Consider the following 121,896-nt stretch of genomic DNA (forward strand, 5'->3'; position numbering starts at 1 on the left):
CTCACGCGGAGAACGCGAGGCAAAATCCTTGACTACTTCATCCAATGATTAGTTTTGGCTGATGTTAACGTTAATTGAACTAAAAACATAGAGGTGCAGCGAGTGCCGTAACCTTCTCATTTCTCTGTGACGGTCGTGATTGGTTCGGCTCGGCCTTAGCCGCCAATCAACAACTTGTCTACCGTGCGTGGCCAGACCCACCTTCTTTCGTGCAGAAAGAAGGTGGGTGTGGTTTATCAGGCTAAAGCTCGTGCATGACGGCACTTCAGACCCGAATGAACCACTTTTTAACAAAAAAATGAACCACTCAGTACGGTCCCTTTAATTCTTTTTCAACAACAATGTTTGAGGAAAGGACTATGTTTTACATTAGATTTAAAGGGACTATACAGAGTTTAACGTCCTAGTGTGTAGAATGAGCCCAGACCTGTTCACCACAACTGCCTCTAAAATCCTGCACTGTCACTCAAAAAGGTGTTAATTCGGGTCAGAAGTGCCGTCATGCTCGAGCTTAATATAGAGACTGCAGTTATACGTAAGACCTGAGGTGGCAGCAGTGAGTATAAAAATGACCAACTTGTATCTAGTCCCTTTAACAAGTCTAAGTTGTATTTGGGTCACGGCTTGTCATCCCAGGGTTTTCGTGGATCCCAACGACGCACCAGTTGAGAACCACTGCCATAGAGTTACACAGCTTTGTCAAAACAAAAAACAAAAAAAACAACTGTCACCACTTATAAAACAAAACGTGACACGTTTTAATTGTATAAGCTCCTTGTTTCTGCATGATATCTGCTGTTGTTGTTTTTTGCTTTGTTTTACCATCTGCTGAATATTCTGAAACTCAGCTGCTCAAATATCAAGATCCAGTGTTGCTTTCATTATACACCATGATTTTGTATTGATAAAAGGAGAGCGTGACCACCATGCAAAGCCTTCTCCAGCACATCCCAAAAACCCTCAGTGGGGTTAAGATCTGGACTCTGTGGCCAGTCCATGTATGAAAATAATGCCTCATGCTAAACCACTCTTTCACAATGTAACCCAGAGGAATCCTGGCATTGTCATCTAGGAATACGTCCGTGCCATCAGGGAAGAAGAAAACTATTCAGGTTGATCTCATTCTTTGGGCACATAGTGTTGCTGAACCTAGACCTGACCAACAGCAGTAACCCCAGATGAGTTAAGTCCAGGCGGTGACTTTTTTGTGCGTCAGGCCCCTCCCCTCCATCTAATATCATGACATCATCAAACTCTGAAACAAGAACACAATCTGAAAAACTTTCAGGTTGTGTTCAATGAAAAAAACTTTCTGTCCTGTCAAAACCTCCCAGAAAATTGGCCAAATCTTTTCGAAAATGCGTCCAGCTTGTACTCTGAAATTGGATAGTGTTCCGGTATTCCCCTCTGAAGCAGACAGGCTAATGCTGTAATGCTTTTTTGGCTTCAGAAAAACACCAGTACAGCCATCCAAGTCTTTTAACATTGCATTTGTTTTGATTCGCTCTTGTTACAGCCAAACCCGAATGTCAGATGAAAAGCCCAAACAACAAATTAAATTACAGCCTTTCGACGTTAAACTTGATATATTATGGGAACCATTTTTATCACATCATATGGCTAGAGCGTTGGGGGAAAAACGTCTTATTATGTCATCTCAATATCCGGGTGAAAAATGGGTTTTGTCTCGCACTGATTTGCATAATGCATAATCGCTTGGTCTTTATCATACGTCTCAAGAGTATTTCCGATTATGTTACATGCATTTTAATTGCACTGGTTGCATAATGAGGCTAAAAAAAAAAGGTGTGCACTACAGTGGTTTCTTTGTGTCCGTTGAGAAAACAGCCCTAACGAAAAGATAATGAAGACGTGGAGGTTTTAATTAAAGGTTATGTCGGGAGACCGGGGCATTTGCATTTTCTTTATAAAAACATGAGAGTCCAATATAGATGTGTTACTCTGTCATTTCGAAAAGGTTGTTGTGGTTCATTAGTTGTGTGTACAGGGAGCAAACTTCTTATTGAGTTCAACTTTTAAGTAAACCAAGGACTAGCCATTGGGACTAGAAGCTCACAGTACAAAAAGGGGGTCAAGGTCTTCATGCCACGACCTAAGACACAGCAGCAACAAGAGGGAGGGAGGGAGGGCTCTTTTAGATCATGGCTCCACTCTTGCTGACTGATTTTATTTATTTGTATGTGTTAGGCCTATTCTTCTTCTATGCACTGTATTTATAAGATGGACGAATGTTTGACTGGGAAGCTGCAAATGAAATGCCCCTCGGGAGAAATAAAGGCTTCTGAATCTGAATCTGAAATGCTTGATCGGAAGTTACTCTTAGCTCCCTAAAAATAGTGACGTTGAAGTTTTCAAGCTGTGAGGGGTGATGAATATTTTTGAATAGGTTTATGAAGTTGTTCAAAAAAGAAGAACCAGTGAAGGTGCAGTGAAATCTGAAATGAGATAAGCCATACTTGTGTCGGAGAGCGGTCTTGTCAATCCTCTGGCAACTAAGACGGAACCTGTGCTTGCACCAAGTCGAAATGCTCTAAAGCAGGGGTGCCCAAAGTGGGGCCCGCAGGCTAGATCTGGCCCGCCGGAAGAATTATGTTGACCGGCCAGAGAGTGACCTACTTTTGAGTCGCTTATGGTTAATACTAACTCTCTCCCGTTCATTCCCAATGGTAAATATGGATGCAGTACACTTTTTGGCCACCAGCGTCAAATTGGGGGCGCTGTTTCACTCCTTTCGCAAAGTTAAGGAAACAGTGTTGTGGTGTCTTGGTATTTATCAATCACAGAGCGTTGTAGCATCAACTTTCCCATTTTTCAACTTTTATTGCAAAGGTTGTTGACACCACCAAAGGTACATGTTAAAAATTGACTTATAAAAGGAATTTTTGCTGAACTGACACTTTTAAAATAATCTAATGTGGCATTTTCTTTGAATTAACAAATGAATGAGGTAAAGTCACTGTATGTACTGTAGCTACAGGTAGTGTTGTTTACATTTTTGCACTATATGGCTACAATAGTTGATTTTGTTCTACTAAAACTAGGCTTTTGCCATAGTTAACATTTGCTTTGTTGTAGCATGATATTTGCATAGACAGAATCAAATGCTAATGTATAGGCTACCGAAAAATAACATAAAGTAACTATTAGGCTATTATTTGCAGTTATATGTGTTTCACGCTTGACATCGACGTGTTTGGCCTGCGACCCACAGGCCCTGTTTCATTTTGGCCCTCGGAGACAGAACGTTTGGGCACCTCTGCTCTAAAGCCAGACAGATGTGCGGCGAGTAGAACCAAGCCATGTAGCTTAGAGACTGTGGAAAAGAGCTTTAATTGCATCAATAGGCGCATTTCTACTGAAACGCGAGGGTGACCACTTCCTGTTCAAATGTTTTCCTATGGAGGTGATCGCAAATGTATCAATATTTTAAAAGTTTGTGGTGGAGAACGTGTTATTGATGGATAATCCCCAGAGGTGGGTAGAGTTGCCAAAATATCTATTCAACTAAGAGTAGCTTTACTTTGAAATGAGTTCGTTCAAGTACAAGTAAAAAGTAGTGATCCAAGTACTCAAGTAAAAGTTAAATAGTTATTAGTCACCAAGTCTATTATTTGAACTCAGCATCTGTTTGAGTGTAAAAGGCAGATTTATGTTTCAGTTGTGACATAAATTATGAGAAACAAAACCTGTAATGTGAAAATCCTACTACTATATTTCCAAAGAAAATACGGTAACCAAAATCACACATAATGCGAAATTAGAGTGTCTATTTTCGCAATTTAAAAAAGAATGCAAAAAGGAATTTTTCTGTTTTTGGCACTCAATGTGTTAGCATTTTGCCTCTCCTCTCCTCTATGGGGCTACACGGGGGTTAAATTAGAAGTGACCAGGCTCTTCCACATTTTCCTATTTAAATACAGTTACGTGAAAAGATACACAATCCAAGTCTAGCAACACAAAATTAAACATGTTGATTTTTTAAGCGGATTGAAAGAGGTACTATATTGTAAGGCGTAATAACACCTTAGAAGCACTTCGACTTGACAGCGCGGACATCAAAGCTTCTGTAACTTTAGAATGTATTCACAGTGGCACAAGTAAGAATTTTTTTAATCAAGTGAGAGTAAAGATACTTCAATACAATATTAATTGTAAGTAAAAAAGTAAAAAGTACTATATAACTACTTTGATAAGTTGAATGAAGGTTCTGGAGTCATCTTGTGTACTCGTTTCGCCTCTCATCCAAAAGGCTTTGTCACTTTTGACGAAGAACATTCATTGAAGATGGACAACTCCAAGAGGACGACCCGCCTCTAATAGTCCCTGACAATTTACTAAAACCTATGGCAAACAGCTGATGCTAAACTTGATGCACAAAAAAAGTTGCACGAACAAATCTGCATAGAAACATAATCAACCTGACTTCAATTCAACTTGTATTTTGAGATTAATTCTTGATCCAGAGGAATAAAATGGCCCATCAGTATTCAGCCATCGGGTCAACATATTTTCCAATTGTCGTATTGATCGAGCATACGAGCAGACATGCATGGCAGTCAAAGCGGCGATTACAGAAAGTACTGCACTGTCATTTACTGGCCGATTGTGTCTGGCCACGGTCCAGGTTTTCCTCAGGCATAAAAATGATCTGGCACCGTCTCCATCCCAGGGCCACTCGATACAGCGACATTTGACAGTAAATGAATGGACTGGAGTTGTGTAATAGTACAGTGAGTAACATCTACAGAGAAAGTTCTTGATGAATATAGATGGACGCTTCCATGAATGAGACCAGTGTGTCGCTCGCATTCAAAGCTAACGGCGGTAAGTGGGCGGATTTGCTTAAGGCCTTGACATTATCCAGATAGAGATAAATCTAAAGCCAGAGGAAAGAAACAGATTACAACAATTGAGTTTCATAAGGGGCTTAAACCGTAGGATCCTTTGAAGCCAGTTCAAGTTTTCAGAAGAAAATCCCTCTGTTAAAACTGGCAATTGCAGAATAAATACTAGTGTAAAAATGCCTCTAAAAGTATCTTTATTTAACCTTAACCGAGCACATTTTCTCCAGTTCAGTTTTACCCAAATCTAAAAGATTCTCCACTGGAGGATAGCCAGTGTAGCGCCTCATTTGAAAGCATTTGGCATGATTTGTTGCTTTTTTATTGAATTTTCGTCACGTTTCTTTGCCGTTCTTCTGTGGCATTGTTGTTGCTTTTTTGTTCAGTTTTTGTCATTTTTTCATCACATTTTTGTCACTCTTTTGTGGCTTTTTTGTTGCTTTTTTGTTGAGTTTTCATCACTTTTTCATCGCGTTTTTGTAGTGTTTTCGTCACGTTTTATTTACATTTTTTGTCACTTGTTGCTTTTTTGTAGGGTTTTCATCATATTTTTGTCACTTTTTTGTTGTGGTTTTGGCTGTTTTTTGTTGCTTTCTTGTCACTTTTTTGTCATTCTTTTGTGGCATATTTGTTGCTCTTTAGTCATATGTTTGTCACTTTTCCATTGTGTTATTGTTGCTTTTCTGACTATCTTTTGTCGCTTTTGCTGTCACTATTTCGTTGTGGTTTTGGCATGATTTTGTTGCTTTTTTATTGAATTTTCGGAACGTTTCTTCTCACTTTTTTGCCGTTCTTCTGTGACGTTGTTGTTTTCGTCACTTTTTCATAGCATTTTTATCACCTTTTTGATGCATTTTGGCATGTTTTTGTTGCTTTTTCATCACTCTTTAGTCATATTCTTTGTCACTTTTAAATTGTGTTATTGTTGCTTTTCCGGCCCATCTTTCTTGATCTTTTGCCGCTTTTTCAGTCACTTTTTTGTTACTACTTTTGACTCTTTCTTCAAGGGGCTTTTAGATTTGGGTAAGGAGTAAACGTGCCTGGTTCAGGTGGTGGTTAAGAGACTAAAAAGTATCACAGACTTTCCTATACAGTCATGGACGAAAGTGTTGGCTCCCCAGAAATGAACAGATTTATACCAAAACAAGTGTAATTGCATTCTGGGAGAAATACTTCATTTAATGGAAAAATTTCGCAGGTGCCAACACTTTCTTCCATGACTGTGTATAAAATCAGTCGGCTGATTTTATGTTTATTTGCCCTTGACTCTCTTTATCACTTCACACAGCTTAAACTTATAAATAATAAAACTAACTGTATATTATATTGTATAGGCTCCACAGCCACCTTTGTACATTTCCTTATAGTTCTGTTGTGAAATAAATGCAGTTATGTCATAAAAAAAAACAGCACATTTTCTAAAACCATTACACTATATTTTCTGCCCCTAATGGATCTGTACAGGAGCTTAAATTGTATTCCGGCTCTTAGTAAAGGCAGCTCTTTCGCTCTCACACTGGTTTGATTGTTGAAAAAAGCGGCTTATGAAACAATTCCTATTCTTGGTGGAGGAAACGGGCTTACGTCACGCCCAGCCACACCATTGTGTCAGCGGGATTACGACTTCAGCTCTAAGACTTTATGGACAGGTTTTCAAGCGATTCAATATAATCTTCTGTAATTAGCGAGTTCTTATCCACTTATCTCACTGGGCATTTTGCGTATGAGGAAACTTAGCAACCACCTGCTAGCTCACTGAGAAAGACAATCTGTGAAAATAAGATGTTATGTTGTCATTCACAATTTCAACAGAGAATGTTCAGCCTGAAAAAAAGAGAAATGGGAAATAAGTTCAACGCTCCATTTAGTTTGTCTTTGCAAACCGATCCAACTATTATTTGGCTGATTTTTTTCATCCACTTCCTTTCTTTGTATTACTGTGACTCAGCGCAAGTTTTTTAACCTCTTAACCCCCGAATACACAATAAAGTTTTCTCCAGGTATTATCCAAGTATTCAGGCATTACCCAAATCTAAAAGCGAAAACAAGACATAAATTAGGATGAAAAAGCAACAAAAATGTGACGACAAAGTTACAAAAACGTGACAACAACACGGCAACAATTTGTAGGTCTTAGCTTTCAAATGAGACGTTGCACTGGCCTGTAGGCTGTGAGAAGTTTTTAGATTCGGGCAAAGCTATAGTGACACATGACACGTTAACTCACTTATATTTATGTTTTTGGGATGTTTAAAGTTTCACACTAACACGAAGTGACATAAATAGAGGCAAAACATTTCTAACTGTTGCCGTGACGACCATGTTATGTCAATGGGAAATGAGGCAAACCACTATGAAACGTTGCCTCTATCTATGTCACTTCAGTCAGTCGCTTAAAAATGTAATAAAAATAGCTTTTCTGCCCAACATTTCTTCATTAAAGTGATAGTCTGTAAGTTTAAATGTTCTACAAATGTAATAGATTGTGTCTACTTGACTGCCTGGGTCTGAAATTTGAGGAAGCATAAGTAAAATGAGATGATATTTCTTTCTTAAGTCCCTCACTGCACGGATTTCAGCAACAAATCACAATCCCCGGGATCCCACTTTGACCAATGAGACGAGCTTTTCCTGTGAACCGGCCAATCAGGAGGGAGGGGGAGGAGCTTGATCGTTTACTTTTGAAAATTCTGTTCCTGGCCCTCTGGTTAAAGTGGGGAGGAATTTGATTGTTTACTTTCAGATTTCACCTTATCTCTCCTCACTTTGCAAACTTACAGACTATCACTTTAATCTCTTACCTTAATTTGCATGTTCTCCAGTTCGGCTTTACTCAAATCTAAAAGCTTCTTGACTGGAGCTTACAGCCTATAGGCTAGTGTAACAACTCATTTGAAAGCTAAGACCTACAAAACTGATCTTAAAGGATCTTTTTCCTTGCATTGTTGTTGTCACTTTTTTGCTACACTTTCATTGCTTTTTGTCACTTTTTTTTTTATCAATTTTTTGTTCTGTTTTCATCCAAGTTTTCTCGTTTTGTCGCTATGTTGGCGCTTTTTCCAAGAAGCATTTAGATCTGGGTGAGAAAATGTGCTTGGTTCAGGTGGGAGTTAAGAGGTTACATTGACTCCACTGAAATGAAATGATAATTATTACTTACAAGTGTCATCTTTCTAAAAAAGTCATGTCGTTTTAGACCCTGGGACAACTTACAGACCAGGTACTCAAATTAAGGCGAGACACTGCAGGTGAATAGGGAAAAAATTTATATTTACAGATATCAATTTGAAACTTTTGCTGTAGATCACTGGCATAAATGTGAGAAAAAAATACATTGCAAGTTTTCTGTCATTTTATCTTTTCATATAAGAACAAGGTGTTTTATGCCTAAAAATGCCCCAAATTTCCCATCTTTTCGGCGACGAAATCTGAATAATGGATGGAGCTACATTCAAATTTATGGTTTCATTTTATTGATAAATGAGTTACCAAGACATTTTCAGAGGGGATTTTGGATTTCTTGTTTAGTTTTAAAATAATCTGTTTTATAGTGGAAAAATTTGTAAAAAATAAATTTTCGCCTTATTTTTTGACATTCAAAACTCAATAAATGGGGCTAGGGATTAAATAATAAAAAATCCCTTTGGAAAAATCTTCCAAATATTGTTCAGTCCAAAGCTGGGAAATTTGAAGTCTTTAGGTCCTACTGATGTGGACATAGTGTCGCCACAATGACAGAAAAATGTGTTATAAGAAAAAGGCCCTTGAAATTGCATTGTCCCATATAAGTCTATGGGGGAACATTGAATCAGCGCAATATTTAAACATGTTATTGTGAGGATTAGGCATATTTTTGGTTTCCGGGTGCCAATTTGGCCCAAAACCTGAAAATTTAAAAAATTTAGTTTTGCCTGTAGTGTCTCCCCTTAAGGTGAGAGTCAATTGAAGGGTAAATCATAACAACAATGAACATTACACTTCAAGTCCTTTCCTGAATCACATTATTACACAGCCAAATCTAGGAGGAGCCAAACACATCTCCAGTTTCCGCTGTTAATTTGTCATTTATGTGCTAAATTAAGGTCAGTACAGAGGTGTAAAAGTGGTGGGAGGTCCCGGTGACTAAAGAACTGAAGAAAGAGGCACTAATGGACTGAGTAATGATAGGTGGCAGAATGGAAAAGGCGGTTGCTATGGAGGACAGTGAGAAAACATCGGAGAAAAAAAAGACGATTCTTGTAGCCGTGATCCTGGTGTGAGATTGGACTTGGAACAGGGACAAGCACAGAGCGAGGCTGTTTACCTGCACTGCAGTCTGGATGTGCAAGAAGAAAGAGAGAGAAGAGCAGAGAGAGAGGAGAGTGCATCCTGTACATAATGATTTAATGCACTACGTTTCCCAAAAAAATAGGCCCAGTATTCAGTATTGTGTCAATAATTTCCCTATATCCTTTTTGTCATGTGGCCAGCCCTTTCCCAAACTTCCTGATCCCAAATAAAGTGTGTCTTTTCCAAATACGGCAATCACTTCTAGTTATCAAAGTGGTAGCACAGGTCCACATTTATATTCCAAGTGAATTTCATTACCTCTCACCAAGACATCAAAGTCCAGTCGGGGATCTAATGCAGAACTGACCCACACACTTTACGTCCTGTTAAAGCGGGAGTATTCTGCTTTTTTCAGGTATTTGGTGATGATAACAAACACATCTTGATCACTGTCTTTGGTGTCGCTTAGAAAATGCTACGTTGATCTACAATAGCTTATTGAAAGGAGCACTTGGCCTGGAAATCGCCTCTGTCCCTTTAAGACCCTTCTCTGTCAGAGCATCAGTGCTGGTATTAGAGCAGACGTGATGTTCTTCAGTAACAAAGCTCCCGTGGATGTCTTTGCTCCTGGAGCTGTGCGGAAAGTGAGTACATCCTGGTTATAGAGCCAAGATGCAGATGCAGGACAACTCATCACTGTTTTGATCAGGGAACAACATAAAAGGTCAATTTTGTTACATTTTAAAACAGCCATATTTTACCTATATTCTTACAGAAGACGTTCAATTTACTTTTCCACTACCTTTTTTGAAATATAAAGGATTTTTACTCTAGCTAAATCTTAATTGGACCTTTTGACACTGGCTTTCATCGAACACATCAAACACTGTATTGTAGGAAATCTCAATGCCAGAATCTCACATATCTTCTTACAATTTCTTCAATAACACGCTGTCATTTAGCAGAAGGACACAACCGCCACGTGAACTTCACGGCATTTGAAACGGCTGCTTGAAGAATCGATGAATGTTTGTATGTTTGGGACAAGCATAAGCAGAAACAATGGGGCGCTTTCACAAGCTGTACTAAGTAACTTGTTTATCTTAAAGGGACTATACAGTGTTTAAAAATGTTAAAATTATGTATTTTCCTCCCCCCTACATGTTCCTATGTTCTCCATGTCCTAATGTGTAGAATGAGCTCAGACCTGTTCACCATAACTGCCTCTAAAATCCTGCATTGTCACTCAAAAACGTATTACCTCGGGTCCGAATTGCTCTCATGCACAACCTTAATATAGAAGGTCCAGTTACACGTATGACCTGAGGTGGCAGTAGTGAGTATAAAATGGCTAACTTTAATAAATGGCCCCTTTAATAAATCCTTTTCGTAGTCCCTCTGGGGGTAATACAAGTGTTAATGGGGTGATTGGGGGGTCTTTCATCTCCCCCTGGTGTCTCTGGCGAGAAAACCACCCTTGCAGCTTTCCCTGCTCCGACCCAGAGGCACCAATACACATTAATAGAATCAAGAAGAAGAAGCTAACGGGCAAAGCTAGCTACAGGCTAGCGCCACTTAAACAGTATTTACAGCCAAGTTTGAGTGAAAAAAAATGTATCTCCATTGTGTAATTGGATGTACAATATCCCTCTCTCCCTTTGTCTTTTCTATCAGCGTAGTGTTTACTCTCAAGGACAATGAGAGAGTAAAAAAAAACGTAACATGCAATGACACCTGCAGTGGCGTGTATGGCCTCTAGGGGCAAGAGTTACTTAGTACTGCCTTAAGTTCACTCAAACTTTACGTTGCACACTTATGTCATTTTTTCATTTGATTATCTTCTGATTTAAGTTCTCAACAGACACATCAGTTTAGTATTGTCCCAGCGATGTGTCTTTAATTATTATTTTAGTATTTCATCAAAGTTGTTGAAGAACAACATGGCCCAAAGCATTAAAGCATTTTACTCTTAGCTTATTTTGGTTTAGGGCGATATTTGATAAATGTCATGACTTGAAAATGACCATAATGATGTTATTGTGATAATTTACAAAACCCTTTAAACAAAAATCATTAGCATTTTTTTCATTTTCACACATGGATTGGCCACTGCAGTCCAGATATTAACCCCATGTTTGGGATAAGCTGGAGACGGCTTTGCACGAACAATGCCACAGTGATTCAAATGTGGCCTTTTATTTGTGATGACTTTTTCCTTTTTTTTTATTTGGGGGGGGGTCTCATCAATACCAAGCCACTTACAATTGTTCTCTGTCCACTCACAAACAGCACATAAGTGAGCACCATATGTCCATATGATCAAACAACCGCAGCTCTGTCTCTGTCCTGGACAGTGGCATGCGAGGTCAGAGGTGAAAGGTCAGATGAGGTCAACAACACAACAGGCAACAGCTTTTACTTTTACTGCAGGCTTCCTTTAACATGACTTGCAAGAGCGTAAATAACGAAATATGCTCATTAGAAATCTTCAACAAAAGCCTTAGTGGCCTCTCGGCTTCATGTTAAATGTTTTTGCTGATAATTATTAAAGGCAACTGAATATAGTAAAAGTATTCTCTGAAAAGCGATGTGTTGGTTTTGGTTGGGAGTTTTTCTTTCTTTTAGTAGATGTTATCATTGTTCTCTGCGCCAAACTAGCTGAAATGTGGGTAATGTTTTTTTCTTTTGTCAGCGGTGTCAAACAGTAGAATTCGAAAAGCAGGATGTGGCCTTGTGCAGTTTTTGTGCAACAGGAAATTAAGGCCCGCGAGGTTTCCAGGTTAAATCTGTTCGGCTAAACAAACGGTTTGCAAATGATGGATTTATTGTGAGCCAATATTCACCAGAAATGAAATCTTAAGTTTAACAATAACCCACTTCACTGTGAAGGAGAAGCCTTTTGTCATTAGCTCTCGCACTAATTAAAAACTGCACCATTCATTGACTTGTTTTGCATTCAGTTGAGCTGGACATAAGATTCTTAAAGAAAAATGTACCGCTTTGAATATTACCACATCAAAGGAGCAAGAGGAAAGACTTTCTACTTTGCACATAATTTGTATTTATAAATATTATATTGTAGGCCAAAGGCTAGCTCTGAGAAAGTGCCCAGGAACTGACTTTCATTCCAGCAAAAGGGAAATACTTTTTATAATGATTTATATTGCGTAAAATGGTTAAACTTCTTCCATAAAAAGTTCCACAAGTGGCTCCCTGCTGTCAGTGAGCAATCATCTTCTTAAGTCGTGAAATTATGAAATATTTGAGCCTCTAATAGCACATGTGACTCCAATTATGTCAGAAAGTAATTAGGCCAGAGACTTGAAATTTCACACTAATACAGACAATACCAAATATATCCAATAAGTGGAACACGTAAGAGGATGGGAGAGCTAGTTGTGAAGAAATCGTATTTCATAAAAGGCATATTTTCATAAAGTGTCCTATTGAAACGTGAACACAAGAGGACCTAATAATTCCACATTAAACATTTTCAGATTTGATTTTATGAACATAAAGCTGCAGGATTCCTGCGTGTGGAAACTCAATGTTTGCAGAGTGGTTTTATGTAGTTACAGAATATGTTTGTTAATGGGGATAGATGCAAGTTAGTCATTTTATGTCATTTTATGCTCACTACTGCCACCTCAGGTCTTGTGCGTAACTGCAGCTTCTATATTAAGCTTCTGCATGACGGCACTTTGGACCTGAATTAACACCTTTTTGAGTGACAGTGCAGGATTTTAGAGGTAGTTGTGGTGAACAGGTCTGAGCTCATTCTATTAGGACATTGCTGGAACATGTAGGGGGATGAAAATACTTAGTTTTAACATTTATAAACTCCGTATAGTCCCTTTAAGTGATGATGTCATTGCTGAACTTCCAGGTCCAATAGAACTTTAGCCATATTCATTACAATGGGATTTTGCTGATTTTAACCTGCTGTTGAGCCGCCCACAAAACTCTTGGTAAACACCTAATCGCAAAGAAATATTGAATTCTTTAGTAATAGGTTAATTATCAAATTAACGCCAGACTTAGAGAGACTTATCCATGCATCTGTCTCGGTTAGACGACTGTAACGGCTGCTCACTGGCCTCTCTAAACGAGCAGTCCGAGCTGCAGAACATCCAGAACGCTGCTGCTCGAGTCCTGACAGGAACGAGGAAATACGACCATATTAGTCCAGTGCTCCGGTCTCTGCACTGGCTTCCTGTCACTCAGAGAATAGAATTTAAAACAGCTCTGCTTGTGTACAAGTCTTTTCATGGTTTAGCGCCGAAGTACATCTGACATGTTACAACCGTATGAACCATCTCGGGCCCTGAGAACCTCAGGGAGGGGTCTCCTGGTGGTTCCCAGAGTCAAGACTAAACATGGTGAGGCTGCGTTTCAGTTTCATGCAGCTAAAATCTGGAACAGTCTTCACGAGGATGTGAGACAGGCCTCAACTCTGACAATGTTCAAATCCAGGCTGAAAACAGTTCTTTTTACCTGTGCATATGACAACTCAAAGCATTTTATCTGCACTCTTGCCTTTTACTGCAATTGATCAATTTTATGTTGATGTTTTATTGATTTCATCTGCTTTCTTGTAATTTTATGCAACTGTGAAGGACTTTGAATTGCCTTGTGTATGAATTGTGCTCTACAAATAAACTTGCCTTGCGTATTTCTTTCCATACACAATGAAGGCTTACTTTAAAACTTCATTTTGCCTGGAGGGATGGTGAGCTACATTATTCTAATCCAGTGGAAAACTGTTTTTTTGTCATTTTATCTGTTATTTCAGCAGGAGATTCAGATGAAGTTGCGGGGGGGGGGGGGGGGGGGGGGTTTCTGTGTTTGTTGAACTCTCAACAGTTTGGACCCGTGTGTGTGATATATGTCCTATGGCCTATTGCACACGCATGTATTTCTTGGAACCAATCAATTTTAATTAGTCAGAAATCAGTGAGCTGCTAAATTGCTTGCTATACTGTAAACAGCATTATCTTCATCCTTGCACCTGTTGGCAGAAGGTTTAGTTTAGTCTAGTTTAGTGTTTAAGTGAGCTTTATCTAAAACTAGAGCTCTTGTGTCTTTCCCAATTTGCACTTATCAAAACTAGTATTCAAAGGAAGAGAATAATTGTGACTCACGTGGGAAGTGAAGGCTTATCTGAACCACTGCTGTATTTGACTGAAAATGTCAGAATCTTCAGTGATCAGTTTGTTGCATATAAATCAGGGTGTCTACTGCGCAATTTTTGGTTTTGCTGGAAGCCACCAGGAATGCAAAAATCCAAATTCTGGAGCTCATTCACACGACGTGACACTGGCTACAGCATAAATTAGACACAGCAACTTTCAAGCTCTCAGTGTGTTAACAGCCTACAGCTACACTCGCATTGTTGCCCCGTGAGTCGGAGAGTGGTGCTTCTTGCTGCGATGGCGTTGAGAAAAGAAACCAAAAAAACAAACCTGGTTAACGAGAGGAAAAAAGGAGAGTGTGACGTTTTGTGGCTGGGGGAAAAAATAGGACATGTTCTGACCTTAATTGTAAGTAAAGCAAAAGACAAATCCACTCAACAATCGGGATTACGGAACATCAGACACCGCTTGATGTCTGTGGCGAAATCTAGTTCTATTTTTACCTGCTGTGACCAACGCTTTTAAGTGACAACGCTGAGTTTTTCACACGGTGAGTTTGTCTCTTGTGGCAGACGACCAAAAGCAGGGAGCAGCGGGTCAGCCACATGCGTCATTAATATGCATAACTGTACTTGGACATTAGTCATACTTCCGAAAAATGAGAGACCAAATGAACCCTGTTGAAGTTATCGGTCATAGTTATGTAGCAGTTTTCTCCAAAGAGGGAAAGCTACAGAAGCACAGCCAAGTTTCTATATCCTGCATGCGTTTCAACAATATTCAGACAACCTCCTTTTTCTCACAACGCCAGCCCACACTCCGATGTACATAACAGGGGGTTTCAGAGCGGGACACGGGACCCTTTACCAACAAACAAAACATCCTTGACACCCGATCAATGGGACGCCAAGATTATTTAAATTCAACACGATGCAAGTTAGCCATTTTATGCTCACTACTGCCACCCCAGGTCATACGTGTACCTGCAACTTCTATATTAAGCTCGTGCATGACTGGAACGTGTATTGTAGGAGGAGGAAAATACATAATTTTAACATTTTTAAACTCCGTATAGTCCCTTTAAGTGAGGGTGGAATGGTTGTTTCCATCACTATTTATAAGCGTTTAAGAATACAAATCAGGGACCCCCAGCAGGCCCTCGATCCCATTTTGAGTACCGCTGTTTAACGATCGCATTCACCAAACTCCCTCTGATGCAAACTCTCTCTACTCCCTCTCATGCTTGCCAGTATCCTTTTTTGAAACCTTTATTTTCCACTGCTCCCCTAGCAACCAGAGCACAAAAGCAGGAAGTGTGCCAACTGTTAGTCTTTAGTATAACTGCATTCAATAATATCATTAAACATAAGCATGTTATCCCCAAAAAAAGTACATGAAAATAAAGTTGTAGTAAGAAAAAGTGAGAAAAAAAAGCCTGATGACCTTTAACCTCCTCTAGAAACACTGCTCCAATGGCCGCTGGTTGCTCTGCTTTGTGATAGTAGATACAGACGGCACCTCGTCATAGAAGGGGGCGTGGCTTCGCCGAGGGGGAAAATAGAATCTTTTGGGAAACACGATTTTTCACTCTTCTTAGCTGTTTTCTGGCGAAATATAAACTTATTTATCACATACAAATTAAGTCAACTCTAAATCAGGTCCACATGGATGTTTATTCATAGCAGGGGGGGCCTCCAAGTAAATTTCAGTGGGGGCCAAAATATACCAGGAGTGTATTGCCGGGGTCAATAAACAAACAGTTATTGAGGAAACTTTTTTCAATAAATGACTAATTATGAGCCTGACAGGACTGTGACCTCGGCTTACACTTGTATTGCACTTAACAAGCCTGTGTCATACGTCTCTGCTGCACTGTAGTCATTATTCACTCAAAGCACTTGGTGGTGGTAAGCTGCTATTGTAGCCACAGCCGCCCAGGGGCAGTCTGTCGATTTACCACGTGATTATAATGTGTTGTTTATATCCTGATGTGAGTGTCCTCTGCTGGACAAGTGTGGTATTCTTTCCTTTCTTTATTTAAGCAGCCCCCTAGTGGCTGGAGTGAGCATTCTGGTTATTTCTTTAAAACTTCACAACTCCGCACAGGGGCTAGAGACTTGCTTCCTTTTTTTGACATAGTCAGGAATTTGTGCTCGACAAGTCAGGGCAATCAAATCCGGCCCGCAGGCCGCCTGTTGGACACCCCTGTCTATGCACTGCTCCTGCTTTAAAATGACCGCTCTTGATTAATAAAAATAGTTTTCATTTTGTAAAGGTAATAAAAAAGTGTAGTTTTAGCCACAGAAAAAAGCAGCAGCACTCCAGGTGCTACTTTTAAAAATAGATCCACTTCAGCACAGGGAAAAAATGTCTCGATTCTTGCCTAATTTCTCAGATGAAAATAAATGTTCAAAGCAGCGTTAGGTGGGAATTAAAATACTCTCTGTGCCAAACATATTTCAACAACAACATGTATAAAAAAAAAACTAATTTGGCATTTATACCTGTTTGTCCAGAACCTTTTTACCATCAGAAAGACTCTCCTGCTGAATGAGGCGTATACTGATGGCCATACTGTCGTCACAAGGTATATGTTCCGTTAGCGGCCCATTGTTTCTTTATCCACTGCTTACAAAAACAGCGCATTGAATCATCCCATCTTGAGACCGCTGCAGCTCTAACTATTGTATAATGTCCTTCTACTTTCTGAAATCCGTGAGACAGAAATCGCTGTTTAAGTTCCCATCTTCTCCCAATGCCTCAAAAACACCAGCCCAGCTTCTTTGTAAAAGTTTCCTCCTCTGTACTCCGGGCTCTGTAGCATAATCTTGTGAAGTGTTGCAGCCTCATTTTTTTGGTTCCTAGTCTTATCTGAAACAAGCAGCGCAGTTTGGACGCCAGTAAAAGTTCAGTGCGACCTTGAACGTGGCAAGTCTACGTCCGCGCGACCTGTTTTATCGCAGATCAAATTGGACAACAAAAAAAAAAAAAGGGCGTTAAAAGGTTAGGCGCGGAAAAATAAATGTTTTTTTCCGCGCTGATTTATTGGGGAGCAAATTTAAAGAGGCACTGTGGAGTCTGAACACTGGAATAAATTGCCGTGTTGTTTACGATCTGCAAAAAAGATGAAAGGAAGCTAAAGCCTTTGCTGTTTTTGCAGTGTCTCCGATGCATATCATCTCATAAAGAATTTTAATTATATGCGTTTGGCGTTGTGTCCAATTCAGCTAACTTTCTCTGCACATAAGAAATAACACTTAGGAAAGCACAATGAAAGGACTGGCCAAATGTTGGAGAACGCATGGTTTCCAATAATAAATCCAATCCATGTTTAACCTCTTAACCCCCACATGAACCAAGCACATTTTCTCCAGTTCGGCTTTACCCAAATCTAAAAGCTTACAACCTATAGGCAAGGCAAGGCAAGGCAAGTTGATTTGTAGAGCACAATTCATACACAAGGCAATTCAAAGTGCTTCACAGTTGCATAAATACAAGAAAGCAAATAGAATCAATAAAAAACATCAACATAAAATTAATCAATTACAGTAAAAAGCAAGAGTGCAGATAAAATACTTTCAGTCATATGCATCGGTAAGAACTGTTTTCAGCCTGGATTTGAACATTGTCAGAGTTGAGGCCTGTCTCACATCCTCATGAAGACTGTTCCAGATTTTAGCTGCATGAAACTGAAACGCAGCCTCAGCGTGTTTATTATTGACTCTGGGAACCACCAGGAGGCCCCTCCCTCAAGTTCTCAGGGCCCGAGATGGTTCATACGGCTCTAACATGTCAGATGTACTTAGGCGCTAAACCATGAAAAGACTTGTAGACAAGCAGAGCTGTTTTAAATTCTATTCTCTGAGCGACAGGAAGCCAGTGCAGAGACCGGAGCACTGGACTAATATGGTCGTATTTCCTGGTTCTTGTCAGGACTCGAGGACTTGTATTGGGCCGTCAGTGACACGTAGATTTGAGTGTCATCTGCACAGTTGTGGTAATGGGTAGGACACATTGTTGCTGTTTATTAGCTGACCCAATGGAAGCATGTACAAGCATGTATAGGCCTCATTTGAAAGCTAAGAATATGGCTAAGACCTACAAAACTGATTTAAATGGATCTTTTTCCTCGCTTTGTTGCCGTGTTGTCGTCGTCACTTTTTTTTCTCCATCTCGTTTGTGCCACTTCTTTGTTGCACTTTCATGGCTTTTGTTGTCACTTTTTGTTACACTCTTGTCACATTTAGGCTGCTTTTTTGTGGTTTTTGGCACATTTTTGTCACTTTTTGTTGAGTTTTTGTCACTTTTAGTAGATTTTTTTGTCACTTTTTTAATAAAGTTTTTGTCACTTTTTGTTGAGTTTTTGTCACTTTTTTATTAAGTTTTGTCACCTTTTTGTTGCTCTTTTGTGGCGTTTTCATCACTTTTTTGACGCAATTTCATCGCTTAATTTTGCCACTTTTTAGAAGAAGAAGAAGAAGATCTTTATTTATATAGCGCCTTTCACAGACATATAGTCACAAAGCGCTTTACATGAGACAATTGTACATTCACTCCACACTCGGTGGTGGTAAACTACGTTTGTAGCTTCAGTTTCCCCTGGGGGAGACTGTCAGAGGCGCTTTCGCGACTACACACATCTGCGCCAACGGACCCTCTGACCACCACCATACATTCATTCACACACATCATTCATCCTGGCCTATTGTGCATGTTTTTAGCACAATAGGCCTCGTTTTCTTCTCGTTTTTGTCGCTACAGTATTTTGACTATTTTTTTTAAGAATCTTTTAGATTAGGGTTTGACCAAACTGGAGAGAATGTGCTCGGTTTAGTTGGGTTTAAGAGGTTAAGGTAAGACCAACATTATAGTAGCTACTGATGATGAGGGGAAAATGCAGTAAACAGCTTGACACAGCTTTTATATGGCCCTTGCTAACATTTTTAATTAAAAATACGGATCTGCTACAGAAATATTTTCAGTAAAAAACACTCATCAACCAGATTAATATTCCCCTAAAGGTAAATTGAAGCTGGTCAGTCACTTGGCAAACAGTGGCTCAACAAAAACAACATTTAGTATGAGCTCCCACGAAGCTAAAATATCCTGCTGTGTTTGGCGAGGTTCACATCCAGCATTTCAGTATCTGCCAGGTTCTGCTTTCTTAAGTGAGAGCTGCAACTAAAAGTCAATGAACACTGCAAGGTTATTGTGCTCGATGCCGATACCGACACTGTTTGTTCCCAGGTATAGATGTTACATTTTTGCTAAAAGGAAAGATTAACAGTGTCCAATCAAATGAAGTCTCAACCTGCCCAATGTTCCCTGTATTCTCCTCCATTAACAAGTTAAAAATCAAGCGTCTGATCCCGACCTTAGCCTTTGTTAGTCTGGCGTTTTAAGTAGCACTAGCCTAGCACCACTTAACTCTTCAAATATAAGAACTGCAGGAATTACACACAAAAAAATCTCCAGAAATCAGCAACACTTTAAAGTAATGGTGGAGAAATGAGAGAGTTTTATCCTTTGTTTTCCCTCTGGCTGCTTTGGACATGACCACATGCGATTCCAAAGATGCTGTATGATCTGTATCTCGTGTACCTTTGGCATGTGGAAGTGTATGTTCTCCACTGCTCCTCGGGGGGAACAAAGGCCCGGGGGAACATCGAGCTGACCTCTTTTACAAAGCAAAGACAAAATGACAGACACTGCATTGCTAAACACAGTATGAAATTCCTTGCAAACGTTCTCCACTCAATCACTGACAGCGCACAAGAAAATAATCAGCAATCTTCCCTTTAACACAACCATTTTGTTTATGCCGAATTTTCCATCTCAGGTCATGTTTTGGTTTTGCAATTAAAACCACACTGCAATCCACTTTAATTGCCAAAGTGCCAAGTCAGACTGCGCTGTTTACACACACTAACAGGCTGTGTATATCTCCCATAACAGGCTAAAACTTGCTGACAGGACACTCGCTCCTGGCCTCAGCTCAACACTTTCCTTATTTCACTAAGTGCCAGGATCTTATTTAGTGCCATTTTACTTAAGAGTGCCATTGTCTTTAAGCCAGCGTGTCCTCAGAATCACTCCTGCAGCTGCGGTGATAAACCGCGGTGTGGGTACAACTTAATTTCTTAAAGTCAAGGCAAATTAGGAGCTTAAATAAAGACTTGTTCAAAGCGCCCGTACAAGAAGGAGACACAGATGAGGCGGGTTTTGCCAAAAGTCTGTCATCCTGTGGCCATCTGCACGAGAGGAACAAACCGTGCTTAATGTCTGTCACTGTTGGTCATTTTGAAGCACAGATCTTTGGAAAACGATTCACAATATTTTACAAATTACAGTAAAAATGCTGTTGCAAAGTGAATGACTAAGATTCTAGTGTATAATAGGAGTTTCTTTTAGGGCAGTAAACTCACTCCAACATTTCTGCTCTCTTCAATTTCAAACGTTTCCAGTGTTTTGGGCAGCAGCGCCTATGTTAAATGTACTTTATAAATAAACCTTGACTTGGGCCAAAACACTGGGTACAATCTAATATAAACTGCGCTGGATCTACAGTTCTTTTAAGGTAAAACTACACCAAATGCTGAGCCCAAAGACATAAATGATCAATACAAACTCAATGGTCCAGCATAGACTTCCACTCATCTTTCAGATTCATTTTATAAAACAGACACAGCTCGTACTGAGCGGGGCTTTGGGGATATTGAATGATTTATACCTAATGAAATAAACATTGATGTTTTTTTGGCTTGCATTTATGATGAACAAAGTACAGTATAACGGGTAAGAAAAGAGTAAAAGTTGTACAGTCAGTGGTAAAGGTGTGAAATCTGGCAGGCATTATAATTCTAATGGAATGTCCATTTTCCAGTGGCGTCCTGGGGCCTCACTTTGGCAACAGTTGTGTGAAGTTGCAAGACTGGGCTCGACCAACATGAACCAAAGAGTGTTCAACATCTAGCTCCTTATAGCAAACGATGCAAAAGTTCTTTCTGATTTCCATCCTGAGTCAATATATTGACATGAAAAAAGTTTGTGCAACTTTAAATCACGCTCAGCTATAATAAACAGTCGCCCAGGTTCCTGCTGTGGCTCAGTTAAAGCCTACAAACCTTAACAGTGACCATTATTACTCAGATTTTTTTTTTTCTGGTGACCCAAAAGTGCAATGTGTCTGTGTAGGCTCTCAGTCGTACAGGTGTTGTCCATCTTCAATGAAGGTGCTTGAGTCATCTTCAATTACCGAGTACATATGACTCAAATGACTCAAGAACCTTCATTGAACAAGTGCAATGTCCCAACCTAAGGGGTTAAAGGTTAAAGCAGGGGGTCCCCAACATAGACTGTAAATATAATGGACGTCTTCTGCTCACTCCCCGTTTACCACATTGACTATGCTCGAGGGGGAAATCATGGCAGGTTTACAGACTCCCCCTGCCCAGCTCTGACGAGGCATGTTCCTAAAAAAGGCATAAGGGCGGGATCTTCACTGTAGACTCGGCCCTTGCCTGACATGTAGATCGCGCTGCTCCACTGCTAACAGTCCGACCCTCATTAGTACGAGATTTCAAATAAAATTCTTACGAAAACCAGCCTGGTCTCTTTAATTGTAACTAACGTTATCACAGGAGGAATATCTAGCTCTAGACAGGTAAAAAAAAAATGGGGACCAGGCTTTAAAGTTGTTTTTAAAGTGTCTAAAGTAAAAAGCAGAGCAGCCAGCGGCCACTGGTCCCCAACTGGCGGACCTTGGTTCAGATCCGGACCTCCAGAGGCTTTAGTCCGGACCCCAAAGCCTTTTCATCCTCTCAATATACTTAATTTCTATGGCTGAATTAAAAATTATCTAAACAGTTTGAATAACATTGAAATACAATGGCAAAAGTATTGATTCATTGATCAGTTCTATATAAATAGACAACCTGTGCTCATGTTTTAAAATTTTCAAGAGCAATGACTGCACATCTCACCCTAGTTACGAAAGAAAAGTTTGTGGACCTTGAGCTGATTTAGTTGAGGACCCCTATAGGTACGGGCAGCAAGTGTGTGTTGAAGCCTCTTCCACCGCACTGCAACGGGCCGAGAACGGGAGAGACAGTATCTGGAAGGACATCTCTGACTGTCCGGGAGAAGCAGAAAGTCCACTCTCACCAAAGCACAATCAAAGAATCAGGGAACACTCTGTCATTCACAAGTCTGAGCTCAGGAACAGCACGTGGGGAAAAACCCTGAGGTTTTCTCACAACCGCGCGGCAGCAGTAGCTCCTCCTCGAGCGAAGAGAAGCGACACGTGCGAGTGAAGTGACTCGAGCAAGTGACAGCAACGTGCCCAATTAGAAGTACACATCACAAGTTGAGGCTTTGGGCATTTACACACTTCTGCACCTACATGTTCCAGCCATGTCCTAATGTGTAGAATGAGCTCAGACCTGTTCACCACAACTGCCTCTAAAATCCTGCACTGTCACTCAAAAAGGTGTTAATTCGGGTCCGAAGTGCCGTCATGCATGAGCTTAATTTAGAACCTGCAGTTACACATAAGACCTGAGGTGGCAGTAGTGAGCATGAAATGACCAATTTACATCTAGGCTCTTTAAAGAGTCGATCTTAACCTTTACAACTTCATCATGTTTTACTACATCGGCCTCATTTGAACCCAATCAATTTGTGACAAGTTTGTGAAATTTGGTACAAAATATCGATGAAGGCAATAATTACAAAGTTCTGGCGTGGCCAAAAAATCACTCAACAAGGCACTATAATGAAATAGACTCTAGCTGTATTCATTTTCTATTTTTAACTACCTCATAGAGCCAATATATTAAATTATGCATTAATAAGGGAATAAAGTGTGAGCTCATCTATTGACTCTTAAGGAAAAGCTCAATTTTGCATAATTCTAAAGTCAGACAGAAAACAAGGCAAATGTAAGATCAGTCTGAGCTGCCACTATTCTAAAATTACAGCTCATTTTATTTTTAGAAGAGAAATACAACAACAAACAGTGGATAAAGTTTGGGAAAATATTCAATAAACTCCCCATTTATCGAAATTATTAGTGATGCAACACTTCAAATTATTTTCGAGGACATTTGGTTCAATCTGTTTTGGCAGATTACACTTTTACTGAAGCGCCTGACCTCTATTATCGAAAGGCATGGGTAACTCAAATATTTCCCCAATCCTTTTATAGTGGTACATCGTTCAACATTTCTCAGTATTACATTAAAACTCTTTGGACACACTGTTCCTCATGCATAATGTGTGTCTAGGTCTGACCCAGTTCTTTTCAGAGCGGCACAAAGACGCATGCTCGCGGCTAAATCCACTCACATTTAAAAAACTTCTGGATTGAACTTCCTGTCTGAACACAGCCGTGATCCGGTATCACATCGAACCTCCGTGGGGTCAAAGGTTAAGATGACACTACAGATTAATAATACTGAGGATTTGTAGGATTTGTAGTGTGCTGCCCCGCCAATTCAGCAACCAAATCAGTGGGACTCGTCGGCTGTTCTAACAAAGATGGCGGCTCAAGAGGTAATATTCGAACTTCTAAACCACAATAGTTCATAATATAGTTAAAATTATAATAGTTTCATATCAAGTGCATGTGCAGCAGTTTGGAAACGGCCTATGGTTATAAAATGTGTGGGTCTGGTTTGGATTTGGATGAGGTACAATAAACAATATAGGAGTCAAAGAAAGCAAGAAGGAAGGAAGGAAGGAAGGAAGGAAGGAAGGAAGGAAGGAAGGAAGGAAGGAAGGAAGGAAAAGAAAGAAAGAAAGAACAAAAGAAAGAAAGAAAGAAAGAAAGAAAGAAAGAAAGAAAGAAAGAAAGAAAGAAAGAAAGAAAGAAAGAAAGAAAGAAAGAAAAAGAAGCAAAGAAGCAAAGAAAGAGATAGGGAGGGAAAGAAAGAAAGAAAAAAGAAAGAAGAGAGAAAGAAAGAAAGAAATAAAGAAGGAAAAAAGAAAGAAATAAGGAAAGAAAGAGATAGGAGAGAAAGAAAGCGATAGGGACAGAAAAGGAAGTAAGAAAAAGAAAGAAAGAAAGAAAGAAAGAAAGAAAGAAAGAAAGAAAGAAAGAAAAAAGAAAAAAAAGGGAAGAAAGAAAGAATGAAAAAAGAAAGAAGTAAAGAAAGAAAGTAAGAAAAAAAAGGGAAGAAAGAAAGAAAGAACGAAAGAAAGAAAGAAAAAAAACAGAAAGAAAAAAGAAAGAAAGAAGTAAAGAAAGAAAGGGAAGAAAGAAAGAAAGAAAGAAAGAAAGAAAGAAAGAAAAAAAGAAGTAAAGAAAGAGGTAGGTAAAGAAAGAAAGTAAAAAAAGAAAGAAAGAAAGACAGAAAGAAAGAAAGAAAGAAAGAAAGAAAGAAAGAAAGAAAGAAAGAAAGAAAGAAAGAAAGAAAGAAAGAAAGAAAGAAAGAAAGAAAGAAAGAAAGAAAGAAAAAGAAAGGTAAATAGATGCAGTAGGTAAAGAAAGAAACACTGCCACAGAAATGTGCTGCTCCTCCTTTTGGCTCTTGCTGCTGTGACCAACAACTAAATCCAGTCTGAAACACGAAGGAATGTGTGAAAAATTTACACTAAACCCATGACAAAAAGGATACAAGACACACGGACAAACTGAGCTGATATAACTCAAGTTTGAGGGAAAATATATAGTTCGAAAGACACTTGGAGTCTACACTTGGTCTCAGTAACTGTAATAGTCGTTAAAGTAATAATACATTTAAAGTAACTGTGAGAAATTGTGGTATTGTGTTGCAACTTCTTTCTTTACATTTTACATATGAGGTGATAAAACACTAAACTGATGCGATTCATACTTTCTGCAGTAAAACACAAGCCGAGTATAAATCAGAGGCGAAACACAAAAGGAGGCGTTTCTTTTCTTCTTTTAGGTTCCCACAGGTTTCTTTAAATACTTTTCTTTTCCTCCATTTTCTCACCTAAATCTGTCTAAGTGCAGTGTTTCTGACAGTCCGACCGACCACATCTCACAAAGCCTTCTTATCACACGTGGGCAATGTGTGACTCCCAACTGGGTCACATTAAAGCTGAAGCCATGGAGCATCAATGCACAGAAAATGAAACTTTATAATAATTAAATAATAATTCAAAACATGTCACAGTACTTAAGGGGGATACATGCAGGGGCGTCGGACTGGGGGGGTAAAGGGTACTGAGTACCCAGGGCCCAGAGCAGGGTAGGGGCCCTCAAAAATGCTGCAGAAAGCGTTCTGTATTGTACTTTCTAAGTTTCCTCATAATTGATACTATAAGAACTGAACACAACCGGGCTAAAATTCAATGGTTGCTGCACAGAATTTTGCACAAACAATAATGATTGATAATATCTCAGGGCCCTGACACCCCTTTAAAAATGTGCCAAATGGTTCAGCCCACACACCGGTGTTCAGCACCGTGCGCTTCAGCTCAGCAGTGACTTTGATGAGGTGGACTCTGTAATGTAATGACACAGAGCTATGAGGAAAGACAGATATTAGTCTTACCTCGCTAATGTGCTTTTATTTAACACTAGCCTGTTCTAGCGGACCTAAGATGCAACTTTCTTGTCATAAATTACAGTTAAACATGAGGTGAGGCGAGTCCTGCCTCTGCCTGCGCTGAGAAGAGGATGGTGCAGAGTCAGAGACAGAGCTCCTTCTCTCCTCGTTTTAACCTCTAAAGTTTCTCTTTCCTCATATTTATTATAATTCAGCCATCAGGCCAATACAGTGACAAAAGCCACAGGTCGCGCACGCTATTGTCGCCGAATTAATGATGCTGCGCATTTGGATTCATGCATTATAAATGCGCAGCTTTGGAGACGAGTCAACCTGGTTCTAGTTAAAGGTGGAGCTCGTGCCATTTAGCCTATTCAAACGTAACTTTATACAACAACAATTTACTGACAATACTCTTAAAGGTATAGGCTTCAAATATGGTGAGACTAAATCTGACTGAAGCCCTTGAGTTTTTTGTTCAGGCCTGTGGGCCACAGAGACATCATAGTATCATCACTTTTTTGTAAAATAGCATTTTTATACCTATTTTAAAGTTTTCTCAGCAGAAAATATCCCATGTCCCTGGTGCAGCCCTCCTGTTTAATGTGATGCTAATAATCATTATGCTCTACCTCAGGGGTCACCAACGTGGTGCCCGCGGGCACCCAGGGGCCCTTTGGGGCATGTCCAGTAGCCCTTGGGACTTTTTCTAAAGTGTAAAACACTTCATTTTCTTGAATCAAATTCTTAAAATTACAGTTATTTTGGTTCTTGTGACTCAGTATGAATTTAAAATAAAGCTATTTTAATATAATGTGGGGTCAATATCCTATAAGTGAACAGTGTACGTTTAAGTCTTTAGGATTTGTTTTTAACTGGTAGCCCTCGAACAACTTAATGCTCTTAAAGTAGCCCTCAGCTGAAATAAGGTTGGTGACCCCTGCTCTACCTAAAACCAGCCATTTCAACTGGCCCAATGAAAGTAGAATATTCCACCCTAATCTAAATATCTATGTCACTACAGGACTAAAGGTTATTCAATTTCTGTAACTGAAGCCAAATCAGATGCAATTTCAAGTCAAACATTGACTTGAAGCAAACAAACAAACAATAAAACAAACAATAAAACAAACCATGACCTAAGTACCCATTGGATTGGATATGCGTTTGTATATGAAGCACTTTTTTGGCCAACCCATTTTTCCCTTAGTTAAGGTAGCCTATATATAATAAAGTTATAATAGAATATAAATGAACTGCACTGTCAAACCACTAAACCACTGTTATGTGGTCAAAGAACATAGAATATGAAATGTGAATTTTAAATGGGGTGGGGGGGTCCACCAAGATAGTTTGTACATGTACTACAAAAGTTAAACTAAATGCTTCTGACATTTATAAAGACGTTCAGATTGAAAAATGCATCAACACCATCAGGGTCGTCATCAGTACCTGACAGTGTTGCCTCGATGAGCTGCACAATGTCCTCATGTCCCCCCCTGGAAAAAAGTAAATGCACAGTCACACTCGAGGCTAAATGTTTCATGCGCAAACAAACTTAATCCTGTCGAATCCGCATTTAGCTTTTGTCGCTTTATTTGGCACCACGAAAATAACTACAAAGTCATCATCATCATCACACTTTGAAAATGACAAGCAAGTTTTAAAATCCATTTGCATTCATCTCCAGTCCAGAGGTTCAAGGGAATTCGGTTTGGTGAAACAAAGCTATTCATTTTATTATAATGAAATATGAATAAAAAAGGGGCAGCAGGAGAGATTAGCCTTGGGAGAGCTTTTTCTTCTTCTTCTCAATTCATTTTAAAAAACAATTAGGCACAGAAGGTTATCTGTGAAAACGATATTCACCCTTACGTGTTTACTTAATGCCTGAGTTATTATACTAGATAGACCATCCATAAAGGTAAGATTGAAAGCAAATAAAAAACATCAATATGAAAGACAGCGAGACGAGATCATTCTTGTGTATGGATTTGCTGCCGGCTAGTGGAGTCACAGGGTATCACTCTAGATGAAGCACAGTCGCATAAAGCCTTCCCTAAATTAATATCAGCAGACAAGAAAGCTTTCCATCAAACCACATAATCAATATTACTTTTGTCGTGTTTATCTGCCTTGGCAATAAACCTTTCAATTTCAGAACAGGGTGGAGATTATTCCAATAATCTGTAATCACAATGAACCCACATATCAGTGTCTCCAGATTTAATTAAACATGTCCGATCATTATTGCTCTGTTAAATATGTGTATCGGTAAGTCGGATATTTAAAGCTTCACTTTTTAAGTCCGTTCTTCCTTGTCCTACCAAACAGCTCTTGTTGATAATGGAGATGGTCACTCTTGTCCTTGGTCTCCATTTTGAATTCTGGGCTCAAGTTGGAGCATTTATCATAATCACCGCTACACTTTGATTATCTGAAAGAGAAACGCACCATCATTTGTCCACAAAGCTTTCTGCTCAGGACAGTTTAATTCATGGACATTTTGACATTGTGTTGTGTCACAGCGCTCTCTAGTGTCAATAATACAAAATACTTAATCAGTCTTCATGCAGTCCAATTGTTAATATTACTTGGTCTACAATCACCAACGAGTTCATCTACAACTTTTTTCAGTAACTAAGGAATACAACACATTACTTAATGCCACACCCAATAAATAACGTCTCCAGCTCGTCTCCATGGTGATGTGGACTAAAACCAGCACAATTTGAGATTTAAATAGTTTAGGTTCCCACACAAATGCATTTTTTGATCAACCACTGCAAAAATAGCATGATCTGTGTTGACCTGTTTTGTACTGAGGCAATAGTATAGTCCAAATTGTTACGCAGTGTGCCTTTAAACAAAATACGGGAATATATTAGTCATCACATTTAACTAAGCTGAGTAACTTAAGTACCTTGAGTTACAAGTGTATTTGAATGTATGAATGAAAAAATGCCAAACTCCCCCCCAAAAATATGCAGCATAACAAATCAAGCAACTGGTGTATAAGATCTGCAGTCTGTAGTTAATGTGGCAAGATGCAAGTGAGCCATTTTATACTCACTACTGCCACCTCAGGTCATACATGTAACTGCAGCTTCTATATTAAGCTCGTGCATGATGGCACTTCGGACCCGAATTAAAACCTTTTTGAGTGACAGCGCAGGGTTTTAGAGGCAGTTGTGGTGAACAGGTCTGAGTTCATTCTACACATTAGGACATGGCTGGAACATGTAGGGGGAGGAAAATAATTAAATTTGACATTTTTAAACTCCGTGGAGTCCCTTCAAACATGGGCAGATCCATGATTTTAATTATTACTTTTTAAAACGGTGTTAATTCATTGTCTCACAGCTCACGAGGACAAAATTAATCAAAGTATCAGTCTTACATAACACACACCAGTTTCTAAAAGTCAATTTACAGTTTTATGCCTTAGTAAATCACTCCACAGAGTACGGCGGTAAACTATCAATCACAGCTGCCCTGGGGGAACCACGGCTGCTAATCTCCTGCCGCCTCAAAATACTTACTCACATAAGCAAGGCAGACAAAGCGTCCCTATGGAGGTAAGTGTATGCACTGGTGCGAGGAATAGAAGTGCCAACCATTGAAAACATTGACAAACACCTTAACCACTGAGCTACCACATACACAACAAAAAAATGTTACTCCACTCACCAGAAGAGGGAGCTCAGTCATTTTCACATGTATGATGATAGAGCATATTATTATTATGACAAATAAATGACTAAAAGGTCTGATCAATGTTTTTACAGGCTCCACCAAAGCGCAGCATCAAAGACAGACACACAACTCTGTACTGTCTTCAGATAAAAAGCTGTTAATCCCGACCCCACGCGCGCAGCACAAAGCACAGTAGTTCCTATCCGAGCCAGAGGGACCATTTACCCCTGGACTAATGCCCCGACCTGCACCATCTCTGAACCAGATCGAGTTCCCTCCTCAGTGAAGGCAAGTCTCAATCCAAACAATAATCACAACAGAGGTGCAATTAAATGTAGCTCTTACCTAACACTATGTACTTAGGTAAGAGTAAAAACAAATATAAACAATATAATAGAGCAGTGTACAACTCAGCATAAAATAAATTTGATAAATAAGAAAAAAATGAGCTTAGATATGAAATTAAAGATCTAGTGGGCCACACAACTCATGCAGTGTTAAAAGCCAGAGAGTAAAATGGGTCTTAAAGGCCCAATACCCGATTTGTGAGAAAAAACACTATCCATTAATGACATAAAGCATTTAGTATCGATTTCATGAACTTGCAGGTTAGTATGTTAGCATTTCTGTGACAATGATCCTGAAACGTATCCGTACAATTTGTGAAATGTGCCTATAGAGTCATCCTTGTTAAAAATTTGATGATAGAAATGTGTGAGGAAAGTTAGAAATGAGTTTGGATCAAAACTAACGATCTAATTTACCCTTTTCATTCTTGCCAACAAACAAAAAATCAGGTTTAGTGCCTTTATGTGGGACAATGTGTCATTTTTCCCTCCTTGGATGAGTCGGTGAAGCGTTTTGAACATCGCCTCAGTTACAGAGCTCTATAGCTGTCCCGCACGTGTTGTCACCTTGTCCATCGTCGGACCCTCTTCTTCCGGGACGCTTGTTTTGATTGGGCCGCTGTAAACCGATCTTGCTCTTAGCACCGCTGCCTCTGCCCCCCGTCCCGCTCGGTGCATTAAGAGCCACACCAAACCCACTTGTTTTCCATCGCTCTGAGCGCCTTAATGCAGCCGCTCCACTCGGGACGAGGGCGAAAGCTGTGAAACCCAAGACCTCACACTCGGGCCAAAACAATTACAGCCTTGAACTGAGCCGAAATGACTCGACAAACTGAAGGAGAAGCGTTTCTGCGCATGTTTAGGCTTAGACAAAACACTCGAGCGCCACATCCGCTCTAATGACTTTGTATGAAATATTAAGGCTCCACCTGTTCTAACGTCGGCATCAGACACGAGCGGAAGTAAAATGGAGCGTGTGGATGGAAGCTCAAAGTCAAAGTTAGATTTAATGTCAGTTTTACCACTTATAGAGATAATACAGATAAATCAAATTGTTGCTCTCAAACCCTAAGTGCAAACAGTTTAGAGCAGTGGTTCTCAACTGGTGGCTCGGGACCCAAAAGGGGGTTGCGGAACCATTTTCAGTGGGTTGCGAGCCTTTTCCAGAGAACATTTCTTTTAATTTTAAATCCTCTATAAAAGAGCTGAATCTGTAAAAAAAAAAAAAATACTGTGTTTTTGTTTTGGCTTTCAGTTTATTTAAAGCAGTACTAAGTAACTCTTCCCCCTAGAGGCCATAAGCGCAACTGCAGGTGTAGTAGCAAGTTACGATTTTTTAATTTTTTAATTGTCTTGGAGAGTAAATACTACGCTGACAGGAAAGGCGAAGGGAGAGAGGGATACTGTGCATCCAATTATACAATGGAAATATTTTTTTTCACTCAAACTTGGCTGTAAATACTGTTTAAAGTGACGTTAGCCCGCAGTTAGCTTTGCCCGTTAGCATGTTAGCTTCTTCTTCGTGATTTCATTAGTGTGTATTGCTTTCTCCGGACCGGTGGCAGTCAAGTTGCAAACATGGTTTTCTGGCCAGAGGCATCCCATAAACACTTGTATTACCCCCACAGGGACTACGGAAAGGATTTATTAAGGTAAATAAGTTACTTAGTACTGCTTTAATGTTTATTCAACATTCATTTATAGTGAAGATATAGTATTTTATAGGGATGGGACAGAATATCGGATCAGATCGCAATACTTTTTTGCTGCACACCAAGTATCGATACTTTATATAGTAGTATACTTGTGTTTGGAGGGAGGGATATTGTACATCCAATTACACAATGGAGATCATTTTTTTCACAGTCGTCTCTAAGACGCTCCAGGGTCAATTGTTTAGAAGGTTTTCACTGCTGACTGACCCTCTCACTAGAAAACCAAAACAATTGATCCTGGAGCGTTGTAAAGACCACCGTGATGGAAAGTAAAGGCGCCATGCTGACCACTCATACAGCCACTGCGTCACTACAAGGTCATATATGTACAAACATCAACTTTTTTTTCCACATAAAAAGTTACATAAGGCACCTTTAAAAGAGATATTTCATTGATTTTTGACATAGGGCCTCATTTCCTAGATATCCAGAGTGTTGTTGATTTCTGGAGATATATATATTTTTAAATTCATGCAAGAGTTTAGTGGTGCTAGGCTAGTGCTAGGCTAGCGCATGTCTATGGTAACTAGTAGCCTGCATTAAAAACAGTCTGACCCAAGCACAGTGCACCTGAGGCAAATCACTTATAACATCAGACTACCAATATAAATGTCTGCATTGACTGAATATTTTTTTAAATAAAACCACTTTGCATTTAAGATAACTTATATTTGAGCAGCATCAGCTTCATGATTGTAGGCTACACAGCGGTGGAGTGATCTGCTAGGTTGCAGATCACTCTTTCTACAAATCAGATACGGCAACGTTTCAAGGACGACCCCATGATTTTAAAGAGGTTTTAAACGCAGGCTACTAGTTACCATAGACATGCGCTAGCCTAGCACTAGCCTAGCGCCACTAAACTCTTCAAATATAAGGACGGCATGAATAAAAAAAAAATATATAATAATCTCCAGAAATCAACAACACTCTGGATAACTAGGAAATGAGGCCCTATACAAGATAAACTGCCAGACATGAAATAAAAATAGCAGTTTGAAGCTGCAATTGTAGACAATAGTAATAATGCCAAATAGTGAACATATTTCAGTCTTCTGCTCCTTATGTGGTCTGAATCTTGATCTTAAAACATTAATTACAAAACAAATCTTCGGAGATCTGACGGATATTGAACTGGTGACTTCTGAGAATAAAGGGAGGAGAAATACAGGATGTTGATGCACTTTGTTTTCCAAATGATCAACGCTTTAGGAACGTTCCTGCTGCAACCCCAAAAGCATTGCACTCTCTCCAACACGAGATAAGGCTTCAGGGGCATTTGTGCGAAACGCTAAAACAGAGCCTGGAACTATAAATAGACGGAAAGTGGAGATAAAACCCAAAGCCAGTACATTTTAATGCGTAATAAATCACCTCCCACAGCCTCCTTCATTATACTTCATGTTTCTAAACCTGGGTGAGTCACTGGGGTAAATACGCCCACACCGTCCCATCGGGAGGGAGGACATTCCACACCTGTCCCACCAGTGTTCTCATTCTCTCCGCCATCTCTCCCTTTTCTCATTCTCTCTACCTCCCCCATTTTCTCTCTCTCTCCCCCTCCATCCTGGGACCGCCCCGCTCCTCCACACCTCCCTCTCGAGTCTGCTTCTCTCCATCTACACCTCGCACTCAGGGGACAACGGGACCAGCGCTCGAACAGTGAGTACAAGGACTAAATCCGGACATGGACTGATTTAGGCCGGGGGATAAGCCGGGGGAAACGGAATGAACTAGAATTTACAAGCCAGGGATAGATAAGACTAACCTAGACCATAGAATTTATCATGGAGGTGTGTGAAAAGCTTAAAGGCCCTTTATGTGATTTGTTTCTGGTAGTGGAATAACATGTTTTGTACTTCAGTATATTGTAAAAGCCAACATTTGTCATTACTGTATCGTACCGTGAGAGTTTTGCTTCCTGAAAGTTGTGAAATGTCGCTTTAAACTCATCCCTGTGAAGTACTGTTTCGACAAATGTGTTTGGAAAGACATGAGATTTGGATCACAGCTAACAATTTAACCTCTTACCTCCTGCTTTAACCAAGTGCATTTTCTCTGGTTCAGCTTAGCTCAAATCTAAAAGCTTCTCCATTGGAGCTTACAGATCAAAGGCCAGAGTAACACCTCATGTGAAAGACCTATGAAACTCATCAAAATTAATCCAAGCGTTGTCGTTTTTGACATTTTTTTTCATAGCTTTTTTCTCACGTTTGCGTTGCTCTTTTGTGGCTTTTTTGTGTGCTTTTTTATAAAAAAAATGTCATTTTTTCATCAGTAATTTCCTCAGGTTTTTGTCACTTTTGTTGCATTTTATCCTTGTTTTCATCTCATTTTTGTCCCTTCTCTGTTGCTTTTTTGTGGCTTTTTTGTCACTTTTCTATTCTGTTTTTGTCGCTGTTTTCGAGCATTTTCATCGTCGTTTTTGTCTAATTTTTTTTGCTACTTTGTCACTTTTTCAACTCCTTTTTTCTAATGTTTGTGTCGCTACTTTGTTGCGTTTTGTCCCTTCTCCGTTGCTCTTTTGTGGCTTTTTTGTTGCTTTTTCATAATTTTTTTGGGTCATCTTTTCCTCATGTTTTTGTCACTTCTTCATCAGTATTTTTCTCACGTTTTTGTCGCTTGTTTCTTGCATTTTCATCCTCATCTTCATCTAAATTTTTTACTACTTTGTCACTTTTTCAACTACTTCTTTCTCACGTTTGTGTTGCTATTTTGTTGCGTTTTTGTCCCTTTTCTGTTGCTCTTTTGTGGCTTTTTTGTCACTTTTTCATCAGCATTTTTCTCACATTTTTGTCGCTCTTTTCTTGCATTTCCATCCTTGTTTTCGTCTAAATTTTTTCACTATTTTGACTCTTTTTTTCCAAGATGCTTTTAGAATTGGTTAAAGCTGAACTGGAGAAAGTGCGCTCGGTTTAGGCGGAGGGTAAGAGGTTAACATCCCCTCTTCCTCTTTCACTGCTTGTAAACAGAAAACGATCAGATGTAGGGTCTAAATTATGATCATTTCTACGGGAATTTGCAACAGCGAGGGTCAATTCAGTCAAACATTCAGCTGCGGCGCATCGGGAAGAGGTTTAAAACGATCTGAATCTCAACTTCCCTTAAACATTATGTAACTTCACACCTTTTCTACAGGCATGAGTTTCTAAGCACAACTTTCACGGAGCAAATTACAAATGACTTGCTTTTTTACAATATACTGAGGACAAAACAGTTATCATTCAGTGGTAGATACAATAATCAGGTAAAAGGCTCTCCCCAAATGTCCTCAGAGTCACAGGTGTGAGTTTTGCACAGGCTTACCACGAGTTGTTGTTGTTGGAGAGCCTTGTAACTGGCTTGGCTGGCCCTCATCGCGCTCGGAGGACACGGGGAGATGCAGTCGGCGTGACAAAGGCTGCAGGTGGCTTTTTCTTCTTTAAACCAGGCTGAAAAATGACATAATGGCAACACAGATCAGGTAACGCTGGCAAGACACGGATACGCTTGAAGCCACTCCTGCTACGGGCTTGTTTTGAGATTTCAGAGACACGGCAAGAAAGATGGGTCGGGAGATAGCGATTTTTCATTTCATTTCTTTAACTATTAATGGCAAAGAAATAGAACAAAAAACAACAGCACAACTATGATCTTTTTTGCTTTGTATTTTCCTTTTTTTCTGTGCTATTGTAGAGTGTGTATAATTTCTGAACTTTCTGAAACCAGAGTAGGTCGTTTCATCATAGTATAACCTGTTCGTCAGTCGTGGGTCCAAAAAAGTTTGTTAATTTATTGAAATACAAAAGCAGATTTCACAATGGATGTGCCACAGTTCAGGCATGTAGTGAAATAAGCATCAAAATTCAAAGACAAGAAGCTAAACCAGGACTTCACACAGGACTATACCCAGACTAATATCTACATGTATATAGTAGGTGTGACCTCCCTTGTTTTACGCATATTTACTATATATTAGCGGGAATATTAGCTTGTTTTGGCGGCGCGGTGATGTCATGACTCCAAAAGCTGAGGCTGATCCATGTCCTGAGGCACAGAGAGAGTATCCATGAACAAAACCAAAGCCAGGACTTTACACAACAAGGAGAAACACTATCTCTAAAAGTTACTGTTGAGGATTTGCATGTGGGCCGCCCTAATGCAGACGGAGTAAGACTTTCAAAACGGCTTTATATAGACAATTTCAGTGTTTCATGCTTTAAAGTTACCCCTGTCCTGACTATTTATCAATTTGCAATCCAGCCCTATCCATGAGTGTCAGGTCGTTCGTCGCCAGGATCGTTCCCACAGCAATCAACAATCATTTTTTGGGTGAGTCATGTGACAAAAACACCACCAGCAGCCAAATTGCAAAGCTACTTCTCACTTTCTTCCTGTCACAGAGAGGCAACAGGGATTACTACAACCACGGGTAATACTGCAGAAAAGAATTCATATTAGGGATGTAACAATTCATCAATAATGTAAAATTTTAAATCGATTTAAACTGCTTAAAATGTGATGCGATGTAAAAGACAAAAGAATTGTTAGTCTTATGCAAGGACAAAAGTACAGATATTTAAAAAAAAGTGTAATGTAAAGTTCTCTTTGTTACAATGACAAAAATGCAGATGTTGATATAAAATAAACCTCTTTTGGTGTTTTATAACCAAAAGATGTTTATGTTTTTAATGATTCATTCATTGTGTGAGTAAAAAACAAAGGTTTAAAGAAATAATAATATGAAATTGGGAACTTAAAGCAGAACTTTATCTTATGATGTAAGATAAAGTAATTTGTGATTTAGATATTGTCTAACACTAGAGACAACTATAAACTGTATGCACATGTCAGTAGTTTTCATATCTGGCATAGAAATAGCTGAAAAGGACCACTTGTTTACCTTAATAAACCCTTTCCGTAGTCCCTCTGGGTGTAATACAAGTACTCATGGGATGATTGGAGGGTCTTTCATCTCCCCCTGGTGTCTCTGGCCAGAAAACCACAATTGCAACTTTCCTGTCTCCTGGTCGGAGGCCCCAATACACACTAATGGAATCACAAAGGAGAAGCTAACTGGCTAACAGGCAAAGCTAACTGCGGGCTAGCGCCACTTAAACAGTATTTACAGCCAAGTTTGAGTGAAAAAAAATATCTCAGCATTGTCTAATGGATGCACAATATCCCTCTCTCCCTTTGTCTTTTCTGTCAGTGTAGTATTTACTCTCACGGACACTTAATGAGTAAAAAAAAATCGAGAATCTAATTGAATCAGGGCTTGAGTGCATCGTTACATCCCTAATAGCTATATTACAAGTATTTTGCCTCAAATGCAAACGCATGACATGAACAGTGATTATCTTTCAGATCTAACATAATGCATTACAAAAAGTCTTCTGGAGAATGAAAGATGCAGAGTCAGTGTTTGAAACTTTCAGTGTGTGTGCAAGTGCTGCTGGTCCGAAAGATAATTAGTTGAAAATTATGTAATTTAAAACTTTTAGACATAGATATTGATCAGTTTCTGCCATGGAAAGCCGCCTGTTATCCCCCATTATGGCGCTGACTGTCCTGCGTTTCCATGGAGATCAGCTGTGATACATCGCCTTTAATAAACCAATTGTAGACCCAGTGTTGACCTGATTTGGTCTTTATCTCGGCCTGGTGGTAGGTGGAAGGTCAAATATTGTCTGAGGTGCTTAATAGTCATTGTGTAATTGCTCATAATGAAACATCTCTGTCAAAGTTGTTATGTTTTCCCTCACCGCAGCGTCGTCTGTCCGAGGCGGTCCATCCCAAACTGACTTTTCTGAAGATGCAGGACTTAGCTCATTGGTGAGCACTGCACACAGAGCTGTTCACAGTGGCTAAGTTCAGTGTCTGACAAGAAAAAATGACGCCCATGTATCGCATCTGTATGACATACCAGCGACCGAAGAGACCGAGGAGACGCCACGACTCAAGACATCTGTAAAACAAACAGGAATGTCGCTGTAAAAGCCAGTGCAAGTCCAGACGCCAAGGACATTAAGTACTCAAGTCAACATGAATTTCTTTAGCTGCAAAGAAGGGTGATGAAAGATAAAGTAATTTGTGATTTAGATATTGTCTAACACTAGAGGCAACTATAAACTGTATGCACATGTCAGTAGTTTTCATATCTGGCATAGAAATTGCTGAAAATCATCACTGTTATATAGTTCACTAAATTATCTTTCAATACTTTTTTCTTCAGGCAAACTTGTTGGTTAGGATGATGTGTGTGAAATAGTTCATGGGCTAAATTTCCTGGTTGTTCATTCCTGTGCCTACTGAACTGGATTCAGTGTGTAAAAAACAAAACTGGCTCAGTCCAGCAGGAACAAGGGTGACACCTACAGCTCGACTAACAAGCTCCTTCAGCAAGTTACTTCACCTCAGGACTGTTTGTCTCTTTGCAATACAGTATTTGAAGGCACATTTCTCTAATAATTGACAATAAACTTTTGAATGCCCTGTAGCTGGATATGTGTGGCTACTTTATTGAACTGTATTGCTATATGAGCCAAACATAGAAAGTTTCATCAGCCCATCTCAAGCTGGAATGTCTCGTGATTTTTTGCTGAGTAAAACTTTACACACGTTTCAATCCTTCACGCGGTAATAAGCTGTCATTGCATCAGCGGACTCTGCCAAATTGGGACACACTGTGGCACCTCAGCAGTTCCTATACACGACAGCAGAGAGGACCAGGGATGTATTGAGTGGATCATCACCCCATGTAAAGGATCTGGTAAGTGTGTTTGAGACAGAGATTTTCAAACATCGGCGACTGGATTGTGTTGAGTATTTTCATTCTTGTAGACAAAATGTAACATAAAATATATCTCGAGCTTGTGTGTTTTCCGGTCTTGGATTTGGACTATAAGAGCAAGAAGAGGCCTCTGAAGATAGAAACAAAATGTCCTACTAAGATGGATGGAAAGCTTACACAAACTTCCCCTTTACAATAATAAAAAGGAGATTCATACACAATTCTTTTTTCTCTACTCAAGGGGAATAACTTTTCATTATCTAAGAAATAAGTATGAATCAATCAAAAGTATTTGTCCTAAATCTACACCACAGTTTCCCTGGAATTTCTTTAACCTCTTAACCCCCAGCAGAACCAAGAGCATTCAGTTACTATATGGGTTTCCAGGAAGAGCTTCTTGAAAAAAAGAGCATCCAAAAAGAGCGACAAAAGTGAGACAAACAAAGTGAAAACAATTACAAAACAGACCACAAAAACATGACAAAAAAACAACATTAAAAACCCTGACAAAAATGACAAAAAGTGATGAAAAAGTAAAAAAAAAAGTAACCAAAACGTGACAAAAATGGGACGAAAAAGTGACAACAGTGGCATGGCGTTTTGTAGGTCTTAGCTTTCAGATTACTGTGGCCTGTCGGCTGTAAGAAGCTTTTAAATTTGGGTAAAGCTGAACTGGAGAAAGAGGGTTTAAGAGGTTCAATCTTTGTGTGTTGACTGGAGTTTCATTGTACAAGTAGTTTCCAGTCTTCAATTAATCCAACTCCTACACCTAATTTCAGGACACGCAACATTCCCCGGTAATAATCGTAATTTCATCCCCGAAATGTCTGCTTTCCGCTGCATATTTTCTAGTTTATTTTAAGCACCTTTTTTTTTACAACCAGATGTCCGCACAGTCAGAAGAAGAGGAATGACGACAGAAGGGCCAATTACAGACAAGAAACTGCACCATCATCAGATTATCATCCTCAGACTCAAGATTCATCTGTGAGACGTTTTAAAGCGGTGACACTTCAACTATTAGGCCTATCATTGTTATCATTCATTATTATTATTTGTGGTAAATGGTCTCAACTTATATAGTCCTTTTCCACCTTCATTAGACCCAAAGAAAGGAAGGAACCAGTCACCCATCCACACTCTCACTTACACGAGAGGTAGGTGAAGTGTGCACCTGTGGGAGCTAGGATTCGATCCCCCGATCTTCCGATCATCGACACCCCACTTTGTTTTTGCTCACTGAAACAGAAAAATCAATAAAAACTTAAATAACAAGCATTTCGAGTGGATGATAAAGATAAAAACTGAAATTTGATATTAAAATTGTGAATATGTGCATCACGCTAATGGTTTCAGCTCAGAACCTCAGGTATCCAAACAAAGGTCATACTGTTTTTTGCCATACAATCTGGCAACATATGATTGGGCCCCATACAGTTCCCAAATAAAAATGTAAACGTAAAAGCACTACTTCTACTACCTCTTAACCGAGCAAATTTTCTCCAGTTCGACTTGACCCAAATCTAAAAGCTTCTTAACCTGAGCGCTTACAGTCTATCGGTCAGTGTGAAGCCTCATTTGAAAGCTAAGACCTACAAAAGTGAGCTAAGCTTCTTCCCTCTTTTGGTGGTCAATTTCAAGTTGTTTTTGTCACATTTTTAGTCACGTTTTAGTTGTTTTGTTGCATTTTTGTCATGTTTTCTTTGCATGTTCGTAGCGTTTTGGCCGCATTTAATCTTTGAGTTTGATGTAACACGAACTGAACGAAAACGCAACAAAAATGACTATAACAAGGAAGAAGCTAGATGAGTTTAGGCACTACACTGGCTTATAGGCTATAAGCTCTCAGGACAAGAAGCTTTTAGATTTGGGTGAAATGGGGCGGCACGGTAGCACAGCGGTTAGCGCCTCTGCTTCAAAGCTAGAAGATCCCGGGTTCGATTCCCACCAGGACGGGGCCTCTCTGTGTGGAGTTTGCATGTTCTCCCCGTGTCTGCATAGGCTTCCTCTGGGTTCTCTGATTTCCCCTACCACTAAAAACATGGTGATCCTGGCCCCACATCATGGAGATTGGTCCCTGGGCGCGGCACTGCTGTCGACCACTGCTCCTTACGGGTCGTCCAGTGGTGTCGAAGGATGGATTAAATGCATGACAAATTTTCCTACTTGGACAAACTGGAGAAAATTTGATTGGTTAAAGATCTAAGGATGAGGTAAAAGAATACATAACACATTTTTTGTAATGGTTTATGAATAAACTGTTATCAGAAACATAAAAATATCTGACCTGAGGACGTTTACCTCAGATAGCCTCAGCGATAGGTCATGTTTATGATTTTTTATTTTATTTTTTTTAATCACTTTCAAAGCTCTCCACTGGCGTTTGTATGCTGCTTTGAATCAAACTACTTATCAATGGCTAAGTTGCTATTTCAACCACACTGTCAGCTTCTCTTTTACAATGTTCTTCTACATGTAATGCCGACAACTGCCACCAGAGGGAGTCCGAGTACCACTCCCTTTTATAAGCGTGGCATTCCCTTCGTATGTATGCAAGTATGGTAATTGCTTAAGTTATTATTTTTTCCAGTTTTCTACATTTGAAACTAATCGCAATTTTGCTTTACTCACAGCTGGAGCTCGTGGAGGTCAAACCTTCACTCAAAAGAGCAGAATTGCGCGTGTATCTTTACCTCTCCGCGTGTGGGAGGGTGTGGAGAAATCTAGGAAGTGCTGCACAACCTCTTTTTTTTTTTTTTTTTTTGGAGCTGGGCGGCGCGGGGGAGACGGTAATCCCACTTTCTCAGGTAAAAAACAGCGAATTAAGACTATAATCTCTGCAAAAATTACGCGGAAATACTTTGCCACGGAGAGGACAAGGATTGCAGTGTGACTCAAAAACAGTTTGGCACGCGCTTTTTCTCCCCCCAAAAAGTTGTGCAATCGGATCACACCGGAGTGGCAACTTCTGTGCGCTGTCATAAATGGCTTCTCTGCGCAAGATGGACTGACAAAGTGGTTTACGTGAAAGGTGAGCGTACCTGCAGATCGATTTTAAAGCGTCATTCACAAGATTTGCTATTTTTTAATCACGTGGGGTCAGCATTTTGAGTAAGTGTTGCAATGATTATATATGTTGCCAATTTGAGCCACTGGAATACGCAGCAAAGTATGTCAAATATGTGGGTTACCTGTGTGGTCAGGTGTAGCCTAGTCCTGCTTTACTCATTATGTGTTACATTGAGGCTCATCTAGACTTAGTTCAGTCCTTGTTTATTCTTTACTAGACCTGTTTAGGATTGTTTTGCTCTGATTGTTAGTATATGGTCCTTGTTTGACCTTGTTTAACACTGGGTTTAACTCTGATTTGTTGTTTATTCCTGGTAATGTACTCTTTAGACTTTAGCAATGAAACTATGTAGACCGTATACTTCAGGCTTAGATATGGTTTATTGTGATTGTTGTCCTGATATTCACGTTTTCTCATCTTATTAGTTTTAAACCTTTAGTAAAACTTAAGATTTCTACACAGTATAAGTTACAGAATAATTCAGTCATTTTAGCAAGAAGAAAAGTGTCATTATTGGATATGTATTGGATCGCCTGTTCTTAGTTATTATTGGAAAACACTGTGGCTCCACTGTGTTTATCTTTCTAATAATAACTCATTTGCTTTGAGGGTGTGAAGTAATAATGAGGTCGGCCGAAATGAATGTGTAAACCAAATCCTAATTTGACACCAGAATTTAACTATGAATGAACTATACAGGACGAAACAGGACTATTGAGTCATACATGAGACATTTGTTGACAGATAATAGTAAAGCAGAGGTACTGGAGGTCTAAACCAGGCCTCAGACTAGGGCTGAACGATTTTGATATATGCGATACGGCTGTGCAATATTGCGATAACAATATGATTGCGATATAACCATTTCAACATGATATGTTCCATTCTAATTAAAGCAGTACTAAGTAACTCTTGCCCTTAGAGGCTGTAAGCGCAACTGCAGGTGTCGTAGCAAGTTTTTTTTAACTTATTAATTGTCCGTGAGAGTAAATAATACGCTGACAGAAAAGGCAAAGGAAGAGAGGGATATTGTACATCCAATTATATAATGGGATTTTTCTTTTTCACTCAAACTTGGCTGTAAATACTGTTTTAAGTGGCGCTAGCCCGCAGTTAGCTTTACCCGTTAGCCTGTTAGTCTCTTCTTTGTGATTCCATCAGTGTGTATTGGTGGCTCCGACCCGTAGGCAGAGAAGTTGCAATTGTGGTTTTCTGGCCAGAGACACCAGGGGGAGATGAAAGACCCCCCAGTCATCCCATTAACATTTGTATTACCCTCAGAGGGACTACGAAAAGGGTTTATTAAGGTAAACAAGTTACTTAGTATTGCTTTAAACACAAATCGTAAGCAAATTTGTCGAAACAAGACTTCATAAACACTACATCAGGACCAAAACAAGGTTAAATTGAACTTAAAGGGACTATACGGAGTTTAAAAATGTTAAAATTATGTATTTTCCTCCCCCTACATGTTCCAGCCATGTCCTAATGTGTAGAATGAGCCCAGACCTGTTCACCACAACTGCCTCTAAAATCCTGCACTGTCACTCAAAAAGGTGTTAATTCGGGTCCGAAGTGCCGTCATGCACGAGCTTAATATAGAAGCTGCAGTTCCGCATAAGGCCTGAGATGGCAGTAGTGAGTATAAAATCACAAACTTGCGTCTAGCCCCTTTAAGACTGAACTTTTATACATTTATAAGTTTTTGTTTTTGGTGAAGTTTTCACAAATAATGTGTCTTTCTCAGTCATATGAAAGCTTTAGTGATGTTGCGATATGGATATTGCATCACCTAATATCACGATACAGTATTTTTTTGCGATATATTGTGCAGCCTAACCTCAGACTATTAAAACCTCTTACCTGAACCAAGCACCTGTTCGGCTTTACCCAAATCTAAAAGCTTCTCAACTGGAGAGCAGCAGTGTAATGCCTCATTTGAAAGCTAAGACCTACAAAAGTGATCAGAACTTTTTTGCCATGTTTTTGTCAGTTTTTGTTGCTTTTTCATTGCATTTTTTTGTTGTGTTTTCGTCACATTCTTGTTGCTTTTCCGGCACGTTTTTGTCGTGTTTATGTTTCATTTTTGTTGCAATTTTGATGCTTTTTCTTTTGGGGGTTAACAGAAAACTGACAGATTTTATTAGTCAAGTAAATTAACTCTGCTGTGATTTTCTTCTTCTTTGTTTGCCGTCTCTCCAGTGGGTGCTAAGTGATGCTGAGCTGGGCCTATGTGGTTCAGGATGAGCGCTCGGAACCGCTTGGACCATGGCCCCTCCAAATCCCGCGTGGTCCAAATCTACCCCCGTCCAGCCCTGGACCCCGCCGTCTACTGCCCCCTGCAGGTCACCGACGGCGACACGGCGCGAACCGTCATCAAAAGCGCCGTCCTCATGTTGGGTCTCGACTCTAACCAGACTTACAGACTCATAGAAGTGACGACAAGCGACAAAGAGGAGAATGAATTGGACTGGGATGATTTCCCGTTGGAGCTGGTGCTACTGTGGCCTCCGGAAACCCAAAAATGGCACCCCAAAACGGCCGGTTACTACTTTGTCATTCAGCAAGTCACCGACAACAAAAGCAGTAGCGAGGATTACGACGACCTGTGCAGCCTCACTGACGTCACCGAGGACAGTGTCACAGAGACTTTGCGTCAGCGCTTTTACAAATACAAAATCTACACGTACACGAGCAACATCCTCGTCGCAATCAACCCCAATAAGTTCCTGCCTGTTTATTACAACCCGAAATACGTCAAAATGTATGAAAATCAGCCGCTGGGTAAACTAAGCCCGCACATATTCGCCATCGCAGCTGCGGCCTTTAGGAACATGCTGAGCAGCCAAACCAACCAGTGCATCGTGATCTCTGGAGAAAGTGGATCGGGGAAGACGGAGAGCAGCAGTTTTCTGGTGCACTGCCTCACAGCGCTGAGCCAGCAGACGTACTCGAGCGGACTGGAGCGGACCATACTGGGAGCGGCGCCTGTCCTGGAGGTAAGTCACTGGGGGTCAGCACTTTTGGACTTGTGTCAATATGGAGGTGGTAGACTTCAAGTGCTGAAGACTATGATTAAGCTGATATCTGGTCTGGCTGATATCTGACTATAAAAAGTCACGACAAGAAAAGGCCCCATGCTCTAATATTTTGTTGAATCATCTTTAGCTTTGTTTCAATAAGCTTCAGCAATGTCAAAAGATCCAGTGTTGCATTAATTTGTGTATGGATGAACGGAGAGTGTGACCATCTTGGAATATGCCGGTGCCATCAGGGAAGAAGAAATCCGTTGTTGTAATAACCTAGTCTTAAAAGATGTCCAGGTCGTCGGCTGATCTAATTATTTGGGCACATAGTAGGGCTGGGTGATATGGCCAAAAAATAAAAAAAAACTTTTACTCAGTTTGGACAATTACGATTTTAAGCGATTTTGTTAAACTTTAAAAAGTCTCCTGATCTTTCACATGAAGAAAACTGCTCAGAGTCCTGCTCATTAATATTTCATAATGTCGCTACAATTAGGCCCTTAAAGAAAACATAACCCTTTATTTAAACATTTGTATTTCTGCTTTAGATATTCCTTGTCTGCTCTCAAAAGTTAAACCTCTTAATAAGCCATGGAGTGTTTTAGTTTTATCGTCTTCATGCCTCTGCTGTGATTGACAACCGTCTCCATGGAGACTCAAGGGAAAGGGGCGGAGTTAAATGGTCCGCTCAGAGCAGAGCGAGAGAAAGGCACAGGAGCAGACCGGAGGAAAGTGAGAAACTCTGTTTTAGCGGAAGAAAACTCCACCGTGTCCTCCTCTTAAAGCACAACTCTCGGCCTTTGTGAAGCAGCAGAGATCGTCAGAAAGTCGCTGCTTCTCCGCTGGTGTCATTTCACTACAGAGCGTCTGAAACGCTGCTAAATTGGCCGCACGTTGGGGGGACATGGAGCGGAGGACTTGATTTTACAATTTAGACATTTTCCAAACCGTCTGTTTTTAAAAGCATGAATTCATTGAATTAATATGATTTATCGCCCAACCCTAGCACATAGTGTAGACCTGACTAAAAACTGCAACCCCAGATCATAACAGTTATTTAAATCCAGGTTTTCTTTCTGGCTATATTTCACATTATTAACATGTGAGATAACTGGAATAATAACTTCCTCAGTCTGCTACTCAACATATTGTCTAATTATACGCATTTCCCTCCCATTTGCACGCTTGACATGAAGAATTTGCACATCTATTTATATATAGACCATGTGTTGTGTGTCTTAGGCTTTTATGTATGTGATCACATCTGCTGAGAGTCACCTTAGTTTTGAACTGTGCACAATTACAATAAAGTTATTAAAAACTTCAAATTCTTAACCAAAAAAGCATGAACTTCATTTCAGAATATGTTGACTCCAAACTACACTTTGCCAAGTTTGACACATGATCAGACTCTAGACAGGCACATTGCGAAAGAAATGCAGCTGTGACTTGCAACCACTCAAATGGTCAGTCCTATTATTATATTACTCAGTTGTGTTAAGCCTGACATGACCTTTTGACCACATGAATGATGAGTCTTTAAAAAGGCCTATGTTACAGCACGTTGCTTTAAATTGTCTCTGAAAGTAATGCAACAGTAACATCATAGGTATTTGTGAAGCTTTCTGGCTGAGCTGCTGATTCCTAATTGTGGTCACATGGAGTTATGCCTTGCCCATAATTGCCAGTGCAGATTTCAACAAACAGGAGCAATTACTGTACTTGGATTTACAGTACAAAGGTATTTTCTCTCAAATGTAAACTCAAAAGATAAAATGCTTTTCATTCAAACAATTAGAAAAAAAAAAATCTGTCCATGAACAGCAACTGGTTTGGAGTTGAATGTAAAATTCATGAGTTAAATGGCAGTGGAGTAGGAAGCATTTTATTTATGTTTGCTCTCAGGCTCATCTAAGCGGTTTATCTTGTCCGTCTTCATGATTCGTAAGATTCCTAAGAAAAGAAAGATTAATCAATATGGGGAGTTGTTATTTTTGTGCCATGTCCCCCACTGCCTTGTTGTGAAACGGTTCCCTGTTCATAACCCTTTACCAACTACAGTAACTCTTATCTAGTATCTGTGTGACGTCATGCATCCACAGTTAGCTGTTTTCTTTCAGTGATGGGGAAAGAATCTGAGCTGAACGTGCAGAGTTGACAGCGGCAAAAATCATTTCCGCCAATGTTCACAAAGTTGCTTTTCTTGAAATTAATCCCTAAACTGAATGTAGGAGGCAGCTCCAATGAAATGAATTGGAGCAACTGCTTCTGAAAAACCACTGAACTTTCCACTCCACGTTTGTGTTAGTATTTTTGACTTGGCAAAAATGTTGTTTCTCCAGCTCAGAAATGTATGCAGGTTTTCATTAGGTTTGGACTATCACACAATTGAACCTTTTTTTTCTTAAAGGGACTATACACTACAGAGTTTAAAAATGTTAAAGCTAGATATTTTCATCCCCCTACATGTTCCAGCCATGTCCTAATGTGTAGGATGAGCCCAGACCTGTTCACCACAACTGCCTCTAAAATCCTGCACTGTCACTCAGAAAGGTGTTAATTCGGGAACGAGGTGGCAGTAGTGAGTATAAAATGACCAACTTGCATCTAGTCTCTTTAAGTTTTGGGGGCTCATTGTAAGTCATATTTCCTATAATATCCTCTTATTTTATTCATAATATATCATCTTATTTCAAGATGGTCAAAACTTACAAAAAATCTGCATAAACTTTCCAAGCATTTTTAGACATTTATCTTATTGTTGTCTTATTGTTTTATGTTGATATATATTTTTTCTTTGAGGACCTTATAACAATGTCCCCATCACAAGTATCAAACTAAACAGGTGAAAGTACAAATGTATTGTCTTTTGAACATAACTAACAATAGGAGCCTGGTCATATTGTGTGGATTCTGGTGTAATATCGGTTTTGGGGATATGGGAAGCTGAGGTGACTGACCGGTTTCACTTCTAGGAAAATGTCGTGGGAAATGATCACTGACATAGAAAATGGCTTTTACACAGTCTGCAGGTATTCATTGATTCAAGCTAAAGCACATCCATATTAAAATGACTGTGACTTGAAAATATTGCTTCTGCTCTTGTAGAAGTACCACTAGTTCCATAATATTCAGCTTTTGCTTTCTCAATAGCTCTTATTGCTGTTAAAGTATTATTTTTGGTTACTACTATTAAACACCAATTTGGTCGACATATAATGATTTCGTCAGATCGAAAATGGGAAACTCACAATGAAGTACGCGATTTCATTGAAAGTCTTATCTTTTCATCAATAAGTCACCAGCTTCTTCTAAAGGCCAGTGACCCACTTTGTTACCGATCACACACTCCCATGTCCCGGGACTTTTTACCTTTCCAAACAAGTCCAGCAAGTTTTTATCTAGAAAAAAAACTAGTAATTGATCCTTTTTGTTGTGCGCTGTGTGAAAGAGAGAGAGAGGGAGAGAGGCTTTGGGCTGGAAGGATTTGCACTTTGAATGGCGGGAATGGAGGGAGATTAAGGGAGTCGGTTTCAACACTCAGAATGAACCTTACGTATTTATTAAACTGAAATAGCAAGTTGCATAATAGGAATTCAGACTTTCAAATAACACCATACATGTGATTTGGAATAGTTTACAATTTGTTTAAAATGACTTTTTGTCAAGGTAGAACTTCCATGAAACGCTACAAATCATTACAGTAATGATTGTTGATTAATGCAAGGCAAGTGTATTTGTATAGCACAGTTCAAAGCAGAATTAATTACAGTAAAAAGCAACTGTGTGAGTGCAGATAAAATACTTTCAGTTGTCATCTGCACGAGTAAAATAACCGTTTTCAGCCTGGATGTGAACATTGTCAGAGTTGAGGTCGGTCTCTCTGTCTCACATCCTCATGAAGACTTTTGCAGATTTTAGCTGTACCTACAGGCCCATGTTCACCTGCCAGCTGTGAAACATAGAAGGAATGGAAGCATGTACAAGTTGAATAAGAGGGGTCCCAAGATTGACCCCTGGGGGACTCCACAGGTAATGGCAATTTTGTCTGAGACACAGTTGCCAATTTCAGTCCTCGAGGTAGGACTTGAATCAGTTTAGAGCAGTACCAGAGAGTCCCACTGAGTTTTCTAACCTGTGAAGTAAGATCCTGTGGTCCACTGTCAAAGGCAGTGCTCAGATCTAGCAGAACTAACCTGTCTTAGATGGAAGATATTTAGAGAAGCGAGATTCCACAAAATATACAAACTGTTAAGGGTTGGGATTTGACGAATTGAATTTGGAGGTCAATCCACTTGTCTTTGTCAGGCCAAAACAGTATGTAGCATAATCCATAAATAAATGATAACATGTTGCTTGAGTATACTACACATTATTGCTGTTTATTAGCTGACCCAATGGAAGCATGTACAAGTTGAATAAGAGGGGTCCCAAGATTGACCCCTGGGGGACTCCGCAGGTCATGGCAATTTTGTCAGAGACATAGTTGCCTCAAGATTGGACTTGGACCAGTTTAGAGCAGTACCAGAGATTCCCTCCGAGTTGTCTAACCTGTAAAATAAGATCCTGTGGTCCACTGTCAAAGGCCGCGGTCAGGTCTTGCATATTTAGAGAAGCAAGAATCCATAAAATATACAAACTGTTAAGGGTTGGGATTTACTGACGAATTGAACTTGGAGGTCAAACCACTTGTCTTTGCCTGGCCAAACAGTATGTAGCATAAATACATGATAACATGTTGCTGAAGTAAGTCATGTTATTCTCAGCCTTACATTGTTTCATTGACAACCTATCGCTATTACTATATCTGTTTTTCCAGTGGCTTGTAGTATCTTTTTGTCACGTTTGTTGTTAGTTTGTCTGTGCCATGTGGGGAGTTCCTCTGGACTCATGACTCACTGCTTAAACTGTTCCCTTTTATTATGATGTAAAATGCGTAACTCCGTATTGTGTCCTGCTAACAATGTTATCCCAGCCTGCAGCAAAGTATTGGTCACACCTGCCGCAACTGGATTGTCACTGTTATCTAATACGGGGGTTGAATTTTACAACTAAATGGTCCAAATGGTGTTGTTTGCCGGCTCCAGTTATGTGACTCAAACGTCTCCATTTTTAGTCCAGTGAATAAAGTTCAGAAAGCTAGGGCTTGTCCTGGGTGTTAGGACTGATTGATTTTAACAGTTTGGCAGTAAAACAATAAAGTGAATGTCGGAATTAAAGATGCAGCGAGATCTGATTCAAAGACAAATGTTGGGGAAGAGACTTGTTTAAAAAGCTAGTTGGTGTTCAGAGCTGTGAAGTGCTCTCAGGTAATAAGTGTGGTCGGAGGTGGCTTCAGTCATGAGTCCGTGTTTGATGTGAGCAGGAAGCTGAAGCCGCAGGTTGGTTGGTATGTGAAGGGCGTAGTCTGTGGAGCCTCAGAAAAAAGAGGAACAGAAGAACGTGTCGGAACAGGCCGGGGCAGCTCTCTGCTCAGGAAACACTCTGCAACACACGGGCTGCGAATTGTATGGAGAAAATTCATTATCAACTCCTTGCATTGTTGTGTCTATCGTGAGATTTGCTCAATAACAACATAATACAAATGCCTATGAAGCTATGTTTTTGTAATCTGTCAGAGCACTCTTTATTGCTGCAATTACTGTCACCAGAAGCCCTTCCTTTCACTGCAAAACTGCCCACTCTCCTGTTGTGGTCGAAAGACTAACCCACAGCACCACAGTCAAACCATTAAGAACACATATGAATGTCAATACAAACTTGAAACCCTGATTTAGTGTCTTATGATTTTAAACTTTTAGTCTTTTGTTTTTATAGATTTCCCCTAGAGCCGTTTTTTTGGTTAATTATGCTTTACAGTCAGTGCAAAATCAATATTTGATACATACACATAATACGCTGCCTGACCAAAAAGTTGCCACCCTGAAAAAGAGATTCTTAATCTAAGTGAGACTCCTGGTTGAGAGAGAGAGAGAGAGAAAGAAAGAAAGAGAGAGAGAAAGAAAGAAAGAAAGAGAGAAAGAGAGAAAGAGAGAAAGAAAGAAAAGAGAGAAAGAAAGAAAAGAGAGAAAGAGAGAAAGAGAGATTTAGATTAACTATCGACCTGAACATCCTGAAAGTCCAGGTATTTCCTTCAATGGATTTCTTCTTCCCTGATGGCACGGGCATATTCCAAGATGATGCCAGGATTCATCGGGCTCACATTGTGAAAGAGTGGTTCACGGAGCAGGAGACATCATTTTCATACATCAAGCAGCCACCACAGAGTCCAGGTCTTAACCCATTGAGAATCTTTGGGATGTGCATGACAATTTTCTAGGACTATAACAACTATATCCTTGCTTTTGTGTTTATTATTCTCATTTGATAAAGGGACTTTAAAGGGACTATATGGAGTTTAAAAATGTCAAAATTATGTATTTTCCTACATGTTCCAACAATGTCCTGAGGTGTAGAATGAGCCCAGACCGATTCACCACAACTGCCTCTAAAATCCTGCACTGTCACTCAGAAAAGTGTTCATTCGGGTCCGAAGTGCCGCCATGCACGAGCTTAATATTGAAGGTGTAGTTACACGAATGGCCTGAGGTGGAAGTAGTGAGTACAAAATGGCTAACTTGCATCTAGCCCCTTTAAGGAGATTTCTTGTCTCAACTAAAAATCACTCATATTTCATTATATTTCGGAGATGGTGACCATGATGTGCTGTTGTCTGTCCCTTTAAGTCAATCACTTAAGTTAATTCGATGAAAAAGATAATCCTCATTTTATTACACCCCGAAAGCCCCAAAGTGCGTAAGAAGCTTTTTTTTTTTGCGTCTGTCTGATCCATATCACTTCCATTGATTCAATAATGCCCTTAATCTGTAACGTGTCACTTTCTGTCATATGATTGTCTTGTGCTTTGAGACTGAAAAGGACGTCGTCTAATAATGGAAAACAGAAGTGATCCATCCCACATGACGAATACAATGCACTTACTAATGGTTTAATACTTTAATGTACTTCATTGCACAATAATCCACATTCTATGACCTTTATTGACATTAATCTTATCTACTTTTGTGTCTTTTCTACCGAGGAGTGTAAGACGGATACTTAAGTTTCTAAGTAACTGCAACTGCTTTCAGGGAAGTGCTGCTGATTATGCCATTTCAAAATAACAACAGATATTGCATGGTATATATTCGAACAATATAGCTCATCATATCTCCTGGTAAAACTAAGATATTTTCATATGTATAAATTTGCCTTCGTTGTGCAAAATCCAGAGTTAATCTAATATTTCTTTGCGATCAGATGTTTAAAAAGAGCCTTGTTGTCGGCTCTACAGCAGGTTGCAATCAGCTAAATCACATTATAGTGAATAGAGTTAGTGTTATTGACTTCTTTTACAACACATTTGAAATGCAGTTAATAAATGATGAAATAAGAAATTAAAAACCGACTTTGATTCCTGTATTGTTTGGAATCGTCCTTGATAAAAGCATAGGTACAGTGTATTTAGATATAGTTGAGGCTGATATAGATATGTCAAGAGAAGCATCATATATGTGCATAGTTACAGTACATTTACATAGTTGAGGCTGATAGGGGATATATCATGTGATCATGTACATGTAGTAATACGATACATGTCAAGTGGATGATATGCAGTGGTGTGAGCACTGAAGCGACATCACAATGCCTCGGCAGCGTTCACCCACCTAACTATTTTACAGGGTGACATCATAAAAAAATATAGACGTACCTGCATAGTAGCACCAGAATACTAATACCCATAATGATTTGAATTATCAGGTGAGAGCATTGGAGTGTTATAGAGTAATATCTTCATAAAACGTATTTGGAATGCACCGCACCCAGATATTTTACAGAATGGTAAGCAATCTGAAAAGGATATTCGTCAATACATTTTGGTGACAAAAAGCAAGGCGACAGGGTGGCACCAGATAATTTGATTTGTATGATTGAAATGTTGAACTGTTCAGCAACGCTTAAAGGAATAGTTCACAGTTTTTCCATACTGAGATATGTTCTTACCTGAGCTTAGACGAGTTGATACGTACCTGTCTGGTCTGTGTGCGTGCTCGCTGAAGACCTTGGTAGCTTCTAACTTCACCCCGTTTGGAGCTATAGGAATACATTGGGAGAGGCCAAATGCTAACAACATCAGTGGTCTTTTTGCGGGACTGAAGGCACGCACAAAGACCAGACAGGTACGCATCAACTCGTCTAAACTCAGGTATGAACATATCTCAGTGTGTAAAAAAAAGTGAACTGTTCCCTTTAAAGTTCTGACAGATTTTTTTGTTGGCAATATTTTCCAGTGATCAAGATAGTTGCTTAGTAGTCTGAGTTTGATAGAGTTAAAGCTCCATTAGACCCGGAAGTAAAGCAATGACATTATCACTTACCAAACGTATGGCGCTGACTGTCCTGCGTTACCATGGGGATCAGCTGTAATTCATAATTTTTGATAAATCAATACTTTTTTACTTTCTTCTATGAGTAAATCTGTGGCTTCAGCTTCATGTCGCCCGTGTTTCTTTTCAAGTGTTTTTGTCGTTATTTATGTTTTGTCCGTCCTATTAGCTGACATCACAGAAACACTAAAACCTCTTTGCTCAAACTGATTGTTACTTTGCTAAAAACATATTAAAACGCAGAAAACAGTGCTATGAAACAACAATACAGTATGTCTGACACACCGTCGAGTCCAAATGCTTTTATGTGAACAAAAACTCTTATATTTTACATTTTAAAATCTACTTTGCTTTATTATTATGGAATGTGCAAAGAATCCCAGAAATTTCAGTGATTTTGACACAAACGGTGTCTTGGTGTACTTGTTAACAACCTTATGACTATTTTTTGGTGGGAAGTGGGGGTAGATTTAGTTCCTATTAGTGCTGAAACAGTCAATTTGCAGTGTACTTTTGCATTAAGCCACTCGTATCTCATCTTTCCCTTACCTCACTTTTATAGAACGGCATATGTTGCTTTAAGACATGCCAAGCACCTGCTCCTCGCCCACAGCTGCATTCCTTTTACATTTTTCGTTATATCTTTTATCTTTTTCCCTGTTTGTAAAGCTCAGTTTGTGTAGAGATTATGCGGCAAAACCCCAGAAGTTTTGAAGGCTTTCAGATAATTGAAATTCTTTAGTTGTTGTTCTGTTTTGTGTGAAGCACAAAGAAAACGCTTGCTCACTTATACCTGAAGCACAGACCTGTTATAACAAGACCTTCAGAATTCACAGGAATGAAGCTACCGACACACGGCTAACTCTGTGATAACATGGTATATGGTCTCATTAAGTGTTGAGCTATCGATTATGTAAACATTTGATAAATAAGCAGGGAAGACCGAGAGATAAGTATTATTTTGGTGAGCTGCATTGAGTGGTTGCTTTTAGTAAATCACCTATGTCTGCATTTATTTTGGCAATATAATGACCTCGAAACTATAAAAGGAAGTTTTTCCATGACATACGGTCATATCGTGTAACTTTAAAACCTGCTAATATGCATTTGAGCCTGTATCAGTAGTTAAGGTTAAGGTTGAAGGCACTATACCTGATTTTTTTTTTTTTTTTTTCTAGAAGTGGAATATAATTTGTTTTGTCCTCCTTTTGTACATTGTAAATTCAGACATTTGTGGGGAAAAACACTGCACATCTAATTATAAAGCATTTGTATCCATTCCATGGACTTGCAAGCTAGTAATCAACCAATTATGTGAAAGTGACCATGAAAGTTTTGAATATAGGATATGTATAATGTCTAAAATACCACTTTGCTACATGGAAATACTATACACAAATATTCTCTTTATTTTACAAATATAGGACTCGAAGTGAATTGAATAAAAAATAAAATACAATGCTTTATTTTGTAGATTACTTAGACTTAAAGGTGCATTATGCAACTTTCTATTTAAAAAAGTGGCTATTTGTAGGTGTTTTACCTTGTAGTTTCCCAGCAGCCGCATGCGTGATCAGCATGGCGCCTTTACTTTCCATCACAGTGGTCTCTACAACGCTCCAGGATCAATTGTTTTGTAGGCTTTCTGGTGAGAGGCTCCGTCAGCAGAGAAAACCTTCCAAACAATTGACCCTGAAGCGTCTTAAGAGACCACAGTGATGGAGAGTGAAGGCGCCATGTTGGTCACGCATGCAGCTGCTGGTAAACTACAAGGTCAAACACACACAAATATCAGCTTTTTTTCCCCATAAAAAGTTACATAATGCACCTTTAAAGCACCAGTTGCATCATGTTGAGCAATTACCAACACGGCTTTTATTTCACTTTTGTGTGATGCTGTGGTTTCCGGTGTTTAGCAGAGGATCTTTTATTACATTTAGCGCATCACTCATACAGTCATGGAAAGTCTCTGAAAAAGCTGAATGTTTATATCTCCTCTGCAGCTCCTGTAACATGCCCGACATGTACAGATGTGATGTTTATGTGAGCTAATATTTATGCCCTTCTGGTTTTACAGGCTTTTGGAAACGCCAAAACCGAAGAGAATAGCAACTCCAGCCGCTTTGGGAAATTCATCCAGCTCAACTATCTAGAGAGCGGAGTCATCAGAGGGTACGGCACTCGACAGAAAATAAACAAGGATTTATGAAATAGAGAATGCACTCAAAATACTGTATGCACTCCCAGAAAAAGTGTATGTTTACTGCATGAAAGAACTTGTTGGTATTCAGTGATAGGGTGACCACATTTTTCAGTCTTTTTTGTATTGGTTCATTTGCTACGGAAGCTTTGACTTTGATGCTGACATGGCTAAAAGTCCTTAAAGTGATAGTCTGGAAGTCTAAATGTTTTACAGACTTTATAAAAATAGCAAAATTGACCACCTTGTCTTGCATTTTGATGTGAACTAAGTAATAACATATATATACATTTTTGCAAAGTCCCTCCTTCCCAGATCTCAGAAACTAATCAAAGTCTAGTTTTCCCCCGCGTTGACCAGTCAGACGAGCTTTTTCTGTGGACCAGCCTGTCAGGTCCGATCAGGAGGTAGGGGGAGGAACTTGATCGTTTACTTTTGTAAATTCTGTTCCCGCTCTCCTCATTTTGCAAACAAGCAAGGGCTTTCTGGTTAAAGAGGGGAGGAATTAGATTATTTACTTCCAAATTCCAATCTTTCCTCACTTTGCAAACTTACAGACTATCACTTTAAGTTTCAATTAAAATGGCAGACAGAACTCGTATTAAACTGGGACAAATCAATGGTTTGAAGAAATCCATAGGGACATGGGACTATACGGAGTTTAAAACTGTTAAAATGTATTGTAATTGTAATTATGTATTTTCCTTCCAATGTCCTAATGTGTAGAATGAGCTCAGACCTGTTCACCACAACGGCCTCTAAAATCCTGCACTGTCCCTCAAAAAATTGTTTCGGGTCCGAAGTGCCGTCATGCACAAGCTTAATACAGAACCTGCAGTTACGCGTAAGGCCTGAGGTGGCAGTAGTGAGTTTAAAAATGACATTGCATGCATTTAGTCTATTTAAAAATTGAGACTGTCCCGGGTAAACTGGGACGTCTGGTCACCCTATGCTAGCACAGCTTTCCTTACTGTCCTTCGCTGTGTATAATAATAAAGCATTTCTTTCTTTTTATCTCTTTCAGGGCAGTTATTGAAAAATACCTTCTTGAAAAGTGCCGCTTGGTGTCTCGAGAAAAAAATGAGAGGTAAAGATCAAAACACAATGATTTTTTCCCCCCAAAGAAACAATGTTATAATGAATTTACCCGTCTGTCTTTGCACTGTTGCCTTCAGGAACTACCACGTGTTCTACTATCTGCTGGTGGGAGCCTCCAAAGACGAACAGAAGGAGTTTCATCTGCTAAAGCCGCAGGATTATCTCTACCTCAGACAGGCGAGTCCAACATAAAGACCGGCCATTTCTCATTCTCACACAAAGGACACAAAGGACATTTCAAAGCCACACGAGCTCAATAGCATTAATATTGTAGTTATGAGGACTAACAAAATATGACGCAGTATTTAGATCATTCTTCATGTGAATTCACTTGTCCTCTTTCTAAATGTGTACTTTACGCAGCTGTAGTAACTTTATCAGTAAAACGTAGTGGCTCTGTTCCTCAAAGTCAAAACACTGTCCTCTTTTTGACCCATGCTGTGGTCTGCTTTGGATCAAGAGCTGATTCTGTCTTGTGTTAACCCAGGCTACAATGTCTAAACAACCTTTAAGCCCTAAATATAGAAACGTTGGCCACTGCAGCCTACAGTGACTGTGATTCAGTATAATTCAGCAGAAGACGACATTAATCTCGTTTGTATTGACCGTGTCTCATCTGTTGGCGAGAAATCTTCAGCTGTAATTGTGAAAAATGGCAGGAGCTCTGTGGTGTTTGACAAACTACTTTAGTGAAGCCAATATAGTTTGTATCTAGGAAGTGTAGTGAAATGTGTTTGTCATTAGGGAGACCTGGAGTTGGACGATGAGGAGATCTTGGGGCAGGAGTACAGGAGGCTGCATCAAGCTATGGAGATGGTCGGCTTTCTTCCCTCCACCAAGAAACAGTAAGTCGCCTCTAAAGTGAGTAAAAAATGAGTTACAGCAAAGCAAGGCCAGTTTATTTGTAGAGCTCAATGTACACAATAAAAGGGAAGAGTGCAGATAAAATACCTTGTGTCATATGTACAGCTGAAAATAACTGTTTTCAGCCCTGAACAGTGTCAGAGTTGAGAACTATCTCACATCTTCCGGAAGTCTGCTACAGATATTAGCTGAGTACATTTTTACTGTATAAGTTTGTCAAAAGTACAAACAGCAACTGCAGTTTTGGCTGAAATGTTCCCTATTTTTGAAATGCTCAAAAGCTTGTGTCCAAATGGCTTTTGATTATAAATATTTCTCCTCATTCCTCTGATGAAAATTTGCGCAGATTTTACACAATTGTTTTGCATTTGTGGCTTTAAAGGAGTACTAAGTAACTTGTTTACCTTAATACATTCTTTTGTAGTCCTTTTGGGGGTAATACAAGTGTTGATGGGATGATTTATCTCCCCCTGGTGTCTCTGTCCAGAAAGCCACAATTGCAGCTTTCCCTGCTCCAACCCAGAGGCCCCAATACACACTAATAGAATCACGAAGAAGACGCTAACGGGCTAACGGGCAAAGCTAACTGCGGACGAGGACCTATTTGCCATGAGAGACCCTACCAGGGGCACGAAGCCCCGTTTATCATAATGACTACGGTCGTGGGGGAATCATGGCGGATTTACAGGCTCCCCCTCCCCAGCTCTGACGAAGCATGTTCCTAAAAAGGGCATCTTCACTGTAGACTTGGCCCTTGCGTGTCGTGTAGCTCGCGCTGCTCCAATGCTAACAGTCCGACCCATCAAGTACGAGATTTCTAAAATTCTTCTTACGAAAACCAGCCTGGTTTCATAAATTGTTACTAACCCAGCGTTATCTCAGAAGGAATATCTAGCCTAGTCTAGTGTTGAAAAAATTGAAGCCAGGCGTTAAAGTTGTTATAAAGGTGTCTAAACTCCAATGCTTTTCAATGGGGCACTAGCGGCAATATGGAGGTACTACAGCAATGGCGGAGCAATGGCGGCCCCCAGTGTCGTGGGCATAAAGCAGAGCAGCCAGCGGCCATTGGTTCCAGGAGGGGCCTATTGCAACAGTGGCATCATTTCCTTTATCTGCAGGACACTGTAAGATTAATATTCAGATAATTCAAATAATAGTTAAAAACCCATCCATATCAGCTAACAGTAGCACAAAACCAGTTGTTTTCTAAAATCAAGTCGCCTCTGGTCCAACTGCTCCTGTGTCCTTCTGCAAGACACTTCACCCTCCTCCCCACGCCTGGATCCGGATCTCGATTACACTCTATGGTTCACCAAATGACCTCGTGAAACCGCACATATTTGGCCATGAATGATGCAATTTCCACGACATGTTCAAGGAATGATTAGTGTGGCTTTAATGTTTGGTTGCAGAAAGAAATGTGTCTCATTCCGGGCGCTGTCAAAGAGTGCGCCGGTGTCAGAAACGGGTCAAAACTTGTCACGTAGAAAAATGCAGCGAGACAAACCCAGCTGCGATTCTGCGAAGACTCAGTGCTTTGACGGGAAACGCTGCTACTCTTTATCGATCTACCACTAATTGTAGCAGTAGTAGTCATTTGAAATATTAAAAGGAGAAGTTCAGAGTAGGTAAAACAGCAATTATCTCTCAGAACTCCAGGCTGTATCTGGTATCTTGACACATTTGCATTTAGGGCTGTTGTTTGGCCAGATGTTTTTATTTTGTGCAGCTGGTTTGTCAAGTTAGACTCAACACCTGCTTTGAACTCTGTAGCACAAAGCGGTTCAGTTTTACACATTCTTCTGCGTCCCATTTGTTTAGTTTCAGTGTGTTCTTTGCCGTTTTGTGATGTAAATATTTAGTTGAACTTTCGCACCAGAAGCTGCTCATAAAGTAGGACTCGACGTCACAATGTCAAAATGTAGTTTTATGGTTAATGTGAGAAGGAACATTTCTTGTACTATCAGGGTTTCTGTGCGGAATTAAAAAGTCTGATGACCTTAAATATCATTAAAAAGCATTAACCTCGATTCACACTGGCATTAAATCAAGCTCTTTTATTGGAAATGAATGCCAAGTTCATCAAAAATACAAACATTTCTTCAGTTTCTTGCTCAAAAGTTGCTTGTTGTCGTTGATTTGCTTTTGAATATCAATATAACATAATAACATCTTCAATATGCACAGATTTGTGGCTTTAAAAATCATTAAATTTGATTTGCAAAAATTTCCTGCAAAAATTCTGAATATTGGTGTCACAAAGAACAGAGTTAAATCTTCAACTCACTGATGAAAAATGTTATTATTTCTTTGACAGGGACAGGTACAGCAGCTTTTGTGAATGTGATGCTTATTGGACTGCACAATATCATACATTTAAAAAGAGCCACATACAAGAACTGTGTTGAATATGTAGCAACATGATGATTCACTAAACTAAAATTTAGCGTTTTGTCACTGTTTTGTTCTTTTTCCAAATCGTCTTAACCTCTTAACCCCTACATCAGGGGTAGGCAATGTCAGTCCCGAGGGGCAAATCCGGCCCTCCAGCACAGAACCTCTGGCCCTCAACATGATTTTGAGAAACATTATTATGCAAATAAAAGATCAAATTCCTTTTACAGTGCTCTAAAAATGGAAGAAATAGTGTCAGTGTCTTAAAAATGCCCTGGCAGAATATCCCACTTGGTCCTACAGTATGTAGCGTAAAACAGTGATTCTCAACTGGTGGGTCAGGACCCAAAAGTGGGTCGCAGAACCTTTTTCAGTGGGTCACAAAGTCTATAGGAAACTTTTTTTCAATATTAAGAGTGACAAAAACATACGACTGAAGAGTGATGAAAAAGCAACAAAAAAGTGACAAAAATGAAATGAAAAAGTGAAGAAAACACGACCAAAAAAGCAACACAGAAAAGCAACAGAAAATGTTTTTTTTTTAAAAACACGCCAAAAAACGATTAAATAAGACGAGAACACAACAAAAACTCTTCCAAAATGTGACCATAAGAGGGACAAAAATGTGCAGGGAAAGTAACAATAACACAACAAAAAAATCTGACTAAAACGCGACTAAAGAGTGAGGAAAAAACATCAAAAATTCAACAAGAAAGCCACGAAAGAGCAACAAAAAAGTGACAAAACTGAGTAAAAATGAACTAGAGAAAATGCGCTCGGTTAAGGCGGTTAATGATAGACTTAAAAATACCACTAAAACTACGCTAAAATGGGACTTAATTATGAAAATCATGACTCTCATTGAACTTTTAGAGATGGAAGTGATTTTGCGATTTGGTGAAATATTCCCTAAATAAGATGTATAGCAGCTTGTAGTGATCGTTGTTTCCCTCCTGTCCCTGGTTTAATGTTTTATTAGATAACAGTTGGATTGATGATGAAACATGTTATGGTAAGACAGTCTGTATTCTCTGTGTTTTCATGCGTCGTCACTGTTACTCAGATACCGGTGATAAATGCAGGTGAGTCAATGCCTCTAATCCTTTGTTTTATCCCTGTGGTTTCCAGCATATTTTCCATCCTCTCCGCAATCCTCCATTTGGGAAACCTGACGTACTCGCTGTCCCAGGACGCTCAGGGTTTGGAGGTGGGGCCTGATGACGTCCTGGTCATGCTGTCTGAGCTCCTCAAAGTACGTTTACATGAGTCCTACTAGAAGGCGGCTTACACTGCATTATTTATTATTAACCTCTTACCCCCCAAGAACCGAGCGCATTTTCCCCAGATTGTAGCTTTTATTGTCACGTTGTTTCTTCTCGTTTTTGTCATTTTTTTTGTTGTGTTTTTGTCGCATTTTTGTTACTTTTTTGGCATGTTTTTGTGTCGCTTTTTGTGGCTTTTTTTGTTGCATTTTAATTATTTTCATTTTTTTTTTTCATGTTTTTGCCACGTTTTTGTCACATTTGTCGCATTTTTTTGTCACTTTTTTGTTGCGTATTTGTCATGTTTTTGCCATTTTTTGTTGCTTTTTCATCCTCGTTTTTGCCGCTGTTCAGATATAGGTATTGGCAGAAAAAAATTCTCAGTTAAGGCAGGGTTTAAGAGGTTAAAAAATTGCAGAACCACGTTTGATTGAGAAATAGGTGGAGGGCACTGAGAATTCCATGACGGTAACGAAAAACGATTTTTTTTTTGGTTAATGTCTCAGTCATTACTGGAAGAATCCACATGAAACAAACACTGTCAAAAAGTTCATTGTCTCCTCTGTCAACACATATAGAGTTGTATACGTTTGTTAAGTGTGACGTCATGACTTCCGCTTCCGGGTACTATCAGAATTAAAACTCTTTAAAACAACCATCAATATTTCTGTAACTCAACGTGGAGTGACTGAACCTACTTATTTCTCAGACTCAATAGCCAAAAATGCCGCACCTACTGCTTAAAAAGTCATATTTACTAAAGTCACTACTTCCGGGGTTAGCGTAGCTGCTGTGTTAGCATTAGCATTTTTCTGCGCTAACCCGGATGTACCGATTTTGGTAAATATCACTTTTATAGCAGTAGGTACAGCATTTCTGGCTAATGGGCCTGATAAATAAGTATGTTCAGAATCTCTCTGTTGAGTTTCAGAAATATTGATTGTGGTATTAAAGAGTTTTTTGTAGTTTCTCGCACATCTGTGGACCCGGAAGTAGAGCTGTGATGTCACCACTTAACAAACAAACATATACAGTGGGAGGAAAAGTATGTTTTCTCACATTTCTGCCTCAGTTGCTCATAAAATGTGGTCTGCTCTTTATTAAAATCATAAGAATCAGTAAACAGTGTCTGCTTAAACTAATACCACCCAAACATTTACATTTTGTCATATTTTTATTGGCCATAACATGTAAACATTCACAGGACAGGGAGGAGAAAGTGAGTGAACCCTTGGATTCCAAAACTGGCAGATCCTCCTTTGGCAGAAATAACTTCATCCAGATGTTTCCTGTAGTGGCGGGTTAGACGTGCACAACAATCAGGATGAATCTGTTTACTCTTTCTTGTGATTTAAATAAAGATCAGACCACATTTTATGACAAATTGATGCAGAAACGTGACAAATTCCTATTGTCTTCTGTTGGTTATGCACGGCTGCTGCGTCTTTCATTATCGTCTGAAACAAGTCGGTTCTTGACAGTTTCGGTTTGAAATGCTGTAGTTGAAATAATGGTTTCGGTTTTGTCTTTCGTTCAGGTGAAAAAGGAGGTGCTGGTGAAGGCTCTGACTGTGAGGAGAGCAGTCACCTCTAATGACACCGCGCTGTCACAATACACACCAGGGCAGGTATGCATTTACGTTACGAGCTCCCCCACAAACAACTCTTACACAAGGGACCTGTTAGGAGTCGTTAAATTGCTCCGTTTCCTCCTTTAACTGTCGAAATCTTTAGATAGAGATTCATGCAGATTGAATAAATCATGTGAACTTCCTCGAGAGCTTCGTAACAGATCAGTGCTCTGTTCGTATGGGGGAAGCTCCATGAAGCAGAGAATATAATTTAAATATGTTTGAATACAGAAAGGTCACCAAATACATTTTAGATTTGGTCGACTGGATTCACATGGGTAATTTAGGGAACTGGAACTGGGCTGAAAATTGTTTTTTTTGTTTTTTTTGTACAGACTTTTATCTGAGGAACATTCTTGCCAAAAGACTTGGACTAAAATGCTCTTTTCCTCCTTGTTTAATATTTACTTTGTTTTTGTATTGTATTTGCGTTTTTTTATTTTGTCTTCCGTGTATATGAGCGATCACGATATCGTCACATCCGTTGGCCGTGGTAGGCATTTTACGTTTTCATATTTGATAAAAATTGTATTAAAATCCTATGATCGGCAAAGACAATGTTCATAAACAGGGCATTGCTTCTCTTGCGCTGTAACAGATCCATCATTTTATAAAACCGAGTAAGAGGCCTGGATGCATCAGCTGTTGCCTACCATTCACCAAAACATCCGGCAAAAATTGCAAAAGTAAACAGTAACAGCGATTGCTCGTATGTTCTGAGGCTAGATGGAAGTTGGCTATTTTATACTCACTACTGCCACCTCAGGTCATACGTGTAGCTGCACCTTCTATATTAAGCTCGTGCATGATGATGATTTTGAATGCAGGATTTTAGAGGCAGTTGTGGTGAACAGGTCTGGGCTCATTCTACATATTAGGACATGGCTGGAACATGTAGGGGGAGGATAATAGATAATTTTAGCATTTTTAAACTCCGTATAGTCCCTTTAAACTAAAAATGAAAAAAAAAGAAGAAACTAAAAAACTGGTGACGCTCTGGCCCTGTTGTAGAGATGTACTCACAATTCAAGTCAACTTTAGTAATAAATAATGCCTACCTTTAAAAAGCACATATTTCAAGCTTCCCAAAACATTCTACATTGCATTATTCATTAGTTCTCCACACACAATGGTAGTGAGCTATAACAGTTACAATTGCCCTTGAACTGATAGAAAAATAACTAATTGACTGCCACAACATTATACATTAATACACAACCAAGATGGATGCAGTATTTAGTGCTAGGATGGTGTTTCCCAACCCGAGGTAGGGGGACCCAAGGGGGCACGCAAGCAATTACCAGGAGAAAATAATACGAAGCTGAATAGTATTTCAGTATTATTATGCCCAATCCCGTCAGACCTTGGAAGCTAAGCAGGGAAGGGCCTGGTCGGTACTTGGATGGAAGACGATTTGGGAACACCAAATGCAGTGAGTGAGTGAGTGGTTGGTGGTGGTCGGAGGGGCCGATGGCGCAGACTGGTTGCCTCGCTTCCGTCAGTCTACCCCCACCAAGTATGGAGTGAATGAATAAAGCGTCTTTGAGCGTCCAGAAAAGCGCTATGTAAAACCGATGCATTATTATTATTATTATTATAAAAGGCTTGAATTTCAGAGGGTTTATTATGAACACAATACACAACCAAATACCAATAAATGTGTTAACCTGATTTTTTCCTTAATAGCTGCACCTTTGAGTTAGAGGTGCTTTGAGTAAAAATGAAATACTCTAGGGGAGTGTGAGACACAGTGACTGTTTGCACTGATCGCCAACCTACCGGCCCTTATTATCTTTAAAAACCCGCTGATCAGTTCCTATGTCTTTGTTCTGTTTCCCAGGCTTCTATAATGCGACACTCTATGGCCAAGTCTTTATACAGCGCTCTGTTCGACTGGATCATTTTCCACATCAACCACGCTCTGCTCAACAGGCGAGACATGGAGGAGGCCGTGGCGGTGAGTTGCATAATCTACCTGCAGTGTTTACATTACCAACGCCAGCACTAACGGCCCATGCAAATACTCTCTATTTGCATTATTTCAATGCAGCACCAGTCTCGCACCTTCCCATGTTTGTTTATCATAGACAGGGCACCAGATATAGACAGATAACCCGTGAAAAAACACATTATTTGAGCACATTCTTAAAGTGAAATCTTCTTTATAATACATAGGGATTGATGCGAGTCCTGTATAGCCATGACAACCTTCTTTTTTTTCTTTTTCAGTGCTTGTCTATTGGGGTCCTGGACATGTTTGGCTTCGAGGATCTGCAGAAAAACGGCTTCGAGCAGCTGTGCATCAACTACACCAATGAGAAAATACAGTGTTACATCAACCACCACATCTTTCAAATGGAGCAAGTGAGTGAGAGTCAGAAATGACCCACTGATCACTAAATCGGATCACGTTTTGCCAATTTATTTTCCGGTTGATTGTTTTCGCACAGGAGGATTATGTGTCGGAGGGAATCACTTGGCAGACCATCGACTACGCAGACAACAGCGGCTGTGTCGACCTAATGAGCGGGAAACCATCAGGGCTGTTTGAACTACTGGATACAGAGAGCAGGTCGGTTCCTTTATTTTTTTACTCCAATTAGTGCAGCCTGGTTTAGATTAAGCTCAAATCAGTAATAAAGTGGGTTCAATAAAATACATAATAAACATGAAAGAAACCACTGCCTCACTAGACAGTTCTTTTACATCATAAATTGACAGTTGAAATAAAGCAAACACCGTGGAAGTTCCTGTGGCTTTACCTAATCCAGATCTTACGCGTTCAATGTGAGGAAATACAGTCTTTTTGTTTCCGTTTGTGCAGCCTCCCTGACGCCTCCGCTGAGAGTCTGCTGGAAAAGATGAAGCAGCAGCATCAGGACAATCCTTTCTTTGTGTCAGACTCTGAGTCAACCTTCAGCGTCCAACACTTCGCTGGCAGCGTCACTTACCACGTAAAGGTACTGGGACTTTTTTTTATATATATGCTATTAAACATGGCATTTTGTCAAACCACCAGGAAACAATATGTGATTTTTGCCAGTTCCAGGCCAGGATAAATGGACTATAAGTACGATCATAGACTCTAAATCAATACGTGACTCCAGGTGTACTTCATACAACAAATGCTTGAAACAAAATGATAACGTCTTCTTGAACATATCAGGGCAGTCTGTAAAAGTTTAGTTGCTAATTTAAAGAAGAACTAAGTAACTTGTTTACCTTAATAAATCCTTTTTGTAGTCCCTCTGGGGGTAATACAAGTGTTAATGGGATGATTGGGGGGTCTTTCATCTCCCCCTGGTGTCTTTGACCAGAAAACCACACTTGCAACTTTCCCTGCTCCAACCCACAGCCCCAATTCACACTAATGGGATCACAATCGGAAGAAGCTAACAGTAACAGCGCCACTGAAACAGTATTTACAGCCAAGTTTGAGTGAAAAAAAATATCTCCATTGTGTAATTGGATGTACAATATCCCTCTCTCCCTTTGTCTTTTCTGTCAGCGTAGTATTTACTCTCACGGACAATTAATGAGTAAAGAACCGCAACTTGCTACGACACCTGCAGAGGCGCTTTTGACCTCTAGGGGCATGAGTTACTTAGTACTGCTTTCAGCCAGGCTACTTGTCAGGGTACACTGTCACTCGCACAGTGTGAGTGCGTCCATTCTGGGCTCGTATGCGAAATCAGAATTTATGCCCAGCTTAAGACTGAATAAATGGATATTGTGGCTTAAAAAAAAACACCACCAAATCAGTAGAAACTCCAGAGAAGAGGGAAGTGCTTTTGCTTTTCAAATAATTTTGGCTGTTCACATTAACTTTCCGGAGTCCCTCAGCTTTGTTTTTCAACAGCGTCATGAGATAAGCCACCCTGGGAAAAACCAGGAAAACCCGCATGAACCGAGTAAATGATTAATCCTATTTGTTTCCCCAGTGTCGTAATGAATTAAACCTGGTGCTGGAGAAAATCGCTTTATACAGAAAACATTTGTCTTTCTGTAAAGCTACGAGGAGTTACAACAGACTAAACCAAAAAAGACAAAGCTAGGTCTAAACTGGACTGTGACCTTTAACCATGATAAATGTATAACTAAACCTAAACTAAACCAACTTTGGGCAGCAGTTAATGGTTTATGCCCAAATCCCTCCGCCTTTCACGGCTTGAAAACGTGAGGCGATAAGTAGCTTTAATTCCTGTTTATAATTTTTCGTCAGGATTTTGTGGAGAAGAACTCGGAGCACATGCGCTCGGAGGTGGTGTCTCTCCTCCGCAGCAGTGAGCGGGCTTTTCTGCACCAGCTGGTCTGCTCCAGTCCTCGGGCGCTCTTCCGCTGGGGCGTCCTACGAGCCACCATCCGGATCGTGTCGGTGTTCAAAAACCTAGGCCGCGAGAGAGCAGAGCTGCGTAAGTCACCAACTAAGACTAGCCACTCGTAATTAAACACTTCACTTGGATTTTCAGCCATGTTACGTGTGTACAAATGAAAATGTGTGTACGCTGAATGAACAGGTTTTTCATCATTGTTTCCTTGATGGCGCCGATATATTCTATATATGCCCAACATCAGGATTGATCCGTCTGTAATAATTAGGCTTTATTTTTTGATACTGGTCTTCCTGAACCTTACATTTTTATTCCTTTGCATTTGTATCGATTGTTTGAGGTGAAACAGCCAACAAACGTCCTTTTAACGAAAACGCAATTTTTTCAAGTTTATTCCCCAATATTTTATATTTCACCCACTTTTTCACAATTCTTCTACATGTTTTTCCCCCCAAATTACCAAATTATTATTTTTTTCTTTTTTTTAATTTTCTTTTTTTAATTTTGTCCCAAATTTTCCCACTATTTTTTCTTTTTTTCTTCTTCTAAATATTCTCCCCCCAATTTTTTCCCTTTTATATCTTTTTTTTTTTTACTTTTTACCTTTTAAATTTTGATGGCCAACAGCATCCAAACTTTTAAGGAAAAATTTATATTTCTTTTCGGTAGGTTTATTTTTCAATACCATTTTTTTTTTTCATACCAGACTTGTATCGTTTAATGGCACCCAGCCCTATTAGACTGTATTTACTTTGTCACAATCACATTGTTTCACACATGGCCTTTATCTGGTGACCCAGAACCCAGATAAAGGCCGTTTTAAGTCAGTGAATAAACTGTGCCACATTTAAAGCTTTACATTTAATTGAAAAGCAAGGGACCAGACGGAGTTTAAAAAGCAAATTACTTGATTGCATTTTCCCTTTTATTTTTCAAAGGTTCATCAAAAAATACAAACAGGATGGTCCAGAATGTATTATATTACACTGTTATAATTCAGTTTTACTAAAATGTTGCTAAAAGTTGGCCATTGTCTCCAGTTCACGTTTTAATATCCAAATGTTCACTCATGCTCGTTTGATGCAATGGTACTTCTTAAAGGGGCTAGATTCAAGTTCCCCATTTTATACTCAGTACTGCCACCTCAGGTCTTACGCGTAACTGCACCTTCTATATTAAGCTTGTGCATGACGGCACTTCGGACCCAAATTAACAAGTTTTTGAGTGACAGTGCACGATTTCAGAGGCAGTTGTGGACATTGCTGGAACATGTAGAGGAAAATACTTAATTTTAACATTTTTAAACTCCGTCTAGTCCCTTTTAAAGAGCATTATATTTGAGCTGCTGCTTCCTGTATAAACTCTGATTATCTTCCTGACAGACGCTGCAAAACATCGTTCTCGTGTGTCGCTGAAAGAGCTGAAACACGCCTCTGATCGTCTATCCAGGTACAACTAAACAGCTCTAACAAATACATTTCATTAATCATATTATTTTGACTTTTTCTTGTTTAAATTTGTTGTTTTAAAGTAACAGCTACACTCTGGATTTCTCCTTTGATCGATCGGACGAGCTCCCTCTTGAGGTTTTTGAAGACATCTTTGCCAATTATGAGAAAAGAAAGTGAGTCTTGAATTGATTTAAACTGTTATTACTTAATAGTGAGTTTTGAGGCTCATCATTTCACACTTTTCTGCAGAAAAACTAAAGGTGGTCGACAAAAACAGCTCATTCCAAAGGTAGAGTGTTTTCTAATTGTAGTCCTCAGTAAGTTTACTTCTCTTTTTTACGCTTTCGATTTTTCCAACAGAACTTGATGGATCTGCGGTCGCTCGAACACATTGTCGGTGTCACGGTTCACGATCGAACCAGTAAATACATAGACCATCCTGACGGGCTCATCCCTCCCCCCTCTGTGTGCACTCGGTTTCAGGTTAGTCATACTTGGGAAAGTAGCGGTGGGTCGAGATTGGGTTCATGACAACGAGCCAAGATTTTTACATAATATTTACTGTAATAATCAAGATTCAATATTTCCTTTTACTGAGCAGCTTCAATAATGGAAACAAATTATCTTTCTATTTATAAAGTGAAAACCAATATATTATGTAAACACTGGTGGGTAACTATAGACCAAATCAGGGTTTCCGCGGGGCATTATAAAGCATTAAATGAATTGTGCCAAAATAAATGGCTTAAATGTCATTAAAATGTCATTGCTCAACAATTTTTACTGTATAAATTCATCCAAAAACATTCATTTGCAGTTTTGCAAATCTTCTGAAATGAAATATGCATCGTTTTTTCTTCTACGTTTTTGTCATTAAAGCAGAATTAAGTAACTTTTGCCCCTAGAGGCCATAACCACCATAGCAGGTGTTGTAGGATGTTACGGTTTTTACTCATTAATTGTCTGAGTAAATACTACGCTGACAGAAAAGACAAAGGGAGAGAGGAATATTGTACGTTGTGCCGCAACCCAATTACACAATGAAGTTTTTTTTTTTTTTCACTCAAACTTGGCTGTAAATACTGCTAATGTGGCGCTAGCGCACAGTTAGCTTTGCCCGTTAGCCTGTTAGCTCCTTCTTCGTTATTCCATTAATGTGTTTTGGGACTGCGGGTCGGAGCAGGGAAAGCTGCAGGTGTGTTTTCTGGATCCGTTGTCTAAAAGGATTTATTGAAGTAAAAATGTTGCTTAGTTCTGCTTTAAAATGTAGTATTTGGATATTAAAATGGCATTAAGAAGCACTACATTTGACTTGCTTCTGCCTGTATTCTTTTAAGAACCTTTAAGGAGTCTACTGCAAGTATGATAATAAATCCACAATATTTTGAGGCATTTTGAGACTTTGTGGTACGAGATTTTTAAAGATAGACTTTGTCATTCATCATAACATGTAAATGTGTTTCCATAGGCATCTCTACAGAAACTAATGGAGAGAATTGAAAAAGCACAGCCGTTCTTTATTGTATGTTTACGGTCCAACTATGAAAAGGTACAGGCTTTATGTCGATTACACTAATAAGGTAATGCAGTGCGGTTTGGTGAACGGTTTGTATGACATCTTTTTTGCAGAAAGGGATGCACTTTGAACCTGGACTCGTCAAACGGCAAGTTAAATGCACAGGATTATTGCAGATGGTGCTGATGCAAAAGGCAGGATACAGCGCCAAATACACGTTACAGGTTAACGACTGCTCCAAGATACTAAAACTTTTTAATTGTATCATCAGCTCTTGTCTCAATATTGACTAAGTAGTTCTTTTTTATGACAGGAATTTGTTGATAAATTCAGGATGTTGCTTCCAAAAGGGGCCACTCCAACTCCAGAGCACATATCTCATCTTCTGGAGCGGATGGAGCTTGACAAATCACACTACCAAATAGGAAAAACAAAGGTAAAATACATCATAGCTATCATTTTATTGCCTTTTTAATGTTGTTTTTTAAAGAACATGAGACAACAGCGAGACATTCCCTAACAGACATCTTTTATTGTACATCTAAAAGTTATGTTGCGATATCTAACACTGTGATCTTCTATTCTCAGGTGTTTCTGAAGGAGCGTGAGAGGCAGTTCCTTCAGGACACTCTGAACACCGTGGTCATGCATCACATCGTGCTTCTGCAGCGATGGTTCAGAGCCTGCTTGATCCGGAAACATTTCCTTCACAAGAAAGACGCCTCTCGACTCATTCAGGTACAGCTCCTGTCCTTTTTTTTGTTTTTTTTGAAGGATTAGTTATATATTGACAGTTGGGTTTTTTTTGGCGTTGCAGAGATGCTGGCGTGAGTTTTACGAAAAGCGTAATCGAGCGGCTACGGTTATCCAGATTGCGTGGAAGACGTCGCTGGACAGGTCAGATAGTCAACAGGAGGAGCGGGGCAGTTCCAGGCCTGGGCGGGACAGGTACCATTAGCATGTGCAAAATCCGCTTTTATTCTGAACGCTGTACATCATGTTTTTTTTTTATATATATAATTCGCTGCTTCTACACTGCCTGACACACGCTCTAATATAACATTGGACCACCTTTAGCTTTGATTGTAGCACACATTTGCTGTGGCATTGTTTCAATAAGCTTCCGATGTCAAAAGGTCTATTTCCGACCAGTGCTGAGATCTTGTATTGATGATGGGAGAGATGATGGCATTGTTATCTGTGAACATGTCCCTCTCAGGGGAAAAAAAATAATCCAGTTACCTGCTGTTGGGGACCAAGCAGTAAGGAAGTCAACAAAAAGTTACAGATCAAATCATGTAGCTTTACAAAAACAGAATGTCAAAAGGAAAATGACTAACGCAAACAAATCTGACCTGCTCAAATGAGACAGAAAGCAACTTATATACAGCTTGAACCATACCAAAAATATAAATAAGCAGGAACATAGGGGGAAAACAGACAAAACTAAGGGACAAACAAAGCCCATTTAAGCCCAGTCGCCCTCTGCCATGGTCTGGTCCACACAGGGTCTGGTCATTTAATAGACTCAGGTAGTCCAATACGAGACCCTTACCTATTTATTTAGTTCAATCAATATGGCAACTTTTTTTTGGTCGGTCGGTTATTTATCCATCTATCTTTCTATCTATCCCCATCTAATTATTTATAGTGTCTTCTATGTAGCTATCTCTCCTTTTACCTGAACGAAATGTTAAACTCAACAATATAAATTAATATAACATTGCGGCTCTGTTTGATGTGTTACAGTTTGACCAAGAAGAGTCTGACGCGGCAGAATAAGATCGAGCAGAGCCCCAGCAGGATGCCCGATTCTGAGTCAGGACAGGGGCGACGGAGCCGGGAAGGCACCCCGCCTCCTCTGCAGCGCCCGCTCTCTCTGCCCTCAGGCTCCGGCTCCCCCAAGAGCACCCTGCAGCGCTACAAGGACATGGCAGGCATCAAGGAGAAGGCCGACCGCTGGAGGGAGAAGCTGAGCGACAACGAGCCCACAGACGAGTCCAGTCCAGAGGCGAGCAGACGGGACCAGAGGAGAGCAGAGTACCAGTGAGTTATCAACGGTCGAGGATATGGAAGTCTTACATCCCTTCGTCTGCCAGAATAGTGTTCACAAAAATGTTCATTTTGACAACGTATTTTGATTTAGTTTTACATGTATTCATTTAATCTACTCTACACTAAAATTGTGTTCTCTGTTTCACGGAGCTCCTGTTCATTTGGCTGAGGCTCTTTCAAACTCCTTCTTTTAATTTCTTTTATTTAGTCATGGAAAATATCCATACTCAGATACACTATGTTTTTACCTGAGCTTAGACGTGTTGATGCGTACCTGTCTGGTCTTTGTGTCTTTTGCGTGACTGAACGCACACACAAAGACCAGACAGGTACACATCAACAGTAGTGAGAATAAAATGGACACCTCAGAGTGTCCATTATCAAACCACCATGTGGTTCGCTTATACCACATGGTCCCCTTATTTTTGAAGTAATGGGCAGGAGTTATTTTACTTTTAATCAGTTTTACCTGAAGCTAGTTCCAGCTCAATCGTTTATCGTTATTATGGAAACAGCTGCAGTGAAGTTTAGATTCACCACCATTCCTCCTCTCTCCAACTGCACCGTCGACTAAGTAGCTAGGCTAGCAATAAGTAAAAATCATTAAATAAACCTTTCGGTCTTTTTCAAAGTGTATGAAGTCTATGTTGTGTGTGTTCAGTTGGCAAATGGCCGTATAATAAGCGGAATAATGTATAGAACTCGGTCATTATCGGGAAAATATGTACCTTCAGGGTGAAACAAGTCCGGTTCGCCCTGTCGGTACTTATTTTCCCGATAATGACCCGCATTCTATACATTATCCCTTACTTAACGGACACTCTCCAGTCAATCAGAACCAGCCATTCTCAAAGTCTTTTTCGATTCTACACATTCTTTCCTACTTGCGCACTTTGTAAATGTTCATGTCTTTCCTTCAAGAGCAATTTTAAACATTAATATTGAGTGTGTGAATCTTTTTTTTTTTTTAGAAAGTCTATGTCTGCTGAGGAACTGTCCACACGAAGCTCCTCCGACAGCTCACCGTCTGCAAATGAGGTAAATTATTCCCAGCATTAAGTTTCCAGCATGTTTGTGTGTGTTACTGAATGTGCTGATGGTGTTAACCGAGTAAAAGGCATCGGTAAGTATCACTGTGTGCTCTGAGGCTGTGTGCTCTGGGTTTCTACCTGAATAATTAGGACACGGTGCACCTGAGAAAGAAACCCAAACGCAAGCGGCGCTTAGCCTACGCCCGCAGCGGCATGGTCGTTAACTTTGGCGGCTCCAGAGAGAGAGAGGGCGAGTTCTGGAGCTTTCCGCTGCCTCCCATGAGCCCCAACCTGAAGAGCTCGGTCAGTACTATGGATGTCCGGGCCATGACCCAACGAGAGGTACTTCAAACGGGAAACATCCGTGCGGCTTCCTCTGCATGCACCTGTCGCATGAACGTCCCAGGACAAATGAGCGAGCGCTTGTCGAGAAAAGTGGAAATGTCGTCATGGATTTCCTAAAGCTCATTGTTCTTATTTGTTGCCGACACGTTACAGGCAGCTCGATGCATCACTATAGGACGGTTGCAACTAGTTTTATTTTCATTGAATGTCCAACTTTTATTGTAAACTTCTTTGAGATTGATGATTTTTAACACTGGGTTACAAAAAATACTTTCTGTGAGGTGAATTTCTATACCCGATTTAAAACATTAAACAATGCAGAATATGAAAGTGACATACATTTTTCTGTATCAAGCCAGGTTTTTGTGACAAGTTTATTTTTTTATTGATTTTCCACTAAATCAGATATTTTTTGTATGAATTGAATTGTTGACCCGTCAGCAAAATTTGGCCGAGGGGTTGCTAGATAAATACTATCGACTTATCGTTCAATAAATGATACATTTTCCGTACTATAAGTCACTCCGGAGTATAAGACGCACCAGCCAAAAACATGAAGAAAGCAACAGGCTGAATAGGCATACAGTTTGTTAACGTAACACATTGATGGTTAGCTACATGAAGCATAAACAACAAACTAAATAGGTTTCTGGTACGTTAACGTCGCATAAACAGTTAAAAACAGCAGCATAACTATAGCATAATGAACATACCAAACGCTCGATCTCACTACCAAAATATATCATTAAATCCATTGAAATCTTCATCCTCGGCGTCACTTCTGAACAATCGCCTTGGCAGCGACCTGGGCACAGAGGTGTAACTGCACCGCTGACAAGCCTCTCCCGCCAGCACGTTTTTCAAGCTCTCATTTGCAAACTCGTTCCTCTAGCCGTGGCCATCGAGCTTTTCGCCCGTGATAAGCTTTGTTGCGCTAAGAGTAACCTCCACTTTCCGCTCACTCCAAACTTTCTTTCTGCTGCTCGATTAGCCTGCAGTGCCCTCTAGCGGCCTGTGAAATTATATTTTTTATTATATAAATATTATATAATTTATTTTTTTTAAATCACATATTAGTCGCTCCGGAGTATAAGACGCACCCCCAGCCAAACTATAAAAAAAGTGCGACATATAGTCTATAGGCAAATTAGGCTACAATTAGGGCAGGGCCTAAAATCTATATCACGATATAAAAAAATAAATATCACAATAATGATATATTTGATGGTATAATTGACAATGGACAAATTACTTCAAAATCCCAGCCATACAAGAGGGAAGATTAATTCAGTGATTTTTTCTATTTTTCTTCTCTTTTTTTTTTATGGCATACTAATTTCCTCACAAATCTGATCTACTGAAGCAGTTAACATCTTTCATTTAATTTTACTTTTAAAGAACCTGTCCCTGTGTTCAACAGTCAGTGTTTGCTCTGATGGAGCTGAGCGTAACATAAATTACATCGTGTCCACAAGGATATGAAAAATTATATTGTGATAACGATATGCGATTCGATATGGCCCATCCCTAGTTACAATATATTTCATGTTTACTGCAGCTTGTGTAGTATTTTAGTATATGACTATGCACTTTGAGAACAAAGCTGTCATTGTTAGGCTTTAGAGTTGACAGTATTAGTATCGTTAGAGTGGCTAATATCATTTATCACGATTTTCTCCCGCCTCAATATATCAAACTTCAAATTTGGCTTAGACCTGATTGAACTAAAACCAATGTGATTTTTGGATTCAGCACATCAAGATTGTCCTAAATCAACTCACAGAACTTTGTTGTAAACCAGTGTTATCTATGAATCACAGGAAAACATTATCGAATTAACAGAATGTTTATCGTTGTTGTTGCACCATTTTGTTAAGCTACTTTTAATTATAAGTCTCTGTGCAAAGTATAGCTGTATAAGCCATCATTACTAGTGCTTTAATGAAATAGTCTGAATTGACAATAAATTGCTTAAATTACTGATGACCTTGAGTACCATCCGAAGAAGCCCATGTGCCCACGTACCACATTTTGAGAACATCTGGGAGATCATATACAAAGTTAGTCCTTGATTCTTTCATCAGTCACCTTCGGTTCAGTTTGCCGTTGCAGCCCTACATCGCATGTGACGCAGACATTACACTGGATTACCTTTGGAAACAAAAATGAAAGAGGAAATAAAATGCGTCTGAGTATTTCTTGACCTGCAGTTCTGCATGAGGTTTAAGGGCGGTGTCTTCTGGTTTGGTGCTGGGGAGCGACGGGATTCCTTTGGTGTTGTGTTGGTTTCTGCTGGGAACATGGTTGGGAAATGTGTTTGAATTTGACCATGTTGATATTTACTGTGCCTCTCGAAAGTATTCATAGACCTTGAACTTTTGCACATTTTGTCATGTTTACAACCCTAAAAATAAAGATTTTATTTTGATTTTTTTACTCAACGTTCACACACAAGTAACCGACAACTGTGAAGTGAAAGCTAAATGATACATGATTCTGTGATTTTTCAAAAAATAGAAAACCGAAAAGTGGGGCGTGCATAAGTATTCATACAGCATGAATGAATGCTTTGTGGAACCCCCTTTTGCTGCAATAACAGCAGCAAGTCTTTTGGGGTTTGACGCTACAAGATTTACACATGTAGAGACTGACATTTTAGCCCATTCCTCTTTACAAAACAGTCAGATTAGAAGGAGAGCGTTTGTGAGCGGCAGTTTTCAGATCTTTCCACAGATTTTCAATAGGATTTAGGTCAGGACTTTGACTGGGCCATTCTAACACATTAATATGTTTTTATTGAACCATTCCATTGTAGATTTAGCTTTGTGCTCCAGGTCATTGTCCTGCTGAAGGTGAATCTCCGCCCCAGCCTCAGTTCTCTTGTGACTCCAGCAGGTTTTCCTCCAAAATGTCCCTGTATTTGGCTCCATCCGTCTTCACAACTATTCTAACAATCTCCCCAGTCCCCGCTGAGGAAAAGCAGCCCCACAGCATGATGCTCCCCCCCGTATATTTGACACTGGGGATGGTGCACTCAGGACGCTGAGCAGTGTCAGATTTGCTCCATACATAACGTTTGTCTCATCTGACCAAAGCTCCTTCTTCCACATGGAGCTGTGTCCTCCATATGACTTCTAGCAAACTTCAAACGGGATTTCTTATGGCCTCCTTTCAATAATGGCTTTCTTCTTCAACTGGTTCATGAAGGCCAGATTTGTGTAGACACGACTTATAGTTGTCCCATGTACAGATTCCCCTGGCTCAGCGGCAGGGCTTCACAGCTCCTCCAGAGTTATCTTGGGGCACTTGGTTGTATTTCTGACCAGTGCTCTCCTTGTTTGATCTAATATTTTAGATGGGCGACCGTGTCTTGGTAAGTTGGCAGTGGTGCTACACTCTTTCCATTTCTGAATGATGGATTGAACAGTTGCTCCGGGAGATGTTTAAATCTTGGGAAATCTTTGTATAACTTAATGCTGCTTTAAACTTCTCCACAGCTTTATCCCTGACCTCTCTGGTGCTCCTTGACCTTCATGATGTTGTTTAGTGACCAACACACTCCGACCACAGCTCTGAGGGCCTAAAAGAACAGCTGAAATTATACTGAGAGTAGATTACACACAGGTGACCTCTATTGAACCATTAGGCCAAGGAGTGAACATTCTGCCGTCATCAGGAGTCATTAGGAATGTTTTAAAGGCAATTTAATGTACTCAGAAAATGCTGTATGAATACTTGTGCACGCCCCACTTTTCACTTTTCTATTTTTTTTTTAAATAACAGAATCATGTATCATTTTGCTTTCACTTCACAGTTGTATGTTACTTGTGTGTGAACGTTCAGTAAAAAAATCAAAATAAAATCTTTATGTTTAGGGTTGTAAACATGACAAAATGTGCAAAAGTTCAAGGAGTATGAATACTTTCGAGAGGCACTGTAAATTGTTTGCTCAAAATGTTGTTGTGCCATATTATACAGAAGATCGCAGCAGAGCCTGATGGTGCGAGGTTCAGCCTTCCTCCACGAGGCCCAGAGGATGACGGAAACCCGAACCTCACCACACCTGAGAGGTACCGGATATTTGTGCTTCACAGTCGAGTTAAAGGCCATGTGTCTGATTTTTGGCTTACAAACAATGAAAGTGAGCGAGTAAATCACATGTTTGGTTTTGGCCAAACTCATGCGTAGCTTTCCTGTAGAGATGCACCGATCCAGCTTTTTGTGCTTCCGATACCAATACTGGGGGTTCGAGGATCCGATACCAAGAGACTTTCTTAAAAGTGGCTTTTAAAAATATTGGTCCTCTTTTTTCCATTTTAAAGACCACCATTTTTCCATACTGAGATATGTTCTTACCTGAGCTTAGATGAGTTGATGCGTACCCGTCTGGTCTTGTGCCCGTGGAAGAACTTGGTCGCTCCAAACTTTACCCAGTTTGGAGCTATTGGAATATGCTGGGAGAGGCCAAATGTTAACAACATTTTTGGTCTTTTTGTGTGACTGAGCACAAAGACTTAGGTACATATCAACTCGTCTAAGCTCAGGTAAGAACATATCTCAATAAAAAACTGTGACCTGTTCCTTTAAGATCAATAAAGTCTTATATCAATTCTGTCTATTAATAAATTGATGGATAAACATTTAACAAGGGTCACTGGATTTTCTATCCTTAGGCAGAATATTTAGTTTACATTAATATAAACAACTTTCATAAAGTGATCTGATCATTACAACTTATATGTTAGATCCACTGGCTTTAACATGCTGTTGTTAGCTGTGGCAGTTTGGTGACAGGTATCGGTTCAGTAGCCGATACCCGGTATTGTCTTTTTTCCAGTATCAGCTCCGATGTCCGATACCAGTATCAGATCGGTGTATCTCTATTTTCCTGACACATTTCTACAACCCAATTCTTCACAGGGATGAGTTCATAAGCACGTTTCATAGCTTTTGGGGTCACTGTCACAGAAATACCAACAAAATCTATCCTGCAATTTCATGAAATTGATTCAAGTACTTTATTGTTAGAAAAGCTGAATCGGGTATCAGGTATAGTGCCATAAATAACACAAACAGCGACTTCATTTTGAAATCTATGTGTTTGCAGAGCCTGGTTCCTGAGCAGATTCTTGAAAAGGCGGACACCAAAGTATCTCTCTGACACTTCCCATGACAAATCTGGTAATTTTTCCACTTACATTAATCTGACATTTTCTTCTTAATATTTACTGCCACCTACAGGTCAGTCTGTTCATCACAAAAATGTCAATTTTATTACATTTGGCAAATAATCAGAACCCAGGTTGAGCTACTAATAGTGTATGGGTGAGGGGGGGGGGGTTAATTTTCTCTCTCAACATTGTCTTTTGCAATTTAAGTTCATATCAATGACTATTCTTTTTTGACTGATTTTTGGTATTTTTCTGCTCTTCCTCAGTTACGTTGCCCCGCTTCTCCCCTCACCCGTACCAGATGCCAAGTCATTCCAGTGGCAGAGAGAACCGCAACCCCACCATCCGCATCAGCCGCGCCACGAGAGCCATGGAGTGGAACGCCTCCCTGGACCGAGAGATCACCAACCCCAAAGAGCTCAGAAACCTCGACGAATACCTCGGAAATCAGGTGCGACCATAACACTGACTTAATCGCAGTGAAGTAATGCTCATGCAACGGCCTTGGCTCTTTTTTTTTTTCAAATGTATTATTTACATTGGGTGTGTGTTTTTAAAGTCAGGAGTGTCGGCGGCCATTTGCAAATTGGGAAATCGTTTCAGCCTCGTAGTCACTCACTATTCATGTTATGTATGTTATGTATGTTATGTGTTTTTCCATAAAAGTCTCAAACATTACAAAGACAATGACTGGGGGTTTAATACTTTCTTATACGTCATATTTTTCTCACACTAATTCCACCTAAACCATGTAGTGAACCTGAATCAAGTACATTTTCTTCAGTTCGACTTCAACCAAATCTAATGAAAAAGTGGCGCAAAAGCCACAAAAAAGTGTTGAAAACTGGATGAAAAAGTGACAAAAAAGTGACGAAAGAGAGATTAAAAAGCAATGAAAAATCGATGAAAAAGTGACAAAAAAGTGATGAAAAAGCAGTGAAAAAGCAATGGAAACGTGACGAAAATTTTATGAAAATGTGACAAAAAAGGGATGGAAAGGTGACGAAAGAGTGCTTAAAAGTGTATGAAAAAGTGACAAAAAATGTATGGAAATTTGACAAAAAAACGCTGGAAAAGTCACAAAATGTGACGAAAAAGCAATGAAACAAAATGTCAAAAAAGTGACGACAACAATGCAAGGAAAATCCAATATGAATTTTGTATGTTTTAGCTTTCAAATGAGGCGTTGCACTGGCCTGTAGGCTGTAACTGGAGAAAATGGACTTGGTTAATACATGTGTTAAGTGGTTAAATACTCACGTTATAAATGTCTTTTTTTTTCTTCAGGTGATTGAGTTGAAATCAAGGGTAAAAGACCTCTCGCCGACAGAGACCATTTTCCTCACAGCAACAATGGCATTCAGAAACACCATTAAAAGCATGTTCTCTGTGAAGGTTTGTACTTTATAATCAAAGAACTTGCCTTAACTAGAAGTCCTTCATATCTGATGTAACTCGGTAGCAACACAATCTATCCAGCTAAAACTTCTCTGGTTGTATCTGTGGCATATACACTTATTGCCATGTCACCCTCAGAAGCCTCAAATAGCCTACAAAGACCTGATGAAGGGCTACCAGAACAAGGTGATCACGTTGGCTGGGCACAAACAGAAAATGGAGGTGCCGCTTGTGGTGAACCTTTTCCAGTCTGTGCTCGACATCTTTGTGAGGGCAGAGTTGAAACGCACAGCAGAACTAGAGCCAGTCAAGGTAACGGATGGTTTTGGTGACTTGGTCTGATTTAATGAGTAAACATGACTGACTTTTCACTTTGTGTGGCTTCTCACAGACGAGCAAGCAAACCAAGAAGAGGCGGAAAAAGGAAAAATGTGTAAGTAATATTCTTCAACATTCACATACAGCCGTATGTCACGTTGCAAGCTGTTGAAACCGTGTTTTGATTTGCAGCCTGACAGTCCCTTAGACCACCTTTTCAGCACATACCAAGTCACCATCATGCAGTCATGTGACCTGTGTGGCTCCTACATTTGGGCAATGGAGAAGGCGTACATGTGCAGTGGTGAGTTGATTCAAAGATAACAGGGCTGCCTAATACATCGCCCAAATTATCATCATCACACTATTGGGTGGCACAATATGTTGGGCCGATATTTGAGTATTTTCAATATCGGCTATCAGCTAAGTTACTAGGCCTCAGGGGGACGGAGAAACATTGTGATGACAGTTACACCTATTTTGTATATTTTATGCTTCAGACCTTATCATTTAGATAGATTTCTATGATTCTATGATTCTATTCTATGATTTAAACCTTTACTATAAGAATAAATGTTCAGCTAAAGGCTATTTGAAAGATAAAAACAAAACATCAAATCAAATTACTTAGAATATCAGCCTATATATCAGCTATGGACCCTGCCAACCCCCTGCATATCGGTATCGGTCGGGCCCTAATCCATGCTGCAAGAAGAGTATTTCAAGGAGGTCTTCTATTTGACTGAGGTTTAAACCATTTTATTGCTAATAACAGCCTAAAACAAAAACCTTTAGTCCTAATTTAGGCCTTGCTTTAAAATTGTGTACATTTTGTGTTGACTCATTTTGCTGAGGAAAAACAAAAATGGAATTGTTTACAATTTTTCTTTCAATATAATAGAACATAGTTTGTTTAGTATGGTTGGTTTATGTCACAATGTTCAAGACACTAAACTCTAGACACTCAAGTAATAATAGTATTTTTTACACGTGTTGTGCTGCCCTATCATCAGAGCTGTCCACTCCTGTGTCAGAGTAATCTATTTAAACACTGTTCTTCCTTTCAGCCTGCAAGTTAATATGCCACAAGAAGTGTCTCAGCAAAATCATCACGGATTGCTCCACGCGCTGCTCCAGGCTGGTAAGTAACGGACACATTGTTTAAGAACTGTCATCAAACCAAATCAAACAATCATTTGCAATCATTGTTTCTTCCATCAGGATGACAATGTCCCGGGGTCGCTGCATTTCGGGGTGCAGGTGTGCGTCCTGACCAGCAAAGCCAACCCAGTGCCCAAAGTGGTGGAGCTGCTGCTGATGCACGTGGAGCTCAACGGACTTTACACCGAGGGCATCTACAGGAAGTCGGGATCAGCCTGCCGCGCCCGCGAACTGCACCAGATACTAGAGACAGGTGAGGAGCATGTTTTCATTTAATAGAAAAAGAACCTTCTTGAGGCTTATGGATTAAAGGGATATTTCAGGATTTTTGACATGTGGCCTTATTTCCTAGTTATCCAGAGTGTTGCCGATTTCTGGAGATATTTTTTTTTGTAATTCATGCAGTTCTTATATTTTAAGAGTTTCGTGGCGGTAGGCTAGTGCAAGGCTAGCTCATTTCTATGGTATCAGCTAGCCTGCATTAAAAACAGTCTGACCCGCTCCACAGAGCACCCGAGGCAAATCACTTATAACACCAGACTAACCATATAAATGTCTGTCGATAGAATATTTTTTGGAATATAACTGACCTTGCATCACGTGAATGATCGCATTTTGAGGGACTATAAATTTATTTGGTTAGTCTGGCATTATAAGTGATTTGCCTCAGGTGCACTGTGGAGCGGGTCAGACTGTTTTTAATGCAGGCTAGCTGATAACATAGAAATGAGCTAGCCTTGCACTAGCCTAGCGTCACGAAACTCTTCAAATACAAGAACTGCATGAATTACAAAAAATAATATCCCCAGAAATCAGCAACACTCTGGATAACTAGGAAATGAGACCCTATGTCAAAAATCCTGAAATATCCCTTTAATATCAGCACCAATTCACAACTTAGAACGCAGTCCAGAACGCAGATTAACAAATCCACCCATCTCAAACCAATTTTCACTTAAAGAGAATACCTAGCATTTCATAATTCATTGAAATACTTTGTTGTTTAGAAAGTTTACTTCTCATGTCTCCAGTTCCCAGTTCTTGAATGAATTCTGCTAAAAGTAAGGCCCTAAAAAAAAAAAAAAAAGCATTACATTGGAGTCAAGCTGGGATCTAAATATCTATTTTTATTGCATAAGTTTGTAAGAAAAAAAAATGGTTCAAAACACAATTAACTGCAGTTTTGCTGAAATTGCTCACATACTTTTGCTTGAAAGGTGCCTGGTGTATCCTATTACCTTTTGAATATCAAAATCATCCCTCATTCCTCTGCTTGAAGGATGATGTGAAATACATTTTTTGTTTATTGCTCTGTTGTTTAGACCCTGAAGGTGCCTGTTTGGACAACTACCCGATCCACACCATCACAGGCCTGGTCAAACGCTGGCTCCGAGAACTGCCCGATCCACTCATGACGTTCGCTCTGTACAACGACTTTCTACACGCTGCAGGTGAGTTTACTTCTAATCTCATCATATATTACAGCTTCAATTAAAAGTACTCTTATCTGATAATCCATGCACTTCTTTTTATCCATGTTTTTAGAGTTGCCGGAGAAATCGGAGCGGATCCGTGCCGTTTACCAAAAGGTGGATGAACTGCCTCCTTCAAACTACTGTACACTGGAACGCCTTATTTTTCACCTCGTCAAGTAAGCAACACATAATTATCATAACTGTGTTTAATTAAATGCCAGAACCGATTTAGCTTAATTCATTGTTTGTCGTGGTACATGTAGAGTTGCCAAAGAGGAAGAGCACAACAAGATGACTTCTAGCTCTTTGGCCATTGTGTTTGCTCCTTGTATCCTGCGCTCGCCGGACTCCAACGACCCGTTCCTCGCAATGAAAGACGTGGGGAAGATAACAACGTAAGTCCTCCATGGGATCTTAATATGGCAAACCTGTGATCTGGATACAGACAAACATGTTCTGAAACGTATGTGAATAAAATAGATGTGCAGCTCAAACACTTCCTGACCTAAGAAAAAAAGTTGCCACCTAGATCTAACTAACATTATGTGCCCAAAGAATGAGATCAGCTGAGTACCTGAACCTCCTTAATGACCATTTTTTTCCCTAATGGCACGGGCATTTTCCAAGATGTCAATACCACAATTCATCGGGCTCACATTGTGAAAGAGTGGTTCAGGGAGCATATGAGATTTTTCATTTTCACGCATGGATTGGCCAGCAGGTAGCACAGCTGTTAGCGCTCGTGCTTCACAGCTAGAAGGTCCGGGTTCGATTCCCACCAGGGTGTGTGGAGTTTGCATGTTCTCTCCGTGTCTGTGTAGGTTTCCTCCGGGTTCTCAGGTTTCCCCTACCACTAAAAACATGTACAGGTGTTTCTGACCACCAGCCTGGCTGCACATCATGGACATGGGTCCCCGAGCGCCGGCCCACGCTGGCAGCTCACTGCTCATACAGGTCGCCCAGCGGCATTGAGGATGGGTCAAATGCAGAGAATGAATTTCCCTACGGCGATAAAGTATACCTAGAGTCCAGAGGGGTTTACTACAAAGCTGAATTAGAGGGTTAGCGTGGTAAATTCAGGACTAACCCTGATGGATAACTTTCTAGTAGGGTAGATCTCCATGGTAACATGCCCTTAGTGCACAACCTGGCCTGGACCAGATGTATTTCCGAGCTGAGATAAGAAGACAGCTCTTTGAGGAGAGAATCCTCTGCTTTGTCACCCAAACTCTGTGGTGTACAGAGGGAAGAGGAAGCACCGGCGAGAGAAGTCCTTCATTTTGAAGAGCGCATAGATTTTATAAATGGTAAATGGTCTCAACTTATATAGCGCTTTGCCACCTACATTAGGTACTCAAAGTGCTTTGCAGCAAGGAACCACTGATCCATTCACACTCTCATTCATTCACCAATGTACAGAGACTGGAGGCAAGGTGGGTGAATTGCCTTCCCCAAGGACACGACAGTGTGCACCTTCAGGAGGCGGGGCTTGAACCTTCCGGTCAAGAGATGATTATTGCATTAGTCAACCTGGGTTAGAGAGTCTAATCCCGCACAAGTTCAACCCTTTTCATAGTATAGCCCTCTGACCTTAACCCCATAGAGAATCTTTGGTGTGTGCTGGAGAAGGCTTTGGAGAAGGCACACTCTCCCATTATCAATACAAGATCTTGGTGAAAAATTACAGCAACACTGGATCTTTTGACATTGATGAAGCTTATTGAAATAATGCCACAGAGAATGAGTGCTGTAATCAAAGTTGGTCTGACAAAATGTTAAAGCGCGTGACCTTTTCTTTTTAGCCACTTTTTGATGGTCCCTTGAATGTGTTTATTAACTTTAAAACATAAATGGAAAAATCTTAACTCTCAACTTTCATAGCAGAACATCTTGATCAGGACTAAAATGGGTGGTTGTGTTTGCAGATGTGTGGATGTCCTGATCACCGAACAGTTCCGACGATACACGGAGAGGATGCAGAACATACAGGAGCTGGAGAATGCCGAGGCTCTGGCTGTGAACGAGCTTCAACTCAGGAGGCAGAACACGGTGAGGATAAAACACAGAGTTCGGAAGCATAGACAGTTTTGTAATATTTTAATTGCTGGTTCAGTGGAAATTGACGCAAATCTCTCATGTCTCTGTAGGTTGTTGAAAAGCCCACGCTGAACATCCCTGAACACCTCGGCACTGATGAAACTGAGAAGACCCTCATGGAGAGAATCAAGTCGATCAAGCAGGAAAAGTGAGCTTGTTTAACACATACTGAAGAGTAAACGAAAACAGTGGGTCTCAAACTGTGGTACGTGTACTTGGGCTTCTTCAGGTGGTACTTGAGGCCATTTGCAGTTTGAAACATTCCATTCATTTTGATGAGAGATATTTTCATTTTAACTATAGTAATGCTAAATTCTGCGTTTGGCATGGTTTATACCCCATGTAGGAGTAGTAGGAGTAGGAGTTGGAGTAGTAGGAGTAGTAGTAGTAGGAGTGGGGTAGGAGGAGTAGGAGTAGTTGTAGGAATAGTAGGAGTAGTAGGAGTAGTATTAGTAGGAATAGTAGGAGTAGTATTAGGAGTAGGAGTAGTAGAGTAGGAGTAGTGTTAGTAGTAGGGCGCAGTAGGAGTAGAGTATGAGTAGTAGTAGTTGTAGGAGTTGTGGGAGTAGAGAAGGAGTAGTAGTATTAGTTTTAGTACTAATTGTAGGAGTAGTAGTAGGAGTTTAGTAGGAGTAGTAAGAGGAGTATTAGTATTAATAGTAGTAATAGTAGTAGTATTAGTTGTAGGAGTAGTAGTATTAGTAGGAGTAGGAGTAGGAGTAGTAGGAGTAGAGTATGAGTAGTAGTAGTTGTAGGAGTAGTGGGAGTAGAGAAGGAGTAGTAGTATTAGTTTTAGTACTAGTTGTAGCAGTAGGAGTAGTAGTAGTAGGAGTGGGGGGCCTTAGCAGGGCCTTTCTGTGTGGAGTTTGCATGTCCTCCCAGTGTCTGCGTAGGTTTCCTCCGGGTACTCCGGTTTCCCCTACCTCTAAAAACATGTACAATAGGCCAGGATGAACGAGAGTGTGTTTGAGAGTGCGCATAGGGGACGACGACGATGGAAATTAGTGGAAGGCTAGTTCATTCACATGCACTGTCCCTAACAAATAAACTAAACCAATTTGAAGAACACAATTGTGATGTCATTGAGCAAGAAGTGGTGATTAGTTGTGTTCAGAAGTGCAAATTGGTTTTCCTTGCTTTCATCAGTCTTCCCCAATGCAGTTGTCGCCACAGTAGGAGCATCTTTGTCCAGGAGAGTGCTATATGCAACCAATGCTCATGTATGTAAATGAACAAAGCTTAGAAGAAATCAGGAAAATAAGCACTTCCTGTACAAAATGGGTAAATTGTGGCTTTACTAAATGAGCATTTAAGCTGACCTCATATTGATGGGGTAAGGAGTTATACTATAAGTTATACTGGGCAGTAGTTTTAATGTACCTTAATGTTATTTTCTAGGGTGGATTTGGCCTGCAGGTTGCCCGATCTAGAGCAGGAGCACTCGGACAGTGATAATATGGACTCCTCTTCGTCCATGAGCTCAGAGAGCCTCGAGGACCGCCTCAAAAGCCTTGAATCGGAAGGTCAGTAGAGAGGTACGGTATTCCCCTTCTCTGTCACTAATTATTAACTGTGGTTTTCTGAATGAAATGTGTTTGTTAAATCACACAATCTAATCGTAATACGGTGTTTGATGAGACATGTATGCTTTTTTAACGCTTCTTGTTAACCTTAACAAATCCTTCAAATCTTAATAATCAAGTAATAAGTTTAACATTTATGAATGAAAATAAGCTGTGTCATATTGTTAGTACAAGAGTCTCACTTTCACCATTGAGGTAATTATAGGCTCAGACTTTTTAATAAATAATGTATGCCCAGACTTGTTGTAACATGTTTCATGCACAGGTGCGTTTCTATCATCTCTTTTATTGCTACAGGAACCTGCTTTAAACCAGTGTTTTGAACCAAGCTTTAACTCATTCAGTATGCTTCAGTATTCTTTTTTTTTCCTCAACTCGTTTCCTGAAAGAAATGGGTATCAGAGGCCACACTCACAGGAAGATAGTCAAAGAACTCGCCACTGCTGCAGAAAGAAGCAGTTACTGGCTTTGGTTGAGAAGGAAAGCGACAGCATGGGGGTTAAAATGATCGCTCAGCTCCTTTGCAGCACACGCCCATGTCTGATCAACCTGAGGTGGGCCTGCCTCAGCGGAGGGTGTCTTGTGATAAAAGGCTGAAACACCTAATGATGATGTGCTGCATAGATAATAACACCCTGAGTTGGTCAGAAGCAAGGTTCTGAAAACAAAAGTTTCTCCCAATTCAATGCAGAGCTGAATCACCTGGGATTTAAACATCTAGTCCTTTGATTAAAAGTACTGCAGTCCCTTACTAATGCTGTACTAAAATGATTAGCTTATTTTTACTAATGATTGTGTGAAGGATTGTATGTGGTATAATGTAACTGTGATGGCTTCAGTGGTGGAAAGTAAAGTAAAAGTACAAATCTTAGGTACATTTACGTTACTTAAAGGGACTATACAGAGTTTAAAAATGTTAAAGTCTTGTATTTTCCTCCCTCTACATGTTCCAGCCATGTCCTAATGTGTAGAACTGCCTCAGAAATCCTGCGCCGTCTCTCAAAAAGTTGTTCATTCGGGTCCGAAGTGCCGTCATGCACGAGCTTAATATCGAGACTGCAGTTACGTGTTAGACCTGAGGTGGCAGTAGTGAGCATAAAAGATAACCAACTTGCATCTAGTTTCTTTAAATACATTTTCTGATGTCTACTTTGTACATTTTTTTTTTTACAGTTCTTTACAATTTAGAGTCAGTATCTCTACTTTTTATGTTTATGTTTCGATTGGAGTTTAAGTAAAATAATTTTAATAGTGTTTTAAACTAAATTATTTCCACAGTGACCTTTTTATGACGCTGTCGGTGAATCTAAAGCTGCAATAAAGTCGTCCTGATCAGGGCATCAGAATGTAAAGTCTAAAACACCAGTAGTATCTGACATTTGACTTGGTTTAGACCTGGTCCAGAGCCGGTTTAGCCTTTTTAATACTGGTTTATCCCTGGTTTGATCATTCTTTAAAATACCACACATTCAACTAATTTTGAGCTTAAAAATGTCTGTGTGAAATACTTTACATTTAAAAGTGGATTGTTTTGTACTTAATTGTAATTTTACTTATGTATATTTGTTTCTTCATGAGAAAATGTAGTCCTGCTTACACCACTAGATGGCTTATAATAATCCAATTAATTATCAAATCACTGGGTTCTTTCAAAGATCTTATACTGCTAATATATTGCTTACACTAATTGCCATTTAAGTCTTTCCATTTGCAATCATTAACATTCTATTGTTTAATACCTCTGTAATAAATGTCCACAGTCACCTCTTTTGTGTTTTTGGTACTACTTGCAGGGAAAGCGACTTTACGGTTGTCAAAGAAGCCTGATTCTCCCACAAACCCAACAGACCTTGCACAGAGAGTGAGGACCTTGAGGGCACAGACGGATGATGAACAGTTTGAGTTTTTACCATCGGACTCTTTGCATTCACCAAAATCAAAAAATAAACCTCCAATGTCAGAAAGTCAAGGGAGTTTTGATCACCTGGATATACCATACATCGACGAGGATGAAGAACAATCCTGATTTACACTGTAAATAAGTAATTATCCTCTTGTCACATAGTTGGAAAGCCTCAAGTATACTATTTTGAAAGCAAAGCGAACTGTGCACTTTGTTGAGGAATTTTTGGATATGCTGCTAATGAAATCATCCTAATTGTGTATTTAACATCAAAGCCTACACTGAACCTTCTGAATATTCAGTAAACATACATCTGAAGAGACTCAAACAATTGTACTCGGCATCTTATAAATACCAAATGTGATTTTAATTGAGTAATTGAACATAAAGCACTTGTACAGTACATTTTATGGTTGTTTTGTACAGTACAACAAACAAGCCTGTGCATCATGCGCTAATGAAATTGTAGTACTTCATAGGATGTTTGTGGTATGGGGAATTTATGTCCAATATTTTTATTAAATGTGTTTTTTGTCTTATGCTTTATGGGACTTTTATTCATTTTTTGTGATATACAAAACTGACTCAGATCCACTCATTCAACTGTGCCATAACACATTATTTGTTAATGCAAAGAAGTAATTTGAACCCTTTTATTTTTTATTGGTTCAGAACAGTTTTCTCATATTCACCTCCACAGATCGTAGCATTGTGCAATTAAATAATGTCTTTAAGCCTCCATCAGTGAGGGATTTGACACTAGCCACAATGAAAATTAAGTGTATATTTTTTAATGCTTAGAAATAGACGCATATTTTTAGTTTTAACATATGGAAGTTTATTTCTGAGGCCTCTGAGGTCTGAGACACTTCTTGTAACATATATTATTAAATTGCATATACAGTGCGCTAGATTCTAGATTATTTGTACTGTTTCTTATTTATTGTTTATTGAAATATTGGTACATTTTGTTCACTTCGTTGAAAACACAGCCACGGCCATATAAGGATTTCCTCGTTGTTTCACGAACACGCGCGTGCTCCTCCCGACGATCAGAGCGCCGAGATTGTGGTAGCCAATCACAGGAAGAGTTTGCGTTTGGGGTACGACAATCCGCCAATCAGCGACGCAAACAAGGCATGAGGGGCGGGTCCACAGCCCGTTCAGGAAGAAGACTGTGGATGAGAAATCACCATTTAGCTTGATGCTAACTGCCCAGAGCCGACCACCGAGCTGTTATGAGATCAATACGGATTTTTTTGAGTATATTTTTATTTTAGTGGGTGCGACGATGGACCAATGACATCAAGAATGGACATAAGTTAACGATGACGGGGGAGAAGAAGAAGAAAAAGCGGCTGAACCGCAGCATTCTTCTTGCAAAGAAAATTATAATAAAAGATGGAGGAAGTGTGAGTTAAATATTTATTTATCTTTGATAACTTGCCTTGCCATTATCACAGTGGAATGCGTTTCTACAGACCAGTTTGTTCATCCAGCCTGTCCTTTATATAAGCACAATGAGATGATGTTTTTATCCGACAGCAGTTTTCTCCGTTAGCTGGGTGTGCGCTGTTAGCCGCGGCTAACGCTAGCGGCCTGTGGTGATGAGCGAATACACGTCAGCTCAGGTGATGTGAACTGGCTAATGTCAGTGAAGCTGTGTCTTAAATGGATTTACTCTAGTTTTTAAAATAATGTATGTTTCTGTTTAACATAGAACGTTACACTATATGGATATATACGAGACATTACAACATCAGTCCATTTATGAACAAAGTAGACTAGCTTCTTGTAGCATGTTAGCATAATATGTGTTTACATTGATCAATTTGCGTTACACATTTGTGAATCGGTCTCAAATGTCACGGCGTTTGTTGGCTAGATGTTGACAAGGAAATTCTGTAAATTCAGTGTCCTAGCATTTACAGCATATTGTCAGATCAATAGATACATTTTGTTTGCGTCTTGTAAATAGATATACACAGGTAAATATTGCTTAAGGCTAAACACCTTTGAGGGTGTATGCTTTTGCTTTTATAACCAGGTTTTCCCACTTTCTGAGAAAAGTGTTGAACATGTTTTTTTTATACCTCAAATGAATGGGGGAAAGCTGTCGTTCCATATAAATATGTACTGTGTGTGTTGCTAATGTCTGATTCAGTGAGGATTATTTACAGGGTGTGAGAGCAGTGATTGTCCCAAATTAGGTTGTTGGCAAAGCGTGGGTTTGGTGCTAGGGATCTGTACAAATACAAAGCCAGTTATGTAACAATTAGGACAACAATTCACAGTATGGTGAAGATATTGAAATTAATTTGACAGAAGTTTGCTTTGTATGTTAATAGAGGATTAATATAAAGTAGGCATGTAGGTAATAACCTTATGGTAGCCAACTATACATTTGTTTATTTATGACATTTCTGTTGCAACAAGCTCTGACCACCACATGGAGTTTTAGGTTTCATTTCAGCAACGAGGCAGTCAAACCACTTCCTCTTGCGGCCTACACATCAGTAGTAAAGCGGGATGTTCGGTTGCTTCAGTAAATACCAGTAATAGTAGCATCTTCCTCTTTTCCATGTAACAATGAACTTCATTTTGTCAATGGACATGCTGGTTACAAGCAAAGCAATCTTATCCTAGGATTTATTTATTTGTTTACATGGGAATGGCCAAATACTATGCAGACTGTTGCTGCCAGTGTCTTTTGTTTGGTTGGCCCTGGCCTACTTTAGAGAATACAGAATAGAGATGCTAGATTTGGTAACATAGGATGATGAGTCTGTGCCAGATCAAATTAAGCTCTATTATCAATGTGTTCCCATTTAAATGCTCGTTGATGCTAACCGTATATATGTGTGTGTCTGTTTCTTTTTCTTCTTTTAGCCGCAGGGGATTGGTGAGCCCAGTGTTTACCATGCTGTGGTGGTCATCTTCCTGGAGTTTTTCGCGTGGGGTCTCCTCACCACCCCAATGCTCACGGTAAGTAAATACGAAGCACAAGCCACTGAATAAATGCAGGCGTTGGTCTTGAATTTGTGTGGTTCTAATCTAGATTATCAAAAGCAAAGCTAGGTCAAAGATGTGAGCCTAATCAGTCAATATGTTTTAATATTTTTGAAGTATTGTTGTCAAACGGTAGGTTCCCACAATAAGTTTGGCGCAATTTTTGTCACTTGTTACAAACATACATTGGGTAAGAAAATGACGCCACCATAATCTTACAGAATGTGTACACAATATGTTTGAGAACCAAAGAGCAAGCAAAAATTCTGACGTGAATGCAAATGTAGGCAAATACAACCTCTTAAAAACAAAAATTAGTTCCAAAGTCAAGTGTCATGCTGATGATGTCATGCTGATGATGTCATGCCTTTATATATTATTAATTATAGTCATTACTTGTCCAGCACTAAATGACATATAGCTACGGCATGTCTTTCAGTAATTAACTCAATAATTGGCAACCTAATGATTGGTTACTATTAATCCAAGTCAGAAACACTAGCTCTTCCCTTGTATCTCAAATGGCCTTTCATGTGCCTTGTTTTATGTAAACAGAACCAGCTATACTTCTGTTCTCTAAAAGCAGAGGTGGGACTTTAGAGACATTTCCCATTGACTGGAAGCACACGGCTCCATTACTGTCCATGAATAATTTAATGGTTAATCAAATGGCTCTTAAGCGTCACCACAGCTTTGTGTTTGAACGTTTGTGTTTGGCAGATGTTTAGAGCCGGACGGGCCCTAATGTGGAGAGAATATGAAAAGGGCATCAAACAGTTGCATTGTGTGAGCTGCGGGTCTTTGTTGCCAGGGCTTACCAGCGGGTCACTGGTCTCTGTGTGCTGGCTACTGTGTATGAAAGGCCAGGCAAAACTCTAAGCTACACAATCATCTCTGTCCAACGTTTTAGTTCAGTTTGATACCACTCCTGCAACATTCCCATTTGGAGTTGTTTAGTTTTTGGCGCTATAGAAACATTTTTTTCTTTCAAAATGGAAAGCTTTGAGCGATGAATCATAGTGGTAGCAGCTAGGTTTCATTTCATTTTTTTAAATTTGGAATCATGTGCAGCAGCTTTTTTAAGCACAGAGAAACATACAAAAGAAAATAAAACCTTTTCCAAACACATGTTCAAAAGGGAGCAGGGTGAAGTGTAAACCTATCCAAATACAGTTATGATCCATATACTTATACTATATAGGTTTTTCTGAGGCTGATGCCAATATTTTTGACTGAAATCTTTGGCCGATTTGTTGCAAATGTCTGGTCTATGATCCTGTAAAAACATAAATACTTTGCCACTACTGCAGTGGCCGATTTGGTTTTAGGAGGTTAAAACTAACGATTGAATGGTTGATTACTTCAAAATGACAGCATGTCCATATTGGTTCAGGGAAACTTGTGTTCAACAAACTTGTAGCTCCCCTGAGGCCAAGGCAGTTGTGGGAGGACTCGTTTTTAAAGCCCTGACTTTGCTCTTTCCAAAACAAAAAACGTCAAGTCTCTCTATCACTTTCGGTCCAGTAGATATCGGCTTCTATCGGCGCTCGATTTATCGGTCAACCTCTAAAAATACTTTATTTTTGTTTAAGTTCTTCTATGATATTTACTATTTCTAAAACAGCTTCAGGTTGTGAACACCGATTATTTTGCAAATGAATTAATCCGCCATTTACTTGTCTGATAATCAGGACTTGAATTGTTCAACCACAATGAATCCTATTATTTGTTACTGCACTACTTTTGGTCCAAGTCTTAGTATATCCCACTACACCAGGGGTAGGCAAGCTTGCGTCGTGGAGGGCCGCTTTTCTTTATTGCCAAAACGCCAAGGGCCGAAACTCACAATTGTAGCCCAAAGTATAGCACTTTTTTTTTCTACAAATATTAGTTTTATATAACCTAATGGGGTGTTTTTGCCGGAAAATGTGACAGTATTTTCCACATTTTAGAGTACTTTATCACGTATTTGGGCTCTGATTAATGGAATAATATTTCTTCAAAATCCTCTTGTGGGCCAAAAGCTTTATGCTTGAGGGCCGAATTTATGATTTATGAATGAAATATGCCTCTAAGAGTGTAGTGCAGGAGTAGGGCCTGACGTTGCCACTGCACTACACTATTAGAGGCATATTTCATTCATGTTTTCACACTGCTGCCTGATTTCAAATGCAAGGTTTAGGGTGCTGTACACTCCCTTTTTTCATCTGCATTTGATTAGACCGATTTTTCTTTTTCTTTTTTAACTTTTTATTTTAGAACATTTTAGGGCATACAAAATATAGAATACAGTATAAACATCTACAGTGAGAGGTACAGGTACATTTCACATCTTGTCAACAGTGTCGTCATCCATGATTTGTATGAAATAGTCCCATCTTTCCCAATATTTTTCTCCCTTATACTGTTGTAAGCGGAGTCTGAAGGTCATAAGTTCCATTGTTCTTATATGTTTAACAATTTGCATCAAAAGTGCCATTGAGGGAGTGTCTCTTTTGAGCCAGCATTTAGTGATGGCTTTTTTCGCAGCAGCGATAATAATCCTAAATAGATATAGGTGACTTTGGGACACTCCCTCTGGTGGAACACCAAAAAACAAAGTAAAGAATGACAGTTCCAGTCGAATTCCCAACACTAGATAAATTATATTTATCACTTTTTTCCAAAAATCGACTATACCTGGACATGACCAGAATATATGTACCTGATCGGCCTGGACCGATCCACACTCCCTCCAGCAGGAAAACTGGGTAGCCAAAGCTTTTGACTTCCGTACAGGTGTGATAAAGAAACGGACCAAGGATTTCCAACAGAAGTCCCTCCAGGTAAACGAGTTAGTAGTACAGCTTTGAGATTTCCACCCCTCCAGCCAGAGTTCTTCTGGTATTTCAACTTTCAGATCCTTATCCCATTGTTTTTTCACATGAAGGTGAATTTTGTTATCAATTGAACTTAAGGTCCTGTAGATTTTTCCAACAATATTTTTATTAGTACCCCCTTTGTAGATATCTATAAAGATCTGAACCAGGCTGGAGGGGTTGCTAGCCAGGGCACATTGTATTTCTTTAACAAAATAATGGCGAAGCTGGAGATACCTAAAAAAATCCTGTTTACCAAGCCCAAATTTAAGCGAAAGATTTTGAAAGCTATCCATCTGGCCCTTAGATATGATTTTACTAAATGTGGTTATGCCCAATTGTGACCATTGTGCAAATCTAAAGTCATGTGTTACTGGTTGGAAGTGTGGGTCACGCACAGGCCAGCCCAGGATCTTGATTTGCCTATGAAGTTCAAACCTTTTTACAACTTGTAGCCATACTCTGATAGATGTACACAGACAAAAGTTCTCAATCTGTAGACTTGATTTGGCACAATGAATACAACCGAGTATTGACTGTAATGGAATTTCACTCAGGGAGAGCTCCAAGCCTTTCCATTTAGCCTCATATGACTCATCACACCACAGGATCAACGGTCTCATCTGAGCTGCAATATAGTAATGCTGTAAACAGGGCAGGGCCATGCCTCCCCTGTCCCTCGGCATCTGAAGGACAGTGTATTTTATTCGTGGTTTCTTTGACTTCCACACAAACCTGGATATACATTTGTCCCATTCTCTGAATTGTTTCAGAGGGATCTCCACAGGTAGTGCATTGAATAAATATAATAGTTTAGGTAGGATTACCATTTTAATTGACCTAATCCTATCACCAATGTCCAGGGGAAGCAAAGCCCATCTGTCCATGTCTTTGTTAATTTCCTGTGTGATTTTTTCATAATTATTAGCAAAAAGACAGGAAAGGTCCCTTGGTATGAATACCCCCAAATATTGGATATGCGACATGTTCCAGTTAAAGTCATAATCTCTAATCAGTTCTGGAGTAGGATTGAAATTGAATAATAGGGCTTGGGTTTTACTGACATTGAGGGAGTATCCAGATAGGGACCCAAACATTTTGAGGGCACTCATAAGCAAAGGTACACTGGAGCCTGGGTCTAGTAGCGTCACCAACACATCATCGGCATATAAGCAAATTTTGTACTCTACACCTTTTATGTTTATGCCTTTAAGTTCCCCCTCCTCTCTGATCATCTGAGCTAAAGGTTCAATAAACAAATTGAACAAGAATGGGCTAAGCGGGCATCCTTGGCGGCAACCTCTTTGAAGTTTTATGGGGTTCGACAAACCACCATTTATTTTTATCATTGCTGACGGAGATGTATATTAGTTTCACCTTTTTGTTGATATAGTGTTGTATAATATTTTTCAAACGATCTATGGATTTCACTTAATTTGGTTTGCAATTTGTTTGTACTTGGATCCTTAATTTTATGAATTGCCCTCTCTTCTTGTTGCTTACGCAATCTCCATGCCAACAACTTTGCAGCTTTTGGCCCTGCCTCATAATACCTCTGTTTCATGTACCTTATATTTTTCTCTATGTCCTCACTATAAATTTTGTCTATCTCCTGTTTAATAGGTCGCATTAGGATTAATAATGACTGATCTTTATTTTGGCTATGTAATTTTTCCAGAACTCTGAGTTTACTCTCTAAATTATGTAATTGTTCAAATTTGTTTTTCTTCTGAAAAGCAGCTGTGGCTATGAGCTTTCCACGAAGGTAGGCTTTAGCTGTATCCCAAAGAATGGATGCACTCACCTCCCCGTTGTCATTAATGGAAAGGAAATCTTTATACTCATCCACTATTGCTTTTTTTTGGGTCTCATTATTTAATATACCAATGTTCAGTCTCCAGTTTGTTTTCTTTCTACCTTCATCCAAATGCAGGTTTAAAAGGAGACCTGCATGGTCCGAGAGATCCCTCTGTCCTATTTTACAGTGTTTCACTCTATAAAGCTCACTTTTAAACATGAGATAGTAGTCAATTCTCGAATACATATTATGGCGAGCTGAATAAAATGTGAAGTCTTTCTCTCGTCCATGCAGCTCTCGCCATACATCTGTTAGCCCAAGGAGTCTAATTGTCTTAGACACCCAAGTTTCAATAGATTTTTTTTTCCTCTTTTTATTAGTTGTGTCTAAAGTGGGATTCATCAATAAATTAAAGTCCCCTGCACATATCATGATGCCAGCTTTTTCTAAAGCTATTAAATCAAATATTTTTTTGAAAAAGGAGATTGGGCTTCCAGGTGGAGCATATATATTGAATAAAGTTATTTGTTTTCCCTCTATTTTCCCCTTTACAAGAACAAATCTACCTTCTTTATCATGGGTTTCAGATATTAATTCAAAATTAACCTTATTTGAAATTAATATAGCCACACCCCTTTTGTTTCCTGATCTGTGCGAAGAGAAAAAGGTATTACGAAAACCCATCTTTTTTAATTTTTCATGTTCCGTGTGGGACAAATGTATCTCTTGCCAGAAAGCAATATCAACTTTCTCCCTTTTGACTTTTGCTATCATTTTACTCCGTTTTATGGGACTATTTAAGCCATTCACGTTTAATGACAAAAATTTAAAGTACTGAGACATTTTCCAAGCAGTATATTTTCTGTACCTGTTTGATGCAATCCTGTGCCCTCTAACAAAAGAAACAAAAGAAACAAACAAAACTCAAAATGTCCATAACAAAAAGAAACATCAACAGATGTGTCAAACCTGAACACGACTTCCATCTGAGAGGAAAAATAAACTCCTCTAAAAAGAAAAGTGAGGGGGTGCGGCCACAAGGTGGGGCCCCTCCTTAGCGTCCTCTGGCGGTAACAGAAACTGGGTGTTACACCAGCAAAAGGGTGGCTAAAAAATAACACCCTGAAATAGCCTTTGCCTTTTCAAATAATGATAATCCTTAAAGGTCACGGGACAGCTATAATGACTAAACTATAAGCAATCATGATGAAATAAGAATAAAGAAAAAAAAATATATATATATAGATATATATGTTTGATCACGTTTAAGGCCCTCGTTAGATTGAACCATGCCTCCTTACTTGCATAAATGAGTTATTAAAGGTGTGGAGATAAAAAGCGAGTCAAGCGCTTCAGTCCTCGCGTTCTGTGTCCTCCCGGTCAGGTCTTTGAAATTCCCGAAGCCGTTCTCTGATGGATTCCTGGTATTCGTTGTCAACCCGGCGCGATCCTCCTACTACACGCCAGGGCAGGAGCTGGGACAGGGTCTCCACATTGTGTACGTTGGGCCTCTTCATTCGTATTGGTCCCATCGGGTAGCCGTGTTTCTCCACTTCATCAGCTGCCTCACGGGCGTCGTTACATGTGACAGTCCCATTATGGAAGTGTATTCGCATCTTCGTCAGTGGGGTTTGGAAGCGGATGTGGTTTGCCTTCAAAACTTTCTTAATCGGGATGTACTCCTTTCTTTTCTGTTGTACGTCTGCGGAGTAATCGTGGTCAAAGTAAACACGCTTATTTTGAACGTACAGCTGTTTCTTCCAGGCGGAATGGAGAACGATTTCCTTTGTAGTAAACCTCAGAAAGCAAACCACTATGGAGCGCGGTGATGCACCAGTCGGTGGCTTTGGCCCCAGGGCTCTGTGGGCCCGCTCGATTCCCAAACCTGACGCCTGCTGAGTATCCAGGCTGTCTCCGAGCTCAGTCATTATTAAGTTTTCAACAAACCGTATTACAGAGGTGCCTTCAGGGATTCCATTCTCTGGGACCCCATATATGCGAACGTTCTTCCGGCGCGAGCGAGACTCCAAGTCCGACAACTTGTTTGATTAGACCGATTTTTCAATACAATGTGGTCGTGGTCAGGAGTAACTAGCTGGAGAATTGGCCTATTTTGCGTGTTTTGGGCTGGTGGGAGGAGAAACTAGAGCACCTGGAGGAAACCCCCACCCACAGGAGCGTTCTTGTTATTCATTCAGATTTCCCTTACACTAGAAGTACGCTTTAACCTTTTGATATAAATGTGAGAGGTATACCATCATGAATATCTGTTATACTCTACATGAGAGCCAGTTTATTTGCAATAAAGACTAGTATCTGAATCTCAAACATCTGTCAGCCACATGGACAGTCCTTTTCTACAAAGGCTCACCGCCGCAGCTGCTCCTCAAACGGAAGAAGAGACCATTGTTTACGCCGCGCCCCGCATTAATCACCGGGGGGGTTCGTTAGCGCGGGCCCTCAAGACCTCAGGACGGAGGCGCCATTTGCATTTCGGGCTAATTGTCGATGCGCCTGAGCGGGGCTGCTTCATTAGGACACCGCTAACGTCAGAGTCGGTGCAGATTAAACTGAAACCGATGTCAATGGCCCCTCTCCCTGTGGACTTTGACCTGGACAAGATGGACCACCGTTCAGGCATTGATTTTTGAGCAAACCCATCTCCCCCTCTGTATGTTCGGTGTGTTATCGGCAATTGAGCTTTGTTTTTTTTAATAGCTTTCACACATTTTGGCATACTGTTACACCAGGCTTGATCTAGTCGGCGTTTTGAGTCTTCAGTTTAATGGTTTAGTTGGTTATGGGGTGGTTTATTGCAGAATTGACGTCATTATGGAAGAGCACAGGTGGATTCTGATTAAACCTAGGCCTAAAGTGAACACTGAATGTACCAAACATCTGTGGGCAATGAGCACATCTGCGTTTTGATCTTGAGAATGATTTGTGAGCTATACTGCATGTTTGTTTTTTACTGTAAGGGAAATAAACTTCAGTGCCAAACCTGGTCTATATGCGGAGCTTGACAAACGCGGCTCTCGCTGTGACACGTCTCTCGGAAATAAATGATGTGTTGCAGACTTTTTATCTGAAGGTGACAGACGCTGAGAATATACTAGAACTTCACAGATTGATGATTCTTTTAGAAATTCATTAACAAAGGCTGCTCATTGTCAGACTTCTTTAACTCTAAATGGTGCATCTTCTCCATCGTGTAATACTTTACTAAACTCTATGCTTCACAAGGAAGTTACTTCGATTTATTTGTTGTAAACATTATTCTCAATTATTTACATGCAATACCGAAGTTAAGCTTTCCAAAGAACGAAAAAATTACAAAAAAGTTAATCTGTAATAATCTCTGAAACTATCCACTTTTCTATCGCCGAGTTATTTGTGTGCACTCATCTGTAGTGTTAAATCCGCTCCAAAACACATGAAGTCAACGGCAGGTTCAATGATCAAATGTGCAAATCTTACCCATTTTCATAACTGCCAAAGGAAGAGTCCCAAAAGAATCATGTGCAGGCGCATTTAAAAATGGACATGAACTGTGTGAGCACATGAAAAGAAATAGATATTCATTTTCATTTTTCATTTATTTATTCATTTGAGCAGAAAAAAGTATGTCAACATTTTACAGAAAGAAAAAAAATACAAAACCAGACTTTGTGCTCAAAAGGAGTAGGAAGAAGTTCAAGAACTTATAGTAAACCTACCTCCTTATCTCTCATTCAAGTAATCATCACATAAACCTTCCGCTAGACTCATGCAGGAAACCGATGCATGAGTCTGTGCTTACATATTGATATAAATAGTTTATGATTGTACAAAATGTCCAAGAATTTCATCATTTACAATCTACCAAAAAATAAAAATAGATTTATCATTTACAGTCGTAAATAAATAAATACACCATATGGTACATAAGAGTTATACCAAGGCACATCTCTATATTTTGAAAACATCTACATTTAGGTATAGATATGTATCTACTGCCTATTTATATTTAACTTTTTGGTTTTTTTATAATGACAAAAGCATAAAGTAAAATAACATGAGCTGAATGTTTAATAGTTTTTGATTGAAACAACCCTTAAATAATTAAGAAAATGTACGTAAAATATCTTGTTTCTCTTTTGCAAAGATTTAGACGGGACTCAAGATTTTCTCCCTTAATTTCGCTAATCGTGAATAATCGTGAATAATCGTGAAATCGCAGTATTTTTCCTCCACAATAATGTGACTCAAAAATGTAGAATCGTGACATCCCTATTCTAGAATTAACCAGAGGTTGTCTGAATAGGTCTTTAGCAATGGCACGATATTCTTTATAGATGTCGACCGATATTTCATGCAGATATTTGGGGATTTTACAATATTGGCCAGGACCGAAAGTGATAGAGAGACTTCCTGTTTTTATTGCATTGGAAAGAGTTAGTCAAGGCTTTAAAATGAACTCCTTCCCACAAGTCCCTCGGCCTCAGGGGAACAGAGAAACGTTGCAATGAAAACTGGTTTGCTACACTTTTGTTTAACACAAGTTTCACCAACTAAACCTCCGTCAATATGGACATGCTGTATGTCATTTTGAAGCACAGAACATGGAGAATTAGTTTTAATCTGTTATGTTTTTTATTAAGTATGTTTTACAAGATTATAGACCAGACATTTGAAAAAATCTGTCAAAAATATGGGCTGTGCATTTCGGTATCGTTCAATAAAAATCCCCAAAGATCGGTCTTAGAAAAACCCATATCTTTCGTCCTCTAGTTCTTTTACATGACGCTGTGTGTTGCACTCGCCAGCACAGATACCCTTTTGACATTGACTTTTTTCTGTTTATTTTTCAGGTTTTACACCAGACATTCCCCCAGCATACATTCCTGATGAACGGGCTCATCCATGGAGTCAAGGTGAGAGAGAGATAACAGCAGCAGCAGGAGAAACACTGGTCTGAAGGCCGTACACAACTTTTATCCTGCACCAGAGCGATGTTTTTGAATGTTGAGTCTTTCGAAAATAAACTTCAGAAAGGGATTCGTCAAGTAATGTTTGAAACCATTTTGCTAGTCGATCAATTTACTCTCCACACTTGATGATTGTAAACTAATTCCCAGGTAGTTGTGGTACATTATGTTAACATGATTAAAGCTAAGACAAAGCTGCTCAGTAATTTAGCATTTGCTCTTGATTCATCCGGTATCTAGTTTCAGTTTGGTTCATGAACTGGGACTGTATACAGTATTATCTAGGTCACGTTTTTGTCTGTTTGACTTTGTCCCATGTGATGCTATTACAAACTTGCATTTGTTTCTTTAATATATGAAACATGAGCCGTGTGCACATTGATATTGTGCTTTATCACTCAAAGTTTTCACACCAGTACACAAGAACCAACAGGACTAGACTTGGCTCGGACTCCACAAACCCGGCCTAAATCAAAAGTAAACTAACCAGTACAAGCCCCGACGTAAAACTAGACTACGAGATGAAGTCATTCCCAATAAACTGAACCAAACTTGTGTAAAATTACGATTCCTGTGTGTCTAAACCTGGCCTGGACGTTGTTTTCTGTCCCCCCAGGGCCTGCTCTCGTTTCTCAGCGCTCCTCTCATCGGGGCGCTGTCGGACGTTTGGGGGAGGAAGTCATTTCTGCTGCTAACGGTGTTTTTCACCTGCGCCCCCATCCCGCTCATGAAGATCAGCCCCTGGTACGTGTTTCTCTTTTCCGTTTTTAAAGGTCAAGTCAAAACATTTACATTTCTAAGACCCAGCCGTCTGTCTCGCTGTGTTGAGCCTTTAACCACTTTGCAACATGCCACAATGCGGTGACACCCGGACGCCCAGAACAAATGTGCGCTTGAGATGGGCATTTCTCAATACGCCAAACAAACAGGGCCGCTCCCTTTGGCAAATGTTCAAGTTCAAATTGCTGATCTCTACTGTTGCAGGAACTAATTAAACAGAACATGGCTCCTGCTGTTTGTAAATCAAATACCAGAGTTCGAACTGGAATTGTTAAGGTCTTCATTGTATTTTTTCTGGAGGGGGTTTGGACACAGTGTTTGAAATGTTTCTCTAATAAAAATGCCCTAAATGTCTCTCCTCTTTTTTGTCAGGTGGTACTTTGCCGTGATTTCCATGTCCGGTGTGTTCGCGGTCACTTTCTCTGTGATATTTGCCTATGTGGCCGACATCACACAGGAGCACGAGAGGAGCACGGCGTACGGCCTGGTGAGTGGAAACAAACCTGCACTTATGAATTCACACTTTATTGTAGGACTGGGTGATGAATCTAGTTAATTCAATGGATTCATACTTTTAAAAACAGACTATCGTAAAATCGTGTCCGCCTGACGAGCGCTGTGCTGCCGATTGACTGCCGGGACTGTTTACGAAAATGACACCAGTGGAACCAGCCTTTCTAACGATCTCTGCTACTTTACAAAGGCCGCGACGCGTGCTGTGTTTGGAGTCTGGAGTTTTCTCCATTAAAACAAAGTTTGCCCCGGTCTGCTTCTCTCCCCTTCTCTCACACTGAGCCATGCTCTGAGCTGCTGCTGCATTTAGCTCCGCCCCTTTCCCCTTGAGTCTCCATGGAGACGGTTGTCAATCACAGCTGAGCTCGAGGATAGTAAAACTAAAGGCTCATTAAGAAGTTTTACTTCTGAGAGCAGACAAATAATAATTAACACAGAAATAACAATTTTTAATGGGCCTTATTGTAGGCTATATTATGAATCTAAATATTAATGAGCAGAACTCTGAGCAGTTGTCTTCGTATGAAAAATCAGGAAACTTTTTAAAGTTTATTTCCAATAAAATCGGTTAAAATTGTAATCGTCCAAACTGAGTAAAAAAATCTAGATTTTATTTTTTTGGCCATATCGCTCAGCCCTACATTATTGTGTCGTCTTGTCTTAGGAATGAGCCAAAAGCTGCAAACCTTGGCGGTGTTTTTATGTACACGAGTCCAGTGTGTTCAACATGCACTGCCCCAACCAAACAAACTATTTTATTATTTATTTATTCGTTTTTTTGACAGAGACCGTACACATTGATAAATATTTCTGTAAATGTGTCAGCATTAGCTGCAGCGCTAGTTCTCAGCTGTTGTCCCTGGGCTAGGTGTATAATGCCAACAACAATTATAAAGCATAAAACAATGTAAAAGTTGAGGCTGCATACTTGCATAACAAATGTTGATACAACTCATACATTGATAATGTTCGTTCTGTGACTTGCACAATAGAATGCAAGGGAAGGTCATACAGTTGAAACATAGGACATTATAAGGATAAATATGTACAGTTATTATTTACAAGAAAACACCTGTGCAGAGGATCCCGACACTTGGCTCAGTCCTGCACCAAGAGATCTGTAAACTACTAATTAGCAGAGAGATAAGAAGCCACAACAAACAACAAACCATACAGACGGTTCAGTTCAGTTCAGTTCAGTTCAGTACAGACCGAGGTGGTCCTGTGGGAAATAATTGTCCCAAAACCGACCATCTGTCACAAACACGGGGCCAGGCTGCTGTAGAAATAATCTAAACACTTTGACATGGAAAGTAGTGTTTATAAACTGCAGTATTTTCAAGTCAAAAGCGCAGCGATGAGTGAATTCCCATGTTAATTTGAAGCCAAAATGCAGTGTTATTTGGCGATGCATAGTGAGTATTTTCCTCAATTGGCTGTGTGTTGCATTGCAGTTTCTCAAACCCTAACTGCATGGTACTGAGCTCTCCTGCCCCCTCTCCCCTCAGGTGTCGGCCACCTTCGCAGCCAGCCTGGTGACGAGCCCTGCCATCGGGGCGTATCTGTCGGAGACGTACGGCGACACTCTGGTGGTCATCTTAGCCACGGCCGTCGCGCTGCTCGACATCTGCTTCATCCTGGTGGCCGTCCCGGAGTCGCTGCCCGAGAAGATGAGGCCTGCGTCGTGGGGCGCGCCCATCTCCTGGGAACAGGCCGACCCCTTCGCTGTGAGTCACACACCACATTCTGGAGGCTTAACGTTACAATTACAACGTCAAAATCTCAAATCAATCAACTGAGAAATGTTTGGTGTTAAAATCTGACTATATTTAATTCTGATGATAACAAACACAGCTGTACAAAACGGAGGAAGGCTGTTTGCTGTTGGTGTCCGCTATGCCGAAAATAGAAAAGGGTGCTCTTGGAAAAATGTCTCAAATATTGCAGAAGAGCGAACACAGTACTTAAAATAGCGGCCTTCACAACTGAATGTTTGTTTTCTCTAAACTTCAGTGTTGTCTAAGAGATGAGGTTTTAATTCTGTGTTTGCTTGTTTCATGAATAAGTAATGAACCTCTCAAAGCTGTGTGGAGCCTGTGCTGAGCTGAGAGGAGCTTTTATTATGATCAAACACATTATACAGTATTACGAATCTTAATTTGCTTATGTAACGCGACCAAACGTTATCATTGACATTCACTATGGCCGTAACAAATGCACTGTGCACTAGAGGTTGACCAATATGGGGTTTTTTTGGGCCGATGCTGATTTTTGAGGATTTTTATTGGCTATAATCCTGTAAAAACATTTTATTTTCTTACTTAAGGTGATTCAATCATAGTTTCCCAGTCTTGAGTAGTTGCCGTTAGCATTAGCATCCTGCCGTTAGCTTTACAAAACTGCTGCTTTTGCTGGCGATCAAAAAATATAATTGCCGAGGTTTAAACCAACTCAGCGATTGAATTCTCCAGGTGCTTCAAACTGACCTGCAGCATGTCCATATTGGTCAAGGATTAGTGAAACTTGTATTGAACAAACTCGTAGCTAACCAACTTTCATTGCAATGTTTCTCTGTTCCCCTGAGGGACTTGTGGGACTTTTTTAAAGCAGTAGTAAGTAACTCATGCCCCTAAGCGCTGCTGCAGGTGTTGTAGCATTTTACGTTTTTTACTCATTAATTGTCCGTGAGAGTAAATACTACACTGACAGAAAAGACAATGGGAGAGAGGGATAATGTACATCCAATTACACAATGTAGATATTTTTTTTCACTCAAGCTTAGTTGTAAATACGGTTCAAGTGGCGCTAGCCCGCAGTTAGCTTTGCCTGTTAGCTTCTTCTTGGGGCTTCCGACCCGTAGGCAACTAGAGACACCAGGGGGAGATGGTCATCCCATTAACACTTGTATTACCCCCAGAGGGACTACAAAAAGGATTTATTAAGGTAAATGAGTTACTTAATACTGCTGTAAAGCACTGACTTCGCTTTATCCGGTGCAAAAAAACAGGAAGTATCTATCACTTTCAGTCCCAGAGATATTGGCGCGAGATCGGCCAATAGCTGATATTGTAAAATCCCGAAATATTGGCCCGATATCTCGGTCTACCTCTAATATGCACTAGAATAAGGCCTTTTTGTGCTATTTGCTTATTCAATCAATTAAACTTTATTAAACAAGCAAAGAGGACAGTCGAAGAAGAACAATGTGACGATCGCCGTTCTGGGGTTTCGGATGATTAATGTTCCGAAATGACCTAAAGTCAGCATGTTTTCTTACCATTTTTAAGCCTCTAGCTTGTCTGTAGGTTTTATGAAAAACTGCTGATGCCTTTTAAACTTGTGACTCTATTTCTCGTGTGTTTGTGTTTTGCAGTCGCTGCGTAAAGTGGGCCAGGACTCGACGGTGCTGCTCATCTGTATCACAGTGTTTCTGTCCTACCTCCCTGAAGCCGGACAGTACTCCAGCTTTTTCCTCTATCTCAAACAGGTACTTAACCTCCCACCGTCCCAGTACAGCCGCCCGGCGCCGCCCCGCTGCTCACAAACTGCAGGCGCTCACAACCTTTGACCTACTTAATCTCATGGGTGTCTCTCAATGTTGTGCAGTAATTGGGCAGAGTCGACTAGAAGCACTTCCAATACAGGATTGATCACGGAAACTAAATGTATATTTCTTTGTCATTGAAAAGACATGAAATAAGTAATATTTATTATAATTTCAGAAGATGTGTTGACTAATGTGTTTAAAGATCTGTACTGCATTATCATCCTTGAATCGAATAATGCAAATACAATGACTTGAGATGACGGATCACAATGGAGAAATTTACTTGTTACATTCAGCTCTTAGAAACACTCAGGGTGGGCAAATAGGCAGAAAATGTGAGAAAAAAACAATTAAATGGTAAAATAGTGGTGTCTTATGTATAATGACTACCGAGGACTTTGTGGGGACAAAGGTATAAACAGTAAATAATTAAAAAAGAAAATAAGTAGCTAGATTAGTTCTATGTCTCATTTTGAGCATAATAATCATAATTTGAGTTGTTGTTGACTAGTTGAGATGTAGTTGGGCGTTTGACCTAGATTTTTTCACTTGTTCTGAGATGTTTGACTCATTTCAATACATTTTGTCTTCCGATGATCTGATTTCTTTGCCAATGGGGTGGCCACACCGGGTAGTTGAAATCCAAGCATTTATTTTATGACAAATGTTTTCATAAATGTGCAAGCAAACATGTGCTTTTGCTGTGAGTGGCTCAGCTCTAAGATCTGATTGTAACTTCACTGGGAGTGCATAGGTCTCCAGCTCGTCTCCATGGAGATGTGACTAAAGTCAGTAGAATCTGAGCTTTAAATACGCTCGGTCCTCATTCAAATCCATTCTTTGATTACCCACTGCAGAAATAGCATTTTCTGTGTTGAGCTGGTCACTAGGAGCATGTTTTATACTGATAACAACAGTAAAGCCTAGGCCAAAATGTTACACAGTGTGCTTTGGAACCAGTCTGAAATGTCAGCAAACAAGCAATCTTGGTCAGATCAGGAAAAATGTCTAAATCAGTGTTAATTTTGACAACATATTTTAATTTAGTTTTAGTCTTTTGAATAAAATGTAATGTAGTTTTAATCGAGATTTAGTCGAAAAAATCGTTTCAATTTTAGTCTAGTTTTAGTCGACTAAAATTGCATGTCAATTTAGTCGACTGAATTTAAGACAAATTTAGTCGACTTTGCATTTATAATATTCATTATAATCATATTTAATCTTGTTCCTCTGCTTCATGGAGCTGCTCCACATGAACAAAGCTCAGAGCTGATCCTTTGGCAGTGACTTTACATGATCTAAGGCTCTTTCAGACGGTCAATAGAAGTTTGGATGATTTTAGTCTCTCCCTTTCATTTTTATTTAGTCTTATTTTAGTCGACTAAAATATCTGGACATTTTAGTCATAGTTTTAGTCTCATGAAAAACTTTTTATTTAATTTTAGTCCAATTTTAGTCGTCAAAAATGTCACTTTGACTAAAATTAAGAGTAAATATTTTAGTCGACGAAATTAACACTGGTCCAAATTAGTGAAAACAAATAAATATTCTCAACTCAAGTCATTTAAATCCATGCTTGATATTTACATTAGACCTCTTTTTATGGGCATATTATTGCTGGGTTTCAGGTTCCAGAATGTGATGATGTCACCGGACCCAGTGGGGGCAGGAGCCAGTTTTCCCTATTAACAGCATTACACTTTCACAAGTCGTAGCTAAAAAGAAAATGTATGAATTAGGAAAATGATCATTAATTTCAGTCACTGGGTCCATGATCTCTCTGTACAAGACAAAAAACTTCACCTGCCACCCAGCAATTGGATCCCGAATTACTGCATCTCTGCCTCTTTTACATAACGTTAAGCAATCCTCAGAAACGTCCAAAAGTTCCGACTTGGAAACCCCTGGTCCTTGCGCCGTCAGCACTGAATGCGACTGCCTCATATTTTCCCTCCTGTTAATAGCGAACTAAATGAAGTCGTTGGATGTTGAATGCTGCTGAGTCCACACTTTTTAGCACATTCAGTTTCCAAAATTTGAATCGGCAGGCTTTTACTGAACCGCTCGAGAATTACACGGGTAAATGATGTCACAGCTACGTTTGCATAAGCGCCAAGTTGAGGAGTTTTTCATCGAAGAGAGATTTCATGTTCTGTGAAGACGTTTTGCCTCCATTTTTTTTTTTAAAGTGAGAGCAGGTTTGGGTAAATAAATTGTAAAGACCCAATTTACAACCGTGAGGAAGCTTCTTGGATGAAAAACTGTCAAACTTACTGTCCACTTAAACTCTTCCTAGCACAACATTTATTTGGTCTTTGCTGAACTGTTAGAGGTGATAAGTGTAAATGTAAACGGAGAAACTGGTCTGACAGGTTTGGCCCTGATCCTGAAGTTTTGGACATGTTAACAATTTGAACAAGGGTTTAGTGTTACCATCACAGTGATCACGCCACACCTACCGTCCCTTTGCTTTGTCAAATGTTGCGCCTATTTAAACACGTAACATATTGGATTTCTTCTCTTATCCAAACAACCCTGTAATCTTCACATGTCGTCATAAGCTTTTGGTTTTAATAATAATCCTAGCTATTTCAAAGGGCGGCAAAAAAATGAATTACTGAAAGGTTTCTCAGACTACTTGATAAAACTTGTACCATTTTTATTTAGTGACACTCCTTTGCGATAAAACCTGGAGTCCTGGTGTTGTGTTTCTTAGCACAGACTCTAGACTAGACTTTTGTCCAGACGGGGGTTGCTCTGTGCTATCGTCAGCTTCAGACCTGGCGCAGTGAGTTGCTGGACAGACGCCCATGGCGATGTTATGCACAGCAGTGGTCCCTCCCTCCCCAAGCTTTGCCTCCCACAGACCGTACCAGACTGGAATATTTTTGCTGTTGTTGCACCAGTTGGAAGATCAGGCCCCTGGAGTTCGTACACCTCAAATAAGACGAGTCATATTTATTCCCCGGAACTTCTATTGTACAGCTTATTCAGTAGCGTTTAGCAACTCGCTTAATGTGGTAACTATGGTGAAACATTTACATGACCATTAAAGGGATATTTCAGGATTTTTCACATAAGGGCCTCATTTCCTAGTTATCCGGTGTGTTGTTGATATCTGGAGATGCATATATGTGTTTTAATTCATGCAGTCCTTGTATTTGAAGAGTTTAGTGGTGCTAGGCTAGCGCATGTCTATGGTAACTAGTAGCCTGCATTAAAAACAGTCTGACCCAAGCACAGTGCACCTGAGGCAAATCACTTATAACACCATGTCTGTGTTGACTGAATAATTGTTTAAATATAACCAATAGCATTTAAAAGAACTCATATTTGAGCAGCATCAGCTTCCTGGTTGTAAGCTACGCAGCGGCGGAGTGATCTGCTAGGTTACCGGATCTACGGTAGTGTGTTTACCTGTGACCGGCATTACTACACGTGGAATTCATAAAGGAGCTTTCTACAAATCAGATACGGCAACGTTTGGGGGACTATCTCATGATTTGGAAGAACTTTTTAATGCAGGCTACTAGTTACCATAGACATCCACTAGCCTAGTATTAGCCTAGCACCGCTAAACTCTTCAAATATAAGGACTCCAGAAATCAACAACACTCTGGATAAGTAGGAAATGAGGCCCTACGTCAAAAGACCAGAAATATCCCTTTAAGGATGCTACTCTTGACTAACTTGTGTTTTATTTTGTGCTCTTCAGGTCATACGTTTCACATCAGAGACAGTGGCTGCCTTTATCGCTGTAGTTGGGATTCTCTCCATATTAGCACAGGTAACATTGAAGTTAATTTCTTCCTCCGTCTTGGCTTTTTGCACTGCTTTTGTGAATCATGTGTGTGAGCTAAATCCATGTCTCATCTCTTCCAGACGGTGGTGTTGGGGATGCTGATGCGCTCTATAGGAAATAAAAACACAATTCTTTTAGGCCTCGGGTTCCAGATCCTGCAGTTGGCCTGGTACGGCTTCGGCTCTCAGCCCTGGTCAGTATTTCTAACAAACGCAAAATACACCTCAGCCGTTTCACTGTCGGCAAAATCCAAATGAAATATACAGGGCATGTACAAAGAGAGTCGGTGAATGGCATTGCCCGTAGCTGTAGTTTTTACTCGAATATTGGGTTGAAGTTAGGGCTGCTCGATTATTGAAAAAATAATAATCACGATTATTTTTGTCATAATTGAAATCATGATTATTCAAATGATTATTTGTTGCCTTTAAAAAAAATCCATCAAAAAAGTGACAAAAATCCAGCAAAAAAGACAAAAATCCATCAGAAAAAAAGACAAAAATCCATCAAAAAAGTGACAAAAATCCAGCAAAAAAAGTGACAAAAATCCAGCAAAAAAATGACAAATCCAGAAAAAAAGTGACAAAAATCCAGCAAAAAAGTGACAATAAACCAAAAATTAAAAAATTGAAGAAGAAAAAAATTTGAAGAAAAAAAAAAAATATTGAAAAAAAAAATTTGAAGAAAAAAAACGATTACAAAATTATGCTAATTTTGTAATCGTTTACTGTTGTAATCGAAATCGTAATCGAATTTCGATTAATTGCACAGCCCTAGTTGAAGTCCCCTGTGTCCTCTTCAAATTGCCTTATTTTGACAACACACTGCAAAAAGACACCAGTCTAGCTCATCATTAGGAGCACTTTGGTCTCACTGGCACTTTTGTTTCCGTTTTGTGTTTTTCCCCTCGTGATGCGGCAACCTGAAATTTCCACAGTGTGGCTTCAAGTACAAGAAGTACATTTGTATGAAGTGTAGTTTTCACTTAAAAACAATAGTTTACTTCTGTATTTCTACTTGGGCAACAGTACTTTGAAGGCCTTGGGTGTTTTACTGTTGTTGCTTTGAATTTGCAAGAGCGACCCAGAGGTAAAGCAGAAAAAGTCGTCTTGCATATAATTAAGTAGTTTGGTCTTTTATGTCTTAACTCCTAAACAAATGTTAAGGAGAAGTTGTGTTGCTGTGTCCTCATTTTAGTCTAGTTTAGTTTAGTAGCTTAGTTAGTGCTGCACAGTTTGACCACCAGAGGGAGGTGTACTCACATATAGCAGCATTTCCGCTCTCAAACAAAAAAGCAACCAAAATTTAATACATTTATCTTTCTCATACAAAGATACAAACTCGTATAACTTTGCGATCTCACTGTGACGGCAGTTTGCCCACTTCAACAGTCGTCCTATTTTTATATTTGTATTTCTCTGGCAGTTTGTTCGAAGCAAATGCATCCGTTTGGTGCCTGAGGGAAAGGCAGGGCTGCTATTGATTTTGCAAGACGCTATCCATCAACACAGCCCTGTGGCTCCTTAGGAAATGCAAACAAATTTGCATTGAATGAAGTTTAACTACTAACAGTTTTCTCTGATAAGATAATTTGGTTTCCTTGTTTTACCTTTTTAAAGACGTTAACTATAGTAAAGCTGGAAAATGCATGTTAACGGCTCTATTAATTGTATTTTTTTTTGTTTGTTCCAGGATGATGTGGGCGGCCGGAGCAGTGGCGGCCATGTCCAGCATCACATTCCCTGCAATAAGCGCCATCGTGTCCCGCAACGCTGACCCCGACCAGCAGGGTGAGCTTATTGAATGCTTGGACTTTAGACTGCACACTTAAAGTAATACAAAATATGGATTAAAAGAAAGGCCTCAGAAATCCTCAGTGCTTTCGTCCATATTCAAAGCTGCTTGGAGTTGAAATGCTGACTGTGTAGTTTGAAGGTGACCGTGTTGGTTGCTCTCTGCAGGTGTGGTGCAGGGGATGATCACGGGGATCCGAGGCCTCTGTAACGGTTTGGGGCCGGCGCTTTACGGCTTCGTCTTTTACCTGTTCCACGTGGAGCTCACGGACACAGACGGCTCTGACAAAAGTGGCAAATCAAACATGGCCAACCCCACAGACGAGGTGAGACAATACACATTCCTCATAAAAATATAACAATGACGGCGCCTGCGATCAGCCAGACTTCAAATCTCTGAAATGTGGATTTGCAGCATTTAATATTTGACTCGTGCACATGGAATTAACTTCCATTGTCAAAAACAGGGTTCAGTCTAATCAACGTCCAGCTGACTTTGATCGTTGAACAGTCTTGATATATCTGTGTGTTTTATGCCATCGTTGTCGTCGATTTTGTAGCCAGTATCTTTTCTGACCAGACAAAGCTCTGCAATCCATGTTGTGAACTGCTGCTTTAGAAACAAAAAACACAACTTGTAGTTAAAATAAACACCCTATATCATTTAGAATCACTTTCCTTTTAAAATAATGTTCAAATGCTGTTCAATATCACCTGTTTGTAACTAGGGCTGAGCAATATGGACAAAATTTCATATCTCGATATTCATGCCAAATATCTCGATATCGATATCGATATCGATACGATACGATACAACTATGAGTTAGGTGAAAACTAGGCATTTTTCAGAAAAATAAAATCATAATACAGAAGAGTGCAGTATTATTGATGAAAATCTATATTGTTTATATCTTGCCTTTTCGATTTTAATATTTTGAATGTTCATATCTCGATATAAATACGATAACGATATATCTTTCAGCCCTATTTGTAACGTGAAGTCATTCCAAGTACCTCCTGCTCTGTCCTCGTGTTACCCCCAGGTGTCTCTGTACCTCTGGTTGGGAACAGTGTTATTATGTTGCATATTTTAATTTAACCTCGTAACCCCCACCTTCTCCAGTTTGTCTTTACCCAAATCTAAAAGCTTAAAAAAAAGCATCAAATAGCGACGAAAACACGACCTAAAAGCAATGAAAAACCAAGTAAAAAGTGACAGAAACGCAAGAAAAAAGTGATTAATCGCAACAAAATAGCAGAAGAAAATAATGTGCTGGAAAAGCAACAAAAAAAGTGACAAAAAGCCAAAAACACAACAAAAAAAGCGATGGGGAAAAAAAGCTACAAAAAGTGGCAAATGTATCTCAAACACAACAACAAAAAAGTGGTGAAAACGTGACAAAAAAAACTGGAGAAAATGTGCTCGGTTAAAGCACGGGATAAGAGGTTAATTTTAAATGTAATTCAGTAAAAACAATTCTCTTCAATTTTACTCTACTTTTGGTCGCATAAATTACATGTAAATCATAGATGAATGAACTTTGCATTTATAATATTTAATTTAATCGAGGTCCTCTGTTTCATGTTTCCTCTCCCACATAACAAAGCACAGACCTGTTCATTTGGCAGAGAAATTTAAAGATATGAGGCCCTTTCAAACTGTTTTTTTGGTCCTACTTTAGTTGACAAAAATATCTGGACATTTTTGTGATTTTAATGCTTTGACTAAAATTATGACGAAATATTTCAGTCGACAAAACTCTAATCAAGTATTTTCATGTATGAGAAAAACTTTGTGTTATCTATAGTTTGAAATGCAAATGGTTACCCCAAAACATTATGAAACACATAATAAATAAATGAAACTCCGGTGTCCCTCTGCAGAGTGCCATCATCCCGGGGCCTCCGTTCCTGTTCGGAGCGTGCTCGGTGCTGCTGTCTCTCCTCGTGGCCCTGTTCATCCCCGAACACACCGGGCCGGGCATGAGACCGGGCGCCTACAAGAAGCACAGCAACGGAGCCCAGAGCCACTCCCACAGCCCCCAGGGCAGCGGGGCGGAGGGCAAGGAACCACTGCTAGAGGACAGCAGTGTATAACCTCAACCACAGGGGGCGCTCTGCTCAATCCCCGGCCCTGCTTCTCAGGCTGCGCAGACTCTTAAGCGGGAAGCAGCCTTGTTTTGTTTAGAAACAGGTGGAGACTTTCTATTGGCCCTATATTTTAAAGAGAGCTGCAAAGAGAGGGGCGCTTTTTTTTTTTTTTTGTTGAGACTGAGCCGGACTCTTGATAGTTTATTTAAAAAGCGGAGCGTCCAGGGGCCCCCCCTAAAGGTGCGAACAGGGATTGCAGCCGTTTGTGTGCGTTGGGGTAAGCGCATTGTTACTAAATCCCAGTGTATTTCTTCATAATCTTCTGTGGCCCGTGCAGTGGAGCCTGTGTGTGTCATTGGGAGTGTAACAGTTGACGCTATTCTCACCTCAGTTCATTGTGATACAGAGAAACCAATGAGTTCAAACCGGTTCAGGGCCAGGTCTCGGAGAGGACCACGTTTTCTATATAAATGCCACACAGGCGCGCAGACGAGACCACTTTATTAGAAACCGTTTTTTCCAATGTTTACTTGCCATTCTCTCGATGAGTGCATTTTGGGTTGTATATTTTCGGTTCCAAACGAAAGGCTTGTCGTGATTCGGGTTTTTATTGGAGAAACAAATGCTGCCTTGGAGTGACTTAAAGCATAATTATTAGACATGACCCATATGAAGACTGAGGTCTGATGGCTCTGTACCCAAGCTATCGCTCCCATCGGAGTGTTACAAACTTATTATGCCTTTTTTCGTTTTTGTTTCGGGACCCCACTGCTCTGCTCATGTTCATCACGTCTTTGTTTCATTCGGGGAGAAAAAAAACTCTCTGTTTTGAGCCAAACTGCTGCAATCAGCGGCTCGGGTGGAGTGTAACGCACAGATTTTCTTTCCCAAACAGAAGCTGCTGCCATTAAAGGCCCTATACCTGATTTTTTTCCATTTCAAGCAATGAAAGAGGACGCCACTAAATTGAAATGTTGGAGGGGGTGCAAACTCATCCCCGATCTTCCTAACATATTTGTAGCCTTAGTTCTTCACAGGGACAACTTTATAGGCACATTTAACAACTTGCAGTGTCACTTTTCAGGGATACTTTCACAAGAATGCTCAAAAACTTGCCTACAAGTTCATTAAATGCGACACGAATGCTTTATAATTAGATCTACAGTGTTTTTCCCACAAATGTCTGAGTTTACAATATACTTGGGGAAGACAAAAGATATTTCATTCTGAAACTAGAAAAAAATCAGGTACAGCTCCTTTAAGAAGAATACAAGAAACTTAAGAAAGGACAGCAATGTTTTTGTAAAGAGTGAGGAGGGGCATTCAGCCTTAAAGGAACAGGCCACCGTTTTTCCATACTGAGAGATGTTCTTACCTGAGCTTAGACGAGTTGATGTGTACCTGTCTGGTCTTGGAAGGTCTGTGGAAGAGCTTGGTCCCTTCTAACTTCACCCCCGTTTAGAGCTGTAGGAATATACCTGGAGAGGCCAAATGCTAACACCATCTTTGGTCTTTGTGGCTGATTGAGGGCACGCACAAAGACCAGACAGTTACGCATCAACTCGTCTAAGCTCAGGTAAGATCATATCTCAGTGTGTAAAAACGGTGGCCTGTTCCTTTAACGCACAGATTTTCTTTCCCAAACAGAAGCTGCTGCCATTAAGTACAATACAAGAAACCTTATTAAGAAAGGACAATGTTTTTGTAAAGAGTGAGGAGGGGCATTCAGCCTTAACCACAAGGCCGTAGTGCAGCATGAAGACTCTTTAAACACGGGTCATTGCTAATTAAATCAAGACACAACTGCATTTTCAGGTGGAGATGTTGTCAGTGCAGGTCAGCAGTCTCTCCAGCAGGGGGAGTCCTTACATTACAAACAGTTGCCCTGAGTTAAAGCAAGGCGACCTTATTTGTAGAGCACAAAGTCATTTAAAGTGCTTAACAGAACAGGATCAAAGTAGGCTACATAAAATTACAACATGAATGATCTTTCTCACATTAAATGGCAAAGACGGCAGAGAAATTACTTGATACGGTGGCCTGTTGGCAGCATTTCAAAACCTCATTCAATTTACACTGAACACAGCCCAACAACGCCACCCAAACTGTTCATATTGACCAAAAAAACAACCACATTATGACTTTTTTTTCCTTTTTTTTATCCCCAACAGGTTTTTGCTGAGTCATGTTCTTGCTCAATAGTCCTTACCCTCTGAATTGCTTGTAACTGTCGGTATGTGTGAATTGACATGCCTTACATGACGTTACCCAATAGTTTTTACTCACAGACTGAACAGGTGCAAGTGGGGGCTGCACATTATGTTCCTTTACCTACAAACGGTTACATTTTAATTAAAAGAAAGAAAAAAAACAAGGCCTCAAGTGCATTGAAACACTCGAATCCCACCCAATATAATGAGCAACTGTTAATAATACGACATCGATCAGCTCGGTTTTATTTTGGTGCCAAATTTGTGTTTTCTTTTTTTGTTTTTTTTTGTACCGTGTTTGTACGTGTGCTTTTGAGTGACTTTCTCTTGTCTTACTTTTTTTTTCAGCGACTTTTTATATTTTCTTTTAAACTTTAATTTCAGGTCATTTTTTTTAAAGATGGAATATCTGTCTTTCACATTGACAATGTAACAAGCATTTCACCGTTGCAGATTATAAGCTCAATTGGTCAAAATGCGTCACACACACCCCCCCAAAAAACTGTACATTTTTACACTATAAAACCTTCCATTTAAACATGACATTATTATGATTATTTATATGGGGGCACCACTAAACAGGAGGCCATTTTGTTTAACATTGAGTGTGTGGGGACTTCTGGTTCCGGACCTAAAGTTCTTTCGTTTTTTTTTCTTCCATAGACTAGATTTTTGACTTATAAAATTAAGAGTTTAAAAGTTTGGGGTTACTCGTGACCATAAAAAAACCCAATTATATATAAAATGTGTGTGTACTCTGGCGTGTGAGTGTGAATGCGGGCCAACATGCAAATTAGCTCATGGTAAATATCCGGCGTACTGTTTACATGGATGTTTGCATTATTAAGCCAAATGTTTATCTTTGACGGAAAAAGTTTAAAGCTTTTTTCTGGGATTCAACGTCATTCAATGGTTTACCCTACAGCTGTTTAGCCTTTTAAACTTCTCAAAGCTCTGCACACAAATGACTGAAACATTTACCTTGGGAACCAGAAGTCCCCAGTAATCGTTTTTTTCACCTACCAACGTGAAAGCCAATGTACAAAAGTCACCCATATTTAGCAAATGTACATAAATCTATTCTCCAGGAAAGGCCAGTTCTCGTCTGTCTGGTTGAACGGGGCAGATACTGTAACTATGATATTTCGGAGGACTTTACCTGCTCTGTAGCCACTCCTGTTTTTAGTACGTGGTGTGTGGCCTGAACCCCCCTCTGTGTGCCTACAATTAGCCAAGAAACGAGAAATGGCAACAAAAGTGGTGGTAATATTATGTACATATGGGAAACTAATGACAAACTATTTATTAAAGGTTTATTGTACAATGAAATGTGTGTTGTCTTTATTTGGTTTATTTGTTGAATACTAATAATTAGGGCTGGGACAAAATATCTGATCGGACTCAGATCGCAATACCAAGTATCGCAGTACTTTCAGCACTTGTGTTTGGAGGCATTTTTTAATCACACACACCTTTATTTACCAGTAACAGTTACACAGCACTTTGTTACTTTTCGCACTTTTCAATCTAGATTCTGCAGTAAATGTCAAATGGCATGTGGTTTATAACCTTTGAACAAATTACTGCTTACACATTTTAAGGCAATCATATCACTTGTTGTAATTACTTACTGTATCGCAAAACATAGCGCACACCAGTGGATCGTCCCAGCCCTACTATTAATCCATCCATGTATATTTTGAATAGAACAAAGGTGACTTGAAACATTTGATGGAAAAAACTGGCTTGTACTTTGAATTAAAGCATATGCCAAGGCAGCAGAGATGGCAATTTAATCATAATGACTTTTGAATACTCAATTTGACAATCCCAAAGACTGTAATTAAGTCATATAAACAACAAAATATCCTGCCTACTTTGAGCTGTGTGTATAAAAACTAACACAGTAGACCTCCACAAGTTTAGCATTAGGGCCTTAACAACTTTGATACGTATCCTGATGAGTTCACGATATAAGTATCGCGATTCAGGTGATAGTGTCCATAATATAAGATGTATTCCGAACTTCCAAACAAAAGGAAATGGAAATGGAGATTGTTATTGGGCTGAATAAGCTCAGCGTACAAGTTAAGCCTTTTATTGTAGTTGGAGTGCATGTTGTGATACATTTTGAACAAAGACTATGCTTAGACAAACATATTTGCGTATCAATACGGTGCCTCGATACATCACATGTATTGTCACATAACAATATACATTATAATTGGAATATCATGAAAACCTGCATTTACTTCTGTTATTCAGCTTAAAATGTGAGACTGACAAAAGCAGCGATTAGGAAGATTTATTAACAGAATATTCGTTTTCGGCGATCAGACATTAATGTAAGAACTGAAGTCAGAATGGTTGGACAGGTTGTAGTTAGAGATGTCTTCCCCCGGAGCCTGGACACTGGTGGTGGTATGGAAGATGCAGCAGGTCGAAGCCGTGGACGGAAGAGGTAGATGATTGGCTGTCACGGAGGTGCGGCTCTGCGCTGATGGGCTGAGGTGTAGGTGTGGCCCTCAGAAGCAATCACTGGTTGGAGGCAGGTGATGCTGAAATTGATCTCCCAGGTTGAATTAACGCCTAGGCCTCATTTTTTTGAACTATTCTAAGATTTTTAATTTTGAGCCATACCAATCAAAATGCTAACAAATACAGGCTACATATCTCACTTAGCATATAATGAGTCTATCATTTAATACTTTCACAGTTTAAGTTGAACAACAGAAGTAAACGCCCTTTTTCATGATATTCTAATTATATGATAAGCACCTATTATACAGTATATTGAGCCTTCTCTCAAATGATCATGCCCCTCAACTTGTGTTAACATTGCACTGAACTGAATACTAATTTTGGGAAGAAAAAAAGTCACAAGCCTACCTGCAGTACTCCAGAATAAATCACAATTAAATATTTCCCAAGACCCTCGCATTCTAATGTATTCTATGCTTCTGTAGACACACATGGATACAATGATTTGAATATGGTGTGGTTCTTAACACATTCATTTGGGCTTGGCATTTGTGGATGTTTATATAACCTAGAATCTCTTAACCACTGACTGCTCTGCTTACTGTGGCATCCCAACATGAAAGGAACAAACCAAAATATTACAAATAAAAGTATGTGCTGCTTAAGTACACCTTAGTCCTTTTATCCCGTGTGTTTGTTCTGAACCTTGTTCTGGATTTGTGGAGGATATTGGTGGGAGTGGGCGCTGTCTGCCTGCGGCTTTCCTAACAAAAGCTACAACCGCAGAGACAAACAGCCTCAGTCCAGCTGTTCTTTTGAGGATTGTCAAACTAAACATGTCAGCAACATTCAAGGACTTGTAATGCAAGCTACTGTATGTTATTGTCTTCAGTAAATCACACTTTTACTTTGTTTTTGAGAAACAGGAAGTGAACATGAACACATTCTTGTGAATTGGAAAACCAAGATGTTTCTCAGTTGTCTCAGAAAGAACTTGTGTAACTTTATTACAGTAGTTCTGATTGTAATTGACTCTGTGAATTACTTCAAATCACAACAACGTCGCCCAAGAACTGACTTCCTGTTTCGATCCAGCACGCCAAAATAAAAGGACACAGCTCGTCTCATTGATTAGTTCAGCGGGTACAAGAGTAAAATTAAATACACACATTTTAAGTATTTTGTCTGTTAATAGTTAGGCAGAAAGAAAGTTGAACTAATGAAAAAGATGGTGCTTTTATTTTGGTGTGCTGGATCAAAACAGGAAGTCACTTCTTGGGCGGCCTTGTTATGATTTGAAGTTATGCACAAAGTCAATTGCAATATTTGACAGAAGAATTCCAGGTAGAAGGTCTTCCAACATCGTGCAGCCATGTGGCCCACAGACCCAAATCTTACAATGCTTGACCTTTATTAAAGGGGCTAGATGTAGATGGCCATTTTATACTCACTACTGCCACCTCAGGTCATACGTGTACCTGCACCTTCTATATTAAAGGAATAGGCCACCGTTTTTACATACTAAAATATGTTCTTACCTCACTTTAGACGTGTTAATATATCCCCGTCTGGTCTTTGTCCGCGCGCTCTGTCAGGCAAACGGAGCACATACGCAGCCTCTCCCACATGTCACATAGCTCCGAAAAAGCTCACGATAGAAGCTACCAAGCTCTTCCACGTGTTCCCTATTTAAATAAAGTTACGTGAAGTGTTTTCATGCGAAGTATATTTACACAGAAATGTAACATGTCGATTTTATAAGCAAATAAAAAGGGGGACTATATTGTGAGGCGTAATGATACGAGGAGCAAAACGTCCGCGTAGTAACTCCTAAAGACTTCCCCCGCTCACTTCCGTCAATAACCTTTAGGAGTTACTGCGTGGACGTTTTACTCCTCGTATCATTACGCCTCACAATATAGTCCCCCTTTTTATTTGCTTATAAAATCGACATGTTACATTTCTGTGTAAATATACTTCGCATGAAAACACTTCACGTAACTTTATTTAAATAGGGAACACGTGGAAGAGCTTGGTAGCTTCTATCGTGAGCTTTTTCGGAGCTATGTGACATGTGGGAGAGGCTGCGTATGTGCTCCGTTTGCCTGACAGAGCGCACGGACAAAGACCAGACGGGGATATATTAACACGTCTAAAGTGAGGTAAGAACATATTTTAGTATGTAAAAACGGTGGCCTATTCCTTTAAGCTCGTTTGGACTCATATAGTTACATACACAAGTGTTTGGAAGTGGCCTATATTGGAGTGTAAGTCAATCAGGGACATGTATTTTTGATTTAAAATTGTATATCTTTGTATCCAAACATCCGACTTTAAATGTTCTGCAACTGAAAATATTCTAAATGCTGATTGTATTTCACAATGAGGGGTCCAGAGTTGTTGGTCAGTTGTTCATGGGGGGTTTTGGCGCAGAAAGTGTGGGATTCCCTGCTCTAGGGCTGTCACGATAATTACTTTAATGACTTATTGTTATATGTATTATATTAGAGAAAATGCAAGGCTATACTGTATTGCAAGGCGTAATAATGTACATTCACTCTTACAGTTACAAAAGCTTCATGTCGACCTTAAATATATGTGGGTTATGTTTCGTGACACTTTTTATATGTTTTAATAATTTTTTATGTTTTTTTATTTGGAAATGAGGATTTTCACATTATTACAAGTTTTGCTTCTCATAATTTCACTGAAACATAAACCGGAATTTTACACTCAGTTACTCACTACTCACAGTACCAACATTTTCTCAGAGTATTTTATTTTACTTTTACTTGAGTAAATATTTTGGAAACTATACCCACCTCTGAAAATACTTACCCTGTGTGTGTTTATCGTGTATAAGTGGTGGGCAGTGGGCATTGGTAACACTCGCCATCTGGCCATATACAGTGTAATCCTTTTTACTCAACTTCCATAGGGTCACGTTTGTTATTCTATAGAGGCTTGAGCTACAGCACAGCAACTACATTGGCTGAGAAAACTGCATGTGCTTTCACAAATGACGCAGGTCTATTGTGCTCATTACCAAATTCAACAGGTCCGGAAAATTCTTTGTGAGGAGGCCTTGCACGTACAGGAAGCTCATATGACTAATAGGGTGATATAAAAATCGAGATATTGATTTAGGTCCATCACAATAACAAAATTTGAAGGTACATATATGGAGGATGGAAAATATCGCGATAAATTATATTATTGAGGACCACTTTTTGCTCAGGAATCCCTTGCTTTAAAAGTATGTATTAAAATATTAAAGTGCATATGACACATTAGATACAATTTTTGCTAAAACATAGTTGACACGATTATATTTAAGATTTTGCTAAAGATCGTCCCCAGTTTTCTTTAGTTTGGCCATTTTTGTGATGTTTATAGTTTCACTTCCTTATTGGACACAAACAGGAAGTGACATGGTAGAAGGTAAACTATTTTAAACTGTTGCCGTGCCGACCATGTTAAGACAATGGGGATATGAGTGAGTCAAACTGCTGTGGAATGTTACTGTACCTTCTATGTCACTTCCTGTCAGCAGCTTCAAAATAAAAATAACTTTTCTGCTCAACATTTCTCCATTGAAATTACTGCTTCACTGAAATGAAATGATCATTATGCAGCTGAGGTTATCCATCGAAATAAGTCATATTTTCAAAAGTATTAAAACCTGTCATATGCACTTTGATAGAAAAAAAAAAAAAGTTGAAACCCAATGAAAAATATTGCTTCTCTAAATGTTTTAACAAAAGTAGCTATCATTTACTGAAGTAATAATAAAGTAATAAATAAAATAAAATAAAAAATGAAATAAAATAAAATAAAATAAAATGAAATGAAATAAATTAAATTAAATTAAATTAAATTAAATCTCCAACTAAAAAATTTAATGCTTTTCTCCGTCGCTAATTTTCAAAATAA

The 121,896-nt window shown here is 39.6% G+C and overlaps 2 protein-coding genes across 2 annotated transcripts; both read left to right on the forward strand.

Annotated features, from left to right (window-relative positions):
- Positions 1 to 41,153: 41,153 nt before the first annotated feature.
- LOC306973114 (myosin IXb) lies at positions 41,154 to 88,568 on the forward strand. Its single transcript, XM_079569936.1, has 40 exons — positions 41,154 to 41,340; positions 43,582 to 44,378; positions 54,909 to 55,003; positions 56,056 to 56,118; positions 56,207 to 56,310; positions 56,878 to 56,974; positions 60,516 to 60,639; positions 62,187 to 62,276; positions 64,120 to 64,236; positions 64,509 to 64,643; positions 64,730 to 64,851; positions 65,104 to 65,239; positions 66,502 to 66,691; positions 67,993 to 68,059; positions 68,142 to 68,234; positions 68,311 to 68,350; positions 68,422 to 68,544; positions 69,530 to 69,610; positions 69,691 to 69,801; positions 69,891 to 70,013; positions 70,166 to 70,315; positions 70,395 to 70,525; positions 71,327 to 71,623; positions 72,604 to 72,670; positions 76,987 to 77,078; positions 78,116 to 78,189; positions 78,446 to 78,630; positions 79,467 to 79,574; positions 79,716 to 79,889; positions 79,969 to 80,010; positions 80,088 to 80,199; positions 80,963 to 81,036; positions 81,117 to 81,309; positions 82,379 to 82,507; positions 82,602 to 82,707; positions 82,795 to 82,926; positions 84,457 to 84,580; positions 84,679 to 84,776; positions 86,027 to 86,151; positions 88,005 to 88,568. Exons 2-40 carry the CDS (start codon positions 43,611 to 43,613, stop codon positions 88,235 to 88,237), a joined length of 5,325 nt encoding a protein of 1,774 aa, XP_079426062.1. The 5' UTR covers positions 41,154 to 41,340; positions 43,582 to 43,610; the 3' UTR covers positions 88,238 to 88,568.
- Positions 88,569 to 89,284: 716 nt separating this feature from the next.
- On the forward strand, positions 89,285 to 114,177 carry mfsd14a2 (major facilitator superfamily domain containing 14A2). Its single transcript, XM_079568945.1, has 12 exons — positions 89,285 to 89,526; positions 91,004 to 91,099; positions 100,630 to 100,692; positions 101,363 to 101,490; positions 101,899 to 102,013; positions 103,548 to 103,766; positions 105,413 to 105,526; positions 109,302 to 109,373; positions 109,469 to 109,581; positions 111,081 to 111,178; positions 111,350 to 111,507; positions 113,066 to 114,177. The coding sequence occupies exons 1-12, from the start codon at positions 89,443 to 89,445 to the stop codon at positions 113,276 to 113,278; spliced, it is 1,473 nt and encodes a 490-aa protein (XP_079425071.1). The 5' UTR covers positions 89,285 to 89,442; the 3' UTR covers positions 113,279 to 114,177.
- The last annotated feature ends 7,719 nt before the right edge of the window (positions 114,178 to 121,896 follow it).

The sequence above is a fragment of the Gobius niger genome, assembly GCF_951799975.1.
Source record: "Gobius niger genome assembly, chromosome: 13".
Lineage (NCBI taxonomy): Eukaryota > Metazoa > Chordata > Actinopteri > Gobiiformes > Gobiidae > Gobius > Gobius niger.

What these genes read in the sequence shown, in the direction of transcription:
- LOC306973114 (XM_079569936.1), top strand. Translation starts at nt 43,611, where the DNA reads ATGTGGTTCAGGATGAGCGCTCGGAACCGCTTGGACCATGGCCCCTCC. An exon ending in GCCAATTATGAGAAAAGAAA is followed by an intron (nt 68,235 to 68,310) that starts GTGAGTCTTGAA and finishes ACTTTTCTGCAG; the next exon opens with AAAAACTAAAGGTGGTCGAC. An exon ending in AACTCAGGAGGCAGAACACG is followed by an intron (nt 84,581 to 84,678) that starts GTGAGGATAAAA and finishes ATGTCTCTGTAG; the next exon opens with GTTGTTGAAAAGCCCACGCT.
- mfsd14a2 (XM_079568945.1), top strand. Translation starts at nt 89,443, where the DNA reads ATGACGGGGGAGAAGAAGAAGAAAAAGCGGCTGAACCGCAGCATTCTT. An exon ending in CGCTGACCCCGACCAGCAGG is followed by an intron (nt 111,179 to 111,349) that starts GTGAGCTTATTG and finishes TGCTCTCTGCAG; the next exon opens with GTGTGGTGCAGGGGATGATC. An exon ending in TGGCCAACCCCACAGACGAG is followed by an intron (nt 111,508 to 113,065) that starts GTGAGACAATAC and finishes GTCCCTCTGCAG; the next exon opens with AGTGCCATCATCCCGGGGCC.